The 144179-nt window shown below is 41.3% G+C and overlaps 1 protein-coding gene across 4 annotated transcripts; it reads right to left on the minus strand.

Moving 5' to 3' along the window:
* Positions 1–4993: 4993 nt before the first annotated feature.
* Positions 4994–97874, minus strand: CDC42BPB (CDC42 binding protein kinase beta). Of its 4 annotated transcripts, none has more exons than XM_054400400.1 (37): positions 97697–97874; positions 68839–68930; positions 56638–56721; positions 53067–53162; positions 48516–48664; positions 45855–45948; positions 43993–44193; positions 41874–42122; positions 40872–40951; positions 39725–39891; positions 39506–39625; positions 37520–37653; positions 36273–36515; positions 34553–34663; positions 33851–34095; positions 33579–33684; positions 32911–33035; positions 32029–32134; positions 30271–30419; positions 29574–29668; positions 29403–29482; positions 26721–26810; positions 26205–26279; positions 25706–25811; positions 23190–23326; positions 22482–22621; positions 21090–21171; positions 17747–17963; positions 17304–17366; positions 13544–14137; positions 10833–10930; positions 10637–10721; positions 10370–10490; positions 10169–10286; positions 8968–9073; positions 8806–8876; positions 4994–6745 (listed from the first exon to the last, which is right to left on the minus strand). In XM_054400400.1, exons 1-37 carry the CDS (start codon positions 97872–97874, stop codon positions 6614–6616), a joined length of 5139 nt encoding a protein of 1712 aa, XP_054256375.1. In that variant the 3' UTR covers positions 4994–6613. The 4 variants fall into 4 exon arrangements, with proteins under 4 accessions (XP_054256375.1, XP_054256374.1, XP_054256373.1 ...); XM_054400399.1 differs by having other exon boundaries at positions 10370–10487; positions 13541–14137; XM_054400398.1 differs by having other exon boundaries at positions 13541–14137.
* Between the last annotated feature and the right edge of the window lie 46305 nt (positions 97875–144179).

Genomic DNA, 144179 nt, shown 5'->3' on the forward strand with positions numbered 1-144179 from the left:
TGGCATATTCCATGAGGAAGCAGCTATTTTAAGTTTATTGTATTTTGTTCTAGCCTCTGGAAGACATAATCCCTTCTCAAAGGCCTGCAAATTCATCATTAGGGGCATCAGAGCCCTTAGGAAGGGTGACAGGCAGCATGTTCTGATGAGACCAGCCCTGACACTCCCTTGCCTGCAGCAACCTCTGGTAAGGGGCAACGCAAGCAGACAGGACACAAAACATGTGCCAGGCAGGGAACAAGACAATCTCTATGCCCCCAGCTGCTGCTGCTACTTTGTAAGCAGGACACAGAGCGAGGGCTGAGAGTGCTACCCCAGCATTACTGGGATAAAAAGCAATGTGCCTGGGGAGGAGCTTCTGCTGTGGCTGTCAGGCACTTGGTGCTGAATGAAATGGTCACAAGTCAAAAAGCAGAGGAAGACAACAGCCTCTGAAGGGGGTGGTCAGCATTGGAGGGTTGGGAATTCCCACGTTCCACCATACCATGGTCCTGCAACAAGCGTGTACCTGTGGAGGACAGTGACCTGAGGCCAGGCCCCCCAAAACTCACCCTACAGCACAAAGTCAGCCCCATGATGTGAACCCAAGGAATAACCCTCCCGCACCTCATGCCCCCACCTGGACCTCATGAGGCCAGAGAATAACCTGAGGCTGGAGCAGACATGGTGTGCCATGTGTTGCTTGCCAGCAAGGCAATGGTGCTGTGATGTTATCATGGTGCCTGCAAAAGCAGCTGTAGCATCCTCCAGCCCTGCACCACGGCTGGGTCTCGCTGCAGAGGGAAAGGTGTTCATACCCCTACAGCTGTTCCCCCTGCTGCCTGTGCTCTTTTCCACTTTCAGATCAGATCATTGCAAGTGACTGCATCTCCTCCAGCTTACAAGCCTTTACATACTTCTCTATGCATGATTTGTTTTTCCATGGCCAGGGCAAATATAGTGCTTGCTGCATGCTGGAGGCTGTTGCACAGGCAGCCCACTGTCCCAGTGCTGCCCCACACGTAGGGAGGGCTCGGGGTCTTCATCCAAGACCCATGCCGCTCACCCCAGGCTGAATCTTCTCTCCCTGTGCAGTTTTTGGGCCCTTGCGACGTGTACGTGAAGGCAAAAGGTGAGCCTATCCTGTGGTCACATGCAAAAGGGTCCACAGCACGAGATGGTGGCAGGATGATCTTTCCCCAGTGAGCAGCTGAGGACATCAGCTGTGTCCTGCCTGGCACACAGGGATTTCAGCATGGACCATGGGCAGCCATGTGGCCGCATGGTACATGGTCTCTGGGGACACAGAGCTGCTGGCACAGCTGTCATGGAGAGAGGCAGGCAGGCCACCCTGCAGCACGACTCACTGCCTGGTCACCCCTTGTGTACAGGGGGTGTACAGATCCGCTGCTGGCAAGGCTTCACTTTTAAAATGCATTAGCAGCTCCAGGTCACTTACAATAGAGGCTTTAATTAAATAGAGATCAATTTTTGTCAGTGCACTAGCTGAGCGTGTCCTGTACTTTTCCTTCAGTAGCCATGTCTGCTTGCTCATACAGAGAGCGTTGCAGGGACTGGAAGCTCTGCAGAAAAAAGCTGAAGCACCAGTGTCAGTTTGTGATGCTGGGGACCAACAGCTGCTGGAAAACCAGCTGGATCTGTGATCATACCCTGTGCACTACACACACAGCTAGCCCACTGTGCAGGCAGGGTAGCAAAAAACGGTCTCTCCTGGGATTCTGCCTAAACAAGGAATTTAATCTACAGATATCTTTGGTAAGCAGCACATTAGAGGGGTGGTTGATGTCATCAAGGCTGTGCACGGCTGGGCACATGATAGCTTTGTTTTGCTCTTGGTCCTGAGATTCAAGGGTTCCCTGCTGCAACAGACTAATGCAAAATGCATTAGTGTTAATGGCAAGATCTCCCAAGTCATTGCTTCCTGGGGTCTTAAAAGAATAAGCAATGTGCATATTGTTAATGGACACCAAGCCATGTCATTGTGTCCTCCCTCCACACGGTACAGCTGCTCACAGAAGTTGTGCAGACCGTGCATCAGTCTACAAACTGACCTGAGACAACTTTTGTTTGTTTGTTTGTTTTTTTTTCTTAATTTCTTAAGCAGGAGGTAGCAGCAGCAAAGGCAGGTTATTTGGCAGGGGCTGGCACTATCGAAGTGCAGAAGGTGGCCAAGGCAATTCAGGGCAGCAGGGGAGCTGTGGCCATCTCCTCCATCTGCATCTGCACTGCTCTCCTCAAGGGGCCGCAGAACTGGGACTGCGTAAGAAACTGGGAAGCAGGTGGTGCTGCAAAAACTCTGAGGGTTCTATCTGAGAAAAGGACCAATAAAGCTGCATAAACCTGCGTAGTCAGATGACAAAAAAAGTGCTGCATCTTATTAGGGAGCAGGGAAAGTATTTGCTGCAAGGACGTGGAACCGGCTGATTACTTGAGTTTGTGTTCCTCCTCTGGCTGGAGCACAGCACTGCAGTTCCCACTTGCTGAGCACGTCTTGCCGTCTTCTGCTCCTGTCCTCACCTAACCTTGCCGGCAATTGAGTCTGAGCATCATTCACCCGTGGAACGTGCTCTGCCAACATTCGGCTTTCTCTGTCATTCTGCAACAGGCATGCAGCTCATGTCCAGACTCATCACCACCCCCTGTACCCAGAAACATGGTTAGAAGGGCTTTGCAAGGGAGGAGAGAGATCATGCTGCCTCTTTCCAAGCACTGTGCCTTCCACCCTGCCTGCCCATGGCAGCCTTTCCCCTGAACCAGACCACCACCCTCCCACCCCCCCCGCCCAGGTCTCACTGCTGCATTGTCCTGCTGGTGGTGAGCCCAGGCCATGGGCAGCAACTCTCAGCCTCTAGGAAAGCAGCTGCTCTGCACTGGGCAAGGATAGCAGCAGCTGCAGCTCTTGCCCCTTAAGATAGAAGAAGTCCATGGCTGCCCAGGAGGAAATGGGAAGGGGAGCTGCAGGGGGGCAAGCAGATATAAGGCAGTTCAGACCTGCTGCCACTGCAAAGGAAGGCAATGCCTGGGCGGGTGAACATTGTATATCCTCCTCACTTCTATCTGCCAGAGCTGCTTTAAACAAGCAGGCAGAGCATAAAATGGAACAGGAGATGCTCCAGTAGACCTGGCTGCAGTACCATCTCTTTTTCCTTTCCCTTTTTAAATAGGCTAAACTTAGCAGCAAGACAAGGTTTGTAGTCATGGCACCACACCTTCCTTTGCCTGTTACTTTGCTTAAACTGCACCTTCAGGCCTCAGTCATCTCTACCCTCAAACGCTTTTCTGCTTCTCAGTGCTTTAGACTACTAGCACCAGCTCTTAAAATGTTTTATGCATCTGCTTTCTCCCAGGGCTGCCTATTCTGGCATTGTGCAGAAGAGTGAGGGTGCCCTCCCTGTGGCTTAGCTGTGGTGAGCACATACCCTGCAAACATAAAGCAAGTGTTTAAGCCCCACCCCCACCAGCAGATTGCACATATTTAAGAATGCTGTTCTGAGCACATCTGTGCTGCAGAGGTGCTAGCAGCTAATTTCTTGGGCAGCAAGTAACACCACGATGTATTCCAAAGTACAGAGCCTTTTGGGGCAAAGATCTGTGCTAGAAGTGATGAACATTTCTGCTGAGTGGCATGCCCACTGCTCAGCTTCAGGACCTGCCTCTGTGAAAATGGAATGGGCAGAAGTACAGGAAGTGACCAAATGATCCTCATTCCTTGCATAACTTAATTCCTCACTTGTGATACTAGACTGGTAGCCTCCAGGGAGAAGTGCATCACTGCAGGAACACTTCACATAAAGTTTGAATTTCTGCATTTCTGAAAGTTCTCCCAAGGGCTTAACTTAGGAGGACTCTGTAGCTAACTAGAATCAGAAGCCTTCAGGGAATACATTTGGAAAGGGCTGTGGTGGAGGACTTGGAAAGAAATTTTGCTTGGCTAAACTTGAGGGGTAAAAAAAAAAGAATAATGTATTCATACTGAACAATTAATTTATTTTTCTAGAAACGTTCTCCTGCTTAAATTATAACCAAGCTCTGGCACTGCTGAGTGATATGATTTAATATCCCCATAATTAAAGACTGTTGTCATCTTAAGTCCTCACTGTGCAGAGAAAAATCAGCTCAAGAACAGCAGACACGTTTTTCAAAAGTAAAAGATGATTAACACAAAATACTCGTGAGAAGGCTTCCGTCACACAGCCCTCAAACCTCCTGTCAGTTATCACCCCCATCCCCAGGGCAGGGTGCACCTTCTCAAGCTGATCCAGCCCAGTCTGCTGGCCTTGACCGAGTAGGTCTGGTCAAGCAAGGAACAGCAGGTCCAAAATACCCACCTAGGCCTCTGCTCATTAACCTCATTAAGGTTAGATGGGGCAAAAGATGGGTGGGACAAAGCAAGAAGCAATCCAGGAGCACTCAGGCATGCCATAAGGGATCAGGGATGCTTACCCAGGACACACTAGAGATGATGGTTCTGTTCTAGCTACAGTGAGCTCTACAGTGCTCAAATATTGGAGCATGGGGGAGCTTTAAAAAACCTCCGTATCAAAGGGCTGCACCATTCACACACCCATCTTTGAAAGGTTCCTAACTGTCTCATTGGGACTACTACTTTGACAATTCAAGAGTCTTTATTGTTTTGTCACACTTTAGATGCCTGAGTAGCTCCTGTAGCCTCCTTACCATGCTTTGTCACATAAATAATTAAAAAATGAACTTAAATGGGCCAGCAGCTCGATGAAATGACAACTCTAACACAAACCAAGGGCACAAAATTTCAACACTGTATTCCACCAAAAGGACTTCCAATGGTCCTGAACATGCATTTACGTGCAGAAACACAAACCTTTCTCATAGCATTCAGGCAAGGAGCTCCAGATATCTGCCAGTTTATGTAAAATATCCACGTGAACAACGCAAATTTACCATGAAGCTAAAGCGCGGGTCAGTGGGAGACTCTTTTCACATGTCAAGACAGACAACTATTAATTTTAAAACCTCCCTCTTCTGTTTTATTGACAGGTAAATTGTTCAAAAATGTTCTCACAATTCAATAATTACAAAGACTTAGACTTACATTAAAAAAAGTAAAAACCAGAAACCCCCCAAAGCAGTAGTGTCCAGCTCTAACTGAGCTCCTTTATCAAGAATCTGAGAAAAAGAGCAAGTACTGTCGAACACTTAATGTAACAGGATTAAATGTTGACTAGAACACTCAGTTTAAACTAAAGATAAGTGCACGTCCTATACAGTGTTTCAGAAAAGAACATTAGCCATTGGTATATCATTAGCCCATTTAAACCAAATTTTAAATAAGTGACATCCAACTGTCATAAAATTGGCACAGAAGGCACACTAGTGTGACAATGACAAACTGGATATGCCAGCCAGTGAATAATTACAAGCTTTTAATGAAACATGGTCACAAATCTTTGATTACTAAATGTATAATACACAGAAGCATGAGATTAAATATACACGCAAAACATCACCACTGCACGTGGGCCATAGCAAAATATACAGGAGTGTGTTGTGCATTTTTCTACATGATCAATACTTGATTAATAATCATGGGGTCTTCATGCAGGTGAGGATACAATTAATGAGAAAAGCAGCACCCTCAGTGACACATCCTTCACATTCCACTTTGGTAACCGAGAAAACAGACTGATTTTTAGTGTGACATAGTCCCTTAGGTCAAGCAGAATTTGAGGGCAATGCAACCACGAGAAGGCTTGCTAGCTAACAATGTAGTGTGTCCTCACACCAAAAAAAACCCCAGGAGAAACAACTTCTCAGAAGGAGATAGGCAGGAACTAGGAATAGAACTTTTTTTCACAGCAGTAATTACCAGTATTTTAAAAGCCCTGACTAATGACTGATTGATGAGGACTAAAAATCAGGGTGTGGGTAAAAGATAACTGGCAACAGTCCTATGTACAAGACTAAAAAGTTGGTAGAAAGGTAAGAGTTACGCAGCTGTATATATGTAATGGCTAAATGAATTAAAAGGCCACAGAACTATAACCGACTTTTATTTGACTTCCTGGTGGATCTACTGATGTTGGAAACAACCTCACAGCTTCCTAGCATTCTCCTTAAGGTTTAGGAAACAAACAGTTATGGGGAAAAGGGAAAACTGTACTCATCTGAGGATGTAACTAGATCTGCTTGCATTTTCTATTTAGAGGTCCAAATTGTGTCTAAAAGGATTTCCTGCTAATGAGACATTACATCATTCTATAGAAAAATAATATTCCTGATATTATAGCAACATTATCAGTATCTCTCTCTATTTCTTTTTTCAGCATAAGAATAAGACTATTTACTGGTGGCCTTAAATGCTCCTATGCAATAAAACTGTATCACAGCTGTGCAGAAAGGAACCAACCGTAACAGAGCAGTGAACAATTCTGCATAAAAAGCTCGATTGCTATTTAGTAAAGAATTTTCTTCATTTCAATAGTTTGTATCTACAATCTGGATATATAATTATTCTTGTACAACACCAGAGATTCAGTGTCAGTCTTGGCACTAGCATCTGAGACAGCTTTGCCCTGTTCTTGAATACTCCGTGGAGTAGTGAAAGATTGAAGCCAGAAGGGCGAGAGCGGTAGTGTTACGCGTCACAGGTTGACTGATCCAGTCCATCTAGTGTAAGCTGATTCCTGTGAGGAGAGTTGGGACTTGGAGGACCACTTGGATTTGAGCTGTTGGATGGTGTAGAGTGCTTGGTGGAGTCTGAATCAGGCTGTTAATGAGAAACATTAACATAAAAAGAAAATCATGCTTAAAACCAATTCTTTATAACCAAAAGGTTTCAAAGGCACTCAAAAATTAGGGTGAGCAATACTTATGAAGCAGTGAGCATTAGATTAATTTAATGGATAAACATTCATGCAAATACTTCCATTATTCTCAACAGGGTGCAGTGCAGTCTTGAAGGTGACCTTCTGATGTACCAGGAATTATGGCCAAGTAATGGAAACTGCTATATCTCAGGCCCCACTCCTTTAGCCACTGCACAGCTCTCCTGATGGAATGCAGCTCTCTGTCCACTATTGGTCTGAGTTACCAGCCTGTGTTTTTTAAGCAGTTCTTACAGACCAGAAGCAGATATATCTGCACATACAAACATGCAAACGATTATGGCCAAATCATCTTCAGCTTGGTGAGAAGGAAGGAAACAAGAATATGAACAGTTTACAAAACAGCAACAACCACAAGCATGTGAAGTGCCTGACAAAAGTGAATTGCCAAGTATTAAGGTGAAGATCTGGAAACAGAATATACTTACTGGAGCTGCCCTATGTCAGTATCTAATAAAAACAGTCTATCCACAGTTATTTTCCCAGCATTAGACTGGTTGTTGGATATTTGCCTTCACAGACTGGTCTCCAGCAGGATGGCTGGCAAGTTTCCCACTATTTTGGCAAGTCACAGCTCTGAGCACTGCACACATTCACAGCTAAAAAATGCTGCACAGGAAAAACTTGTACCACTGCAGCAAGTTATTTTCGAGAAAGGGAATACATATTTAGCAAATAGATTGAAAGGTAACATCCTTCATGAATGCTGTTCACAAGGTCTTGCATGGCTCAGTAATAAGATCATCTATAACAAGATTATCCTAGCATGATACAGTTCAGGCTGCAATAAAGCCAAAAGCCATGAGGAAAATAGCATAAAGCCAGAAGGTGTTACCAGACCCCTCCCTTTTCAAGTTTCAGACTACTGGAGTTTTTTAATTTAAGAAGTCATAAGAAATTGTAAGACCTATTGAAAATGTTGTAAAAACCTTAGAATCTACCACTTCTTGTGCCTACAAACAGCAATTTCCATTAAAGCATGGAATGTAATGGAGTTTGGAAAGGATGCTGCAGAATAACTAAGTCGACTGACATAGTCCTTCGTCAGCACACCTTTGGAAATTGAGACAGTTTCAAAAACACCTGTGTTTAGAGATCCCTGTTTTCACCTGCTTTTAATGGCTTACTTAAGGTGACAAAGGAAGTCAGAGCATGGCTGTGATCAGAACTCTGGACAGATGCTTTGACTTGGGGTGTAGTAAGGCATCCTGCTAAGGACTGGTTTCAGGAAAACACTCTTCAGAATCCAGAGCTTTACATGGACCTGTAGATGGGTACCAAAAACCGCTAAAAAGTTGCAAAGACCTTGATCTAGGAGTTTGTCTCCCAGGAGAAGTTCTTAAGACTTTCTTTGCACAGCAGTGCCTAAGCAAGCCTGGAAGAAGCAACACCCATGACAAATCAAGGAAACAGAAACCATACATAATCTCTATCTCCCCTTGGACTCAGGGACACCAGTTTTGTGTGGCCAGGACATCCAGTTTGGTGACTACTGGCACATAGTTTTACTCTTGCTGAAAGCAGTTTCATGTATTTTAAAATATGATTCCTTCTCAAAAGTCTTCCTTAAGACAGCACAGAAAATTACTTAATTAGTCATATTACTTTGCTATTCTATGCTAATAGCCCAGAGAACATTTTTGGGAGCTTCAAGGACATTTCATCAATTAGTCAAATCTCCCTTGTCTACAAAGCTTAATCCAAGACATACTTTTTAAAATATCACCATAAAAAGACCTTTTCACAACTTTGCTTTTGTGCTGCCATATCTAACTTGCAATCATATGTTACAGGCCAGAGGAAATTTTCGTGGAAGGAAAACAACCCCAAAAGGGACATGGTCTTTGTGAAGTATTTCTTCAGAAAGGTGGTTCACTGGAAAAAGACAATAGTCTATAGCAACAGGACACCATTGGTCTCCATTTAATGAAAGCTACTTTACCTCTTTGTCAAACTCCTGGTCAGGATCAGACATACTTCGGGAAGGCATAGCTCCTCCCACATCACTGCCACCTGTAGAGAGAGAAGGAAAAAAGGAGGTTTACACTTTTAGTTGAAGCCATAAATTAAAGCTCAGAACTGACAAGCTTGCTTCCAGTCTTACTTGAAGAGGGCCATGAAATATAGGTTTTGTTTCTCTGCTGCTGCTGCCGTGAGAGGTTAGCTGTAGACGGACATGTTTTCTCATCCTGTGCAGCAGGTAGGACACTCTGCAGTTGAAACAAAACACCTTGTTAGCCAGCAACAAAAGCTATCCAACTAGCAGTTGTTACTCATGACAACTTTACTGTGCTTTTGAAGCTATTACAACCCAGTGTTGGTAATAAAACTCTGAACTTACTTGACCACATCCACATATTTTCAGTAACAGACACAAACCCTGAGAAAGACAGAGAAAGAACTAAGCCCCAAAGCAGCCACTGGAACCTGTCAGCCAGCAAACTCTCTATATGAAGGGGCAGGGACTGTACCAACAGCTCTGCTTTCCTTCCTCCTCCTGCTGAAAGGACAAATGTATTACCCTCATCTGGGCTAGCTGAGAAGGACAAGAGAAATCCTGACAAGCAGCTATAAAACAGAGGGTACAAAACATAGAACTCCACCTTTGTGTCGTCTTCTCATGGATTTAACATTAAAATAGCTCCCAAAATGCTCTACTTGTTAAATACAAAAAAATAATGCTATAAAGCACTGCAACTTACATGCATTTAGTTACCTCCACAGCATTAGTTTTTTTCCCCCTTGTTTTTGCTCTAGAACTGGCGAAGTGCCACAAGCACACCATTTCAGTTCCTAGCAGTTTGTAGCTACTCCTACCCTTCGCTAGGGAAGCAGATGAGGGACAGGAAGAGGAAGAAAGAAGAGGGGAGCCTTGCAGTGAGGAATGGTCATTCTGGAGAGAGATTTCAGAAGAGATAGGGCTCATGTGATAGACGTGCTCAAAGCCTGTTGGAGGTAGTATCAGAGCAAAATGTTGAGAGGATGAGGGGGAAGGAAATTCATTCTGTTGTTTTAAGACAAACAAGAAAAAAGGAAGGAGGAGAGACTGATTATTTACAAAACCACTAATAAGCTCCTGGCAGTGATATCTATTGCTTTCAGTGTCTCATTCATAAGTCAGCTAACAGTACTTCCTTGCATAGGATTTAGAAGCATTGAACATCAGGAAGGTTCACCTTTCTCATAATGATTAAAAGAGGAATTTGGTACAGAGATAATACTTTAACTCCTTACAGTTCATCTACACAGTTTTCTGAACCAGAACAAATGAACATGTATCTCTCTCCCTTTTAAATGTATTTTACCAGTGGGAGGTCCATGAGAACCTGCATTCCATCTCCTGGTCCCATATGAGCCACATGGTTGAAATTTGTTGGGTTAGAAATCATCTTTGACCTTAGCTCGGGGTCTCTAAGCATTTCCCTAAAAGAACAGAGAGATTTGGACTATTAGCACTCCCAGTCTCTGCATCTCATCATCTATACTAAGTTACACACACATCTTACCGCCTCTGTTGTAATCGTTCTTCCTCAGGAACCTTAAATACAAATCTTCTTTTGCTCCTAGTTCGAAGCATTTGCTTCTTGCTGTTGTCAGATGTTTCTGGAACGCTGAGGACAGCTCCTGCTGTGATATCACAATGCAATTTCACATACAGAGGTACACATTGACCCAAACACATATAATACAAGTTTCATTTCATGCAAAGGTGACATCGCTTCAAATTACTCAGGTTTGTGTCATTTTCCCGTTTCTCCCCTTGCTCTACTCACCTGCAAACTTGTTCTTGAAATATATTAATCTTGGTGGCTCACAGTTAAGGAGATTGAGCGTGCCATCTGTGTTTAATGGCCTGATCTGTTTTAAGGAAGGAAGCAGAGAATTAACACAAGGCTAGCATACCATGTGAAGAAACATTTCACTTGGAATTACCCCAGTTAAGTTCTATATTCAAAGAAAATGACCTACCCTTCGCAGGCCAATGGTCTGGACCCATTCCATGGTGTTAACATCAAATACATCAACACCATACTCGCTATACACTGTGACATATGAAGAACTGCAACCTGCACAGATTGAAAACAGAAAACCCTAATGTGGTTTCAGTAGGCCAGAACGGACATATTTCAGCAAATTTCAAGAGTTACAACTTTTCCACTATGTGCGAGATACATTTCAACACACTTTTCCCCAGTCCCACTTCCAAATGGCTATTTTTGTGAGGAAAGATTTGCTAAAGACAACTGCCAGCATCATGGAAAGGTTTAAATTTGAGCCTTTTGGTATTTTTAAACTTCAAATTACGACTTCATGAAACTGCGAAATGGTGTCTGAAATTTTCAGATGCATACAAATTTGCTTCTTGGTGGTAAATGAGCAGCTAGCTTTTCTGCAGATGCAGATCATTTAATTTCAGAAGCAGCCAAATAACCATACATCTGCTGTGCCAGGGAAAAGACAAGGTCACTGTGAGGTGGGGCATGATGTCCTGATATAGATCCGCTCTCAATTTCCTTCCTCTTTTGATAACAATTACCTAACTTTAGATACTCATGTATGGGTTGCTTTCATCATGTTAACAGAAAGATGTCACAATGCTTAAAGCCCACAACACATTTTCTCTTTTCAACTGCTGTTTTGGTTTTTTGTTTGCTTTGTTTTTTGTTTGTTCTAAAAAGCATAAAAGGCATCAGCAGACAAGTTTATTTTAGGTCAAAGGAGAAGTGGTTATCCCTAGAGCTTCATATCAACATGCTTCTGCTCATGTAAAGACTGTGTCCTGATGCAAAGAGCAGTTACTAGAAATTAATGGGATTTAATAGAGATAAGAGCTATTTCAATAAACAAAAGGAAAATAAACCAGTAGAACATTCAACACATCACAGAATCTTCTTAGGAGAACCAAAGTAAGGTTGTGGTGCTATCGTTTGAATTTGTTCACAAAAGGCCTTGGACAGCTGTCATAAATACCTGCCACAGAAGTGGTTGATGGTCAAATATTTATTATATGGGGCCATGGTTAGCTTGACCATGTCCAAATCAAGGGACACCATCAAGCATCAGAGGGAAACACCAACTGCTATTGCCTGGACAGCTTGTAGCCAAGGCTAGCACTTACCAGTAAGACCTGATGAGCCTGATCAGCTCTCAACTGGTTCCTAGAGGAACAGCTCAGTGTCTGCACCGATCTTGTTCATGATAGACCTGCTGTCTCCAAGTCTTTGCACTGCACCATGTTCAAGCTAAGCACAATACCTGTGCCAACTCAGCACAGAGCCAACACATTAGGGCACTTTAAGTGCAGCCTAGAATGCCACTCAAGAGAACAGAGCTGACTGCATTAGTGCAGACCTCAGCCTCTCCTAGTAGCATGAGGCAACAGTGCCTGAAAGAAATTCTCCATCCTGTCCTAAAACCTCTTTACAACTTGGTCCTGTTACCATAACAGAAACTGCAGCAGGGTGGGTGGGAACCAACTCTAATCTGATGCTCTCTGGATGGAAGAGTTGAAATACACCCACCACCATTAGTGACAGAGGCCAGGACTGTGGAGGGGGGACATAGCTAAAGAAAAGGGAAGCAATTCAGTTACTTTTGGCAACAGAAAAAGTTGCTCCTTCTACAAAAGCAGACCTACGCCAACACCACTCCGGACTGCAGATACAAGAAAGCTGTAAAACAGTTTATAGTGAGAACAGCTTCTAATAATAACAGACAAAACTACTAACTAGCAGGTCTAGTTTGCTGAAAAGCAAAAAAACTGTGAAGCTGGTATAGGAAAAGGAAACATTCGCTTCGGCTAATGGTGTTTTAAAGTAAATTTGCAACTACATTGTTTCCTTGAGCCTTAGCTTCAAGATTCCTGTACAGAACTAGGTCAAAACAAAAAGCAAGCAAATCATTTCAGGCCTGGCCTGATCAAACCAACACACTCCTAACTGCTCGCTTCAGTATTTAAACAAAAAGCTGTCTCTTGCCTTCAATTGTTCAAAATATTTTCATTGTTGTTTGAGCTTCAAACAGAAATACTGGTTTTAGCATGAACTTCTTCGACTGCTGAACACTGAAAAATGCCCTGTATGTGCTTCTGTCCTAAGTAGCTGATAAACCAACACTCCTGAAATGAGCAGAGCAGTTGAAAAATTATCCTCCAGTTGCCTTTATTATTTTTGGAAATTCTCCCTCCAAAACTAAAAGGAGAAAAATTGCTACCAGTTCTCCCAAAAGCAGTATTTTTACCTCTTACTTTGTTATCTTTAAGAACCTTTATAGTTACATTTCCTCTTCATCTTTCTATGGTACTTCGAGTACAGGACACAGAAGACATTCTACAGACAACTCTACATTTACGCTTTTGGGGGTTCTCTTTGTTCTCTCAAAGAATTTCACTGGCTACTCTTGAATTGTCCTGCATCCGTGTAAAAGTTATTTGAAATTCTCTTATTCCTTTTTCTCTGTTCTGTAACAAAACAGAGCTGCTTTTCTTGCAGATCTCAGCCCTGGAGATCATCATGTCCAAAACTACCATCAGTAAGAACCATGTATGCTGTTAATTCATCAAAACTTAACGTGTAGCTATTGAAAGACAAGCCAAAGCAAAATATAATGCAATGCTGATTATTTTCAGACAAGTAAAGCAGCAACAGGGATATGGCAACAGAAAAACATATACATACTACAGGCAACAGGAGTTGCAGGCCACATTAGTTCCTGCATGCGTGACCTTCGACCTTGCGAATCGACGTATACTCCCATATGGCTGAAGCAAAGCAGGTACTCCTCATTACTGAGCTCCACAGCACAAAGGGCATCAAAAGACTGCTGTGAGAGGAAGATAAGCGAGGGGTCATTAGGATTTACCAGGTTTATAGACTGTCCATCTCCCTGGATGGTCAACAGAGAGAACCCAGACTGGTAGCCAACACAGAGCTTGTCCTTGAACACTGTCATCCACTGTACAGTTCCTGGAGCCTGCATTTCACTGAATTTTTTGTGAAAAGGTTTAGTTCTGTGAATTTCATAGCAAAAAACCTGTCGTTTGACAGCCACAAACAAACAAGTTGAAGAACTCTTCTTTAGTGTTCCAGTTGTAATCAATTGGCATCCTTTAGTTTCTGCAAGCTTAATGTCGAAATTTCCTTCCGACCCATCCAGAGACACCCAGGGGTAAAGGTGAACATGATGGTTCCGACCGCAGATGAGGATGATAATTTTCTCTTTGGGAACAAGCTCTATCTGGTACACCTTCTTGCAGTCAGCAGCTCGGACTATCACTGCAAAGGAAACAAGAGCTGCCCTAAGTTAAAGGGGGAAAAAACATGGGGCCTGTAAACACTGCACTGCTACATATGATGTCTGAAAATATATCTAAACACAGACACATACCAGATAAGGAAGAGCACTTATTACACATTTGATGCTCTGTTATTAATTCTTAGAACAATGAAACAAAGCATTCCTGTCACTACTGATACAAAGTCTCTGCAACACTTTGCAGGAAAAATCTGCTTAAAGATCCAGGTCAAATGCAGAAAATATTTTATATCTCTGTACTATGTATACACTTCAAGATGCTGTATTTTTTGAAAGGGGTCTCACCTTCAAGGAAAACATCAGCATCTTCAGCAAATTATGTAGGAATGTCAAATTAGCAGAACACAAACACAAAGTATTTAAGACTGATCACTTAATGCTGTGACCACTTAATGCTGTAGTGTTGACAAATGTCTCAGCCAAATAAAAAAGCAGTACAGAAAGTAGGTGTTAAACACCTACACGTGTGTGATGGAGGAAGGATCAAAAAGAATGAGCCTAAGCAGTAAGAACAGAGGTTTAGGACAGGCAGGAAAAGCCTTCTCACAGTGAGGACGAGTTAGGTTACCCATGGAAGCTGGGGAGTTTCCCTGTTTGAAGGGTTTTAAAAACTGTTAGAAGCAGCTAAAGGGGTTCGGTACAATGTGTTCTGCTTTTGGGACCATAGGTGTACAGGCACTTTCAAGAAAGCGGTGAGTATTTCATGGGGTACAAATAGAGACTAAGCAATTCCAAACCAGGAATCATAATACTTTCACTTTTCTGTCAGCTGAATGCATATGAAATACTTGTGAATGATAATTAAAAAAAGTAAACAAACACCAACAAACCAAACAAATTAGAAATTACATGCGGTTTTTTCAGTAATCACCAAGCTACCAAATTCTTTAAACTCTGGAACAAGACTTTGTCTGTCTATATCAAGAAGCCACATGCTTTTGTGGCATCCTCCTACCTGCACAAATAGATGATATGTCTGAAGCAATGTTCTGTGACATCAGCTGTTGAAACTTTGCCACAAAGATTTTTCTTCCCCCCAGCTCAAATGCCAGCTTAGAGATTAGTTTATTTGTTAAGAACTAAGTGATATCCTGACCAAAGACCTCTGATATAGAAGCAGCTGGCAGTTAACGCTGAAAATTACAATTGCCATAAAATGAAAAAGATATTATAATTTATAAAAATGCTATTAACACACAGGAGCTGGCCACAAAACCTCCTGCAAAACATCTTGTAAATTAAATCCAAAATTGGTAATTTATTTTCACATTTACATATAACACGGTGACACACCTAATCGTTCCTTTACGGAATGACTGTACAATTTTATTCTATGCAGGAAGCTGTACTGGAATTATCTGCATCTACAGTCATGTTTATATCTGAGTACTTACAGAATGGTGACCACTGGAAGGTTACTCAAAGGAATGGCATTTATTACTGCCAAAGAGAACTGCAAATACCTGCTGTCTCCAGTCATGAAGCAGTTCATCCAGAAATCGTGCAATGGCTTATTCTAAGCAAGGGAAAGCAATAACATTTTGCTTTTTGCCCCAAACCCACATCCCTGACTTCATTTGATTTTGAAAGTTAAGTAGGTCTTTAAAGACTTCTATTCACTGCTTTATTTTACATTGAAACACAAGTTCTGTCATGACTGCAATCCAACTTTCAAACAGCCATTAACCAAATTGCAATGAAAAAGGAAATTCAAATTCTTCCATGAAGGCTAAATTTTTAAAGAAGTATCTTATTTTAAATTGGGGTGACAATGACTAAAAACAGTCAAAGAGGTATTTCAGGTGTGATTTTTCCAAAGCTGAGAAAGGTATCTTTTGATTTTTCATGAGCCTGAATCTCTGACCTAACATCCTCAACTCCCAAACAGTTAAAGACACCAGAGGAACCAAAGCTCAGAGGTTATAAACACATGTAAAGAAAGCATTAGGTGTTTTGTCAAAAATAATCCTATCAGAGAGCCAAGGCTGTTAGCTCTGTATCACAAAACGTATAAATCCAGAGCACCTCAAGAGTTACAAGAAAGCATGGACTTCTTAGAAATAATTTCTATCAATTCAGTTAAACACAACTTATTTCCTCATTCTTTGGTTCATTTGTTTAAAATAAGATGGTCCTGTTTTTGAAGTAGACTGCAAAACTAACCAGCCTTGTTCTTTGCATTTCCACCTTTAAGACTGCATTTTGTGTGGATTGACCCCAAACAATCCCACCAACACATGCTAATAATTCCTTCTGGCCTCCCAAACTTGCCCCACCATATCAAGGCATGTCTCCCACTGCTATTTGTGTCTGTGCTCAATATATCAGGATAAAGGGAAAAACGTTTCCCTCACTCCCTTGCTGTGAAGCCTAATACTTCAAGGACAGAGTGATCTACCTGCGCCGTCACTGGGCAGCACAGGGTGTAGCCTGGTTTTTTTTCAACAAACTTGCAATGTTCATTCCAGAAATTCACACAGGCACCACAGGCTACACTGATGCCGTTTTTCCCAAAGTAGAGGGCAGAGTGCATTAAGAGAACAGGAAGGACAAAGCAGGTTCAGGAAAAAAGTGTGGGTTCAGGGAAACAGATAATGAAAAGAGGCAAGCAAGGCTTTCGCTTTGGCCATCATTAGTCTTAACCAGAAAGTAAGTGGCTGTCAAATTTCTGGAAGAAACAGACAACACACAGTGGCTTTAATGGAAAGTCCTCAAACTGTTGTGTTTTTTGAACTGGCTCTTTCTCTTGTAATTCATGGCAGTTTGAGTCCTCTGGTGGGGCAGGTTGCAACAAGTCTGTTTCTTTCTCACTCAATTGAAGTTGTAGTTAGTAAAGTGTCTGTGTGCTGAACCATTACGCTACCTGCTGTGGGAACGCAGTGAAGGTGAGAATGTGTCAGAATATGCCCAGTAACTCATCCCTTTAATTTCAGCCAGCCAACTGAATGTAATGATAATAACCAAATTGGTGCTTATCTCTCACATTTACTTTTCTTTCTCATTATTTGAGTGCTTAATACTTACTATACATGAAGGGCTGTTGTGTGCTTATATTACAACAGCACTAAAAGTTATGGAACTCATTATTCTGTATGCAATTACTGCATGCATGATGGCCTAACTTACCATCACGGGTCACCTCTATCACATACAGTCCTTCTTCTGAACCAATTGCTATCCTATCTCGATCTAAACCAGGAAAAAAAAAGTCAATTAATTCAACTACACTTAATCTTATCTTTAAAGTAGACTGTTTAACTTGAACAGCTGGAAAAATGGACAAACAGATTTTCAACAGCAAATAAAGTTTGCTTAAATTTACACAGTCTGTCAAAAGCATGCTACATACCATGTTGCTAAAACAACCTGTTAAACATCTGAACAGTATTATTTACTCTGAGTGGATGAAGAAATTTGAATATCAATGCAAGATTAGCATTTCTGCTCCAAATTCCTATGAAGGAATTTTCTAGAAGAATTTATTTCAAGTTGTCAGTGTTGTCATTCAAGAAGCCCAGCTAAAAGCTCCAACAGCTTTTGCATACATACAAAACTTAAACCAAACATACCTACAATAGCAGCAGCTAAACTTGCTTTAATAAGAGGCAGTGTACTGTCATAGGCTTCTTGTGGAATATGCACAACCTGGTTTTTCAGTCTGTTTTTGTGCAGGATAGACTGCAAGCCTTCTAGGATTCCAACCCACTTTCTCTTCTCATTCTCATTTTCCGTCAGGATCAGTAGAGAACAAGACTTTGAAGGTAAACCTAAGAGAGATGCTGTCACCTTTTAACAGACAGAGAAAGGTAAATTGATAAGAGTAACAAAAGCCCTTTTTGTCATATTATATACTGCATAGAACTATGAAAGTAAAAAACTTTTTCACAACATGATGATGTACCTGAGGAGAATGTAACACAGCATACAGCTGATATAACCACAGTGCTTCAAAAAACCAAACTGCCCATGATGCAGTGGTTTTGTTTAAAAATATTCAGTCTTGCTTATTCACTCTGAATCCTAAAATATGCACAAGGAATGCTACATTATTTTCCTACAGCAATCAATACAGGGCAGTAAAAGACTCCTTCCTGCTCTGAACTGGAATTTCGGTAAGTTATTAAAAGATTAAAATGACATGTGCTTTCTGCATTTAAAGCCAATGGTAGTGCTATGATTTGTTCTGGATTTTGATTTGGCTGCCTAATTTTAAAAACATTTGTTTAATGGGAAGAGCACATCGTATCTGCATTAAAAGCAATCTTTTGAGACTGAAGTACTGCATTCTTCCACTGTCCCTTGTTAAAAGAAAATCAATATGGCTTCACTTAATTTTCAGGTAAATCATCTTATAGATGTCAGAGCAGGCCTTATTGCAGGAAAGCTATCCAGGAACTTTCTGTTGCCCAAAGTACACACTAAGTGTTAATATTAGTTGTGTGTCCCCTATGAAGTGATCAAAGAATTTGTGAGATTATGGGAAATTTTGCTTTTAAGTCACAGACAAGCAGGTCATCAGCCAGAATTAGTCCTCACAACAGACTTTTAAGAGTAACAATAGTTAAACAGAAAAAAACCAAAACCAAGAAAAAAACCACAAAAAGGCACTAAAATGCAAAACTGAAGGCTGTAACTAATCATACATGGAATAACACACCTTCAGCCTATATGCCTTGACAAGAAAATCACCATAAAGATGGATGATGTGGTTATGCAACTATATACACTTCCCAAAAGAGTGAATTAAGCAGGAACATTCATCTTAAAGATAAAATATGTCTGAAAATGAACCTGGGACAATAGGATGTCAAATCATAACTCCAGAAGTAAGATGAAAGTGAAGAGCATTAGGAAAAGAACTGAGTAGTGTGCAATTGCTCATAGCTCTTACTACTCTGCATCGAGCTTTTTTCAGGTCCAAACTGTAACTAAGCATTAGTATTTCAAAAATGTATGGAGGCGTAACAGATTATATTTCTAAATTTGAAAAAACAAAACCAGACTTCAGCTATGGTCTTCTCTCTGATGTGTGACCATGAGTTCCTTCTCAGACTTGCATGCAGGCAAAAACGCAGAAAAGATGGGAGAAGTTGGTTATAATACATGTAGCATTATTCATCATAGAAAAAAATCCAGCATTTGCTATATAGCTCAAGGGTTCCTAACTCAAACTGCTAAGCTGTCGAAGGACTCCACCACAACAGATACTCTTACATTATTATTAAAAATATATCGATAGCAGCACTTAGACTGCAGTGTCTGGATGCAAGGATGCCCTAGCATCCAGCCTTAAAAGCTGGTTACCACTGAGAGGTAAGTTCTTCCTCCTCTTGAATTCATGACGAGTCAGGAGGTGGCAATATTTTGGTGTTTGGCAGTGCTCAGGTACTGCTTTCTGCTGGTGGAAGATCCAAAAGAAATTGAAATCTTTGTTGGGCCACCAATATGAAAGAAGGAGCATATTTTTACACAGATGATGTAAAGTAACAGTTTTAACTTGTGCAGAAGTCACACTGTCATCACGTCAGCAAGATGCAAATCTAGAATTAAATGAAATTGAGAAAACTGACTGTCTTGCATCAGATATTACTTGCTTCCAGATTTAGGAATTCCTTCTTTTGAAGGACTTAAAACTTAGAAAAGAGGTGGGACTTCAGCAGCATCTTCTCTGGTCCCTGTCAATGGGGTATCTAAACAGATATACTTGTGCACCAGGCTTCCAGTTAATTCCTTTCATCTCTTTAGTAGGGGACAATCTGATTAAACGATGGAGACATTTTGCCACGTCTATCCATGCAAGTATTTTTGCATGAGGATATTTGACAATAGTTCTTTTCCTTATGATACCCTTCCAGTTAAAAACTACAAGCAGAAATTAGAGCAGCAAGTCAGGACTTGTTGTTAAACAAATCAACCAGCAGCTCATTTTCTTTCTTTAGAAGCCCTTTCCCATAGTATCCCACATTTGCTAAATTGAGAGAAGAGCAGGAGATGGAATTAAAAAAAAACCAAAATGTTCAGAAACAAGATGAAAATTAAGGTAAAAGTAGTAATAAACCATAGGATGAAAATCCACTGCAGGAAATATTTGTACAAATAAAAAAAACCCAGAAAAGCAAAGCCACAGAGGCATTCAAATAGCCAAGACATTTCCCAAGTAAATGAAAGGATTAAATGCTTTGGATTGCTTGTGACTGTCAGCTCCATGTTTGGCTTCCGTGTTTTATTGACTTGATTCTAAATAACTACGGATCAGAGATGCTGAAAACAGTAAGATTCTGTATTCAAATGCAAGGGATTATATATATGGAATACTAATGCACTTGTCTGTATTTTAAAATTCCAGATTAAATGTAATTCACATAAATCTTAGGAAAGAAGTTCCTCTTGTTAAAAACTAAATACAGCATTCAGACAGAACATACATCAAAGAGAATATTATAATTAAGCTAATTAAAATTTTGTTTGTTTGTTTGTTTTCTGCAATACTTAAATACGAAATGAAGGAAGCTAAATGAAATTAATCTTTTTATAAAGGACAATACACAGCAAACTAGAATCAGTGATCATAACCCAACTTCAGCCTACACTGTCACAGCATCAGTTCCTAAAGCAAGACTCCTCCAAAGCCAAGAAAGAAAAAACAGGACCTGGTAATGCCAGTGGAAGAGAAGACAAAAACATACTGAATTGTAATCAATAATAAAAAGGACAAACTTTGTATACCAGGAAGAAGCAAAATAAGCAGAACTTTGCTCTTTACAATTCTGTTATAAAAGGAGTACTGTGTTGCTCTTTCCTATACTTTTGCGTAACTTAATAAACATTAAATAGGGATAACATACTTCACTATCAAAGCAAAACACTGGTATTTAACTGGCATTTTCTGTAAAAGTGAATTTGTAGCCATACCCTGAATATACAAGGGATGTCTTTACGAGTTGCGTGTATAACGTCCGACGCTAGGACAGAACTCACACAAAAATCTTCATCTCTAGTGAGAAAGAGAGCAAGAGAATCACACATATGGACACACCAATGCTATTCAGCAAAATCTAATTGATATCACAACTGTTTCAATAGGCTGCAATCTTTCATCCCCACACAGAGGTCACAAATGCTTTGGAAAAAAAAGAAAAATCACATAAAAAGCTCTTGGAAACACAATTATAGTTTGTGGGATTCAAATAAGGGTTTTCAAAACAGCTAGATTTTATTCTCTATTACAGTAAAATAAACAGACATCAGAATAACTTTTGCATTTCAGAGTGCTCCACCCCAGAGGGTTTGTCTACACAAGCCTTTTTAAGCTGAATTTGACCAAGTTGATTGCTATCGCCAATTTCAGTGTAAAGATGACACTAACACCTGAAACTTGCCCATGTTACAATTCATAGCTGTGGTGGTTAAAGCCTACCAAAACATCTATAAGAATCCTCAGAAAACAGACTCAAAGAGGCAGCTCAAATAAGCAGATAAAGCATGGGACAGTCTGTATAACATTTGTTTGAGTTGCTTCAAGCCATGTACTGATGTGAAGGCTGTTATCTGCAATACTTTCGTGCTTCTGCTTCCGCTGCCAGCATGTCAGACAGAGCTGACACTGATGGTTCTCAGAATAAACATGAGAATACAACAGCAGTACTGGTGCAACCCCATGGTACCACTGTCTGGAAAAAACATAAATCAAGGTGCTTGCGAATGCAAACTTTATCTTCAACAGAGATAGAACGTGCTGTAACCTTAAAAGGTATTAACACTTTCTCAGTATTTCCATAAATTCAAGTTAAAAAACCTTCTTGGTTACTCTGATCAATGTAAGTCTCAGATCTTTTGTAGACAGCATTCAGTGGTTCAGATGGTTCATCATGAATAAAGTAACTTCCATGAGATGAAGAGTCCATTTGTACTGTGAATGCTTTAGGAAAACTACTTCATTTTTTCTAACGTTCCTGAAACTACTGACTGTGGGATGATCTGTGACTCAGTGCTGAGGTCTGAGTGCAGGGAAAAAAGAAAAAAGAAAACAATCTACCAAAGTTTATTTGTTTTGTACGTGTGCATATGAAATTCTAGGAAAAGGCATGGTAATACTGTAAACACTAATGATTGTAAGTGACTAAAGTCACTTAAGGGACTTCTTGTTGAGCCAACTCATGCAGCCTAAACTTAGCAGTGGTCTATATACAGGACACACAGGTTATCCCTGGCCAGAGGTCTCAAGATCTTGAAAGTTTCTTGTGCACTATAAATAATTATATTCCTGTTAGGAGAGGATTTCTACTCTGTCATAGAAATACAAACCTGAGATCCAAGACTTGACTTGCAACAACTCCAGGCTGGGTAGATCTTCCCTCAGGCACATCATATAAGAAGAGTTTACAGTCACAGACAACTGCATAAGCCCTCTGCCACCCTTTCTTAACTCCTGTAGGCTTTGGGACCTGTGTATAAATAACTGATTGCTTATTAAATGTAAGCACATGTAGTAGACATAGAAAGCAGGGACATTTAGAAAAGCTTATACTTAGATCAATGGAATTAGAACATGTTCTCCTTGCCCTTCAAAACGGAGTGAAAAATGTCAAGTAATCAAGCAATCATTTTTTCTCCCTTAAGTTCAACCATTCCCTGTTACAGTTTAATAAATATATTAGGCAGTTTTATGACATATAATGGGGCTTGTATATTCTGCAAATACCAAAGTGATAGGACAGTTAAGCTTTATATTACGCTTACAACAACAACAGAAATTCTTCCTCAAAGCATGCCTTTTTTTTTTTAAGCCCTCCTGCTACTAAATCTACTATGCTTTAGCTCTTGTAGTAAAACCAACTGTTACTCCCACATCTAAAGCAAAGGAGATTGAATAAGTTACACAGATGGCAAACAAAGCCTTAAAGCTTTAGCACAATTTAGGAGATCTGTTTAAACATGCCCAGAGGTTCCAACATGCATAGCTACAAGTGGAGCTTAGTGTTCTTCTCTTGTCCAAGAACAAAAGACTATTACCTTAACATAACCTTTATAGGCAGTTCCTATTCCTCTTTGCACATCTACTCCAAGAGGCCTTTTGGCTTGCTCAGGAGGTATGGGGCAGACCTGAGGTGCGCTATCCTTGCAGGAAACATGGCATGCAAATGAACACACTAAGCACAAAAGAGAAAATTCACAGTGAAATGTGTGTCAGGCATAACAGGAGATCAATGCAGTCTATCCTTAACTCTCTGCAAATTAATCACACTGAAAGTGGCAGTCAAATATTGCCATAGCCCACTATGGTAAAGGACTGATATAGTATGATATAGATATTGTATGGAACTCTCCAAAGTGCTTTTATTTTTCTCTTTTAAGCCTATTACTTACATAAAAGGCAAGAACTGAGTACACATTTCCAGGCAACTTATGAAAGCATTTTCCAGAAGGACAAAGATCAGCTTCACTGGTGTTAAACAGTGACTAATCCAGTCACAAAAAAGTATTAATAAAGGAGAGAAAAATTACAGGGCAATGACAGGAGACAAGATAATCTAATGCAAGAATACTGCAAAGACAAAATAAAACAAAACTGGAACAAAAAAAAATGAGAAAGAGTTAAGCTATTAAACAAAGACAATAGACTTGAAAGCATAATAAAGTAGAAACTAGATGACAAGGACTGAAACACTGTGTGATACGAATGACATATAAATACATATCTATAGATATATATCTATGTGAGAGTTGAAATAAAGAGTAAACACCTATACTAATAGTTGCATCCTTTCTTACTGTGTACCAGCATGTACCACTGTGTGCTGCACCAGCAACGGACAGAAGTCTCTAGGTCTTTTGTCTGTAGAGCACTTCACACAGAAGCACTACAGATAAAAACCTCAGAATACATGCCTCTTCACATGCAACTGACTACAAGGTCTGCAGACTGAATTAACAAGCTATATATATATCGAGGCATCCAACCCACAGTTTATGGTGCAGATCTTCCCACAGAGATGTTGCATAGTTTGTCCCAGCTACCCTGTTTCTATTAGTAAAAGGTTTGGGAGGGCAGTGAGAGAATGGCACAGCACTGATATACCCTGTGCTGCCTCCTAACCATATTCTCAGAAGTGAAATCTGGCAAACACCCTGTGCACATCTAGTTCCATAATTACAAAGGGTCAAAGAATTCCAGAAAAGCTGGAACAGCCACCTTCTGCTACAGCCAAACACTGGGCTACAAACCTCCTCCTCAGCCCAGAGCAGGCTGCTTGGATCATTCTTTGAGCTAACATCTGCTCCCAGAAGGACAGGGGTTACCAAAAAAAAAAGCTATGCATGCAAAGTACTGTAGGTACACAAGACTGGTTAATAAATTCATCAGCTCTTTAAGGAGATACCACAATTTTTTGAGACTGTGCATATCAAGGAACATCAGTTGCAAAATAGGGAAAAGCCAGTTCCACAGGCCTCTGGAAGTGCAGTTGTATTTTACCATAGTCTCCAGCATTAAAAGAAGAGGGATTGGGAAAAGCAAGCGATTGGGAGTGGAACGTGGCAAAGTTTTGTTCTGCTGGAGTCATCTTTATTTTCATCTCAATGTGATTCTAATTTTTTTCTGTAGCTATCAAGATCTGGAGCAGAAAAGGCAAACTGGAAAAATAATGATTCGGAGCCTAATCAAAATATACAAGAAAAAAAAGAGCAAAGTTGATAGCTATGCTAAGGGAAAAAGATCATTTCAAACTTGCAGAAAGAGATGTATAACAAGAGCTCAGAACTGTCAGCAACAGGAGACAAAAGGCAAGTGCTGGCAGTAGGTGCTCCTGGGGAAAAATCCCCACCAGCAGATTTGCCAGGAAAAAGCCCTGAAGGGCAGATGAGGCAATCTGAATATGATACTGAAGTTGCTAGCAGAGAAAGTGTCACAAGCAAGAACTAAGCTGGGAACAGAAATACATTAAGATTATTTATACTGCTGTGTCTTCAACAGCTTCCTGAGTTCAGGTGTCTAATCAAGAGATGGGTAAGTATTTGGAAAAAACCCTGCCTCCACATACTCAAACACGGAATTCAATAGTGAGATGTACTCCAGAGAATGCATTTGAAATCTAGCTAATGGACAGCAAGACAGGCCACAGGCCAAAAAACCTAGCAAATGGTCCTCCCAACATATTGGATTTATGATCAGGATAGAACAAATTAGACAGACTGAGATTCATAGTACCAGAACATTCCTGTAGTCTTTACTACAGAGACAGAAAACAGTGCTGCCTTCCTTGCCTCTGCCAACTCACACTGTAATAGCACTAGTGGTAACAGAACTGATTAGTAATATGAAAAGGAACCATGAGGGCCAATATTAATTCTTTGACTTTAGAAGTCTGACAAGTATGGAAAAAAAAAAAAAAGAAAAAAAAGAACTGTTCTGTTGCAGCCACTTTTCCCTTCCATTCCCCCCCAAGAAATGGTTGCCTTGAGATACATTAGTGTTTGGGGATGATTTTTTCAGACATTTGCTGAAAAAGTAAAAAATTTAACTGACTCACCATCACAGGCATAACCTTGTCGAACTAATCCCACCATAAGAGAGGTGCAATGGCTACACTGAGTAGGGCTTGTGAATGACTTGATATTGAGCTGGTGAGCTTTAGGCTGAAAGATACATTTAGGACAAAAAATAACTTTTCACTTTCTGTATTTATGCAAACACCTTCCTTCACCGCCCTCTAGTATATCAGAGAGTACATTATGAAACCCAGGCTTCTGCTAAGTAACTGCAGCTTGTAGAAGGTGCTGCAACACAACAGTAACAGTTTTATTTCCAACTGCATAAAACACTCAAACCCAAACCTACAACCAACTGTTTTTTGTCATCCCTTCTGACAAACCAAAGCCCAGCAACTTGCATTAGGAAACACCTGATTAAAAACACAGAGCTAACACACATGACAAGCCCAAACAGGACAAGAACAAACATGGAGGGCTAACTTATAAATGGCATTTTTTCCTTTGTTCTCAATAATAATGTTAGCACAGTCCCCCTACCTTTGGTACAGCTAGAGAAATGGATTGAATGGTGGGGGAAGGAGCAGCAGGCATCCTCTGAAGCCGAATTGGTTCCTGAATCACAAAAAACTGTAATTGAGCAAAATAAGGCTTCAAGAATTTGTTTCAAGATTGGAGTGGCAAAGCTTACTGTTTTCTGATTTATTTTTTTCTTTTTGAAAATCATAAAAAATTTAATTGTCATAAACATTGCCATTCTGATTTAACAGAAACAGATTGTGTTTTGAAGTGCTCACAGGAAAGCCTGCACACTAAGAAACAAGCAGCCATACAGACAACATATGAAAATGATGGTACATTGACATACACAGAGCCAGCAAAAGGTTTCATATGCAACTGTCCTCAAAACAGGTGCAATTAACACTGACATATTGCAAATAAGCAACATTCAATCCTGTGTCTTCACAATGAATGTTGCCATATGTATTTATCATGAACAAGACAGAGAGACTTTCTACTCAATTACACTACAGGGTAAACCAACAACTTTCTTACTTCTTGCGGCTGCTCTGCAGTTACAACTGAAGTAGATGGTGAAACTTCTGACTTGGGACCCTGCGTTTCCTGCTCACTAATGGAACTGGTCTGCAAAAGTGAAAGCAAACATGTTACATCAGATACCACAGGTCTGATGAAGCATTCTCACATCCACAAAATGGAAACAAAAAACACTGCTGATTTTTATATGCAGTACACACACATGTAAAAATCCTCTTCTAAACAAACCCTGCTCCCTGATGAAAAAGCTATAAACCTGGAAATATTAAAATGCAAAACCTCATGGTAGGGAGCACAAATGCTGCAACAGCTTTCTTCTGCCAGCAAGGCCATGTATAATCTCATGCATGCAGGTATGGAATGATGTTTGAGAAGCTTGCCAATCATCCATAAACCAGCTTATTTCTCATGGTAGCTTACTACACTAAGAATTTTCTAGCACACAAGCCAGCAATTCTGCCACAAGAAAAATTCTTAAAGTAGTACTATTTAAAAAGTTGTTGAAAAATGGCTGGCCTCTGTCATTAAAAGAATCATGTCCACTTAATCATGTTGTCTTATATTTGACTAAAATTTAAGACTTAGCATCCACTACAAGCCCTCGATTGATATCACACTTAAATTAGCAACTACTAATTGTCAGCACAAGGGGGAAGTATGCTACAATTTCAGAGCTAAAGAAGCTGGGTGTGGAAGCAGGATACTGTCTATATTACAGTACTCCAAGGACATCATAAAAATCATGATTAACAAACATCAGATTAGACTTCACATAAATGATGTAATTAGCACCAAAGGCAACAACTAATGAATCACTCACTTCCCAGCCAGTTTAGACAGGAAGATGGCTCAAGTTCAGTTAGCTCACTACATATGTTCAGATATCTTTTTTGTTTTGTTTGTAATTGATTGGTAGGGCTGGGTCATTTTATGATCAAATTTATCATTATGTAATATGACCTTTAAAAAATGCTATGTGTGATTCAGCTTTAGCCACACCGCCAAATTATAAAAAAGTAAGCCTGTAAACAGGAATGAAAAGAAAACTAAGCTAGCTCTATTTAGTGGATTAAGTTATAGAGAAGTTAAGGAAGCAAAATATCTAATTTTAGAAGGTCATTTTTACTATGATAGGTCACAACAAAGTACGGAGACAAAACTACTAGCAAAAACTTACTTCTTCCCAAAAGGCTAGCAGAGAAGATGTAGACGAAGAAGAAACAGAATCCTTTGTTGTAATGGATATGAGGGATAAAAACGATCACTTATCACCCACAGGAAAACTTCAGATACCATATTAGCAGGCTAGCTAAATAAAATGTTTTATATGGCCAAATGATACTCATTAAAACTAAATTAACCCAAAGAAGGTAACGTGGACTATCTGTATAAGTGCATGTGAAACAAACTTGCTACTGGAAGTCATTAAGAAGAGTATCAGATTTTAATGTAATTTATCAGAAAATGCCACCAGCACTGCTATAGCAACTATGTATTTATTGCTGGATCTGCTGAATGGAAACTTCATTACCTATGGGCTTGATATTCTACATGTTACTGTTTTGAGTATACCTGCTAATTTCCAATGCAATGTTTTAAAATATCAAGGCCAGTAGATAAAAATCATTAATTAGATAGTAGCATATACCACGTTTCTCTCTTTTCCCTTCACCTCATCCGTACAGCACATTTTGTTGATCCGGCAAGAAAGCCAGCATGGACATTTTGCTACTGGGACAGCACATACACAAAGTGTATGCAAATACCACAGCATGTCCATGTGCTTTCTTTTGAGCAACAGTGACAATTTGGAAAAAATATATTAAAAAAACCCCAAACAAACAAACAAAACAAAAGAGTACACATTTCAGATATAAAATCTAAACAGAGATTTCTGAAGTTTTAACCAAACCCCCTTTAACTCAGCTCTGTAAATATAACAGATTATTCTTTCCAGTTAAAATTCTTGTTTTTATCCTAAATTGCATTTGGAGTGGGGGGGTGCTGAGAGAGGGAATCCCAGATGGATCAAGAATTCATGAAGTAAGGAAATGGGATTCAACACTGTATTTAACAGCTGCTTCCTCCAGGAATGTACAAGCCTTTTAAAGCGAAACACCCACTCACAGTTGTGATTTGTATGATTAGTTTACTAAGGATCAGAGGGTGTGTCATGACAAACTTATTATACCAACAGTTGTGGGCCCTCTGATTCTCTTCCCAGTTCCTTCCACTGTAACCACTCCATTAAGATCTGGAGCCAACTATTTTACATATCTGTTTAAACACTCCTTGAACTATGTGAATATTTTTTCCTTGTATTAGCTAGCAACTTGCAACTGTGAAGCATTTAATCCCTTATTTGTAACAGGCTGTGCTAGCCCTTCCAAAAAGCCCTGCATATATATTATTTAGCCAAATGTTTGAGATCAACCTGATCAAAGAAGTTAGAATGGGAAATCATTAACATGAACTTCTGTGAATACTTCCCAAAGGTGCCAGCTTCTCTACAAAACGCAAGCAATCTGACATCTACTGGATATCCAATTCCATGTCACAGTAATTTGGCTAGTATTCTAGACCCACACATGCCATGTTAGTGCCTAACTGCTGCTTTTATACAATGAAAGTTATAATTCAGTGATCACATTTTTATACTTATTTTATGTAATAACTCACTCTGAAAGTTAAATCACGTGCAAGGGGAGAGGTGTTGAAATATTCAAAAATGGAATCTTGAAAGTCTGGAAGTTTGAGACCTAAAACACAAAGCAGAACAGGCTTAACTAAAAGGCTGTTAACGTTGTAAATAGTATTTGAACGGTGTTAAAACACAGTAACTTTAATTACCTGAATCTGTTCTGTATTTGTCTTCCAGTTTTTTCTTCAAACCTTCCATCTCTTCCAACAGTTCCCTATTTTTTGCTTCTGATTCCTTTAATTTGCTAAAGCAACAAAATGTGAGCAAAATGCAATTTGAAATATCTCAAAAGCAGGAATGCCACTGCACAGGGTTGTTCACTTCTGGTCCTACCTCTCAAGAGTTTTGGAAAATGCTTCTTTCCTTTTAAGAAGCAGTGGCTGACTTTTAAAATGTTGTTTTTTTAAAGGCTGATTCATTTTGCCCTTGAATAGGCACCTTGTTATTTGAGACTAGACAGTGAAAACTGTACTTGAGACTCCTGCAATCACTGTAGATATCTGCCAAACAAAATTATTCTAAGAATAGTTTGACTCTTAATTCCCAAGAATATGTCTAATCTCCAGTTAGCCTAAGAAAAAGTACTGAATTAGCTTTTCTTCTACCCCCCCTTAGGTACCCAAGGTCTGCATCTTACTATCAAGCTATTCAAAGCAATGAAATGTTTAAAACATTTTTACAGTTCTCATTTGACTACGTAAGAAGTGTTCCATCTGTAGAACGGGATCTTTCTGGCAAAGTCCAATATTCCCAGTGCAAGGGACTACGTTAAGGAAGTTGTTACTAGTATAGTCAGCAGCTTAGAGCATGACACTAAAGCCAAACCAGAACCAAAGCCCTTTTTACCTTTCAAAAGATATGTTTGCATCTTTAACTTTTCGTAGCTCTTCTTGTACTAGTTGTTTGGCACGGATTTCTGCATCAAGGGCAGACTGTAATTCCAGCCTTGCTGACATATCCAACTTTTGACTGCGTCGCACTTTCCAAAGTGGATCCTGTTGCAGTAAGTTACAGAATATTAATATTAAATGTCTAAAGATATTTCTGTTCTTGTTCAAAGACAAATTAGTTTTCACACTGATTCAGAGAACACTCTTTTAATTAATTACGGACAGTATACCTGCTGCAGGGAAACCAGTCCATCATCAGACTTTGTTGCACAGAAAAGCAGTAACATGCAATCTTTATATTTGTTAAACCACTAATACAATACTCTTGAAACCAAAATGCTGGATTACTGAGCATGAAAGTCAAACTGAGAGGACCCGTTGAGAATGGTAAGTTTTTGTTGTTCAGTCTAGAAAAAGTTTATAAAATGTGCACAGTGACATATTTGACTTACGAACATGAGACAAGTGTCAATATTTAATGCAAAGCATACCAAATTAAAACATACTGAAAGTGGCAAAACCATGAAAAAAAATAGTCTGGGTGTCGAGATACCCAAGGTGCCTAGAATATTTGCCTAAACAATTTTTAAGCTTGCTAAGTATTACATGTAATATTTGTGCAATTCTGCCCTGCTACCTCCAGAAGCTAATATTCTGAGCTTTTCCAGGCATTTTTCAGTCTGGACTACATTTGTGATATCCCCTAATGAATACCTGTCTAGTCACACATGACCTTGCAAAGTAACAGCCATGAAAAAGAGAGGCACTTTTTATGTTGAGACATAACTGCCCTAGATCAGGCTCTGCTGAAGTTACAAAAACAGTTGCAATATCAAGTACAGTGTTTTTTATTCTGATATTAGCCAAAAGGAAAATGCCAACTTCATTTCACCCAATCTTTCTCCTCATCACATCTCTCAATATTATAATTGTCTCGATGATGTAGGCAAATGTGACAGGGAATGACACAGGCAGTCATAGCTTTCTCCTATTGTCTCCCATTCATAGGTTTGGAAGGGGTGAGTAACTTTTGATCTATAGAAGGCTGCAGAAGATGGACTGCATAGCAGACTGTGCTGACTAGCTTTGCTAAGGACATGGGCTTCCATGCTTAGCTACAAATGGTTCTCCTTTTCCTTACACAGGTAGTTAGTACCTGTGAAGGCAAACCAGCATTTTTATCTTTGAAACCATACTCCTTTGTGAGAGCTCCTACATTTTGCAGATTTTTTTTTTAATTCATGTTACTACTGTAAGGGAAAATGACAGCATAAGGTCCCATTGTTTTGCATGTAAATAAGGCTATGTGCTCTCAGTGTGTCACTAGTTTGTAACGTCAACCAACTAATAACTGTTTGCAAAAGAGAATTTACTTTTTTTTCCCCTCACTGTAACAGCAATTAAAATTATTCACTTGCAACTAATGTAGTCAGATACATTTCTGTATTCCCCTATAATGGTTTATTATTTCTTTTCTCCTCTGTACTGTTTAAAGCAGTTTGTACTGGTAGCTATTAGGATGACGCAACCTCTTCCTCTAATTATCAAATTCTGATCAGATTACCTAGATGGATTTCACAAGCAATAGATAAAAACTAGAAAGCAGAGCAGAGGATTTATCAGAAAAGAATTCTGATTATGGACAGGCAGCTGAAACTAAAAAGTAGCTTCTTAGATAATCTTATGACATTTCAAATCCTTTTTATTTTCTTACCAGTGTTCGTGACCCCAGACTGGAACTTCTCAATGATTCTAGTTCTTCTGTCATCTTGGAAGCTAATGCTTGGAGATATCCACGAGCATCCTTCTCATCACTTACCCTGTTGTACAGTTACAAAAACCTGTTACTTAACAGTTTCATCACCCACAGCACTAAATACTGTACCACCAAATAATCATAAATGTCTGCACTGGATTTATGGACATAACAGAAATGGACAGCACAGGGAAAATTCTCTCAGCAAGAGAAAAAGGTATACATCTTAGATTGTCTGCTTTAGATTTTTCTTTTATCTGATTCTCTTGATTGTGGCAGTTGCTAGGGAAACCGAAGTTTCCCTTTTGCCATCAGCAAGACTTCTGCATAGATTCATTGTTATTGTTTAGATCATGATCTGCATACACACTGCTTGCTCAATTTTTTAAGGGCTACCTTCAAAGCCTTTTTGTCTTCCGTGCAGGAAACACTTGCACACAGCTTGTTACTAAAACAAGTAACAGAGGGAAAAATTGACCTATGAATTAAGTGCAAGAGCTCATCTAGTACATAGATCTTTTAAATCATCATCATATTCCTGAATAAATATATCATAATATTCCAAATTGGGTGATGTAATGATCACTTTAAGAGACTGAAGCAAGCTGAGAGCAAAACCCTCTCCTTTGTACTTAATAGCACCTAACAATTTCCCTTGTCATTACTATTCAGCAATACTAGAAAGCAGAAAAGAAAGAGTTTATCAGCACTCAAAAGTACCATGCTTTAGTTGATCTCAGACAGAGAGAAAAGGCCTTGCTATACATTAAAAACCAAAAAAAGCCAATCACTGTTTCAAAAATCCAAAGTGGCCATCTGGGATCTTTAAACAGCACACACCATTGAATAATTTCTGCAATCTGAGCTTCCCAGTGAGCAACAGACTCCTTCTTTGCCGCTAGGTCTTGGAGTTCATCCTCTAGTTGTCTGTTCTGTGCTGTTAATTTGTCCACAAAGGAGCAGAGCTGAAACAAAAAAATAATTTCAGTTATGTCAGTTTCAGACTTTTTGCATACGTACATGTCTGCACACCTATGGAATCTAAACACAAGACCATCCTGGGCTATCTGGAAGCTCTAATACAGATCAAAGAATTGGAAGGGGTTCTTTTCTTATGAAACTGGAGACTAGCTCCTGAGCATGGAACATCACATTGCCAGTTCGCACAAGACAATCCAAAACCAAGGAAAAGAAAAAGCAAATGTAGAGGTCACTGAGAAGAATGAGGTTTAACTATAAGCAGGCAGTCTTTAGAAACGCTTCCTTTTTTGTACAGAAATCAGAAGGTGGTGTCCTCGGAGTGGTGGAAATCAATCCCACAAAAACCAATGCTGAGATACTAAAGTTACTCTTTAGCCAGATATGACCTTTCTATGGCAAAAATCGCATTTGTTTTTTCAGATACTGCTTGATTCACAGATCCCATTATGATCAGCATTAGACTAAACCAATATTGGAAAGTAACAAAGAATTATATTTTGTTTAAAATGGTTTCCTAAAATAATTACCCTCTCATTTTCTGTTGTTAGCTTTTTGTTATCTTCCAAGAGCATGGATCTTTCACGTTCATACTTCTCTTTCATTGTTCCTACTGCTTCCTCCATTTCACTGTGCCTAAGGAGGAGGACAAGAAATAGAAACACACTGTAACACTGCTGAACCTGTAGACTGGGATTTTCAAAAGTCAATAGAGTCAAGATGAAATACCAACCAGATGCCTATCCAATGCAATACACAAAAAAAGAAATCCGCAGTTAATGAATCATGCCCAAAAGCTTACCTCTCTCGCTTTGTTTTCTCCAATTTATCCTTTAATATCATGATCTCTTTCTGCAACGCAAGCTGATGGCTCTCAGAATCATGTACTTCCTTTTTCACATTTTTTACTTCCAAAACATGTGATGCTTCTCGTCGGACCAACTCCTCTTCATAAAACAAGATTTTCTTTTCCAGCTCAGACTTAATTTTGGAAAGTTCCTGCTGATGTTCCAGTGTGGCACCTGCTGCCCGGCCTCCCTGCTTCAGCTGCAGAAGAAGAAAAACCATCAGGAGTAGCCTATGATCTTTATATTTTGAGAATATTATTTTAAATTAGAATTGTCCAACTGGTAGCACTTGGGAAAAAAATTCATTTGGACACCAAGTGATTTCAATGGTGCCAGTCTACAAGCATTACTCCCTGTGACTATGCTGCTTACATGACCCTAAGTAAGAGGTTTAAATTGGTTGCAGAGATAACAGATTCAGACCACAGTGGTTTATTATCTGTTTAGAATTTATATAAACAGGACATTTTCAACACATTAGTGTTCAATGAGATATTAAAGTCTTTCAAGCAAAAAGGCAAATAAAGATCAACAGGTTAGGTCAGGTTTCTAGTGATGCTGTAGTTTTTAAGCCTCCCACAGGTATCAACAGTTGAGTAAGCAAACCTACTGCAGCTCCTGTGCCATAAGAAAATATTAGTCAAAAAACATGTAACCTTTAGAGCTTCCAATTCATTTTCCAATTGTTTGGAGAAGACTTCACTGTGCTCACGAAGCTTGCGTTCCTTTAATGCTTCTGCTGCCACTTCTTCAAGTTGTGCTTCCAGCTGTAACAAGGGTAATTTAAAGTCATTTTGATAAATACACAGTGATCTGTATCATTCATTTCCTGTCCTCCATATGGACAAGCAGCAAGATTTCCTTATTTCTTTTTCACATTGCAGCACTGTAACAATCATTTCAGAACGTCATGATAATTGTTTTGCCTTCAGTGATCCAGACATCCATGTCTCACACAGTAAAATTACTATATGTCTTTTGTGCTAGTATGAAATACATGAAGTATGTGCAGGGATAACCGCACAGTTTCTGTCAATGCTAAGAGAAGGAAATGGCACTGTGACGTCATTGCAGTAGTGAAAGACAACAGTTTCCCATGAGTACAGGTCAGGTCCATGCTACTAATGAAGCTCAAAAATCCCAAACTTCAATCCAAATTATTGCAAAATACTTCAAAAATGAACACTGAACATTTTTACCTTGCAATTATGGAAAAGAATAAGCTTGATCATCCAGTTTATCAACCTCAGAAAGATTATCAGAAAAACAATTTAAATTCAGTGGTAACTAAGGCAACTGTTCAATTCAAGCAAAACTAGTAATTTAAAAATCTGACAGGATGACTAAGATTTGCTTTTCTGTATTCAAATTCAACTAGCAAAGCTATTTTTAAAAGGGCTGTGTTTAGAGTTGTGAGCCAAGATAATGAACTTCTAAGACTGTTCTGAAGAGAAGACTGATACAGCTGTTCGGAAAGAGAAAACAGAGGAATTTGTAAGAATGACAGGAGATGATAACATTTGAATGCCTGTTGCACTCTGTTCTAAGGACCAGGGGCCACAGCCCTTTGCATCAAATATGGTGCCACAGCCTTTTCCAGTTAACTACCACCTCTTATTCATGGATAAAAACCTGAGAAATTCAATCTCATATTTTCACAGACTGTCCTTCAATTTGCTAGAAGTTTTCTGGCAATGTTTATAAGGCCCTTGAATTTCTAGCCTACACTTCACCCAGGGAATACATAAAATTTGATTATTTTTCAGTGATTAAAACACTGAATCAATAACCACATTAGCTGTTTCTCATGCCCTCTTCTGGTCATCCACTTCATCTTATGTAGAACTATGAAGTGCCTAGTATACTAATTGGAAATTAACCTGCTTAAAATTATTACAGATATTCTGTACAACTTCCTTTCCTCTACAGAGGAAAGAAAACCACATTTAGTCTCTATCACTATTCCTCCCTCCAGCTAAAGAGAAAAATTCAGCCATAAAAAAATAAATGACATCAGAACACTCCAACCTCAAGCACAGAAGGACATTAAGCTTTCTAAGTTTCATGCTGTGAGAGTCTACAAGAATCAAAACACAAGAACTAAGAATGTAACATGAATAGTTTCCTCCAGATTAAAAATCAGCCTGAGTATCCAAAAAAATAAGATGACTCAGTAGATTTCCTGATACATCAGTAAAAAATTTAGAAACAAATTCAAGATCTAATTTCTGAACCATAGCAAAGGAATATGAAAGTTACTGGGGCAATTTCTTACAGATGGGCAAAGTAAATAATCATTAATGGTCACAAGTTTTCAACACAATCACATACAAGATAATGATAAGCAGCAGCTGAAGCGTTATTTTATCAAGCTACCTCTTTTCTGATCTTCTCTGATTTACGGATGTCCTGTCGCATAGCATCAATTTTCTGCATGCTCACTTCCATCTCCTCTTCTTTGTCACGAAGTTGCCGGGACAGCTTCTGCTTTTGAGACCGCAAGTCTCCCATCCTCTCACTGAGCTCAGAGAACTCCTGCACAGCTAGTTTTCTTTGCTGGTGGGCATCCCTCAATTCTTTGGACTGCATCTTTAATCTCTCGGAGGCTTCCACAAGTTGCTGGTTTAAATAATAATAAAAAAATTATAATATAAAAAGACTAATTTTAGCTCCATATGTTCATTCAAAGAAGAAAGGAACTGGGCCTATACAAGCATGACTTGAAAGCTCAACTGCCTCACATAACTTTACATACTATTTGTCATTCTTAATTTACACTTCGTTTTGTTTTCTGGCTAAGTAGCTTTGACAACATGCTAAGGTAGTAGTTATTCTGCTTCTAGTGTGGCAACTCCAAGAGTACCTTTGGTGTTTCAGAAATTTTTCTCACAAATCTGACTACACAAGGCCATGTCACTTATAAATAACTTAATTTTAGATTACCACCATATACCTGCACAATAGTAACCCTTTTTAAAAGTATATTTTAGTGGACAGCACATTCAGGTAAGCCATCAGGTATATCATGCCAGCCCTGAGATGCTGCAGCAGACCTTTTGAAACACCTTCAGAAAACTGAGAAAGATTCCTTAGGACAAACTGTGAAGCTCTAATACTTCAAGGTATAAAAGCCTTTTCCTTTACAGCAAGAGGTTAACAAAAATTAATAAGATTAAAACAAAACCTGAATGTTCTACAGAAAATAATTTGAGAGTGGGAGAAAAAAAAGAGTAAGAAAACAAGCAAAAATAGACATATATACTGACCAAAGGACTTCTAAAAAACTTGGCCATTAGTAAGAATATTGCAGGAGCACTCATTAACTTCCCAAAAGGCATGTGTTCAAACGAAAAGAAGCAGATTTGCCTTCTCTGCTACTGAGACATTCTGGTAAATACTCCTTACCAGAGGTTAACAGACAGAAGAAATACCGTTAAAAATCTAGTGGACACAAACCTCATGGATTACTTTAGGGTCCAAATCAAACATGAGCAATATGAAATTAATGGGTTCACTAACATCTCAGACTAGTTTTAAAAGGCAGCATTTAAATTAATAAAGCTGCAGCAGAAGTGTTTGCAATTAACTTTACACGACCAATTTTAAAGTCTTTAGCTCAATACCTTATGAAGGTCCTCCTTGTCTTGCCGCAGTACCCTGCACTGTTTTTCTAGTCCTTTCAACTTGTGTATAGAGTCTTCATGCTCTTGTCGAAAAGCTACTGCATCTGCAAGCTGTCCTTCCAGCTTACTTATATCTGTAGAATAATACATATGAAAGGTAACAGGTACTAAATTTACACCAATAAAGCAAGGAATATTACTCAAGCAAACTGGCATTATCACTTTGCTTAGAAAAATAACTTCTTGCCTGCTCCCACCATTTCAGACTGTTTAATGTAATTGCGGGGCACTGACACCTCCAAATAATTTTAATTGTCTTTGGATACTAAAGAAATCCTCTTAAAAGACTGTGATCTCTAAGTGAAAAAGTTTTGGCAACAGGGTTTTGTCTTGCTTTTGAGGAATGCAGCTTTTAGCCCTGGAAAACACTAAAATAAACCTGAGTTGTTCTAAATCCAGGTCTAGTAATTTTTCTCCTAAATAGTTTTCATTATATGTCAAGTAAGGCTACAGTCATTAGTGTATCTAGCAAGACAGGAAAAGACTATTTCCTCGAGTAGATAAGAGCTAACCATCTGGTAAGGAAACACCATCCTGCATGAGGCAGGCCGGAGACCTGACTGCTTATATTCCTGGTTGTGTGTTCCCTTGGTAGTTCTCTCTTTACTGTTGCAGAAAATTAAAGCAATTTGATTTGAAATAATGACCTTGACGAGCAACAAATCAATCACTTTTATATATTTCTGCTTTGTCAGCTGGTAAGCAAATGAACTGCCATTCTCCATTTTAGTTACTATTTCTTTTAATCAAATAAACAAAATTTTTTGCAGGGAATAACTGTCTGACTCCACCCATGTCCGTGACAGAACAGGAAATTTGACCTATGTTTTCAGGGACCCCAAGCACTGCTGTAACAATTAAAGTAGCATTCCTTTTCTCACTTCAGCACAAACCTCTCCCCACCCTATATGAACCAAGACTACTATTTTTTAAGCCAAACCATAGTGCTATACTTTTTATATTTAGCAGACACCATCTACTGAGGAGCTAGATAAACCTGAAGCATTTGCAGAAGTAGCACCTTGACCTAACTGTTTTGACTCAAATCTAATTTCAGACTACACAAGAGTAGCTTTTTTGGGAAGGATAATCTACGTAAGAGAGCTGAGTTGTTTTTTTGCAATGCATGTACCTACAAAGGGGGTATATTGGCAAACTGCAGGGGAAAAAGTAATAAATCAACATCTCAGCATCTGAACTCACGCTGCATTACAGGCCCCTATAAACCTCTCAGCCAAGTCACCAGGATTCAAAGCTCTCATTCTGTTTATCTCTGATTCACACTTAAAAATTAGATGTTAACAGGAGGTTTGTATAGATAAACTAATAGCACCATCAAGCAACAGATTTTCAGTGATATGGATGAGTCAGTCTTCTCCTAGGACAGATGCCAGTATTTGTTTTTCTGCAATGCTTGGTGCTTCCTAATTAACGCATCACCAGACAGAAACACAAAGGAAGCAGGAGCTCGGAAATATTTAAATGTGAATTATTACTACACATTCCCTGCACCTATTCCCTTATGTTACTAAAGAACAAGTATTTTCTACCCAGTCTTACACCTGCCTCCACAGAAAACCCCTCCAAAACAACACTCCCTCAAAAAAGGAGGGTAAAAGAAGGGGATCTCCTGAGATTTTTAGGGAAACAAGAGTCACACAAAATATTTAATTGAACCCATCCACACAATTCATTATACTCTAGACTCCCCATGCTAGTATATGTTATCAGGCCAAAGAAGAGGAAGAAAAAGTTCAGCATTCATCTGGAAAACTGAAATGCCTCTTAATAATGAATGAGATTTAAAATCCCCTTTGTTTTTTTAGCACCTCAAGAACATTAATTCAACTTATTGCAAAACCACAGTAAATAATGTTACCAAGCAAAATAAATTGCATTACTATAAGTAGCATGCTAAAGGTTTACCTGTTAATTTGTTCTTCAACCGTTCAATTTCTTCATTTAATTTTTTAATCTCCTTATCACGGCTTGTATTTACTGTAACACAAACTGGACCTTGGAGGTTCTGTACTGTCTGCGTAGATTCTTAAAAATCAGAAAAGGAAAGAAAGGTTTTCAACAAAATATATCCCAATTCCTCCTAATGAGCAGAACAAATAATCTAAACAAGAATAAACCACTAACCTTGCAATTTTCTGTTCAAATCCTGCTTTTCTTGCTCTAATTTCCGTATCTTTTTTTCATAGCCTTCTATTTGTGAAGTGTTCTTTAAGTCGTGCTGTACATCCGTATCTTTGGTTACAGGCTCAGATTGCATCACAGTCTTTAAAGTGCCTCTATCAGATAAAGAGCTGAAAACACATAAGTTAGAACACTTTAATAAATACTCACAGCAGTCTCTAGCAGCACCATGCTGGGATTTCACCAAATACATACCTTAAATTTACAAGAACAATTAGGGCAGTAATTGATACTGTTGAGACCACTGTAGATGAAGCTGTTATTCCCTAGCAACTGTGTATACTGCCGTAGGATTGGGATACCTGCACTCAGGACTTTAATGATGCAGGTGTACATTCATTTCACAAACTGCTAAAGAGATTTAAGATGTTAACTCTCCTATGCCAAAACTTACTACTACAGGACAGCAAAGTAAGCAGGTAAGTGTACCTGCACTGAGAGAGAGTTGAGACACCAACTCAAAAGTTGACAATGTGACAAAGATAGATTAAGCCACACAATTTCACTCTGATGAGATGTGTTTACTATATTCTTTCTGAATTAGTATAGCATGGATTAATGAACCCAGCAAAGGGAGAAAAAAAAAAAAGAATAGCAATCAGGTCAGAATAACCTTAGCATCAGAGGACAAGTAAATGTTTGAGGGATCTCTGAAGTCAGAGGCAGGTAATCTCACAGCTGGACAAAGTGATAACAGTTTGTCCATGCTCACAACCATGTATGTTAGCTTAGCCTGCCAGCAGGATTTTGGAGAAAAGATCTAATCCTGAACTTTTCCTGATAGACATACAACATGGACAAAACTTGCTCTCAGTCTCTCAATGCTGGAACACCAAGTTTATACTAAATTGGAAGTGACATATATAGTCCCTTAACTTTCATTCATTTCAAGTAGATAAAATATTAAATACAAAAGCATCTAAACTTGGTAAGCATGATTGAAATATGTTTAGACATTTGGGGGAAAAAAAGGGATAAAAGTTTATCCACAGGTACATCTATGGACATCAACCTTTCTACATGGTTACAGAATAAGGATTTCCTAGAATTAGCTGCAACAAGTTTAACAACCAACATATTCCTTGCTTACCTATCGGTTGTGTATGTAAATCCAACGAATGGTAAATGCAATCCAGAAAAGCCTGTATGAGAACTTGGCGGCACCACTTCCTGCATGAAAACAACATGCATGAAAATCCAAGAGAACCCACCCAAGCAATTTATTTAGCCTCAACAGTTAAAGAGAGACAACTACCATACAAACTTCCTCAGCGTATACCAATCGACAAGTAGCATTTACACTTTATTGTGTAGTCTTCCATTGTCCCTGCACCTTATTTCAGATGGGTCACTTTATGTAACGACCTGAATTTAGGAGCCTTTTGAACTACAACTTGAAAGGGCAGCACTTCAACAAGTTCAAAGCACAATGCAATTAGCAAAAGAAAATTTGAAATGTCAAGTTCCTAATTAAAAGTGAGCTGGCACCAAAATGCATGCTATTACTTTTAGTATGCTAGTCATAACTACATATATAATCAAAAAGAATGCCAAAAGCTCTTAATTTCTTGGAATACAAACTGATGAACCACAATAGTCCTCTGCTCCTCCTGACCCAAGTTTTTAAACAACTACACAACAGAAATGGAGGGAAGCATCAATGTCCATACTCTAAAGTGAGTAGAAAAGCAGCAGTGTGACTCTCTCACCTGCACACCCGTGATTGCAAGCTGCATGAAGAATGTATGTGTATTTCTGAAGACATATTGGGTTTTTTTCACCCTTAAATAGGAATAAAAGCAAGTACTACCTCCTTGAAAAGGTAAACTAAAAGGGCAACTAAAGAAATTTTTTCCCATCTAGATATGTTTTAACTCGGACCATGTAACATTAGTCCACCTTGGCACATGCTACCATCTAGAAAAGCAGCTCACGATTTCTGATAACCCAAAATTCCAGAGATTAAAAGATTTGAACTTTTCACACTTTAAATTACTTATTTTTAATCTCTTACATTACTTATTTTTGAACTACCTTATAGTGCAGCAAGATTGCACATTTGCATTAGTAATATTTAAAAACAAAGACTCACTGGATTTCTTAATACATCATCATCTACATCAAAGTTTGAGGTGTCAGAAGGACTGCTAACATCTGGAATGTAAGGTGCTTCTAGATTTCGGATGTTGTCCCAATTAAGTCCTTCAAAAAACGCATGAGACTTAAAATCCTCTATTCCATTCTGTCCCAGTCTACGCTCCCTACTGCAGATAAGTCGCTGAATAAGATCTTTCGCTTCTTCGGATACATCTGTAACATGGGATGGAAACTGAAATCGTTCCTGAAAAAAAACAACAAAACAGAGGAATTTTTAGAGAAGAAATCCCTTCCATAGCTTTCAACAGCAGTTTCAAAAAGAACATGCTGAACTGCACCAATAAAATTGGAAATTAATAGTCAAACACTGTTCTAGTTCTGGCAAGCAGCAGAAGAGCACAATGCCACACACTTACTGATAAGATTTTTGTGTGTGTGTGTCTGACAATGGATTTCAGAAACAAGTAATCATTTCTCAATTACTTTAATAATACAGATCTGTTTGAAAATAGCTTCAATCATAAAAGCTCTATGAAGAAAAGTAAATTTGTTTTGAGACATATGGGAATTTGACACAATACAATATATTAAAGATCATACAATAAAGGCAGACCCTCACTGGTATTATTAGTCACAAATCCACTGATCTCCTGAAGATGTATTTCTTGAGATTTCATTCATTTCAACTCTTAAAAGGCTACAATGATAGTCAATGCTTTAGAAAATACTGTTATATTTAAGGATGTATTTTTCTAATTTATAGATAAGATACTTGGTTTTCTTACCAAAATATAATCTACATTTAGCTAAGACTAATGTTGCCATAAATCAACAGAAGATCTAAAAATACTGTTTACCATTAACACCTGAAATTACTCTAGATAAGGATCGGGAAAACTTTTCTGTACTTTAGCTTGCTACTACCACTGAGTAGTTAGAAAAGGCTTTACCTGTTTTGTTGTGGTTTTGGTGGTTTTTTTTTTTTGTTGTTGTTGTTTTGTTTTTTGTGTTTCTTTGTTGTTGGGTTTTTTGTTTGATTGTGTGGGGTGTTTTTTGTTGTTGCTTGTTTCCAGTAAGAGCACATATATCTCTTTTTATAACACAACTTCTCAAGTTTAAAAGAAATCATTAGGGACCAAACCAGTGTAATTGAAATGAAGCTTAAAAATTTCCATTAAAACATATCCAATCATAGTATTTTAATCTTATTTGGACACACAATGAATAAGTCTGTAAGACAACAGCTTCAAGTGTCCTCTCAAATAGTTTAAGAGCCAGGTAGTCAGATCTTGCAACTACTTAGTTCATTGAAGAAATTAGAGAGAGATTAATATTCATCACAGCAAGGGTGTCAGCTCTGGCAAAGATTTCATGTCTTATCCACCACTGCCTCACTGTGAGAGCACAGGACTACAATCACGGATAAACTGCACTCATCCTGGGGAGAAGAAAATGAAACAATACACACTCTGCAGTAGCTTCTGGCTATGTAAGGATGAGTACACACATAAATAGACTCTCCTAATACAGGTCCCGAAAGGACAACATGAACTGGTTTATTCTCATTCTCTAATGTTCAAATGCACCCAGAAATTCCTACACTTCTCTAAACTTTGACCCTGGACAAATCCCCTGACCTCATGATCTTCATACATCTCAAGTTCATGTTTTTCTAGCACTTCTACTCCAGGCAACTCCCCCTGACTTCAGGTTCTTCACACAACTCATGTCTACATTGGTTGATTTGTCTGTTCCCTTTTTTGTACTGTTATCAGTGTGACAGCAAATGTGCACAACTGTGTAAGCAACACATTTCTTCATTTCCCCTAACACAGTCCAGAGGACATTTTCAATGGGCCTACCATTCTGTGATGACTGCTTATATTTTCCAGTAAGAACATCAGCATCTAGAGAAAAGTTTCCATCTGACAAAGAATTCCATTTTTGCAGTTCAGAGAAGCAAATATTTGTAAAACCTGAACCAACAAACTTACACATCTACAACATCACAAAAAACAAGGAACCACTACCACTTCAAAATCTTTAAGTGATAACAGATCCTCAGTAAAAACTATAAACTCAGTGAATACACAGAGACTCAGTAGAGTTCTTACTTCATGATTCATAATCTTCCCATAGGTTTCTACTAATGACTCTGCATAAAAGGGTGTTTCACCATACAGCATTTCATACATGCAGACACCCAGTGACCACCAGTCACATTCTGGTCCATATTTTCCCATTCCATCTTCCATTGCTTGTAGTATCTCAGGGGAGATGTAGTCAGGTGTACCCACTGCTACTGATGACTGCACCTTAAAAATAAGGCAAACATAATTTTTTTTTTAAGTTTTCAGCAACCCCCAGCGACCTTCTCGCTCACACACTAGTATTTACGACAGAGACATCACCATATCATTCTGGAAGAGATTTAACAAATCAGAGCAACAAAATAAAGAAATATTAAGAAAATAACAGACACCAAATATTAAGCTCCAGTATACTTCTATCTACATAAAATCAGTTGATGTGTTTTATTCTAAACACAGCAGAACCCTAAAATAAATAACAGACATTGTGAAGGCAGAAAGACAAGTGCAGAATGTATTTTGGTTTTCTGTCCTTTTATACCTGAATATTGCAATTGACTGCCTGAAGTTGAAGTGAAAAACAACAAAGTAGGAAACTTCAAGCCTTGTGCCTCCAACAGGACTTTGGGTTCTTTGACCATGGGTCACCTCACATGATGCCCTGTCTGCTGGTGGGAGATGGGGTGCCTCTCTCTCAAAGGGGGAGGTTTATATCACAGGGGTTGGCTGGACTTGTTAATCGAGCTTTAAACTGGATTTGAACGGGGGAAGGGGAAAAACCATGCTTGCTGGGAGCAAGCCTGGGATGCTTGTGAGGTGGCATGCCAGCTCCACTGCTGCTTCAAGGGAGGTAGGGGACAATCAGCCATGTGTTGGGGAAAATGCAAAGGGTATTGAGGAGTTGGGACTCACCGGACAACCTGGGAATGATCAAGTAGATGGGAAAGAGAAGGGGGATAATGATATTACCAGGCCTTCATGTGATAGGCTGAGGGATGACACACCAGGGTGGGAGGGATGGGGGCGCTAGTAAGGGCCTTCAGCCTGTTGCCATGCAGCATGCTGGGGACACAGAAACACAGTCTAATTTTCATACAGAGATGAGCTTCACTGTGAGGGTCATAGAGCACTGGAGCAGGCTCCTCAGAGAGGTTGTGGAGTCTCTTTCTCTGGAGACTTTCAAGACCCATCTGGACGCATTCCTGTGCGACCTGTGTTAGATTCTATGGTCCTGCTCTGGCAGGGGGCTGGACTAGATCTCCGCAGGCCCCTCCCAAACCCTAACATCCTGTGGTCCTGTGAAAACTGGTGTTACTATTAAAGACTGAGGCAAAGAAGGTATTAAGTACCTCAGCCTTTTTCACTGTGTTTCCCTCTACAACCTCCTTAGCTGTTCTTTTGTTGCAAATAAATTTCTAGAAATAGTTATTAACTGTCTTTGACAGCAGTAGCCACATTAAGTTATAGCTAGGCTTAGTTATGTCCTCATTTTGGATACTTCTACTTCAAGTCTGTCACGGCTTCTACGTTCCTGGTCACCTGTGATTCTATCATATAAATAACATCAAATTTGTATCCTTTTTCAACAAAGGCCTTTAGACAGTTCATTAAAAAATCCCAGGAGGACTCAAATGGCCAGTAGCAGAAAAGGTAAAAGAATAACACAGTAAAGGGTAGCAGGCTGTAAAACAAGTAGATGAAGATGTAAAAAATGGGTTTATATGCATGTTGAGTTATTCTCTTCCCTCAATGTTTAGCATGTCACTAAGCTTAGAATCCATCAGCTCCCTGATGCACACTGACAATGTCTAGTTGCTGTAAGACCACCAATTCATTTCAAAGGTATCACTACTGAGCAACCCAGTTAAATTTTGCTTCATACATACTGTGCCATCTTCACTCATTTTCAGACAGGACCCAAAGTCTGCCAGTCGTATGTGGCCATTCATGTCCAACAGAACATTATCAGGCTTTATGTCCCTGTCATAAAAGAAAGAGGTGAAAAAATTAAAATACATAATATTAGCTATGCTTGCAAAGACTAATCTTGCATCAGAGTAACAAAGAATTTTATGTTGGATACCCACTGATGAAAACAGTTTTTATTGCACTAAACTAAACTCTCTTCCTGCCCAACTTAAAACTTTGTCCATGATACTGAACCCAAAGATTACATCAGATTTTCCAGCTCAAAGTTGAACAAGCAGAATAATTACAGTGAGTCATACTGAGTGCAACAGATAGGCAGTTTACTTCATCAACATAATTTCAAGATTATATGCATCACAATGTATTGTTTAAAGGCAAGAAAAGATGAAAGAGAAAAGGCAATCTTTCAGTCTCAAGGGTTTTTTGACAAGACTTATAACTTCTAACTTATTATCTAGAAATATTTTTCCATTGCTTCTCAAAATGCCATTTCTGTTTGCAAGTATTCTTCATTTGCTATTCAACATACTACTTCTCAACACATTTGCCCGTGCAGATACCTAAAGACCGTAGCAACCCAGGTACATACTCTACTAACCCAGAAAACTAGACCCTCTCACTATTCTTTCTCAATACACTCACTGATTTCCTATTGTTAAACTTATTCCATATATTTCAGTTCCAGATGCCATCAACATTTCCTTGCAGTCCCAAAACTAGAAGTCAAGGTCAATGAGTGCAAAGGACTATTAAGGCTTATATACAACTATACACCCACTTGTTTTTAAAGAACACTGCTCACAGTGCCAGTTGAAGCATTAGCCAATCTCATCCAACACATTTCTACTCTGCTTTGCATGCAGATCTCACTTGCCTAAGGAAACACTGCTTCTGATCAAAAAAGCTTAATGTCTCATCATGAAGTTCTACGAGTTCCTATCTACAGCTAACAGGTCATGTAAGTCCTTAAAGGATCCTAGAAATCCTCTCCAGACCAAACATGCTTCCTCCTACTCCATTCCAGTTACAAAGCAGTAATTCCTCAGACATTCACCCATCTCCTGTTCAAGGTGTATGTTTTGGCTTCAGAGCCATTCATTCCTGTTGCCCCAACAAGCACCCATTCAGTCCTGTGCAGGGATGTAGCTAGTCAGTTAGAATCATAGAATGGTTTGGGTTGGAAGGGACCTCCAAAGGCCATCTAGTCCAACCCCCTCTGCAGTAAGCAGGGACATTCTGAACTAGATCAGGTTGCTCAGAGCACTGTCAACCTCACCTTGAATATCTCCAGGGATGGGGCATCAGCCACCCCCTTGGGCAACCTGTTCCAGAGTTCCAACACCCCCATGGTAAAGAACTTGTCCCTAACATCCTATCTAAATCTACTCTTCTCTAGTGTGAAACCACAGCCCCTCATCCTATCACTACAGGCCTTTGGACACAGTCTCCATCCTTCTTGTAGGTCCCCTTCAGGTACTGGAAGGTTGCTAGTAGTCTCTCTGGAGCCTTCTCTTCTCCAGGCTGAACAACCCCAGGCAGGTCCCTCAGCCACCTTGCTCACAAACGGGTGCAATGGTGCCTCCAGTGAACTTCTTTGAGTATGTAACATATTTAAACCCCCACATATTGACCACATTTGGGCATAAAGAGATAAAGGGACCTGCGAAGTCAGATACAGTGCTAGTATGAGGTCCACTTCTTGCGAGCCAGCACTTTCAGTGAGTTATCATGAACCCACTCCTACGACCATAAACTGTTTTCAGTCAACTGAAAAACCTCACTTCTCTCAACCTTATATTTTTAACTTCTCTGTTTACTGAAATTAAGCTACAAAGTCAGCATATAAAGAGACAACTGCAAACATTTCCAGAATTAACATAATTTTGCTTTGTAACTGACATATACATAGTTGTTAAATCTAAAAAGCAAACAAAGGACAGAAATTCTCACTTGAACAACACTCTTGCAACGATGAAACAGTATTTATCAAGTGCCTCTCTTGCATTACTCACAGCTCTTCTGAAGCAATTGCTCCAACAGAAAGCTAAAAAGGCATAAATATTTTTTTCTACCTTCTTGATCCATTTCCTCTGACAGAGAATGAGGAATATTCTACAATTCTTCACTGCTGCAGAATACAAGCTAAGTTAACATGATGGTAGGCACTGCTCTTAAATAAATATCCTGTGTGCAGAAATTATTTGACTGGCATATACCCACTCCTTACAAAGTTGCTTGAGGATGACCTCAGTTAAAGAGGTGCAGTGATGTTATCATGGGCTTACTGTGTGTAAATTTTGCAGAACATCTGCTTCAAACTTCTAGGTTGGACAAAGGCAGACAAATACTCATGAAGTGAACTGAGATTAAGTCAAGAAGCTTGATCATAAAGAAAAGCTTAAGGAAAAGATTAGTCAGATAAACTGCTTCCAATATCAATCCATCAAAGATGGATATTTAAAATGCAATAGCTTACACAGCTATTATACAGTATATTGTAAGCACTGACAGCAGTTTACCTGTGGCTACTGTGCCCATTTGTATACACAGTAACATTCTTAGGATTAACTTCATGTAACTGTACATGCATTTTTTTGCCAAGTGAGACAGTATTTTACCTGTGCACATAATGCAGTTCATGTATGGAATGTATAGCAAGCACCATTTCACCAATGTAGAACCTAGCCATATCTTCAGGAAGCTTGTCTTCAAACTTACTGAGAAGTGTCAGTAAGTCTCCACCAACATAGTAGTCCATCACTAAGTACTGAGAAAAGAGAGAAATAAAGCAATGAAGTATTGAGAGATAGCTGGTAAGAAAAAACAAATTGAAATTAATTAGTTAACACCTGAAAAGCCCTTTCACTACCTTTTTTTCTTCCTGTGCCTGGGACAAGTAGTCTAAATTGGTCATATTTTGCATTGCTTTTATTTGTTTATTTAGTGTTGAAAGATATCATATTCCCCTAATCTCAGTAAGGATCACACATTCAGCTCTTACTATAAAAACGAACCCCAAAAACCAATGTACAACAGCCACAAACAAGTAAATCAGGGTGATTTTATTTCCTTCTTAATTACAGTGTCACACGAGGAAAATGATCTAGTACCACCAAAACTAACGTAAGCTATCAACCCTTAAACTGTCCAGAATATGAACAAAAAACTATAGTTAAAACAATACTTGATGCAGCTTTGTCTAAAATATACATTTTGCTATCTTATCTTATATGCATTATTGCTAAAATATACATTTGCTATCTTAGTTTTGTTAGCATCTCAATACTACTCAATACTACTAGTGGTTCTAAAAGCATGACTTATCACATCAACATCTTCAAATACTCATCTTGGCACATGCCACCTCATGGATGCATAACACACCTGGCAGGAGCTTTGTGACACTGTATGTTAGAGATGCCCATGACAACACAGAGGTACTATGATGGGATTTCCCCCCCCCATAAAACATAAATGTTCTTTTGAATGTATTTCAATGAAAAAGCAAACAGCCTCCTACGCTGGTGAGCCATTATCCAGTTCATGCAAAGCACCTACATGGACAGGGTAACATGAAAAAAAAGGGACTCAGACTTGCTATTTGTTTCACATACCACAAAACAAGGATTAGATTTTGCTTATTTCCTAACAACAACCATCACAAGACGATTTGATACATGGCTTTAGGAGTAATTTCACTTAGACTGGAGTTAACTTTCCAATGCAGTCGTATTTTTCTCCTCAGTGTAATGCAGGCTACTGTCCCTGATAGATTCATCTTCCAGAAGGGAAGCAAATTAAAGAAGAGAGGAACCCAAAGAAACATGAGTGCAATACTAACCACTCCCTTGCTATCTTTTGGCTTAGAAGAGTGACTCTAAAGAGTATAGATGTTGATATGCTCTCCATCCTATTCAACTTACAGCTTAATCCAATATGCAATTTTCATCACTTTATGTTGAAATCAATCAGTCCAAATTGCACAACATGTGCTGGAACACTATATGAATGCAAGAATATGCCTGAAAATGAAAGGCTACTGACAGGAACCAGCAATCACAGTACATTAGAGGTTGGAAGGGACCTCAAGAGATCATTGGGTCCAACGCCCTACAAAAACAGGATCACTTAGGGTAGTCCACAGAGGAAGGCATCCAATCTTTTAAAAGGAATACTGTATTAAAACACTTTCACTCAAATTCAAGGCTAAGAGCTTATAGAACCTTCTGTGGGAGCTGAAATACCCTGTCAATGAGACAAGGTAATGTACTTCCCCCTGCTCCCAATGTTCATAACTCAGCAAAACTTTGCTGACCCACAAAATGAGGCCCTTGGATCAGAGGAAGATGGTGAGACATCTTTTTAAGAAAGTCAAATTTTATCCATCTTCTAGTTGACAGGGGTCTTCTGGCCAGGATGCACTTTTCCCTTCACACAGTGTTTAAACAAAGATTATTCAGATGGTGAAATCTAATAAAGGTATTGCATTCCTTCCAGGGAAGTGACTACATCAAACAGGGTGAGAGTACTTGGAAATCAAAGGGAAAAAAGACATTGAAATACCCTCACTCAGAACACTCAGAAGCCCTTAAGAGGGCTTCTTAAGCAGACAAACAAACATGTTCTTCATGAATGAGACTGGGAAAGAAATTTTTTATGGTAAATCACATAATCTGGAAGAGATTAAGAACTTCAAGTCCTGTACATGTTTCTAATAATCATGGACTATGTTTCACCTACACCATAACTGATTCAGCAAAATCACCAAAGGCTTACTTAACCCATCTTGATTCAAACTGTCTCTACAAAAGCTTTCCAAGAACCAGAAAAAAGCCATGCTAACATTTCCGTGTTATGTGATTCAAGAGTTGGCTGTTCAGAACACTACTGCATGGTGTATTACCTCAAAATTATTTTAAAACTACAGGAGTAGACCAGAATATGAACCCCAGTGCATCCACATTTTATAAAATGTGGGTTTTTTCTTGTATCTAAGTTCTGCATCATCACATGCCCTACTAACACTAAACAGAGCAAGTAAACCCCCAAGTATTTTACACTCCCCAAGGGCAGCTGCTACTTTTCTACCTTAACATCTTACCTTCTCTTTGTCTCATTCTGAACCCTGTATCATGCAGCCAGAAATGTATGGCAAAGCCCTAGGTGTAGAAAGACACCAAGGTTCTTTTCTCTCTGTTTCAGGGTTATCTTACACGGTTTTGCATCTAAGAACCTCAAGCTATAGTGCACAAAGATCACTAGGAACAGATACCAGAACCTAGAGCTCTCTTTTACAGGACCAACATCCATTTCAGGTTGGAGAACTAAGTTCTGTTGTCTGATCTTGACTTGTTCTCAGCACAGCTAAAAAGTAAACTAAATCTTCACATCCAAGTGCTTTAATATGGCAGCTCTCCTCAAGACATGAAAAAATGTGGCTATAAACTTCAAGCTTAGCAGAGAACTGAACAGAGACCTTTCAGCCCATGGATGAGTGAACCGCTGAAATGGTATGGAAGAGAACCTTCTGCCCAGGTTTTTGGATAAAAGTCACTTCCTGACATGCTTCATGTTTTCTTCACACATCATTTACAACAGAGCAACTGAGATGCAGATACACTCCATCTGTGAGCACCAGACATTTACATGAAGTAGATGCTGAGTAACAGACCATTGGAAGGCAGCATCTCAGCACATGCAGAACCAGACCTCAGGCAAGCTGGGAATCTGCTGACTTTGGCTGCTAGGCAGAACTGTTGCTTTCTTAGATACTGGATCTTAAATTAGATGCTAGATGTCTAAATTACGCTGTCAAGTCAAACTTTAACATGCAAATGCCTTTGGGAACTTGGGAGAAAAGAAATGTATTATACTGCCATAGCTTGCTTGGAAGGGATTTGAATAAAACTGTACAAGCCACACGGTATCACTCTCTGTACTGCCATTACTACTGCTCACTGTCTTGAACAGCTAACAGCTTTTCCTTAGGTAGTGCCACTCTCACAAGCTCCTTCAAAATAGGTTATAGGATGTCTTAGGTTCTTTTTATGGAAGTCTGAAGGCTGTTTGGTTCTGAGGGAATCAAAATCATGAACTGCTTTCATGAGACAGGGCCAGCAATTGTTACATTTTGAGAGGTTAAAAATCTGGACCTATTCAATGGAAACAGCCTGTAAATGAGGTTTTATGCTTTGCCTACTTACTTGCTTAGGTTACGCTTGTAGTTCCGAAAATACATTTAACATGATAGTCAAAACAATTTGTTTTATTTCTGTAAAAATGTTTGAGTATTTTCTAATCTTTCATATACTTAGTTCCTGAACTCATTGGTAGCTTCTTATCAGTATGTTTTTTATGTATAATCACGTGTTGCTACTGTGGTGCTACTAGCTAAAAAGCGTTAAAAGAGGTGAAAGCTTCCATATTACAACTACGTCAGTTTTCAGCGAAATAGCAGGTTTGCAAACCCTGCCTCAGGTAGCCACACAGAAGCTGTATGGTTCAATACATTGTACTATGTTAGGGCTTTACTGACTTTGCTCCTGACCAGTACTCTCTTGATCTGTGTAAGTTAAATATAGCTTCTATGTTACAGTTCTAGTAACTCACTCTTAAAAAATGTAATAGGAGTAATGACTTCCTAAATGGTTGTTAAGGTCTCTCAAACTACTGAAATGGCCAATCTGCTGATTTTAAACCATATTCCATTTCATTTTAAGAAGCTAGTTTTCTTCCTAAGACTTATAAAATACCAGTTTGATCAGAATTTTAGAATAAAATTTTAAATTAATTTTGCCATTTAAAAACAAAATCTTGCTTTAAAAGACATTCTGAAATGTTAAAGTAAAAATATTTCTTATAGAGTTAACACCTCCCAAATTATTTAATTGCAATGCTATAAAAAACATTAAACTCAAGCATAATATATTTTATGCATGGACAGACTAATTAATGTAAGGTACTATATACTATAGTGCTACACAACTTTTTCACTTTCTTGAAGTTACAATCAGTCCCTTTGAAGTCTTTCTTCAAGGAGAAAACCAGAATGCTGAAACAGCTGTGAGGTATGAGTGGACTGATTTAATGCACTAATATCCTTAAACACACCATAAATACAGTTCTTTCATAACTTAAACCTTTTAAGGTTGCTGATGGATCAAACATACCAAATAGTTCTCATCTTGAAAGGCATAGTGCAATGTAGTAATCCACTGACAATCTCCATTCACCAAGACATTTCTCTCCTCTCGGAAGCAAGCTGTCTGAAAGAAGAGAGAGGAAAAAGCCATTGTCAACATCAACAAGTAGTTTTCACAAGATGAATATATATGGATGTTTTGTGGGATTATTTAAAATTAGTGAACAGAGGTCTCCATTCATTGGATTTCAGTCTGCACAAATGACAAGCCAGGGAATCTCTGCAGGCTTGTAGTTGGGCATTTATTCACTCTAATCCTGACTGCAAGCTGAATTAAAAAAAAAAAAAAAAAACACACCAAAAAAACCCCAAGAACGAACACACAACACATGCCCCCACCCCCAAAACACCAAAAAGCCCACAAACCAATTTGAGTCAACACTGAACCTTTGTTCTGGAATCTATTTTTAAAAGACAGAAAAGTGATAATTTGGCACTGCAACCTGTAGCAGAAACATAACGGCTCCAGGAAAGTAAGTCTGGTGCTTCTGAAAAAGACCTTTGTGAAAACAGTTTTCGAGCATGCTATTCTTACATTACAGTTCCAGACACTGCCAACAGAGCATAGGCAGTAAGCAAATTTTACTATTGCTGCCTTGGCTTTGTCCAGTATAATAAGTTTTCAATAATCTTTATTCCACTTCAAATAGCACACTGCAACACTTCAGAGAAGCGAGCTCTGTGTAACAAGTTTTCTCAGCATCTTCACATAAAACCAATTTTATAAACTTCAAGTGAGTTCTCGTTAATAAAAATATATTAACGTTTTTATTGGATCAGAAGCATCAAGATGCAGACTTGGGACTGTTTCACTACTCTCAATTGAGAGTCATTATTAGCATATTCAGTAGTTGCAGATTCAAGTGTTTGGATTCCAGATAATAATTAATTTTCTGGGCCGTTGCTGCTTGTCAAGATGCCTTGGAAAATGCACCATGGAAGAAACATGCCTGGGAAGCCCAAGCCTTACCACATACTGATTGCATCTTATAAAGGTATCTCAACAATTTTTGTCTTTAAGGAAGCAAAATTCAATTTACTTTTCTACTGAAGAACACCACACTGTGGCCATATTGTAAAGTTAGCAATTACTGGTGCAGAGAGATGTAAATTGTAATTAAATGTTAACTAACAGCAGTTTAATGGTTTATGAATGCAAGGCCAAAGTATCACATAAAGTTTGGCAGCGACAGCAGCTCCAAGTAACCCTATCCACTGCCCGCAGCACCAGAGCACAGCACTTCTCAGTTCATCTGGCATCACAATGTGAGGAGGCTGCCAACACAAAACTAGTTTGTTTACTTTCAAAGACATCAGTTCCTTGATCCAGTTCACTGTGCAACCTCAAATAGCAGGGGAATGTTATGAACACTTCAAAACCAGTAATGCTGCTGAACACTTTGCATCATGAATTCAAAGTATAAAACTCTCCTTCTCTGCTTATGCTAGCTTAAAAGGCCTTGAGACATTCTTTGAAAAAGTATGACAGCCTACCTAATCAGCCAGTCAGGGCTTATTTGAAACTGTCAGCAGTAACACACCAAGGACTATGAATTTTGCTGTCAGAACAAGGAATACAAATGATCCACCTTATCAACATAAAATGGCATGACTATTTTTGCTTGCATGCCATTTATGGCTGTCAGTTGATGTTTACTAATCCTTCCTGTATTTTAGTGGTTTCTGACCATATGGGTTTTATTCTTTCAGCTAGTACACAAATAACTTTTTGCTATGTTTAATAAGTCATAAGAACCAAACAAAAAACAGTATAACAACGTGCTTCTCAGACCACTGATGTAGTTGGGATAATAAAATACCAGATGTCTACTTTTCAATGGAACTCCCCGCTCAAGGGGCTATTGTATTCCTGCAAGCTTTATTTTAAAAAACTAACAATTTTTACTGCATTTGGGAAATTTTAATCCCCCAATGCTTTATGAACATCACTGATATGCAGGTTATAACGTCTTGCTCATCCAGAAAAGCCAAATCAAGTGAGCAAACCTAACAGGAAAAGACAAAGGGCACAGCAGAGAAGACAGTTCCTTTATTGGCTTTTGCAGAGGAGAAAACCAGTGGACAGAGAACTTGGCATGACTGCTACTTGTCCTAAGTGTATATTGGGAAAATTATTGCTCATTATACATCTTTCTTGGTGGATAATCCTCTTTTACCTCTTGCCTGCTTGACAGGGTAAGAAGAGTTATTTGCATAAATTGAAGACTATTTGTAAAGAGCTGCTTTCTCAGGACATCTCTACATGTAAATGTTCTCATTATTTATGTAGGCCATTTAATTCACTTCAAAAATGACTGAAGTAAACCAGCATATCAGCATTTCCATTAGACTTCGAGAGCCCTCTATGTAAGCATTTGGGTATAAAACAATTCTACACTGATCTACGGAAATCTGTGTAGAAAGGACACCAAATTTCTGACATCCAGGGGAAGGCTTAGTGCAGAACTGCTGATGCAGCAGAGCCAAGAGTGTGAACTCTCCTGACAGGTCAAAGAAGAGCCGAGTAGCAGTGGCTGCTGCCACTTGTAAAGAAAAGCATGGACCAATGGATACAGTGTGACTAAATCAGGCAAAGGCCGTGGCAAAGAGGGGCTTGACTAGAGGAAGGAGATTTCTTCACGGCAAAAGAGCTGGCACAAACTCGCTAAAAGGAAGGGAGGGACGCAGGCTAGGGGGAGGGGATTTCAGGAAGGGGACAGAAGAATGAGACAGGGAAAGGCCAGCAGGATCAGTCCTAAGCAAGCGAGCTAGCCTTTGCCCCTTAACAGAACTGCTGCAAGTATTAATGTGTTTAATGTTTTTTCCCTTCAAATCTATTGTTCATTTACCTGCTGACTTATGTCATGTTACGTTTGCCATAAGGTTTTCCTCTCCTGTGCTGGAGTAGGTGTTCTAGAATACACCACTTCCCATGACATATTCTTAGTAGGTCCTTTCTTAATCTGTGAAGTGCCCACTCACATTTATGTAATTTGTTGTGACAATGTACATCTTGTTTCACCAAAAATACTCTTCTGAAACAGATTTACCTTCTTAACATATTTTGTTTTGCAATCAAATCTGTGATTCCAAAATATTTATTTATAGCTTCACCAGTTACAAAATTCCTGGTACAGACTGTAGGATGCAAAGCTCTTAAATGTATACTTTCCCAGTGCAAGAGAAAAAAGACCTTTTCATACTGTTTTTTTTTTATATAGCTGTGAATGTCATAGTAGCACCAATGTCAGCTTTCATGTGCTCTTTAACTTGCCTTTATTGTAAACAAAAATCTGGCCAATAAATTCAAAGTAAGAACTAGGGCAGTCTGTCTGGTAAATGAATACACAGTAATGCTAGGAACAACAGATGCCTGGAAGGGACTGTCAGACTTGATTGTATTAAAACAGATTAAGAAAAAAAGAAAAAAGAATGAAGCTCCAACATTCACAAAATAATTCCTAATCTGGAAGAGCTTCAATGTAATTTTCCTACTGCCACTAAAAAAATTCTCTGTTTTAAAAAATCACATTACTTACCTCTGCTCTTTTAAGCATTTCCCATTTATTTAGAATTTTCATTGCATAAATGCGCTCTGTACACTTCATTTTAACAACTGCAACCTAAAAAAATAAGATAACAAAAGCAAGGTCAGAGAAATACAATATTTAAATAGCTTCATATTCACATCAAACCATGATCAGAGAAAGACAAATCTCAAAAACCTTAATGTTCACAAATTAATGTTACTAAGGAATCACAGTGACTAGCTCACATGCTGAGAAACTAAAGGTTGAGTCTAGCTAATCCTATATTCCTCCTATATTACTACCACGTGCTTGATGCTCAGCACACCATGTGTGGTCAGGTGTTCATGATCAAGTACACCAGGGATGATACAGAAGGAGCATGAAGCTTTTCATACGAAGATGTGTAGTAAAGCTGCATTGTTTGCCAAGAACAAGCAATGCTTGTAAGCCATGCCTTCAGTCAATAAGGCAACATTTTAAATGGCAGTCTGAGCAAACAAGAAAGGCTGCTGTCAGTAAAAATACACTACAGTTGACTAATTTGTTTTCATATTTCACATTTCAGGAACTTGAAAGGTATTTGCAAATTAACATGCTTTTGTGTAGTGTATGCAGATACCTAAAAAGAAGCAAAACCAGTATTGATTTACTTGTTCAACATTTTGCTTGAAGCATTTTACTGTGCATCCTGTGTATTAAACTTGCTTAGACTGGTCTATTATGAACAGTAGCCCCTCACATAGCTGAACTGTGGGAGAAAAAACAGAAGAATACAAAACTTCAATGCTTAGGAATGCAAAGACTTAATTTTGACCAATACTTGTATTCTCCAAGACCAAAACTAATTCTTGCAGTAAAGCCGTAATTCCCACAAAAATCTTTCAGTTGGTAAAAGAAAAGCAGGCATCATGACTAAGACACCAACATTTTCAGACTATACATGGACTGCTTGAATATTTCTGCTCCTTCTCAGCTCACCTCTATTTCAGAAGTATAAAACCAACCACCTTTCACTGCATCCAACAAAGCTTTGAATAGCAGTGGAAAAAGTAACAGGAATCACATCAGCTGCTCTCTTCTGCTGCTTAAACTCTTATCAATAAGCAAATTAGGAGCTACTATTGCTGACTATAAACCAAGGTTGTAATAGTGCATCAAGTGGAGCAACACTACACAAAGTCAGAAGACCTGAGGAAGTATGAGGGAAATAAAATAACTCCCTGCACCTTCCCAGTAAAGAAGCACCAGATGAGAGGCAGAGGGGTAACTGGGATATTCACATTTAGACAGACACCTCACTCTGCAAATACATGCCTAAGCCTTCTACCCCTCAGTGTGTGAAGATCCCCTCCATCAGGTCACATAATGGATGAACACATCCAGTACACACCTGCACACAGATTCATGTAATGGAAATGCATCTTAATAGAAGAACTGATAGGTACCCATCACAGGAAAGACAAGGGAGGCTGGCCCTAAACACGTGGCTGGGAAAGACACAGCACTAAAAAGAAGCTTCTCTAAGAGACACAGGATACCCCACAGCTGCATTAGATCATAGTGCCTCCTGGCCTACAAACCTCCCACAGATACTGTCCATGCTCTGGGGGAAGGATACGAGAAGTCTCAAACACATGAGGTTCCTTGGCACATATGAAAACATTCAACACTGACCTTCAGTAATGACCTAAACAGTTTAGTCTTCCTCCTAGCCTTATTGCAGCCCTGCAGTTAAAAGCCACTGTAATACTTTCTCTCTATACACTTAATTGAATCATTACTGTAACATAGCTGAAAGCACAGTGTAAGTCACCCTATACTGATGCTGACATGACCTGTTAACATTTTAAACTCTGTTCCATACAGAATATGATGACTCAGGAAATAACCCCCTCTCCAGTGAAGGGACAGACCAGAACTGAGTGAAATTACCTGCTACAGATGAATAAAAGCTCTGGGGCAGAAGCAATTTGCAAGCATAGCTCACCAAGCCCTGAAGTAGCAGCATTCAAGTTTCATTACACCACAATGCTAGAACTGCTCAGCCATTTAAGTACAAATAAAGTGCACAAATCAGAACTCAGACATGCATCTACTGCACTTTATCTAAGGCCCCCACTGTTTGAGAGCACTGCAGGATGGCAGAAGGTTGAAGCATGCTCAGCTACTGAGGAATGATGCCAGCCTGGCATCGAGGAGGACATGCAAAACTGAGGAGCTCTGCAAACATTAGAACAAAGCAATATATGAGAGCAGGCCTGGAAAAAGAAAGAAGAAAAGGAAGCCAAATTGATAGGACCTGTTTAGCAATTCCTCAGTTGCTATCTATATTAGTGCTATTCATTTCCAACTGAAAGGACTACTTAAAAAAAGCCCAATTTAAATCTTCTGGAGGAAGATAATTGCCTTCTGTGGAAGAAAAAGTAAAACTAATAAAAGTAAAGTTGACTTCCACTTTCACATCAGGTGGTTATCAAGTTATGGCACCAGTAAACACACTTCTGCTTTAGTTGTAAGGGCAACCACCAGCTTCTTGTGCCAGTAGAAAAATCTGTGCAACCATAGAGCAAAACAGGTAATTCACTAAGAATTTTATCTCTTAGAAGGAACTTGAAAGGTGCAAAAGATGCCTAATAAAAGTAACAGAATTTTGGTCTGACTAGACCAAACTCCTCAACCCATTCTAATCATCAGATCTTGGTGTGGTTGGTTTGGTTTTTTAAGAAAACAAACAGAAATTTAACCCCCAAACCTCACTGATGTCTGAATTGAAACAAGGAAGCACAAACTAAATTATGCCTTAATAAACTGAATACTATTATAAGCAATATTGCCTCAGTATCACAAAAAATGCTACACCATTTGTCTCATATAACACCTCACCATTTCCCTGAGTAAGCTTTCTTTTACTTTCCTCAGCAGGTGGTAGTATTTCTAAGCATGCATTTCTCATGTGACATTTTGGCTGCTTCTGAGATGTTGTGGTATAGTTGGTCTTTATTACTTTTGTATTAATTCCTCTTTCTCTGGCATACCTCAAATTCAATTCACCACAGTGACCACTTTGTGAGACCAAACAGAAACATAATGCAATTGTACTAGCCATGCAAAACATCAGGTTTTAAATATAGTAGCTCCTATACTACATACCAATTCACCACATCTGCTACCCTAAGTAAAAATACTTGGTTGGTGTTCACAGGTATTCCAAAAGACACAGGTTTAAACACTGCTGCAAATGCTTTTTAAAAACATTGTTAAAGCACTTTAACAGCAAAAGGCACTGCTTCTGTCTTGGAAGATTAAAAATCTACTGGCTGAATGAGTGCTCATATTATGCACAGACTGTAAAAAAAACCCAAAATTTAATTTTTATGCTCACTCTTTATTTCCAAGGCTATTACAACTTACACTGTAACAGAAGTTTAAGAAAAAATAAAACTGTTAAGGATAATGAAAGGATAAAAATGCACAAGTTAAAGCAGCTGCTTCTGAAGCAGCTTCTGAAATAGCTTCTGAAGAAAAAGATTTAATATTCTACCCCAGGCCTGAAAGAGATAACTATGGTAGGTATACAAAACTATGAATGCCATGGAGAAGATGAACAGAGAACAATTATTTACTGTTTCTCATAACATGGAAGTTGAAAAGAATCAAAATAAGAAGGTAGCAAGATTAAGGATGTATTATTGTCACACAACAGTTTTGGAACTCAACCACAGGCTGCTGTGGACACCTAAGGATTCACAAAGCATGTAAGTACATGGTTAGTACCTGAGTAACACACGTAGCAGAAGTCTCTGTGACTACTGACCACATTTGAGTTACAGGTGTGGTTAGGGAGCCTTTGGAAGTTGGGAACCTGGGCAAAGGGATGGGATGTCAGTTAACTAAACCACACACACCTTTGACCCAGAATAACCACATCTGATGCCTGTGTCAAACCAAGAAAATTACAACTTACCCAACTTGCATCTCATTATTCTAGCATGTAATGGAGAATCAGGTTTTGAACAATAATTACATGAAAGTCATTTGGTAGAGAGATTTAGGTGATTCTGCTTTATCCAGTCTTCAAACACTGATAAGGAAAAATCCCAGATGCAGGGGTTCCCCCACACTGCAAACCCCCTTCCAAGCAAGCCGCATCGGTCTAAGCTGTCACTAAGTAATTTGATTACTATCACTGTGACTAGTCATGCTCAAGATTCATGACAACAAGGACACTGTAATAAAGATCAAGTACACTTCCTCAAGGACCTCAGAAAGTCTAATGAATCCTGGTGCCTAACTTCAAGACATATTTATGTCAAAAAAAAAAAAGAAGCAGGAAAACTGTGGCTAAAGCATAAATGAGCCAGCTGTATACACACCACAACACCCTATCAGATTTATATTACTTCTGCCATCCATTTTCTTCCCATCCTTTTTTTTGCCTCAAAGCTCTGTTTTGCTTGTACTAAAAAAAAAAATAAAAATTTAAAAAAGAACCAATATAGCTAAAATAACATTTTTTTGGCCTTTGGGAAGAGCTAGCATTTTGCTTCTTGAACTGTTTTATAGAACTGCTGCATTTCTATCTTCAAAGCTTACTGACAATAAGGCTGCAGTGTGCAAAGCCATTCTACACCAAGTTCTACCTTTCCTCACCTACAGAGTGGAGATCTGAGCAAAATCAGCCTTTACAAACACGACAGAGCTTCCCACCACTATACTCTGCCCTCTGAATGACATGATCAGCATTAGTAAGCAGTATCAAGTTAACAAATTTTCTTTTATGTAAACAGTAAGTATGGTGTAAGAAAGTGCAGAAATCATTTAAATATAAGACTGGATTTCCAAGAAACAATTAAGATGTCTAACAAAACAACTTCTTGGAAACCACATTGATATTAATTTCAAAGCAAAGATAAAACAAAGTTAACTAGGACACTGTTCATGTTCATGCCACATTAAACTTTCAGGTGACACATCCTCAAAGACTGGACTTTCAGGAACAAGGTGAAACAAATGCAAAAGGTTCACAGCTGAAAAGAAGAGGAACACAGACATATAGGTGATAATCCTTGTGCAACCAGCTGATAACAGCAGGTAGCTAAAGAAAAGGCAAACATGATTCTGGAATTCATAGGCAGATACACACCACTAGGGATAGGTAAACATTACTGCCATGTATGAATACAAACTCAATGGAAAGTCCACAGACAGCCACACCTGTCTAAATAAACTTTTACCTGGAGCAGGTGTGAAGGACTATTGAGATGATCAAAGAACTGTAGTCTTTCATATACCATATCAACAGAAAAGGTTTTACTTGTTTAAAATAGATGTATTGCTACCTATAAATAAAACTGGAAGGAACAATACCAGTAATAAGGATGATAAAAGCTCTGCTTAGACTAATGGACAAGAAAATTACATGGCTAAAACAGTGGGAAATTATCATGAATTAACCTTTGTCAGCAACCTGGAATGGCTTTAGACATTTGAGCAGAAATTTGAGACAAGCCTTTCAACCCACAGCGGAGACAAAATGTCATTTCAGATGTAAACTGCTGTCTTACTACCAGATTCATAATTGAATATTACACTCATTTCCCTCAGTTAAAACTTGTATTTGCCACCGTTAATTCTATTACTTCTGTCTCATGCTATTGATGCCTTGGACACTAGTTACTGGAAAAACACTGCAGGAACTGCTTTATCCTCCTGATACTCTCTTGGATATGAAAAGTCTTTGATCATTAGTTAAGTTTTAATATTTCATCTTTTGAGGAAAAACTGGTCTGGACTGCTCTATCAGGTTTTTTATGTTATTTTACATTTAAAATGAGCAACCAGAGTATCTTCTGCTAGAGTTCATAAGCCATGATGCACATTCACAAAGCAAAAAAAATTTTTTTTTTTAACATACAGTGCAGATCTTCATATTGTGCAATTAAGAAATCACTTACAAGTGCCAGCCAGAAAGCAAAAGAAGAACAAAGGGCCTGAATAACACCTGAGCCCTTCCTCAGCAATTAGGGGGATTGCAGAGACAAATGCTGGTCTCACATCAGCACTACAATGAACTGCATATCTAGCTCCTTGCAACCTGCCCGTCACCATAGTAACTTGGTGCTGCCATACAAACAGAGAAGGAACCAGGGGAGGACTAAGATAGCAACCAGCTCTTTTGAAGCATTTTCTAAACAAAGCAGGTTTGTTCTTCATCTATTTCCACAGCAGAAAATAGCTTGCTTTGATCTTTTTTTGGGGGGGGTGTGAGGACCATACTGTAGAAAAGCAAAGCCACTTAAAATATTTCTTCTGCATTGTTTTCTGTGAATGCTTTGACTCTTTGCATAGCCAAGTGAGAAGTGCTGTATGTTGTGTGCAATACGTATGAATTCTGTTAATCTAGAGCGTAGGAAAGCACAGTCCCTACTGGGTACCAATCACTAAGGCTTCTGAATAAGCAAGACAGCCTTAGTTGCAGGATGCAGGCACAGCTGTGCCCCAGGGTAATTTCTAGAAATACATGACAATGTTAAACTCAGTACCACTCAGCTGTGATTACATGATGGAAAAGGAACCAATGACTTAGCTCCTCATTGCCAAGCACAACTGTTCACAGGGAGCTCAGATTTTGCATATTCACTTTTGAGTCCCATTGTACCCTTAGCCAGTCTATCTCTCATCTGGAACTGAACAGGGGGATCAGTCCTGTTCTCTCGGTAATTATTTGCTTTCTTCTGTTGATTGCAACTAAGACCCTGACTAAGCATCCTGAGTTGAGGTGACGTACAGTTTCTACATACTATACAGATCAAGTCTGCAAACGACAGCACTTATGTGGGAAGGTATTTCTAATCCATCCAGAGGAGTAATACTTAAGAGGCACATTAAGAGTTTTGGTTATTTTTGTGCTCAGCAGGACCAAGTAGCTCCACCCTTCCGCTGGAAGCACAGTAAGTGTTGCTCATTCGAGACATCCTTGTTAACAAACGAGGGAAGGAAAACAATTGTTTCAGTCCCCTGCTGCCAAATTTCCAGGAGGTGTCAGCCACACTATACAACCAGAGTTCTCAAACAAGGCACATCTTGACAGGGTTCTTCCTTCAACAACAGCTCTTCACTGAAATGCTTTAATCTACAGCAGCATGCCTACTAAATGGTACTTTTCACAAAATGAGGAAAAGTGATTTTGAAGACTTACAATAACATTACGAAGAAGTCAGATGAAGCTTACAAAGGAGCAAGTGCAAGTATTAAGAACCAAACAGTCCCTGTGCACAAGATCCTCCTCCTATCCCTCTCATCATACTGTAGCACTAGTACTCCCAGCTCCTTTGGCATGCAGAAGCAAACAATAGCATACAGAAGGCATTTCTTAGGCCTGCACTAGGTTTATCAGGTAGGCACAATTCCACCAAGCACAGGCTCTCAGGACATTACTTTATTTCCAACGTAGTCCACACTGTTTCTGGACAGAAGGAGAGTCAGGCACTCGCAAACTTCAAGCCACAGATGGGTCTTTTTTGTTTTGATGATTTTTTAAAGGTCTAAAAGCTGGAGGAGAGTTTTCCATTCTCTACTCAGTCATGGAATCATCAAATCATAGCATGGTTTGGGTTGAAAGAGACGTTAAGGATCATCCAGTTTCAATCCTCCTGCCGTGGGCAGGGACACCTCCTACTAGATCAGGCTGCTCAAGGCCCCATCCAACCTGGCTTTGATTACTTCTTCCAGCTGGAGCCTCCACAACCTCTCTGGGCAGCCTCTTTCAATGCCTCACCACCCTCATGGTGAACAATTTCTTCCAAAAGTCTAATCTAAATCTAGCTTTTTCAGTTTGAAGCATTACCTTTTGTCCTATCCTTTAGGTATCATTACATCTTACCCCAAGGAATGTTTATTTTCACTAGTTAGCAAAAACTTCACCCTACTGAACATACTCATTCTTGTATACAAAACCAGACTTCTCCATTAATTTTATTAATAGAAACCAGAATTAATTACAGAAAACCATTTGAGCTCTGCTTTTATTTCAGGGGGTTTTTAAATTATGATTAGCTTTTTCTCTCATGGAGGTTGCCCCTCTGCATATGAACTATACTTATATGACCTGCAAGAAGGAAGACTGAAAGTAACACTGTGACACTCATGAAAATATTTCAGCCAGTTGGGTATATACACCCAGCTGAATACCCTCTAGGAGAGGTTTACCCTCCTTACAGCTATCATTTTGAATTACATACTATTCTGTCAATCACTCAAAGAACATCTCAAACTGTTCTTCATAACAATGAAACTTCAGAAAAAATGGAATTACTTTCTCAAGCCAGGAGTCAGGGCCTGCTGCTAGAAAGGATATTCAGACATTCAGTTTATCCTGCATGCAAGGTGGCTGGTTTACTTTACGAGAAAAGAACAACTCTGTGTTTGGGCAGGTGGCTGGAGAAGAAAACTCTAGGTTCTGAGCTAGGCTATTTCTGTCATAGCACAATAATAAAGAACTTAACAAAATGTTTTTTCTCGATTTCTCAGATCTCCTGTGCTGTAACAACTTTCACTCCGGTGGTTTTGGATTACCAGTTTGGTTTTATTCTCATATTGCTGGAAAAAGTGTAAAGAACCAGGCTGAGTTCTTCAGGCTTGAAAAGGAGAAAAAAAGTTAAAAGGATTGACATGTCAATACAGTACTGGTGATTATATCGATCTGCCTTAAATTAGATACTGATTTTGCAGTTGTGTTCACAGAGACAGGCTTACATGTGGTCTCAATCCTCTCTCTGGTCAAAGAACATGTTTGGCTTACACTGACCACTGATCCTGACTAATTACTAATATAACGACTTACTTGGTTTGAGCTATCTTTCTTCAAAGCTACTGATTTATGCAAAAAAGTTCTTTGGTAAGACTAAAGCCTCTGCATTCTCAAAAAAGTCCAAAATAACTAAACTGAGAAGACTGGAATGTAGTTTTCTTTTTGAAGTCTGGTTGTTTAGCTGTTCAACATTTAAACTACTTAAACTAAGTATTTTCTGACTAGAATTATTTCTGATCAACCTCTTTATGCTTTATAACACGCATTTTAGACTTATTTTTAGACTTTATCTCTAGCAGACAGTTGTGTTTGTGGTGTGGTTTTTTGGTTTGTTTTGTTGTTTTTTTTTTAAACAAGAATATGAATGCACTATAGGAAAGTTACAGCTCCCTCATTCAGTTTTCTGAAGTGATGCTTTATACAAGTCAGATGCTCAAGTGCCTCTCATGAAACTAGATTTTATTTTCTTATGGAATGTCAACCTTTATAGAATTACTATTTCATAATGCCTGTAATATTTGGCATTTATAGCAGTGTAGTATACACAAGGGTTAAAGGATTCATTCATAAGCAAAACATACAAAACATGCTCTGGCAAATGGGATTAAAGTATAGTGAACCTTGAATCAATGATTCCTGCATAATTTAATCTGATCAAAAAGTTTTAAGATGCTACAACTATAAACTAGAACTTTTTAAATTAAAAGCTGAACAAGACAATGTGATATTGACAGGTGACTACATCACTGACCTTCTGAGCATTCACAGGCCTAACAGAAGTATTAAATTAAGGCACTTTCTCATTTTACTTCTGTGAAATTTCATTTCCACCAAGAGGGAAGGGGAAGGATGTACTAATTGCTTTAGTTAAGTCCCATGCTTTCCAAATGAAAGAATATGAAAGATGTTGATTTAGGCACACCAAACACTATTAATACAAGTTTCCACCCAGAATTTGTATACCTTTTATACACCTTAAGACTCTTGATCTGAATCTAAGAAAGGTCAATTCAAATCCCCTAGCAAATATAAAACGAAGTCTCTTCAAGTTCATATAAACACTTAATTTGCTGTACTGAGATTTCCAGTTGGTCAATTCCTTAAGTGAAACAGAGCAAGTACATCTTTGAAAAAGAGCAGAGCAAGTACTATGGAAAACAGTCTCTGAGGGCATTCCCAACGTTGAGTACATCTGCAAGTCACTATAAATGGTTCCTTTGACCTGAAACCTTTTTTGACAGCTACAGCATTCACAAGCGTAGTTCTGAACAGATCTAGAAACCACTTCTAATCCCACCAAAAGACACACTACCAAAACATCAGTCTAAAATTCTTTAGATATCAGTGATCACAGCCACTATAGCAAGTAATTTGGCACACCAAGACCAGAACAAGAGATGAAAGTAGCCTGAGCTGAGCTTTCCCATCTATATTGTGAGCAGTTCAGGAATTTTGCTTCAGACTATCTAGCCTGGTCTCCTGAACCAAATGCGCTTTGAGGCTGTTAGGAGAGTCAAACACAGTGACTGATTCTTATGTAATGGTTGGGGCCAGAAGCACATTTGGTGCACACCTGGAACATAGGTTCTGGTTTAGTTTGCTCCAAAAAGAAATCCAGATCATGCATCACAGAATCATTCTGCACTAAGTGGAGGCATTCTCTTCAAAACTACACTACTGATTTGAATCTAAATCTTAACAGAGAGGTAGACAGTTACATACTACTGTCTTAAGTCTCTAGGCCTTTTATTTACTCATAAATCTCTCTGTTCACACCTCTTTTGGGAACCTAATTTGTAGCTTTCAGACCTTCCTTTTTCCCATTTCTCCTTTTTCCTGCTGAACTCTTTGCAGTAACTTTCCTCTCTAAAAGCCATGCTCAAATAATACATGCCAGCTAAAAACAAACACTCAAACAAAACAATCAACTGATTTTCATGCAGTATTTCCACTACCCTAAGAAAACACTTCCTATTCTGTAAAAAATGTTGCAACTCATTAAATTCAACATCCCGTATAAATTGTACTTTTGTCTCACAGGTCAAGATGTGACTATTGATCTGGACATTTTACTTAAAATGCTCAAGTTTCTTTCGCAGTTATGCTCATGGTGCTTCTACATGAACTATGTTACCTCATGACATCATGAGATGATGGTACAAAGAGATATTCTTTCTGTCTTAGGTGTCCGCTTCCCTCAAAAGTGGTCTCTGAAGTAGCTTAAAGTACGTGGATATGAAATTATTAAGTACATATGCATACAGAAACCTCATTGCTTTCTGAACCTAGGTTGAGTAGGATCCTGGCATTTTTCTAGATTAGTTTCTGGTCTGCCTGTGGTACCTCTGTCCCATAATGAAATCCTACATGAAAGTATTTGGCATGTCCAGGGCACACAGGACACAAAGGAAAGAACTGCACAGCACAGAGTCCTGCTCTCCATGGAGACAATGAAGATGAAGATAAGGAAGCCTAGCCACAGACACCAGCAGAAGCTGCAACCAACTGCTAATGGGCTGAAGCAAACCACTAATGGCTGTCACCACATTTTACTTAAAGGCAGCTTCCTAAAAGAAATTTAAGTTGTTTTTCTTTTACTTCTAGAAATTCTTCAGTTAATAAACTCTTTTGCTGACAGTTACGGCTTTAGTTACACTCACTTAAAGCTGAAAGGGTTGTCTTTGAGGTTCTCCAGAAGCCTCAGATATCCTGTGCCTACTGGAGGGGACACGTTCATGAATGCTTTTGCCAATGGCAAGCCCTATCAGACATCTGTGACTGATGAGACTCACCAAGCATATTAAGAAGTAAAGCTTCAGTCCAGAGTCCTGGGACTGGCAAGTACTCAAAACATAAGGCGTTCCTATCATCCCAGCATGATTCAATTTGCTGCCCAAAAACAGATCCAGCAGCCTTTGATCTTCAAAGATGACAGGGAACAGCCTTTGAGGCAGCCAAATGCATCTTTCTGCATTACCAGATTGCTACAGAGACAGGCAGATGAGTGAGGCAGCCTCCACGTTTCTACCACAGAAGCAGCTCAGTTCTTTGTCAAAATATTGCAGCGCAGAAAAGTACATATGGCAAGTGGGAGATGAGATCCCCAATCCAGCTGTGCAGCTACTAGGTGGGACCACCCTGTTCATACACACACTGAAAAGACACTTGTTTTGGTACCCTGAAACCAGAATAACTCGGTCACAAAAATCGTTGAACTGGACACTAAATACCCTGCTTCAAAAGGACCTCTCACGAGTACCTAGCTACATCTCACATTTGGAAGCATTTTAACACTTCTGTATGAATCTTTTGTCTTAAGGACGAGTACAGGTTGACTGTAGCAAGAAATCTGATGCACAGATGACGAAAGCGACAACTACGGAAAGTAAAAAATCTCTTACCTCTCCAAATGCACCTCTTCCAATCACTTTTATAATTTCAAAGTCATCGCGATGGAGTTGCATTTCCTTTACCAATTTTGTAAATGGTCTTGCTGTTTGATAAAAAAAGAAAATTCAATTATGTAGAGAAATATGGTAAGTCTAAACAATCCATAAAACAGAGATCAAAAGTACTTGTTCCATACCCAGTGCAATAGCAGTTTTTCAACCACTATTAAAAGGGAAAAATATTCCACTATTTAATTAACACTCAGAATTTTTAAATAGTTCAATTCTAAGACTGGTTCTGTTTTGCTGCCAGAAAGCAAAGAGCTAAGTAATCTCAGAATGATTTTTCTCTTCCTTTCTTTAGGGTTTTGCCAATCAGTGGAGGACCACATGAAAGGGAAAGAGTTGTTTCACTATTGGTAAACCCTAGAGAAAATCTGTGTTATGATGCAGTCACTAGGATAAATCTCTTCTTAAGCAGAGTTCAGCTTTACTTGTTATTATTTCAGCTAGCACCAGCTAAAGCTTTAACAACTCACTCTCAAGATATAGCTCTCAGTAGCAATGAGTCCATTTTCTACAAAATTTGTGGTTAATTTAAGATTTTTGCTTGGAACAATTTTTTCTGTTAAGCAACATTCACTAAGTCTCAATTAGTACAAGTATCAAAGGGCTGCAGCCTAGAAGATGTCTAGCAACTAGCCTACACTAACTTTGTTCTGATGATCCCACTGGATTCAAGACATTTCTCAAAATATCTGGTGACAAACTCCACCATATCTGCAAATCCCATCAATTTTATTCTCTCCAGTTCCCATTCAGAATATTTTATTTCTGTCATAACACAGGATAAGGATTACTGTTCAGGTACAATACTTGTTATACGAAGACCAAATCAATAAGGAAAATCAGTGGTGAAAGCTGAACTGCACAAGAGCAAGTATTGTGGTTACAATGAAGCAGCTTACACTCCTAACTAAGCACAAAAAGAGACTGCTCTTCCTCACCTCATCACAAATATTATTAGGTTAAAAAGACCGATGTTTTTAAACACATGTAATTTTCCCATTTGCAACTCAATAAAATATCACAGAACTACTGCTTGTAGTTCAGATCAGACTCCCTTCTTACCTCACCTCACATTATGATTAAGCTAATGAGTTATCAGCCAAACAGAATTCCTACAAGAAGGGTCACTGCCTTGATAATGTGTTTCAAATAAACCAAACCTTACAAACACAGAGAAGATACAGCCATCTGAACTGCAGATTACACACTTCAGTACCAAGTCTAATCAAGAAAGCCTGAAAACCTCTCAGCAAAAATTAATGTAATAGCTAATAAAATGAAGAAAAAGCTGTACCGAAGAACATCCGTGCTGCTGCTTTGTACTTGAGAGGTGCTTCTGAAGAGGTTTCCTCCACAACTAATACCCCTTTCACTGGATGTTTCTTGTCTATTAAACTTCAGAACAAGACTCTACTAGATTTTCTGCTAGATTTCCCATTTCAGCTGGGCAGAAATGTCTACCATGGTCTCTCATACCACAGGACCATTTAGACTATCATCCCAATCCCCAAATATTTTTTTAACAAACTTTCCCAGCAACACCAACTCAAACCAGTTCCAGACCCATACCAAATCATTCAGAAACATACACAAGTAAATACCACTGCTGATGGCTGTGATATTTTGCAAGATTCTCTTGCCTCCTTCATTTCAAATCAAATCAGGACAGATTGAGAAAAATGCAGCTACAGTTAAGAAATAAATGTGAAAGTTCCATTATCAAGTTACGGATTGCTACTGCAGAAGACAGGTCATTAGACTAATTTTGCAGAACATCAGTTTCACAGGTTGAGAAAATGAAATCCAAAAATTTTACTTCTGGGGGACACTAACCCAGTTTTTGGTTTTGTGGGTTTTGAGGGTTTTTTTGTTTGTTTGTGGGCGTTTTGGGGTTTTGTTTGTTTGTTTGTTTTTAGAGATAACTAATTTTAGCAGTAATTCTACCCAGTAAACAGAATACAAAAATAATTGATACATTTATTAAAAAAACCTGCTGCTACAAATTGAACAAAAGCAACTTTCAAATCAAGAGGAAATAGACCTACACAAGCTGAAGTTGTCTTGTACACTTAAGAAAATCCTCGTATTTTATTTTGTCAACTAGTGACAAAACCTCGAGTTTTCCTTGCTTTGAAGTGTACTGAACTTCAGCTCACCAAAATCGGGATTCAGTTTATAAATACGTTAAGGTGTACTAAAACAACTGAATTCAATTAGTTTTGTATTTTAAAAGATAACAAACATTATATATGAAGCAGATCACATACTGAAATTTGAGTAAACAGAAGAAACAGCCTTTGCGGAGAAGGGCATTAATGCTATCTTTCTAGGAACTGTAGCCTTCAAAAAGGAAGGTGTGGCTCAGAAGAGTGGATGCTGAGATGGATCAAGACCTGGGGCTGTTTAGTCTGGAGAAGAGAAGGCTGAGAGGGACCTTAACAACGTCTACAAATATCTGAAAGGTGACTGTTAGCAGGATGGAGCCAGTCTCTTTTCAGTGACTCCCAGTGACAGGATGAGGGGCAATGGATGTAAACTCAATCACAGGAAATTCCATCTCAACAGGAGAAAACTTTTTTAATGTGAGGGTGACAAGCACTGAACCAGGCAGCCCAGAGAGGTTGCCCCAAATCTTCTCTGGAGATCTTCAAAACCCACATGGACACAGTGTGTGCACCTACCCTAAGTGGTCCTGCTTTGCAGAGGGGGTGGACTCGAAGATCTCTGGAGGTCCCTTCCAACCCCTAGCATTCTGTGACTCTGTGATTAGCAGACATTATTCTTTTTACTACTATTTCGATTAAAAAAACCCGTGGGAGTCCTAGGCTGGCCCAGCTTTTTCCATCTCAGCTGGTCAACTGAACTACTACATACTAAAATGAATTAGTTTAATACATGTAAATGAAAAAAGTATTCCCTCCTAAAAGGAAGTTACTATTTTCACAAACTATTTGTGCACTTCACTCATGTCAGCTTTTAGCAGTTAGCAGATTTTCATACTGCAGTTTCAGTGGTCTCTCTCTTGGGAAGCTAAGCACCACACATGAATACTTAAATGTACAATTTTTTCTTTAATTGGATAGAACTTCCCCTGGAACGCAAAAACTCAACTCTTGTCTAAGGTTCCTTAAAAGTAAATAAAATTTGAAAATAAAACCCATATCCATAGAATCTTGTCACCACACAGACCAGAAGTTACACAGCAGGTAAGAGCTCAGAATTAGCAACAAGCCAGCAATTTGTTCAAACTGGTGTTTACTTTGTTGTCATTTTGGAGTAAAATCCTGGTGTAATCAGGGTTCAACTTGCTCTTTTCAAATACTGGACTGCACAATTTTTACCTCTTAGCAAGTTAAATCAAAAAATATTTCCAATTTGCTTTACTGTTTCCTCCTAGGAGGCTGCTGTTCCTCAACCCTCTAGTAGAGATCAGTAGCATAAATAGAACTGGCCAAATTAAGTGAGCAGAACCACACACCAAAAAGAATCAGAGCACTGTGTTCACTGTGCTTGTCAGAACGATGAGAAGTGATACATGGACCAGTATACAACTTGTAAAAAGCTCCAGCTTCTCCTTTTATGTACCACTGTTTTATAAACAGGCAACTCAAAGCAAACTTCTCTATATATACTAGAATGAATAATTACACTTTAATGATTAGTCTTGATCCTAATATTAAAAGCAGGACCTGTGATTTGGAGTTGATTTAATACTTAATGAAAGTATTTTATCCTGGCAAACAGAAGTATTAGCTGTACTGGGGGCTTTGTTGGCAGTGATTACTGAATTTTGTTATGTACACTGTTGTCAGGGTAACATTAGCTGAGGGTAACTGCCTGAGTTTGTTTATTCATGACTGTGAGGCTGTAATCAGAATTCGGAATAGGCGTTCTACATGCAATATATTTGTATGCATCACCACTTTTTCTCTCAGAATTGATTTTGCATTATTGTACTTAGACTGGTTTGAAAGAAAAGTGTCTTCCATAAGGCCAAACACACACAAAAACTCCCTATGAACGAAAACCTAATTTTAAGAAGCCAAGATATGTATGCTCTCAAGAATATAAAATGAAACAGTAACAGCCAATGTTTTGATCAATATTCATAATGGGAACTGAAATGCCAGCATTTCCTCCTTCAACAAAGACCTGGGTATGTATGAAAGACATAATTCTCCACCTATGAACAAATTCTGTTCTGATCATATTCTCCTCTTTCACTGATAAATGAGACTAGGATGTTTTGTTTGCACAAAAAAGAAAACACGTTTGAAAACGTAATTTGATGCACAGTCATAGATAAACAGGTTTGTGAGCTGGTGCATCTATATTACAGTCAATTTGTATGATGTCACCTGATAAAAGATATTTGGAGACTGTTTCAGAACAACTGTGGGAAATGCCAGTGGAGATGATCTGACACAGCAGACTGGGCACTCTGCACTGCTACCCCAGGAATGGGTGTATGCCAGCCTCCATCAATGTCAGAAGCATGTGTCAAATTTCCTCTTGTTTCTGAAAGCAGTTCAGGGAAGGATGGTAGTATTGTCAACATCGCACTCGGAAAACAATAGGGCAACGTTTCCCAAGCTAGAATGTGGTTAAAAATGAGAAGTGTTGAGATATGTTTTGAATTTTTCTGGATTCAGATTCTGAGCTGTTCAAAATACATCAATCATTTACTATGCTGCAGCTGGGAAGTTAGCACCTTTATATTAGAATGGACAAAAGACCACCCAGCAGGTTTATAATAACTACTGCTTCAGGGCTGGAGTTACTCAATGGCTCTAATTTGAGGACTCCTGTGTAGGCAGTGTAAGCTTCCAGAAATTCAGAGTCACAAAAATCACTGAGTCAAAACTGCCAAATGTTCAAGAACATCAGATGTTTTGCATCATTGGCAGCTTCAAATTTTAAATAAATGTGGCAACTGCAAGCAAACAATACACAGACTTACAGGTCTCTTTCAAAAATTCAGGCTGAATTGTACCTCAGGAGGTCTCCAGTCCTACCAATCACAGTCAATATTGATTGCAAATCAGGTTACTCAGAGTTTTGCCTGGGCAGGACTCAAAAGCTTAAAAAGGATGTAGACTCTATAGCCTCACTGGACAACCTATTCACAGACTAGACTGCCCTGCACGAGATCACTTTGGAACTGCTCTTGTAAGTGATCTGGAGTTTAACTCACTACCTAGCACAATGATAACATTAAGGTAGATATACCCCAGAAGGTATATCCAACATACCTCTGTATGGTCATACAGAAATTCATCTGCCACCATGTTTTCCCTTTATCTACTCAATCCCTTTCCAAACATTGTGGTAGGAAACTATATGAATTGCAAAATATGAAATGTCAGAGAAACAAGAAAATGATGCAGTCAATTGTCTGTGGAGACACATGGCAGATCCAATATTTTATTTAATAGGTTTTCTTTGGTGGAAGAACGTGAAAGAGCACCGTTTTACCATTTTCCCTAACCATCTCTTTTAACTTACATGCTAGAAATCAAGTAACTTGCTCGTCCTTTGTGCAGCCTTTTCAAAGAAGCAGCATTCCTGTGATATTGGTACTGAAACAGTTGGCTGACAGGTTTAACAAGTTAGTGCTTGTATACATGTCTTGGGAAACACCCACACCCAAGTAGCCCCAACCTGCTTACAAGGGTGATATATACCCATACTTGAGTTTTAAAGAAGTAAAATCCTCTTGCTACCCAATTGTGAAGTTTTCCCTGTATTTTAGAAACGTACAGTTTTGTTAATTCTTCCGTCTTTTGCTGACTCTGGTCTTAATTTTTCCAATTATAGACCCCATTTCCTCTTACTGTCCACCCTGGGAATATTTTTTTTCAGTCTGGTTTCCTAAGGAAATACAGTATGTGTGATCAGACAGTTTGGCAGCCTGCATCCATTTCTCCCATCTAGTACATTTTGATTCCAGTAAAGACCCTCAGTATCCCCCTTACCAAATTTCACTGCAGTTGTCCAAAGATACCAAGTTGCTACAACTTCTAGAAAAGTAAACTCCAGCAGTAAATAGAAAAGACACCTGCAGTATCACCTCCACTAAGGAAAAGGCTGCAGCAGGAACAGAGCAACCATCTGCTTAGCTGGGCAACCAGCACACATCAAGTTCCAAAGAAGACACACATTGCTGTCCCTAGTCATGAAGGGACAGCAGAGAAATACTGACAAAGAACATGGAAAAAAGGAAGCATACAGCAGAAAAAGGAAGGCAATATGGAGGGAAGGGCAGGGCATAGTAAAGGAGGTAATTCTCCATTCTACAGGAAGCTGCACTACCAAAGTTCTGATGCTTACAAGCAAAAGGAGACACACTGTGTTCTCTGACACATTTTCTAATGGGCCTTTGACTTCTGCCATGCCCTCCCTCCTCTTTTTGTAATACCCATTCACACAATCTGTCTGCTTCTTGCTCAATGATCTGTTTCTTCATCATTCATCAACATTATGCATTAGACAAAAAAAATCAGTGATGCAAGACTTTGGTTATCCTTACAATGACATAAGCCCCACCGGGTTAAAAAAATTTGAGAAGCACAACCTGGTTACCTCTTGCCAAGTGCTTAGACCCTTGCAGAACAGCCTCTTGAGAGGGTACACTGCTTCATATGCTTTCAGAGCCCTCTTTATTCCCCTCAAGGAAGGTCATCTAGTTCCATAGTGCCTGGCTAATCAGTACTTCCTAGTTTAAAGATGTTCTCCTCTAACAGTGTTCATCAGAATTTAAATGCTGGTAGAAACAGATATATACACTAACAGCACCAAGAAAGTCTGAATTTTCTTGAGGCCAACTCATTTTTCAAGTCAAAAATTCTAACTATGATTAAATTTGGTACTGTGATACTAACTCTGTAATAGAAACGGTTTTAAAAACCTCAAGCTTTTCTGAAAAAAATAGCCCACAAACATATCCATTTGCAGTCATGATTATGGATTTTGCTTCATTTTATGAAAGGCTTTAAAAACATAAAACAGAGTGCTTGGCCACTTTCAATCAGATACCTTGCTGGTATTCAACAGAATTATGAGTTTTGATGACATTTGGGCTAAGTAATTACATGCAAAATCCTCAACGGTTTAGAAGGACAAAAACATCATTACTTTTAGGCATTAACCACGACTGTGCTCATAGCCTCTGCATTTTGTTCCACCAGCAGCTTTAACGGTTACAGAACTAATCCTAACATTTGTATACTAACATCATGAAAAATCTGTCACCATGCTAAAGGGTAATGGCGTTGGGAAATGTTTTGAAGAAAAATGTTAAATAATAGTTCTGGTGTTGGTCCTATTAGTATTGCTAAATTTGCCAGGGGAAGAACAAGGCATTTACCTTGAAATGCCACCTGTTCTCACTACTCTTTGTGTGGCAAGCCCCAAATGGAAGAACCACATAGCAATATGCTTCCATTTGCCAGCTCGCTGATGAACGTTACTACTAACACTTAATAGCTGGCTATCTGCCGGACTTACCCATTCACTGGTTTTCATGCTTACAATGAAAGGACACCGAAGAGAATACTCAAGATTTGTGCAGACAAATACTGAGAAATGTGCAGATGGTTGAGTAACCCAAATGACCAAATGTGTTGTCAATTTAACTCCAGTCAAAGCCACTACAATTCTCTTTAAGAACTAGACAGCAAGAGCGTTCTAGAGTGAGAGGAAGTAAGTGTTGGCTTACCTACTCAAGAAGCAACTAATTCATATATAAAAACAGCAGCTTACCACAGAAAAAGGATAGTCTGGTGAAATAAAAACCACATGGAGTCAAGTAATGGCACATGCTAATGCCACGATGGATGCAAGTACAAAGGAGAGGAAGCTTATACCCAACACCTAACAGAGAAAGCTCACTGCTCAATATCTCATCTTCATGTTGCATTACTGTCATGGAATAATCTATAATTTGGGAAAGTACAATTTGGTCTCTAGAACCAACTCAGGCAGAGATTGTCCTTTTTTTTTTTTTTTTTAAATACGGAAGTTGACCTTAGAAGATGGAACTGTTAGTACTAAGAACGAAAAAAAAAAAAACCATGCAGTGAACAGCATTTAGTTTGGAAATCCAGAATTGACTTACGAAACAACCAAGCTTGGTGCAGCCTCACAATAAGTAACATTTTAGGACACAGCTAGTGGGGGACAGACTTTTTTTAAGCATGATGACACATTCTGAACCAGAAAATCTGCACTTTATGACTACTTACCAGGGCATTAAAACAAACAAACAAACAAACAACAACAACAACAAAAAAACTCAGCAGGCTTAAGTTTTAGCCCAATTCTCACAAGAGAATTAAGAAAGCACCTAGATAACTGTGTTCCTGACTGCAGTTTGTAGTCCAGTTTTTAACACCTCTTTCTAATCTGTCACATTTCTTTGTGAGATGGAAAGTTGCCATGCCTCTTACCCTTCCCTAGGGTGCCCAGCTCTTTCAGCAGACTACATGGCAGCCATGGATTCCATGGCGATCCATCAGCCTTTTCAGCCTTGAAGACTTCACTGATTAATCTACTGAGCAGAAGCCAAACGATGTCTGCAATTGTCACTTTCTGAGGAGACTGAAAAACCAGATCTTGCTTCTGAATTTCATAAGGTTTCTAAAGGTAGTACTTTCCTTTCTCTTAAGCCTTGCAGAGAAGTGGGGGAAGCAAAGAAAATATTACTATTCCACAATACAGAAGTTTTTTATGTTCTTGAACAACTGTTGATAGCCAATGCCTTCTCCAGCTTCATCTTCAATCCTTTTATTTTCCTTAAGGTGATGATACCCAGCCCGAAAGATACAGGCTCCTTGAATTACAGATTTTCCTTGGGACCGTCTGACATCCCAGACATCGGAGGCAACTGAATGGGGAGCTACAGGACCACTTTAATTGAGAAAATCCATTCTGTTGCTCAAAGAGCTCCTCCGTGTTCCTTCCCACAATGCTCCACCAGTCCATTGTCTGGGTCATCATTAGCATTCACATGGTGTATCAAACCAGTAAACACTTCCAGGCAAAAGCTAACTTGTCTAACCCATCCACTCACACTGGACCACTCAACCCGATGTGGCTCACATACAGCTGTGACCCTGGAGGCCCAGTTCAAGGCACGCAGAAGGACAAGGCTGAAGAAGGGCAAAATGGCCTTTTTGGAATTGACGTGAATCTGCCTCAGGCTGCAGTAAGCATGGAAATGCTATGCAGGAGTCTGTTTATAGCCAATCTACAGCACATTAGGACAGGATCTTTCAAGATACACGTCAAAGCATTGTATGGGATGCATAGCAACAAACACCACAGAATATAATGTCTGTTTCATATGGACTTATTTGTACCTGAACTTTTCTGTACTCCTAGTCCAAGGCCACATTTTGCAGGTGTCGGAGAGGCCACTTAAACCACAGCAAATGGCAATCACGTTGAAGTAACGTAAAAATTGTTTCAGGTTTCATTAGTTCCAAACATCAACATTTCAATGATTTAATTTCTTTCATGCATAACATAATTGTGAAGATTGCTAAAATCCACTTTACTGCATGATGAATTATCTAAAAAGCAGAGTTAGTATCTCTTTTGTAGAACAGTTTGAGAATTATGACTGCTCATAAACCTTTTTGATATACTTATTTTTCAGAGAAATTCAAACTAAAGGAAATCTCAAATTTAGATTTGCCCAAATTTCAATAGCAACATATGAATAAATCTAAATTTCAGACACAACATCTCTTGTTTTTAAGAAATAACCCAATTCCCATCTGATGACCACAGTGCTGACATAAGCTTACATACTCACATAATCGGTGTATGAGCAAAGTTGTAGTTTTCTGACTGCAAAACTTAGCAAAACAAGCAGCATAATGGTTTCATCAGTTACTTACAGTAAACACAAATCTTGTTTTCTCCAGATATATGGAAGAGGATCTCTCAAGTTACGTTCATTATGTAACAGAACAATTCACAATTCACACTTTGTATTGGTGCTGTATTTATCACATGCCACCTCCCTTATTGTAAATGTTAGAGGTTTCTAATAATAAGCTCTTCTTAACAAATCACCCTAACACAAACGCACTTACAATGACAGGAAAGAAATTCACCTTATGAGGTATCCCTTTTCTCACCTTCTAGTTTTAGAGTGAAGTAAAAAAGTAGCTCAGTGACACAACTGAAGTAGATCACTGGGACTACAAAGGCAGTTTCATGGCTCCACTCTCTTCCTTGTATGAACTGTAACCAATTCAGCTGGTCTCTCCTCACCAACCTGATTCCGTTTACTAAACCAAGCAGAAAGCCAACCTACAACACATAATGCAACTACCATCTTGTAGTTTAACAAATTCAATCATCATTATTGAAGGATCAGGAGAGGCTGCTATACCACTGCAAGGGTAAAGGACCACAGCTCTTTCTCAGAGACCACCATCTTAAGTAGCCCAGATCAAAGTGAGATGAACTGCCCATGCAAGGGCCTTCACAGCAGTCTAATTGCTGCAAAGGTGAACTTCCTTGGTGCTAACACCCAGACAGCTGCATGGAAAGTAGGGTAAGGGAGGAGCACAGTCAAATGACCATTACCTTTTTGCCAGTATTTTATTTTAGCCAAGTCAAACCCATTAACTAAGTAATACAAGACTTACAGGAAGGGGCATTAGATTAGCTTACAGTGCTGAGAGGCACTTGATTTTTTTTTTTTTTTTTTGATAGCTCAAGGCTGCAACACTATGCATATAAATACCTGGGCCATTTTATAATTTCAAGAGTTGAGACAGTAACAGCTACTTTAAGCACAGGTGTGGCACATCTTTCTCTTCACTTCCTTTTAAATGGCAGCAGGCAGGAGGACATTTTTTCAGACATTACTCACCCTGTTTCAGAACTTCCCTGGAGCTCCAGATCTAATTAAAAGGTCAATGAAAGTCAGATTTTTGCCACAGGAAAAGGCCACAAAGACATGTGACAAGCAATTAATGTAACTAGGCACTAGAATATTTGGAGTAGCTCAGAAGCTACTCAGAAGCAGAAAAGGAGGGGATTGTTTTTATATCTACAGTGAATACTAACAAGTCCCATGCTATAGTTGAAAGCTCAGAGTGGCTTTTTTTATTATAATAAATACTTTCACTTCATCAGCTCCCTCCCTAGACAGGAACTCTAAAGCCAAAGCCATTCTGCCTTGCTCTGCTTCTTCTCATGCCCCTGCTTGGGAGTGGTAAAGAAGTAGCATAATTTTTATAGCAGCATTGAGTTAAAGTGCTAAAAGTCACTACAAATATAAAGCAAGCTGGTAAACAGGAGGGGTTTAATATACATTGAATAGCCCTGAAAGGAAACATCTTGGTTAAATCATTATTCAGAATTATTAGACGCATGACAGTTCATGCACATTGAAAATTTTAAACTATCCTTTAAATCCAGTCGTTGTCCTTAGGGAAGTCAAATCCTGGAACAGTTTAGAGTGAATTTTTAAAATCCAACTGATTCATAGCACATCTAAAGGGCTTTACTATTGCAGGTATACACAAAGCATATGGAACAAGAATCTAAAAACAGAACATCGTGCCTTTTCCTAGACACATTTCCAAATTCCCAAGCATTTTAAATTCAGCTTTCTCTAGCACAGTCAGGATAGAGTTCTCTCTCCTCTTCCCTTCATTCTGCATTATGTCACCCTTTCTGCATTATGTCACCAACTCTTTTGCTAATCTATCTACAGTACACTGAATGTCTTTTCCCTCATCTCAATACGTTGTATACCAGAGAATACACTTTTGATTTTTTTTTTCCCCAGTATTTTTATCACATCTTTTGTCACAGAATATGAGGGGCTGGAAGGGACCTCAAGAAATCATTTAGTCCAAGCCCCCTGCCAGGGCAGGATCACCTATACCACGCCACACAGGAACTCATCCAGGTGGGTCTTGAATATCTCCAGAGAGGGAGACTCCACAACCCTCCTGGGCAGCCTGTTACAGTGTTCTATCACCCTCACAGCAAAACAATTCTTCCTCCCGTTTCCTGCTTCCTATGCCTCGGCTTCCACCCACTGCCCCTCGTCCTGTCATTGGGCATTGCCGAGAAGAGCCTGGCTCTATCCTCTTGGCACTCACCCTTTACGTATTTATAAACATGAATGAGGTCACCCCTTATTCTCCTCTTCAAGCTAAAGAACCCCAGCTCCCTCAGTCTCTCCTCGTAAGGAAGACGTTCCACTCCCTTAATCATTTTTGTGGTTCTGCGCTGGACTCTCTCAAGCAGTTCCTTGTCCTTCCTGAACTGAGGGGCCCAAAACTGGACACAATATTCCAGATGTGGCCTCACCAGGGCAGAGCAGAGAGGGAGGAGAACCTCTCTCGACCTACCAACCACACCCCTTCTAATACAACCCAGGATACCATGGCCGCCTTGGCCACAACAGCACATTGCTGGCTCATGGTCCACCTTCCATCCACTAGGACACCCCCTGGTCCTTTTCCCCTTCACTGCTCTCCTGCAGGTCAGTCCCCAGTCTATACTGGTACATGGGGTTGCTCTTTTCCAGGTGCAAGACTCTATACTTGCCCTTGCTGAACTTCATTAAATTTCTCCCTGCCCAGCTCTCCAGCCTGTCCAAGTCCCACTGAATTGCAGCACAACCCTCTGGTGTGTCAGCCACTTCACCCAGTTTGGTGTCATCATCAAACTTGCTGACCTGGTGACCTCATCCAGGTTGTTGATGAATATATTGAACAGCACTGGTCCCAGTACTGACCCCTGAGGGACTCCACTAGTTACAGGCCTCCAAGTAAACTCTGTCCCATTGACCAAAACTCTGACTTCTTTCCTTTAAGCAGTTCTCAATCTCCGTCAGTACCTGATCATCCAAAGCATACTGCCTCAGCTTAGCTGCAAGGATGCTGTGGGAGACAGTGTCAAATGCCTTACTGAAATCAAGATAAACCACATCCACTGCTCTACCATCACTTATCCACCTGGTTATGTGCTCATAAAAGGCTATCCTAACAACTTTGCTGTGATATCTTTCAGAAAGTCTTAAATGCAGTTTCTAGATCATGATTTTAGACATCAAGCTCTCAACAAACTGCCAAGCCCACATGACTCATTGTAGAATGGACACGCTTTAGGGCATTGGCAAACCTCTTGTTGGCTCCTGGAAGCTTATATCCTCCACAGTACCATTCCAAAGCAGAATATTTTTTTCCATCACTGCCCATGTCAGCATGATCCACAGCAGCCCAAGCTCCCTGGGTTCTAGCTTCTCCCTCTTCCTTGCATGTGCTTAAAATCAGTAGGAAACAAAAGTCTGCTCACCGTCCTTAGATACCAAAGTTACTGCCATGGAAATACGAGAAGTATTTCAATTATTACACTCACAGTTGTAAATACCATCACACTGGTATTTACATACACCACACCTCTACATCTCACTCCCCAACTTTTCAAAGCAGATATATCAAACGAGGATAATCTCAACAAGTTGTTCTATCAGATGCAGTATCTGATATAACATTCTGCTTTTTATTTTTTTAAATACAACTTCTCCATTTTGTACACACCTTTTCACTTGAATTTAAGAGTATCCACCTATCATCTTTCTTTAATAAACACTACATCCACCTTTTGCCTTAAGATTTATTTCCACTTTCAAGCAGAGAATTCCTTTTGCTTCCTCATTTATGGTCCCTCTGCACAGGTTTGTTGATTTTAAAACAGAAAATCAAGTATCAGGACATTCAGAACAATCTTGTAGTAGGCTGGCAATCTCTTGTCTTCATCTATACCTCTGGCTTGGTTCTGCTGGCTTCCAACCTTTTCCTTTACTCATACTTGAAAATAACAACCAAACACTTGAATGCTCCCATGCAACACCAAGGTGAGATCTGCGTGCTAGTTGGAAAACCCCACCAATGAAAATATGCTTTTACAACTTTTCATTTCCAGAGCAGGAACCAGTGAAGATGCATTAACTTCCTTCCAGAAATCTTCTCTCATAGTACAGGTTCTCTGAGGAGACCACAAGCAGGAGAACAAAGAATTTCTGCTCAAAATACTTCAAGTTTTCGCAATATAACTGCAAACTACATAGACACTGAGACAACCATTTACACAGAGAAAAGCTGGATGGTTGCTTTTCTACTTTCCTTACACATCATTTTAGCTATGCCCCATTCCCTCTTCTTTTTCCATACAGAATTCAGTATTTTCCCTTACTAAATTATCTCCACTGTCATCTAAATAAATCTTGGCTACTTTGCCCATTCAGTGGTTGTTTTATATATATTTTCCACTTGCACTGACTCACTTTAAAAATCCATTCAGTTCCAAATCACAATCTTTTACAGGCTGTCAAACTATTCATCCTTGATATTAGTAGTTCAGATATACTACTTCCATTTTTGATCCTAGTATTCTGGAGCTGAAGCTATTTAATCCTTTGTTCCTTCCTTGTTTGGAAGTTCCTAACATCTCAAAGAGGTGTGATCTTTAAATATTTTCCCTTCCTTTTTCACCTTCTAATATTGTCAATATTTATACCACTTACATCATGGATTTTTTGGGGTTTTTTTTTTTTTGTTTTGATTTTTTTACCTACATGAAAAAGATGCTCAGGACTGCTTGTTTAGTAATACATATTCCATCTTTGGGTTGCCATTGTGAATCCAGCAAGGACATGAGTATTACCCAAAAGTGTTTTTAATCTCTTGGTAGTTTCACAGCTTTTAAAATAACACGCAAGCTCCAATCTGGCTCTCATGGGCAGGTACACAAAAGAAGTCTGCAACAATTGTCTCCAGGACAGAGGTACCACATAGCACTGAAGATACTTATGAAACTTGGATTTTTGTTGTTCAAATGTTCTGTAAAAGTGTTCCAGTCTTGAACATTATTCTTCTGGCAACCATTCTAATGTTTATACCCTAATAGCCATGGAATTTCACTTTATCATCATTTCTTGAAACTTAAATCTTGTTTCCCAGATAATTTGAATTTTGAAACCAAGTTCATAGCAGCATCATTAAAAAAAAAAAGAAAATAGCCATCTAGATACACAAAATCTTTTAAAAGATGTATCAGGAACAGCTGTGGGTTGAACTACTCCACTTTATCATTTGCATGTGCAGCAAGTTTCGCTTCATCACAGTTTCTATTACAGCACCCTGACTGCACCAGTAGTTAGTCTTACATAGGTATAAAAATATACCTAACTATTTTAAGAAATTTTACACAAGCTGAGTAGTTTGTGCAGTTGTTGGCCAAAGGTCACCTCAGACTGACTGTTTAGTTGTATTTTAAAGAAAGGAAACAAGTCAGAAGTTTCTACAATTATCTGACATCAAAATTTAAGTTGTCCTTTTCTGAACAAACACTCTCAGAAATGCATTTTTGAAGGACCAAGTCAATTAGAATCTCACCTTTCTTACACAAACCTACTTTAATACATCAAAATCTGCAAAAGTCTAGTAAGAATCCATTATCACATATGAAAAAAAAATTTCCTTGGATATCATCAGTTCTACCTCTCTCCTTCAATATCTTATTTAACAGACATTTTAGTACATAACCTCAACTCAAAGTTTTCCTTAAAGTACAGCCTATCACTTCTGGAATTACCAGGTAAAGATGCCTAGCCTTCCACTGTTTACAGGATATTAATCAGTATTTAGAACAAAGTGTTGCTTTTCCAGTCCTTTCCAAAACATGTACCTGCTTATTTTTTTATTCCAATACTGCAAATATTAATTCAAATACTATGACTCCTCAATCTATTTTTGGACAAGTGTTAAAAGATAGCAAGTAGACAGTGCTGATTTCCTCTTCCATGAATTGTTATGGACCGTTACATTTATTTCCTTGCCAATTATTTTACTTTTTTAGAAAAAGACAAAAGTGATAAGTAAAAGCCTCCACCTAAGTCCCTCAGAAAATGGAGAAGATAGGTTCTTAAGTGTTATATGGAACATGAAGGGGGAGGAAGCAATGAGGGCAAGGAGATTGAGCTAAGAAGTAGGTCTTGCCCATGTTTCTCCCTTGCAGAAACATAATCCATTATCATTCACCAGCTGTCACCCATTTCAGAGGCTCCCCATAGAGCTCTGAAGGTGGACATATTTTCCAGTAAACTCTCTGTATTATTTATTCTGTAGCCATCAAACAAATAATTGAAATAAGGGCTATTATTACCAATGGGCACAAATGGCATATTACAGCCACTGATGCAAAAGATCATTGCAGCAACATGTACACAAGCACACACTGCTGTTTTAAAGACATTACTGCAAAGTGCCTTCTCCAAACACAAATAGGAAGTAAGAACTGAAACTGGGAAAAATGAAACGAGAAATTAAGAACATGAGAGGAAGGGGATAGTATTTTCTCAGTAGTTTTAGGCAGCAAGACTCAGTCCATAAAGAAGTTATTGCTATTATTTCTCTACCTGCTTTTTCCCCCAAGGTATGTGCACAGTGCACAGGTACCTCCCAGGAGGGAAGCAATATGCTACAACTAGAACACAATGTGAACAACATCCATACATCAATCACAAACACAGCTGAAGGCTCACAGCCACAGCATCTGAAATAACTACTTTGAATGTTTCTCCAGAAAAATTAACACACATTATGAACGCACACACACAGTCCTTGCCCCAGAAGGGTAATGGACCATTACATTATGTGCTGTCAATGAATGCCTTCAGGATATAGTTGACAGTATATTTCTCTGATAAGGATGTCTACCACTTACAGGCATTGAGGAATCATAAGGATGATGAAAAATATTTTCCCAGGAATTTGCTGAAAGGAATGTACTAAAAAACAAAGATACAAATTGATTGTATGAAAAAAAAAAAATCAAGTTTCACTTAAGATACCCTGCTAATAATTACAACACACCATCAATAAAAGATTCTTGGGGTTTATCCTGTTTATACATTGTTATCCTCATTACTAATAGCACTTCCCATGCTATTTTTGTATGTATCAATATGATCTTGAAACACTGAATTGGTTGTGTATTGTCATTTGCCAAATGCACTAACAACAAGAAAGAATAGTAACATTAAAACCATGTTGCAAATCCAACTTCATTTAAGTCATACAAGCTCTCATTTTACAGAGGAACTCAAAAGCCAGCAAATCTCTCTTAGATCTTTACAACTATGAGGAAGATTTGTTTCACTCTGTTGTTAGCAACTGCATAGTCAGACTCCTCATTATGTCAGACATAAGGATATTAGGAACCTTACTAGACAGAGATCCCTTTGTGATATGAGAACTTATCTAGCAGAACAGCTAAACCTGTATTGTTTGTAAAGGATGATTCAGACTCACAGTCATGCAAGGACTGCAGGCTCTTATGATAACTCCATGGCATTATGATAGCTCAATGGAACAAAGCTTTAAAATACTTCAACTGCTATCAAGGCTAACAACTAGACATAAGAAAACTACACTTGGGGAAAAGCACTAGACCTAAAACATAGGTTCAAAACTCTTGAAACTTATTCCATCAATTCTCTTCCAGGAACAAGGAAATTAGTGCTTTTCCTAAATACGTGGCAGAACATCCCATAATTTACAAGCCTAAAATATGGCAATACCTACATTCAGTTGTGTCAACAATTTATCTACAACAATAGGATTCTATTTCACATATTTCTTTTCATTCTGGGAAGTATGAAGAACAACTACTTATCTTTAAAGGAGCCATGATGTTAAATGAATTCGCTAACATGGGAAAAGGAGAAAGAAAAGATGTGATAGTGAAACACAGAACAATTTTAAGGTTGGAAGTGATCTCTGGAGATCAGAGTTCAATCTTCTACTCATAAAGCTGAATATCTAAACTCAGAACATCAAAGTTCAATCAGGTCATTCAAGGCCTTGTCCAGTTGTCTCTTACAATGAAGAGACCACCATCCCTCTGAGAGCCTCTTCCAGTGCCTGATCACCCTCAGTACTTTCCTCTTACACATAGTCAGAATCCTCCTTGCCATAGCCTATGTCCATTACCTCTCCTTCTTGGCAGTGCACCTGAGAAGAATCTGCCTCTGTGTTCTTTCTAACCACGTATCTGGCAGTTAAGAATCAGGATCATATTCCCCTCCTCCATGCTCATCAAACCCAGGTGTCTCAAAATTCTCACACATCACATTCTTTAGGCCTCCAGCCACATCCATGGTTCTCCACTGGATTCGCTTCAGTCTCCCAGTGTTTTTTGTATACTGAAAAGCCCAGAACTGGACACAGTACTCCAGAAACTACCTCAAGTGCTGTGAAGAGTACTTCCCTCAGCCTACTAGCTACATTCTTGCTCATGCAGTCTAGCACCCAGGTACTCTTCATTTCTACAAGGATGTACTACTGACTTTTTCAATTAATTGTTTATCAGGATCCCCCAATCTCTTTCTGCAATGCTGCTTTCAATTTGGTCACTCCCCAACTTTTACAGCTCCACAGTGCAAGACCTCACACTTGTCATGCTATACTTTTGAGTTTTTACAGGGTAAAGGAAATATAATGCTGGTATGCAGAAGGTGAAGTATAGAATGTCTGCTATCCCCTCCCTCAAAACATACCTGAAAAATTACACTAAAGTTTTACAATGCTTAATACTATCCACAAGAACCAGAAGGTTGTAACTACATTTCCCACAGCTCTAAGTCTTTCAAAATCAACCAGGGCAATTCTGCTCCTGGTTTGAGCCACTCAAATGCACACAGTCTCAACGCTGAAGATAACTGCTACAACCCCTTTCCAAAGGATAGTAAAAGCTTCTGACTTTTATTTTTTATTTTAAATGAGAAATTCCCGCCTTCTTTTGTCTTTACAATTCACATTGGACACAGACAGCTTTGGGATACACATTTCTAGTCATGGATGTAGATCTCAGTGGGGCTTGCCTGCCTGGGTCAAGCCTGACCAATATAGCTCTGCTGGTACAGTGCTACATCAAATCCAGTAAATTCTGCTGGCCCACAATAACATACACTCAGTGATAACCACAGTTCAGTTGCCGTAATAATCAGTAAACATTTCTAAGGGTAAGATAAAGACAGTCTGCGGGCCTGATACAGCCTCCAGTTAGGTATTCCCACTGTATGCTGTCCCGTATTATGTAATCTGGAGCACAAGGCCAGCAGAACCACAATTTAGAAACAGCCATTATTCCTAACATAAACATTAACTGTCTAAGAAACCAAAGGCTGAACCGACTGGTGATGGAAATCTTCAGTTACATAACAGAATAAGTTAACACAATCAAACTTAACGCCTCTGTGCAGATACCATGCCACATGACTAAAGCATTTTGCTACAGCTAGTTAAAGCTAATCTGGAAATAAAATGTTTATGCCTCTTCATGGTGACACAACAGGCTAACTCATCTGTCAACTTCTCAGAATTTAGGAAAAATACCTTATTACCCATTAAATGCAGAAAGATTAAAAACGGCAGACTCCACCCTTCATTCTGCATTTGTAACACATCATATAGTGCTTACAAGCCACTAGTTATTCCATTAGGACCTTTAAATCACTTTCAGCCCTTTGTGCATCTAAACATTTTCTTTTCCCAGTCTCCCATAAGTCATATAGAGGGAGCTTCTATATCACAAAAATGTAGTTTCTTTTTCAGGAGAGTAACTTGAAAGGGTTGCAGGGCAACAAAACCATCCTAAAGGGAACCACTGATAGCAAGCACACAGTGAGATCTCCTCCTTGCGTTAAAGAATACAAAAAGAAAACATGGACACATATTGCATTCCAATTTCACTCACATGCAGTGCATTAGATAATAGACTAGATAACACAAGGTCAATGACTTCATTTAAAACTTTCAGTACAGACTTCTTAGTCACGTATACCTAGGCAGACAAAAAATTTGCTCCCCTTCTTGAGATCCACAATCCAAGACCACAGAACAAAGCCTGCAGAGTGTACACACTAGGAATCTTTCTCAGCATTAACAAGAGACAAGGAAACCACAGACACATTGCTGTGATACACAGAAAGGGGGGTGGAGGAACAACCCATGACAACCTGACTAATGCTATCAAAAAAAAGCTAAGTTTAAACACAAAACATGCATCTTAAAAAAGCAAACCTTTGGGAATATATTTCAAAATGATAATAGGATCTCCATGCCTGAAGTCACCCTCCTGCTGTTTCTACTTTGCCTTAATTACAGTAAAAAAGAAGACACTCAGAATGCTCCAGTTTCCCATACTGATAATTCAAGTCACACAGGCAGCAATAAAGCCAGCAGCACACTGAAAAACCCCATGGAGAAGCCAACTTTTGAGGAATGATGTGCAAATGAAGACCACAGAAGTCACACTGTTAACAACATCAGAAATCCAAAGGCATGCAAGGCAAAGTACCTCCCAAAGTATATTTGGCTCTCTTAAAGATGGGGGCAGAACCAGGGACAGAGGAATTCCTCAAGAGAGGGAAAAATGTTTCTGATACCCCAGAAGTATAACCATGCTATTACTAGAAACACTGTCCTTCCTCAGAGGACAGCAGAGATTTTCCACCACCCCACACAGCACTTAGCACAAAAGGAACTCAAGTCTTTAACATCTTGCCCTGACCCAGATGCAGGACCCTGCATTTGGTCTTGTTGAACCTCATGAGGTTGGCTTGTGCCCACCTGTCAAGGTCCCTCTGGATGCCACCCCTTCTCTCCAGCGTGTCTGCTGCACCACACAGCTTGGTGTCATCAGCAAACCTACTGAGTGTGCACTCAATGACACTGTCCATGTCACCAACAAAGATGTTGAACAAGACTGGTCCCAGGACTGATCCCTGAGGGACTCCACTTGGACATGGACCCACTGACAACCACCATGGTGGTTTTAAGCCACAGCCACTCAGCACCCATGGGTGTATCTCATCGGGTCCCATGGACTTGAACACTTTCAGGTTCTTCAGATGGCCACGTACCTGATCTTCACTCACAATGGGCAGTTCCTTCTTCTGGTCCCTGGCTTCTTCTGGTCCGTGATTCCAGGAGTGTGTCTGGAGCCCTTGCCAGTGAAAACTGAGGTAAAGAAGTCACTGAGAACCTCAGCCTTCTCCATGTCACTTGTCACCAGCTCCCCTGTTTCTTTTCTGAGGGGGCCCACACCTTCACTAGTCATCTTCTTACCATTCATATACCTATAGAAATTTTTACTGTTCCCCTTGATCTCCCTGGCTATATTTAATTCTAACTGAGCTTTAGCTTTTGTAACCAGGTTTCTTGCTGCTCAGGCAGCTTCCTTTAATGCCCCCCATTCTAGCTGTCCTTTCTTCCACTCCTTGTAGATTTTCTTTTTGTGTGACAGCATGCTCCTTGGATGTCCAGGAGCTCCTTGCTCATCCAGGCAGGTCTTCTAGCATTCTTTCCTGCTTTCCTCTTTGTTGGTATAAATTGCTCCTGGACACAGAGGAGGTGATCCTTGAATACTGACCAGCTGTCCTGGGCCCCTCTTCCCTCTAGGGCTTTGTCCCATGGTACTTTGGCCAGCAGATCCTTGAAGCGATCGAAGACTGCATGCCTAAAGTCCAGGGTTGTAAGCTTGGGATATGTCCTCCTAGTTGCCCTGAGGATCTTAAATTCTATTGCATCATGGTCACTGCAGCCAAGGTTATCTCTGAGCCTCACACTGGTCAACAGCCCTTCTTGATTGGTGAGAACAAGGCCCAGCATAGCACCTTTTCTCATTGGTTCCTCTACCATTTGGAGGAAGAAGTTGTCATCTATGCATTCCATACTTGATTAATAAATTCCATAGATTTTCAATGATTCAACACTTGGTGAAGACATCCCCATCACTTCCCAATACTCAGACTCCATATGAAGGTCTCATGCTGGGCATTCAGAGCTATTAGTCACACATGAAGATTCAGGCCATGGTTAAGCAATAACATGTTACAGTGTTAAGACCCTGATGACATGAATGACAGAAATTAAGATCTCAGGCACTTCAGGATGCCCACGGCCTCATCTGTCAATGATGGATGCACACACTTAATCTGAATGCACTCTAAGTATATCTTCAGACATGATTACTGAGGTCTATGCAAAATCAGGGCTTAAGAAAACAGTGTGTAGTTTCCCATTGAAAAGAGCTAAATTCATTACAGTGAACAAAGATCTTTATAAATGAAAGCCTGCATTCTGGCAATCCACATGCACCGATGAGAAAAATAGGGTGAAATATCAGGAAACAGCTAAAATGAACATATCACATTGAACCATAGACCAAGTGTACTTAAAAATTCTTAGACTTGGAAAAGCTTTATAAAATTAAATACATTTTCTTATAAAGAAACAAACACAAACCAAACAACACGTTAGTGCCATAGTGGGATGTATTATGATAGAAACTCTTTGGTAACTACATCAAGTATGTATTGGAATTTCCAAGTGTACCTTATGAAAGACTTAGAAAATTAATCTCGATTCTATTTAAACATTATCAAAGACAAAAATACAGCAAAAAGCTTTAACAAATCCCTCCTATTTTTCTAAAGAGATTTGCTTGTGGTCCATCATCCTATCCATCTTTCAGACACAGGTAATAAATGAGATAAATAAATTTTTCCTAATCCTAGGCACTATGTTCTGTTAATGGCTCAGATACATTTGCATGACTTGCATTTTATTCCCTGCTTGTAATTTGAAGCAGTTTTATGAATTTGAATGAATCTGTAATAGTTTAACATTCCAAATTAATCTCAGCCACGGATCGACATTTCTAAAAATCTAATACACTAATATATAACCATAAAGTAAAAGCAACTTGCTAAAAAAAGCTAATGAAACAAGTCTCTTCAGTTCTGACTCAGAGTTATAACCATTTGTTTCTAGTAGGTGTAGAAGAAACTGACTCACTCCCACATGTGAATTACTTGTAAAAAGGTTATTTCAGCTTCATTGGATAAAAAAGTTCATTGCACTGAATCTGCTGGCTTAAACCAACATCCAAGTAAATTCCACTGATTAGGCATAACTGTGCCAACCATAGAAGTTTTAAGGATGCAAATAATTTTTTTGCCAAATATTATTTCTTAATATTATCTATGAAATAGGGTACAAAAATAATTTAGATGTTTAAGCATAAAAACAAAAAATCAGGAAAAAAATGGTAATTTATGGATGCTTATGAAATCTTACTTCTGCATTCTATACTTTATCATGTACCACCAGTGAGAGACTATTAGCTGCACTTAAGAGGAACTTAAGCCAGAATCTGAAATAGAGTTTTCTTGTGCATCAACTGTCTTCATCATCCAACCACGCTCACTTCCTACATATGCACCACAGGGTTATTCCTTACTGCACAGCTCTTGTCTTTGTGGAGAAGGATTTTATGCAAGCTAGTAGAGAGCCTTAGGTCCCTTCCTGTTTTTCTATGTGTATTTCTGCAAGCAGGTAAGTGGGAGGAATTTAAGCCCTCAAGACAAGAGATAGGACATGAATTATCAAGTGGCAGTTTTTCCTGGTATAACACAAAAAGGCCAAAGAAAGATTCTCATAAGCAACCAGCAAAGCCTGGCAAATCTAAGGTCATCTCAAAAATACTAAAGGATAGTTCCTGCCTCTTTCACTAGCAGCACACTCAGGCACACATTGTGCCCCCACCCTCACCTAGAACTTGTTCTATTACATTAGTGGTGATGGCAGCCAGAGGACTAGGTCTACCCTGCAGCTAGTTAGTGGATTTGCAAAGTTCACAGTGCATCCCCAGCAGCAAGATTCACACTTGAAGCAACAGTCCTGACAGCGACCCAAAGTTGTGAATTGTTGCACCAGCAGCAGCATGACAGTAACCCTTTCGGGTGAACTTTTTGTGCATCATTTTTCTACCTACAGTCCAGCCTCAAGTGTGATACATAAACACCCAAAAGTGGGAGCTCAAGGCTAGATAGAGGCTGCTTTGAGCACTCCATATACACATTTTTCCTTCCTATAGTGGAGCGGGAATACTTCGCTGTTACGACACCAGCATTCACTGCCTATAATGCCAGACCATCTTCAAGGGCTTGGCAGCAGGTGCCCAGTCAGCCTACTTGTGCTAATCATCTGCAATCTTCTTTTTACCACAGCTTCATCCCCCTTAAAGTAAGTTGGTTTCAGGAAAAATAAAAACAAACACCTAAGCAAACAAAAGAAATACAACACCAGCATCCAAAAGTAGAACACCAGTCTGGCTGGGTGGCAGACATTGCACAAACCAAGAGTGCAGAAGGTAAATCAGCATTCAAACAGATGGCTCAAGGGAAAATATCCCTACATTTCAGATCAGTCTGAACTATTGTGACATTGGTTTTGATGTGTTCTCACAGAGAGGACTCACAAGTACATAGTCCAGGAGTGAGACAACTCTGAATGAACTATGTTGGGACATGTGCCATCTTGCCCTCTGTAGCATGCCAGCAGTACAAAACAGGGTCAGAGGAAACAAAGACAAGCAAGGGAGCCTATGCAGCATCAAGAGCACTTTAAATACAAATAGGGCCTATTCCTGTTAGACTCTTCTCTGAACATGGTTGCCTACTAGCTGCAAACCATGCCAAGTAGCCGTTCAAAAATGGAGCAGCCGGCTGTGCCAGTCCCTGCTGATTGGAAGTAAGGGGCAGTAAGCATCAGCCACAGCCAATTAACTAAGATAGCTCCTGCAAAAGAAGGTGAAAGTGGTTGATACAAGGTGATGCCAGATGAGTACGAATGTGATGCCAGCCAGCAAGGTGCCCAGCAAGCAGTCATTCCAGCACAGGATTACGAAAGAGATCCCGCAGTACAACAGAACAAGGAGCTCCACAGGGAGAACATGCTGTACCTGAAAGAAAAAGGACAGGTGGTGCACAGACACCTGAGCTGCAGCTGCCATGTTGCTGCAGTACTGCTGTCCTTCTTGTCATGTGAAACAAGGGACAGCATACATTTTTTGCAAGAAGAATCTCTCAGGAGGTCCCTCTGCAGCGCATGGATAATACCATCCCTCAGCACACCAGCACTAGTGTGCACCATAATCCATCAGATTAACCCAAAGGTCACACAGCCTCTCTGTGCTTGTTGATTGCTTTAGGTAGTCTTCACTAGTGGCCTAGGGAAGCCAACTAGTTTACCAAGGGAAGCACTTCTACAGCCATGCAGACCATTACAGGCTTTCTACGACCCAGCACTCTTCAGTTTCAGCATCTCCCCAGATACCTGGAAGGATGAACACAGATAATCAAGCAGTTTGGCCTCAGAGGCACAAGGGTTGTAAAATCCAAATGTCACTGATAACTTTCAGAGGAATGAGCAAATATAACTAGAATAAAAAGGACTCCTCACTGTTAATATTCCTCAATATTTCTCACTCTAAGACCAGCAGATATTGCAACAGTTTAAATGACACTAAGCACAGATTTAGGAATTTTGTTGTAAACATGTAGATATGGGTCTACTGTCTAAGAGACTTGGATTCAATTCCCACTAAGAATATTGAGCATTATTTCAAAATCCATCATTTCAAAATTAGAGCATTGGAACAAGCTGTCCAGAGAAGTGGTGGAGTCATTCAAAACCCACCTGGACACTATCCTGTGCAAGCTGAACTAGGTGAACCTGTTGTGGCACAGGGGTTGGACTAGATGATCTCCAGAGGTTCCTTTCAACCCCTATCATTCTGTGATCTTGTGATCTATTATACAAATAATACAGTGATGACTAGGTGAGATCTTATTCAACAAGAATTAGAAATAAAAATAGCTAGAAGAAAAAGACTTCTGAACTCACTTCCAGCTCAGCTAACCCTTCCCCAAAGATACTAGGCATGAATATATTCATATCATACTTCCAATACAAGGAATAAATATAGTCTGTTTGAAAGCTACAGTCACCATGAGAAAGCTACAATTGCCAAGGTTAAAATGGCAGATTGTTACAACATTTCTAAAGCAATGGAAGCCACAAGCTGCCTCAAGGCAAATGGCCACACCCTACACTCTTGTATGGTTAGCGAATAGGAAGATTTTGAAGAAATAACGCTGTGGCAGGACTGCCAGGAAGCAGTGGCAAGATCTATAGGTGAGAAGCACCATTTGGGTCTCACCAGCCTCTGCAGGTGAGGTGCTACACTGCTACAAACTTTGAATAGGGAGAAGGTGGCCCAAGTCTCACAGGATAAATATGAGACTTGATTTTCTGGACTCCCCACTTTCCCTCTCCTACAGTCACCAGCTCCCGAACATGAGCAGCATCATGATGCTGTCACAGAGCAGAGATATGCAGTAGCTAGCTACACTACCAAATTCAGCATCTTCCCTGCACCTCACAGCCAAGAAAAAAATGTGCCTCAGTGCTTCAGCTACCACACCTGAACTCTATTTTCTCTTGGCAATTAAGAATGCAAGCAAGTCCATTAGCCACGCTGAATCATTTTAAGGGAATTTAACATGTGATACCTCACACCCAGCTTGAAATCCAAAATAGTGAAGAAATGCTTGTTATACAGCTTGGCTTAATTTAACCTTAATACCTATGCAGCTTATTTCCACTGTCAGTGATACGGAAATTCCTTCTGTCTCCATTTGATAAAGAAACACTGATCTTCAAAGTATATCCCAAATATTTAACTACACTCTAATGCTTCTACAGACACATAGCAGAAAACAAAACTTGTGCACATCAGTCGAGAATATCTTCTAATCAGGCCGCAATTATGACTGCACATCACGACATGAGGAAGGTTAGTGTGTTTGGCATGATATTTTCCTTATTAGCTGGAGGCAGAAAAAAAGTTCCTTGTCAGTGGAAACATACTGTGAGGGCATTTAGGACACAGATAAAAGGTTTCTCATTGTTGGCACTTTTTTTAACAGTTTGAAGGAAAGGGAGGAACAGGCACTATCAACTGTACTTGGCTTTAAGAGTATTCCTTGTTGATGGAGCACAAAAATATAGCAGTACAGATTTAGGCCCATCCCCTTACCATCAAGGGTCTGGATTATAAACTTTTATCCCCACTCTGCAGCACCCGATGGTAGCTCACATACATTTCAATTATTTATTGAATAGGCACTTTGTTATACTACGGTAATCCCACACTGCAGTAAGAACTACACACTGTTTTTATTGCGAGTTATACTTTTCATCGAGTCAGTAACCTTTTCACATTCAGTGAACACAATAAATAGAATCAAAATAAGTGATTTTATAAACAGTTGGATAATTGGCCTCTCCATCACATGGAAAATGACAACACAGGGATCAATCATCAAGACACAACCACCAGCAGTGCTATAGAAAAAGCGTATCATTCTCTGGCCTGCCCCAAATCCTGTCCTCAACTTCAGTGCTCAAAGTACCATTATAGGCTAATCTACCACATTTGTAAGTGTCTGCTAGTTCAAACCATCAGCTTGAAAACAACAGTGTAAAACCAGACTGCTCTTTGCAAAAAACATACAAAGCTCCCACCACAAAACAAATAATCAATGTTCCCCAGGCTGCAGCCTTGTGGGGCAGATGTGATAAAGCGGTTAATTATTCAGTTGGCAATCGCATTACTGACGTCAATGGAAGACTCCAGGAAGTGAATCCTCTTAGTTTGTTAGTGTATGACAAAGAGTGGTGGTCCCCACAGAAATTAAGAAGAACCAGCTGTCCCTACATGTTAGTGCTCTGGTCTGTAGTGCTGAAGACACACATTTGCATTTACTGAAGTAAATGGGCCCCTCCCTCTCCCTTAGGAAATCCTTTGTTTTGCTTTGGGGTTTTTTTTGGTTTTGTTTTGTTTTTAAAGGGCTCTTTAAAAGTGCAATCAACTGTACATGCACGGAACAGCTGATAAACGGGACAATACCCTCGTGAGCAATGATGACTCCTCCCTCTCCTCCAATTCTTATTCCATGAGAAGTTAAGTCACCTTTGTCATACATTATTATTCATAACTTAGCTGAATAAACCAGTCAGCCACCATGGCCATTTTAACATAAATTCACCTAGGCATGCAGCAGGGAATGATTTTAATATCTACATACCTGCAGTCAAGAGTCTTAACTAAACAAAGCTGGATAGAAAACTTTCATGCTAAGTGCTGTCACAAGTGTCCACATTTTCTTTTGTCAGCACACTCCAGTCTATTGGAGGTTTCTCATTATCAGGTTGCTTAACAGTAGGAAACCATTAAAGAAAGCTGTTACAAAGGCTGCCTAGAATTGCTCTGTCTTTCAGGGGCATGCACAAATTAAAAAGAACGCATGATGAACGGCGACTGTTGTTTCTTCAAGACACATACACACGCCCTTTCTAACAGCAACGACTCCGGCACAGGAGCATTATTTCAAAGCCTGAGCCTGCTGCTCTCCCCTCCTCCCCGCCCCCAGGTAGGAAACCCCCCAAGGTGCACTGGATTAGCCTGACATTTCGGGTTAAGCCGAGCTGGGTTTCAGGCCAAGGACACTCCGGTGCTGCTCCTGCTGACAAGCGATTCGCTCCGGACAGAGCAGGGCTAGACCCACGGGGGTCAAGGCCCGGCTGCCTGCTCACCAGGGTGACTCCACATCCAAGGGCGGCGTCTCCCCACCCCAATCCGCCCCGGTTGCAGATGGGAGCGGTGGCGGCGCCGAGCGTACTCCAGGGACCGAGTCACCCGCCCGGGCCAGCTTGCTGCCCCTCGACCAGGGATGAAGGCATCGAGGATTCCTCACAACCGCCCCTACAACCCAGGCCCTGGCCCTCTCCTTGACCGGCCCCGGCTGGGCCCCGTCCTCCGCATCCCCGCGGCCCGTCCCCGTTCTCACCCCATTCGAGGAAGTCGGAGACGTATCGGTCGCGGCGAAGCGGCGAATCACGGCTGCATTCGGTGTAGACACCGACGAGGAGGTCGAGCAGGGTCTCCACGCTCAGAACGCTGTCGTGTCGCTGAGGCCCGTCCAGCACCAGCTGCTCCAGCCGCTTCAGCCGCACCTTGGCCGACATGGTGCCGCCGCGGCGGCGGGAGAAGGGCAGGGCCGGGGCAGCTCGGGCGGCCACGAAGCCGGCGCACAGCAGCACGCAAAGGCCCGGGGCACCGCGCTCAGCCGCACCGCACCGCCCGCGCCCCGCGCCGCCTCCCGCTCCTCACGGCCGCTCTGGGGCCGAGCGGCTCCTTCCACGGGCTCCGCCTCAGGCCCGGACGGTCCATGGGCCGGACCCGGCCACCCGCTTACGCTACGGCCTCTCCCCGACGGCGGGGAAGTGCTGCTGCTGCTGCTGCTGCTGCTGCTGCTCCCGCTCCTCCTCCCCCAGCAGTCAGCGGCCCCGGCAAGCGCGGCCCGGCGCGTCCCACGGAGCAGCCCCGCGGCACCCGGCCACGCCCACTACGCAGCGTCCGCGCGCTCCGACGTGGGCAGGGACAGGCGCCGCGGCGGGGAAAGGGGTATGTGTCTGCGCGCGCCGGGCAGCCCCTGCAGATTCGCCATGGAGGGTGTGAGGCGCGGAGGCAGAGCCAGCTGCACGTTCTCGTCCGCATTTTCGTTTCTCAGTGGCGGGACTCACCGGCGGCAGGGAACCCTGTCCCCAGCTACCCAAAGCCTGTCCCCGGCCTGCTTCTGCACGGTGCCTCCAAGGGTCTGGAGCACGGGTCTTATGAGGAGCATCTGGGGAAACTGGCATTGTTTAGCTTGGAGAAAAGGAGGCTACAGCTATCTGAGAGGAGGTTGTAGTGAGGTGGGTATTGGTCTCTCTCCCAAGAGTAACAAGTCCAGGGAAGTGGTGGAGGCACCACCCCTGGAAGTGTTTAAAGGGTGTATATATGTGGTGCTTAGGGACATGGCTTAGTAGTGGACTTGGCTGTACTAAGTTAATGGTTTCGCTCAGCAATCACAAAGGTCTTTTCCAACCTAAGCAATTCTGTGACTCTATGAAGGACAGAGATGACCCTGAAGGCCACCATCACCACACATTTTTGCTCGGCCCTGCCCACCCAGGGCTAATGTCAAGCTCAGGAGCCTTCTCCAGTCATGGCTGGAGGGAGGCTTTTGCTTTCTTTGCCTTGGCCACAGTTGCCTCCTCTATGGCTAGACTTGCCCCAGTGGAGCCCTGGCAACAGGTATGGACCTGTCACATTAGAGTAGAACATAGCATCTAGAAGCTGTAACTTCTGTGCCTTTCAAAACCTACCTTGTGACAGGGCTTTATTTCAAAGCAGCAGCTAGCATGGGTGAATAGAGCCCTGTGTTTAACAGCTGCTGTCCACATTCCCTTGAAGGAGAAGGGAGCTGGGTGTGAAGCACTCAAACTTTCTGCAGTACCATTTTTGCATTACAACTTATTCTGAGAAATGTTCTCTCTGGAGGCTGCAGCACCTTAAGGCAAGATGCTGAGTAGCTTAAGATGGGAGTTTACATCTCTAGGAATGCAGCCATTCAGGTCCTGATGCAAAGCTGAACTAGGAAGGATGCCTCCTCCTTGCTTGTCTCCCCTGGCAAGTATACAGAGCGCTGTGTGTTAAAAATCATCACAACGGAAAGAGAGGCAGCAGAGTGCTGGTTCTGTCAGGGCTGGGAAAACCCCTGCCTCCAGGGAGCTGCATCTACACAGGGATTTGCACTGTGGTAGCTCTAGTTGTCATGTCTGACCATGAAGGACTCTTGGCATGTCAGTCATCATTGAAACACCTGAATGTTCTCAACCATCACCTTCAGGGCCAAACCCAACCAGTGCTGCATACTGGGAGCTGCTCTTTGCAAAGGCCTCAGGAGCATAAACAGGTGGAGTATTGTGTAACAGAAAGTACTGCTCCCAACATGACAGAGAGGTCCAGCAGATGATTACAGAAATACTTGTTTCTAGGAGCCCTTGCCCCTCAGATGTGTCTGACATATGTCTTGGACACCAAATAACCTGTGATATCAGAGATGTTGTAATAATACCGTCCTGTACATTTGGACTTACTACCTGGATCAAGAAGGAACAGACATGTTGAGACCTGTTGATTCTGAAAAATGCAATTCAATAGAAGATGCCATGAATCATACTTTTATATCGACAACCAGAGTGAACTAAAATAGTTTTGGCTTGTTTTTCCCAAATGACTTCTATGTCTTTGTACTTCCTTCTACAAACATCCACTTGAAAAAAATATTTCACAGCCTATCTCAAAGTTTTCATTGTTCTCTCCCTGCTTCAGGCTGGTTATGGTTGTTTCACCTGACCTCAAACTGTTTAATATCACAAATACATTAATTTGCAGGATCCTTAAAATTTTAACAATCTTTTTTTTTTTTTTCCCTGGTGCTGTTGCTTTATTTAAAAGGCGGTTTTAACATTTCCCACTTACTGCCACTTTGAAGACTTGTTTTTTTGGCAGTTGATCAGAATATTGGCTAGGAAGAACGGAGTTTGTAACAGATCTTGTTACAGTATCTATCTTTTCCCTCCTTATCTGTTCCTGCAGTTGGTGATTATCACCACCTCCTTCAGCAGGGAAGAGATTAAAAAAGAAACTGCAGCTGGATGAAGAAATAGCCATTTTCTGCTTACCAGTTGCTTTAATATTTCCAGTATCCTCAGTCTGTTTTACATTGGAATTCAGAGATTTTGAGAGTTGTTCCTGATTTACACCAGTCACAGGGAAGAATCAGGTCCTGTGCTGGGAAAATGACAGATGGGTGACAGATGATATTGAAGCTCGCTCTAACAACTATGGAAGGTGTATCAGACCAGTAGGTGCAGGATTATTTAGAAGTGATACTATGGGTGTCCCAGAATTAGCTGAAAGATTTCCAAAACCCTTGAAAAGAGTTAAAAACCTTGCATATTGTAAATAATGCTAGGGTTTCACAGCAAAGGTTTCAGTTACAAAAAGCCTACCTAGCTGAAAAGTGACATTCAGTATGTGTACTGAAAAACATATGTAAGCTTTGAAATGTAGCTGTAGGTATTCTGCTTCTGTTACTCATCTGTGCCAGTTCTATATACTAAAAATAAATGTGATCTGGCTAAAATGCATTAAATGATCCATCTTACCAGTTCCTTTTTCCTGTAGCATATTTCAGTGGAAAAATACAGCCTTTTTTTTTTCTGGGACCAATCTGATCTTTAAACTTCTCCTTTTTTGGGGTATGTGTGAGAGGGGAAAAATGTGAGTGAATGGGTTCTCATACACATTTTCTGGAGTCATTGTAGACCCACAGAACTGAAGGCAGAAAGTCCCTGTGGCTACTGGAAAGTTTCTTCAGATACAATCAACTTAGGTCTACTTTTTTTTTTTTCTTTCTTTTTTTTTTTTAATTTTTGGCAGTACTCCATGTAACTTAGTAACAAGTAGAAAGAAATTCTGTTACAGAATTTTGATGGCAACAGGAAATAGCTGTGTCACCACTTCATGACTTCAGGAAAATCCACCCACAGATCATTTTGGCATTAAGAAGAATGAAGAAATACAAAGAGTATGGGCAGAAATCGCAAACATAGCTCATTAAAAATGAAGACCCTTATGCTAAAAGCAAACAACAACAAAAAAGATGTCTTAAATATCTACTTTATCACATTCAGACAGATAATTCTATAAAAAGAAGCATCAAATTGAAATATTTTATTTGCTTTTTGTTTTAATTGTTTTTTACATCAATAAGCAAAGGAGATACTCAGAACAACTAGAAAACCTAGCCAGAAGACCTAAGTATGTTCTACTCATTACAGAAATTAGATTACATTTCTAACTGAGAAGTTCATTAATGTGCATCAAGGGAGGAGTTTTCTAATGCAGAATGCAAAATATAATTAAATGAAAATCAGAGAAAGCTCATAGGAATGAGTTTCAAAGGTAGAATATAAGAGTCAAACATGCCTAAAAGCAACATGAGTGGTTTATATCTTCTTGTTATCAGACTTTCCTTCCTGGAATTATTTTTTAGGAAACTGTTACCTTTCCAGCTCTGTTTGTATTTGACAACATTCTAAAAAAATGCCTTCTTGCCAAACACAGTGTAAATCTACAGCTCTCATCCACACTGGGAGCCAAAAATAGTCTATCAGTGGGGACTTTGATGACATTTCATCACACAAGCCTGAACATTGAGCTAATGTACTCGGTATTAAAATCAACAACAGCTAAGTCACCCCTAGTGTGATGTTTGCCACTGTGGGAAGTACACAGAAAATTTCTTAAAGAAGACAAAGTCTCTGCCCTTTAGGTGATGAATGCTATAACTCTACTTCAGCTTTCAGGGAGCTCTGCTTCAGCTTGCTGGTAATGCATTAGCTGAGCAAGGGTGTTTCACAAATGCTCTCATCTTTGCACATGATGAGTGAAGTGGGAGGAAAGAAAGCACAGTTGCTTGCAGAGAAGTGCTGGGAAGGGCTGAGTCTGGTCATTTCCAACTTTCACTAACATGCTTTCTCATAACGATAATAAAATGTAAAAAGAAGAAGAAGAAAAGAAAAAGAGCAGCAAAGCCATTTGGCAGGCTGCCTTCTGTTAAATGCATCTTGTCATTAAGTGCATTCATTAGCAGTGCTTCTGGTTTACTCTTGTAAATATCTAGAATTTAGTGATGGTGTAACCCAACACTTTGAACTGAAGGTGAGGCAAACAGATATGAAAAGATTTTGCACTTGGTGCGTGCTTTCTTAAAGAGTGGAGAAAAAAAAAAAGAAAATAATTCATTAGGTGTATTAGTAGAGACTTTTAGTATCATTTCAGACTATTTTGCTTTGCAGGACTTAGGGAGCAGAGTACCATCATAGCTAATTGTTTACTTCTTCCAATCTAGATGCAGCAGGTTCTCAAATACATTGGTTTTTTCCTCAGTACTTTTTCATACTCATGTAATTGTCTTACTCAATAATTTATGCGTATTTAAAGTTCACCTGAACTGCTACTGTTTCAGGAAACCTTCAATCTTATTGATCAGTATGTTTCCTGATTACAGGCAGTTTAATACAAGGAGCCTGAAATGGATTACATCGAATTAACAGGCTTCCCAATTCCTTTGATGCTTTGAGAGTAGCATTAACTGAAGTGGGCAGCTGATTCCATCAAAATCATTATGAGACCACTTTTTTTTTTTTTCTTAAACACCCCACCCCCCAATTTTTCTGAAAATAACTGAAGTGTAGGGAACTGGGAGTTTAGACGAGGTCGTTGTCGACGACATCTGTAACAGAATGTTATCACCACATTTGGACAACACAACAGCTCACTTTTGTTTTAGTTTTGATTTCAAGTCTACACAATCCTAAGGGAAGCACTGTCTCAGTGCTATCCAGCCTATTTAGACACATGTCAGTGTTGAAAAAGTGATAAATACATAACTGTCCCATTCCACCCCCTTCCCTCCCTCCCAGACTCATGCCACTTCAGAGATCATCAAAGGAGGTGGAAGCAGTACAGAAATAATACTAAAAAACCCACAGAGCTGTCAGCAATTATGACACCTCGCAAGTAGCAGCACCATGCCTTGCTTTCTGTACAGCTTCCATTTTGTTCTTTCATAGTGCTGTGTTACTGCAGCTTCACATCTGCCAGACTCAGTCAGATCAATCTTAGTACAAAGTGTGAAGAGCATCATGTTGCTAGAGGCAGCTTTTTGCGCCTGAGTTGATGCTAGACTAAGATTATCTGATTTTGTTTTGTGGGCTTTTTAATATTTTGCTAGATACTGTGGCACTCGAGTTCATCAGAGCTGACAGTAGTACTGTTCATTACAGAAAATATAATGAGTTTTAGGTGGTATGTGCAAAAAATAGAGAGGAAATGTGTTCCTTTTCTTAGCTAATCTGTAGGATTAGTTCTATTGGGCTGATGAGAGTAGAAGTGTTATTCATGGTACATTTTAAATTAATACTGCATTTATTAGTTTTTTTTTATGTCTTGAAAGGAATGACTGGAGATGAAAAATAAAACTTCCCCAGTCTTCTCTCTTGAACCTTTATAAATCTGTCACTGACTTTAATAGGAGTGTTCCCATGGTGATAAGCACAACTGAGTCTACCTACAAGGAAAAGAACTAATCTGCTTTGAATGAAATATTTTTGCATTTTAAGTAATGGTACTTTAATACATACTTCATTCTTCTGTGAAAAGTGCTCTTTGATTTTCAGAAGCTGTATAATCAAAATAAAAAGCAAGTTGTATTGTGTTCTTTTCCCTGGTTCCCTCTCCACAATGGAGAATCCATAGATAATAATTTTGTGAAAAGTTGAAATCAGAAAATATTCCAGTCTATTTCTAAGATACAGGAACAGCACAAATAGCATTCAGGAAAAATACAGTTGCACACTGTCCTAAAAGCAGCAGGAGGTATTGTGCAGAAAACGCTTTTACTTCTTCAGTAATGATGACCTGGCAAACCATTCTCAGATGATAGTTCTTTACTATAAACTTCTGAGCACTCTTCAGAAAGGTAGAGGTGGAACCAAAAGAGCTTCAATTTATTCACAATATCCTGGGACAGTGCAAAACAACTGTACCTACTTCAGCATCAAATATCCTGAAAGGCTGCTTCTGATAACTCTCACTTTTCTGATGGCTACAACCTCTTCCAAAACTGAAGTGGTTAATTGTTTGGTTGTTGTTGTTGTTTTTATTGACAACGTGCAAAAAAAGACATTTTGCTCCTGTTCATTTGCTTTGAACAAATATTTCACCCAAGCTTCAGGCTGATTTTACACATCCAGAGGAACTCAGTCTGGATTTACAGAAATGCTACTGTCTTTGGTTTCCACCACAGCCTGTCTCAGCAAAGAGCAGCATGGAAGCCTTCCATCTCACAGGTTAGACTAGCAATTACCAAGATTTGTAACAACATTGACAGTGATTCAGAAAAGACCCAAACTTCACAGTGCTGCAGGCAAGTGTAAATGCTACCTGTGCCAGACTTCCCTTCTCCCAGTGCCAGTCTCCCACCCTAAGGGTAATATTTGATCCCCCCTTCACACTTCTATGCTGAGGACTGGCTCCCTGTCATCTCCCATGTCAGTTGCCTTCTCTTCAGGACTAGCAACGAACTGCTTATCCTCCAGTAGCACATGCTGCAGGAGTGGGTGATGGCACCCAACTGGACTTTTCAGAGGTCTGTGAAGATCACGATGTCCACAGAAATTGAGGAGAAGGGCAGAGAAAAAGCCAGGGAAGACCCTAAAGACATGGCCATGCACCTGCTAATTTGGGGGTGAGGGCTGAATAGTGGCTGACAGTTCTCCCAGGAGGGCATTCACCAGTCAGAAGGAGCAGCAGCAAGCCTCAATCTCCAGCTTCACTGAAGAAGGGAAGAACAACTGCTGGTCCTGCACAGGTCTCCAGGTGGCTCCACACATGCCAGCCCTCAGCTGCTTCTGGCAATAAAAAGTTACTTGCAGTCATCACTCTTTTATCTTTTTCTCTTTTCAGCTCAGTATAGTTATTTCCATACAATATTGAAATGATCTATGCATTTTACACCAACTTGAAGTTCTGGGAGTTATATCTGTAATGAGCTGCCTCAGTTGGGATTTCAACTTCACAGACAGTGTTACAGGTGCAAGTGTGATTCCTTCTAACGTGAGGGCAGAGACTGTGTCTGCTAATGTGTGTGACTGTCAGACATACATTTTAAGGCATCACACTCATAGATCATAAATTCCTAGAATGATAGAATCATTAAGATTGTAAAAGACCTCCTAGGACCTCTAAGTCCAACCATATCTTATCAAAACTTTGTTTTCAGTAGCAAAAGACCAGTCAGTGATGGTGTTGAGAGCTGGTAGTCCCAGGCAAAGAGATCCTCCAGTCAGCAAACACCATGGGAAGTGTAGCCACAAGGGATTCTCTGGGCAGTCCTGGGTTAAGAGAGCTGCTTCCCTGACATAAGACATAAAGGAAAGACGTACAGTGTAAGAGGAAGCACCTGCTGTGATTATCACTTCTTGTTCTGTTAGCTGTGACAAGTAAACAGGGACTTTTCTTAGTGCAAAGGTTAAAACTCTGCAGTGTCCACTGCCACAGGCTGAGTGCTCAGGCTGGACCACTCAGAAGAGCATAAAGTTGTGGTTGTTCTTTCCAAGAGTGCCATATGCAGTTCTGGACCCTACAATTTAAGAAGGATGTTGAGGTTCATGAATGCACCCAGAGGAGGGCAACAAACTTGGTGAAAGGGCTGACAGGAATGTCCTGTGAGAAGTGGCTAAGGACTTTAGGCTTGTCTAGTTAGGCAAAGAGGAGGTTGAGGGGCAAGTTCATTATTCTCTATAGCTTCCTGAGGAGAGGAAGTGGAAAAGGAGGTGCTGATCTTTTCTCCCTAGTATCCAGGGTTAGGACACATGTCAGTGGTTCAGAGCCATACCAGAAGAGGTTAGACTGGACATTAGGAAGCATTTTGTTACTGAGCAGGTGGTCAAACGCTGGAATAAGCTTTCGTGAAAGGTGGTCAATGCTCTAAGCCTGTCAGCATTTAAGAAGCATTTGAACAATGCCCTTAATAACATGGTTTAACTTCTTCAGTCCATGAAACTAGATGATTGTTGTATGTCCCTTCCAACAGGAACAGTCTAGTCAGTTCTACATGGATCTTGACTTTAAGCAGGGGGAGAGTAGATCCTCAGCTACAGTAAATTGTCATGAGTTCATTGGAGTCAATAGCAAATTGCAGAGACACACTATGTCAATAACTAAACTCCCCAGGGCTGGTCTTTAGCTGGTAGAAACAGTCATAACTTCATTGAAACCCACTGATGTCCAGCTGACCCTGAGGTTTTGCTATTGATTATGCTGAGAGTAGGACAAGACCTAAATTTAATTTTGTGATGGTCCAGGAACAGAGTACATTATTTTAAAGCGTCCATCATTTAGTGCAATTAATTGGTGCCTGTGCCGGGTAAGGCTGTCACTTTCAATCATTAAAATGCTGTTTGCCAATCTATGATTTGCCCTGCAGATGTGAAAATCTGCAGTGACATAATATATGTAAAGTAGAAGTGGTTTGACTGTTTCAGGTTTCATTTAGGTGTGTAGCCTATGGTTGCCTTAGGTAAAACCGAGGTACTACTTAATCATGATAACATGATTAAAATGCAAATTCACATGCCTAATTTAAATACATTTATTCTCTGAACCATCCAGCTGGGTGTAGTTTCTAAGAGTAAATGCAAAGCACTCACAGCAGGCCTCAGCTCAAGCAGAGTTTCAGGGACAGCTTCCAAATATAATCACACATTGTTGTAGTAGAAAGTTAAGCTCATCTTTTAAAAAGTGCTGGGAGTCCAGGTTTTATGTATGATCCTCACTACTGGTATTACAGAATCACAGATCACAGAATGGTTGGGGTTGGAAAGCACCTCTGGAGGTCGTGTGGTCTAACACCCTCACTCAAACAGGGCTATCCAGAGTCCTGGGTGGACAGCTGTCCCAGGATTTTTAACCTGATGCCATGTAGGCAGACAATAAGGGCCTTGTAGCAGCCCTTTATTTGCCAACATGCAACCTGGTCATCTCCCCTCTAGCTGTGAGCAGGGCATAACATTAGCAGTGGACTTGACAATATTAGCTTTACAGTTGGACTCGATATTAAAGATCTTTTCAACCTAAATTGTCCTATGATTCTATGATTTTAATGCAGTTGGTATGCAGTCTCCAGTATGCAGTTCAGGATAAATCCAGATGTCTTACAAGTTAATAGCTTGTCCTGTTCTGCCTGCACCTCCTCTTGCTTACTGCATTTTCCCTTGAGAATATCTCCTGAGGCTCCAGTGAAAGCTTCTTTCACTACCTTGAGGCAGGGCTGTGGGCCTCATTCATCACAAAGTATGAGCTCTAATGGTGTTTTAATGGCCCTTTATAGTTAGTGTATGACCATGCAGAAAGGTGTTTTTATTCCCATGGGCATACAGCTAAACCCCCAGTAGTTTTGGCCAGGTTACAAAACCTGGTCTTGCAGACAGATTGCCTAACATCTCCTATAAAAGCCGTGATTTGTAAGAAATTCAGATACATCTTGGGAAAGCACCAACTATAATATATGAAAATGACATGATGGAAAAGGACTAGGAACTTGGAACATGGAATGTTTTGATTTTATGCAGTTCAAGCTACCTCCAAAATACGGCTTTGCAACCAGAGGAGTATCACAGCCATGCAAAAGTTGAGAGAGATGGAAGACTGTCCTTTAAAAATGAGCCAACTCACAATCACAGTTTTGTAGCAGAAGCAAGCCAGCTAGATATGCAACATGAGCATGCATTATAATGAGCCTGGGTTAGTAGTAGTCACTGGTTTGGAAACCCTCAGTAAATAAATTTGCTGATTCAGAATAAAAAAGAGAATACAGTGTCTGCTTTGTCAGTAGTCACTGCAGAAGTGAGTGACGAAATAACGTCAAGAGTCCATGAAGAACTGTACTGATACATGCTGATTTTCTCAAGTTTGTTGTAAGAAATGGGCAAGAGAATTATCGTACTAAAATAGAGGAAGAAACATGGTAAAAGAGTCTTTGGGCTATGAATAGTTACAAGAGAATGAGCTCAGCTATCTGTGCCACACTTAAAGATATGTCTGTGCAGAATTATGGAGATGAGTCACTCTTAATCATGTCAGTCAGTATTGATCCAGGACAGAGAGGGTTCCTGAGCAACACCACCAGAGAACCTCTTATCCATTGGATTGTCTTGTGCACTAATGCTCATTCCTCCACTTTATCATTTCCAGAGCAGCACACTCAGATCTGTTCTGCATCCAGCACTCCAGTCCCATACTCGCCTTTCCCACCCCGGCTTCCTATGCCTCTGTCCTCCACCCCTGGAGTATGCCAAAGCATTTACCACTTACTTCTGGATAATCACATTATTTCCAGTTCCTCTCTTGTTTTCCACCAACATCTTGTGGACTCTTAACTGAGCATTGTGAGCATCCTGGCTAGGTTTGCTGCCAGATATAGTAAGTAAGGGCTGGAAGCAGTCTTGCCTTTTTCTCTGGGAAGGTACAAATGCAAGCATGTGTCCTCGATTAAATCACTCATTTGCATAGAACTTGCAGGAAAACAGTGTCTTTGCTGTTTCTGTGATTTTGCCAAATTTGGTAAGTGAAGAAGGAACATCAGACACATAACCATAAGTCTGGTTGCTAAGGAAATAAAAAACAGCCAGAACACCAGGCATCTGAGGAGCTCTGACTGTGACTTGTAAGAATGCCAGTAGCAGAAATACCTGCATGATGAAGAAGCAAATGAAGAACAGCTATAGAAATACCTTGGAGGTTTTGGGAACCCAAATCTAGATAGAGATGTCTCAGAAAGGCTAAGAAGAGTTTGAAGGTTTGACTGAGCATTGTATGAGAGTTATGAAAGATGCTGGTATCCACAAGATACCACACGAGGAAGATGACACAAAAGCAGCTGTGGATTAACATGCAGCGTGATGGATCATTTGCACTCAAAACCCAACTCGGTCTTTTGCAGAGGAATACAATATTGCCAAAAGTGGGTATAAAAATCTGACAGGATGAAGCAAAAGATACTTCTTTTGTGGCTTGCTGGACATGATGGGGCAGAATAGAAGTCCTAACAGCATAAGAACATTTTATAAAAGTGGCAGTGACGGGAAGACAGCAAGTAGGAGTGAGCCTGATAAAGAACCAAAAGTTCTAAAGAATTCAATTGTAGAAAGGCAGAGGAACACTTTAATGAGATCCTTAACATAGAGATGGGCAAAGGTGAAGAGTAAGTGTCTGCTTTCCAGACAGATGAGTTGTTTGCAGCAGAAATTTGAACAAAAAATAATGCAAAAGATGCTTGGGAAACTCAGGACCAACAAGGCAGCAGAACACAAAGTATTCCTGCTGAATTACTGAAAGATGGGAGGTGAAGATAAGTTGAAAGCCTTTATGAGCTATTTTTATTGGCTTGGAGCTTTGAAACAATGACTGAAGGCTTGACCATGACCTAAATTTTATGCTCAGTTTGGAGAAAAGAGAAAAACAAATAGTGTGAGAATGTCAGAAACTGCTCTTTGAGGCCTGTAAAATGTAACTGTGACACCGGGGAGAGGCAGACCCCTTGTGCCAGGGAGATAGTCAGGCTTTCCTGAACACAGGGCTTTGCGCAGTCCAAGATGGTTTTGCTGCTGAGAACCTTAGAGGCATTTCAACCAGTGCCCTGATCCAAACAAGCAGCTCTCCAGGCTCAGGCTGGGTGGATAGAGGGACATGCAAGCCCCACACTCTCCCCCCGACTGCTAAGATGGTATTTTTAATATATCTTCTTGCATCTGTTTCTGGATGGCCTGTGAGTTTCTCCTCTGTCTTTCAACCCATGTCACTCAGCCCCAAACACTGCCCAGACAAAACCACACTATCCAGACCAGTCGAATTCCCCTATATGAAGCACATGCTTATTGTGTGTTAAAGATCCCATAAATGGAAGAGCAGCATAGAAACCTACTCATGAGATTTAACCCAGTCCTAAACCAGCATTTATGGAACTACTGCTTTTGCTTTGTGCTGTAATCTCAGCGAAATGCTCCTACCACAGGCCATATCGTGCCAGTTCTGCATTCAGTACCACCAGAGACTGCATTATTTCTCCCCGCTACATATAGTGCTGATGAGCTCAAAACCTTTCTGAATAGGACTCCTGAAAACTTGGCAGTGTATTGCATGACAGTGCTATTTGCAACTTCGCACTCCTCCCTGATTTATTGTTTCACATTAGTCATCAACATTAAAGCCCATCTCTCCTTTATTGGCTTTGGGTCAGGAACTGATGCCTTGATTCATTTTTAGAAGCACCCAATTCTACAGATATTCCCACTGGTGTGTTCAAGGATCTCCAGTTCAGTGTGCAGAGCAGGTGGTTATGAAACTGACATTTGCTTGTACTTGAAATATAACCATGTAAAAAAGTTTCCGGTATGTAATTTTCACAGTCACCTTTCAGAGCAGAGCTGTATTGCACACAGATCAGCTCCCTTCCTGCTTAGTAAATCTAACTGTTGCTGTAACACATAGATTTTGGTAGCTAATATTCTAATATCCTAACCTAGTCATTGAAAAATACAAGACCATTCAGATAGTTAAAGTCTTTACATCAAATACTTGCTGGTTTGCTCATGTCCCAGCTTCCCTTCATAAGGTGTTTTTCAGACAGTTGTCTATCTAACTAGATGCTTTACTACATTATCATACCTCAGCCAAAAGTTAATTAATCTTAAACTTTTCTCTTTATGAAGCACTCTTTAAAAATCTTGGCAAAAAAATTAACCTTCTATTTTCTCTTACTATCATCCCACTAGCAGCTTTGAAACACTGCAGTGAATTAGATATGCAAGACTTATCATTTCATAGTCTGTCTCATAGTTGTAAATAAGGCACTGAAGTGCTGATTTACTAAGACCTGTCTCAAATAGATTACTGCCTCCTTCCGAAATATCAGCATTTTCTTCCTAATAAATGCTTATTTTGGGTTGTTCCTCCCTATATTTGACAGCATTTTTCTTCTGGGTATATTGTCTCACTCTGACAAGATTGGTTCAATTGTTTTTGAACTCTACAAATTCTATGCTGACTTGCCTTTAATTTCCTCTGATGTCTTCTACCTTTTTGCTGGGTTGGATGACAAGTTCAGCCAGCTCTGCATTCCCAAGGTAGACAAAAACCAACAGATTTCTACAGCTTCTGTAATCCTTCCCCTCAGCAAAGTCACAGTAAGACTGAGGAACACCAGCCTTTGTCCTGGCAGCATATCATTGCTTAAGCACCCTTTACAGACACTTCAACTGCTGGGACATATGGTGCAAAATATGTGCCAGCAAATCATTTCCAACTGTCACGGTCTTTAAGGCCCCGAGATACCTCTTGTTCAGCAGCCTAGGCTGTGACAAGCACATTGCTGTGTCCTGTGGCATCATTCTTTCCCCTGACTTATATCCACTTGAGCAGAAGGAAAACAGTAGCAGCAGATTGATTGCAGTATAGTTACAGCTCTTCAACACAGAAGGTTTTATTTTAAAATTACATTGTCCTTTATCTTGTATCTTGCTTGTAGCTGTCATGTCAGTAGTATACCAGGTAGGGAAAAGAAAGAAAAGCAACTGCAGATAGCCCAGCAAACAAATATGTGATGGGGTAATTTTTATTGAAAATATGCTTTTCCACTGTGAAAGGATTCAGCGACAGCTGCCATAAAGTCTTTAAAGTTATTTATTTAGTGATAGTGGAATAAATAAGGAATTGTTAATGCTCAGGAAAAAAAAGCAAACCAAACCCCAGAGATTTTCGTCAGCTTCTTAATAAACCTGGCAGTTTACTGTTCCAGCAAAGCAATATATATAGGAAAGCAGCAAGTACAATTCACGCTTGACCTGATGCAAGTATCCAAGGACACAGAGTGATCTGAGCTGCAAGGCAAAAGCAACTTCATTCCTGCTTTTAGCACACAACAAAGTGAATTAAATGCACTGAAATGGCCTTTATACGCAAGACACAGCCAGAATGTGGCACTAGACAGTTGTGCAGGGTACATTGGCTTCTCCACTTCAGTGAGAGAACTCCCACTTAGTTCACTCAAAGCTAGCCAGGCTCCATTATAGCTGGTAATCCAGCAGTGCCATTCTCTCCAGGACACTGGCACAGTATGCCACATACACTGACAGCTAGCACTTTTACTGTGCATGGCTGGCACACTATGGTGGCATGCAGAGATTGACTGCAGCCCATGACTAGCTGTCTGGCCTAGACTAGCCCAGCCACTGGAGCCTCTCCTGCCTCTCTATGGGCTGCAGTGGCTGAAGGAGCCTTTTGGTCCTGCTTTAGAGAAGCCTCTCCAAACAAGAGCAGGAGATGTCAGCACAGCCACTGCCCCTTCACACTGCAAAAGCAGGTTTGATGCTGAATGAAACAGCCTGAGCCCTGGAGAACTTGGGGCTGTGTCCTTACTGGTGCAGACTAGTACATCCTCTTTCCATACTTCATGGTTTTTACACAGATGTCTTTTACTTCAGCTTGAGGAGAGCAGCAAAGGAAACCAAAGCCAATAGAAGCCCCTGGAAGGGGAAGAGGTTGGGCTGAGATAACTGTAACACAGTGACTGCTGCTGCCAGCAAGGGCACAGCTCACAGCTCTGCTTCTTCTTAGGGGAAATGCTACTCAGAGTTGACACGGCCAAATGAGGTCATTGGTCCTTGAGAACCAGAGCGTAACTCAGCAGGCAGAAGGTAATATTTTCCTGTCTGAAGTAAGATGGGCATCTGTGGAGAAGGGAGTTGGGATGGTCTGAGTCAACACATGGCCAACAGTCCCCATCACCAACTGATTCTTGTGTATGGGAAGGGACAATGGCTGGTAGCTGTAGAAATGCAGGACTGCAGGGCAGCTGCACATGGTGGAGCCTGTACTTTAAGCCCAAGCTTGCAGTCTTGGTCTCCTGAGACTCTGGTTGCTGGAGAGAGATGGGCTCCTCTGGGGCTCAATCAGAGCAGAAATCCAATTTGGATGGCCAGATGTGCCCTCTGTTTCTCCTCCTTTGTGGGCATAAAGAAATTCCCCTTCCCCCAAGTGTGCATGTGTGTACATGTGTATGACACAGGCAAGCCAGTCTAAATAGATGCTCAGAAACATTTGAAACATTAACCTGAGTGGTAAAAATCAGGAAGTAGGCATATATATATATATATAAAATGGAGATAGACAGAAATAAGAAAGCTACAAATGGGAGCAGTTTTGAATTCAATACCATCGAAAAGCTGGCAGTTTGGTCTTACACTGAAACAGCCATGGTGTCAAAGCAGGTACGAGATGCTGGGGATGGATGGAGCTGAGTCATGATGGCGAGAAAGAGAGAAAACAAGAAAGGCAAATTAAATCCTCAGGTTGTGGTTGAATAGTACTACAGCAGTATGACCTCCTATGCTCACTCCTGTGTGGGATCTGGGTTCATGGTGCTCTGTCCCTGCGCTCCTGCTAACATGGTTATTTCTAGCTCCTCCATCCCCTTCATGGTGAGACCAGGTGGGCACAGGCATAGAGGGGGCAGAAACCTCTGTGAAGTCTCAGGGCCAGGCAGGAAGCAAGCAGGGGCAGGCACCTGCAGCAGCACCATAAGCAATGTGTTCTGCACCCTTCTGCACCCCCAGGCTTGGTGGGATGGTTTTTAGAGAGGTGAGGCACAAAGCATAGGAAAATACCTGGGTTGACAGAACGTTTTGTGAAACTGAAATAATTCTTTCATAGCAATTAGAGTGACAATTAGTGACGATAGCAGGCAGCTGTTGTACTGTGACCATGGCTTATTAAGCTAATCATAATTGTCTCCCTGTTACCTTGTGCTCCTCCCTGTCTGTATGGGGCATCCATCTGTTTTTGCTTGTTCTGTAATTAAACCGGAAGCTCTTTGGGGCAGGGACCATCTTTTCATTATGCCTTCCACAAGGGGGTCCCAATCAGAGCCTCTGGCTGCTACTCCAGTGCAAATAAAGTGGCAATAAATAAGGGAAAATACTCTCCTTCTCTTTCATTTGAATACCAGTTACAGTTTAGAAAGCATTACTGCTAATGGGACGTGGTTTGTGAGAGGGAAATATGCTTCATCAGAGGAGAGATACACACACTTTGCTGCTGGCAAAGGCTTGAGTGTCATGGTGAGACCCACCCTCCTGAAACTGCAGCATGCCGGCTCCAGCACCCTGTGGGAGAGCAGAGGTTTTGCACTTAGCTCTCGGTGCAGGAGGCATCACTGAATTTGCATCAGCGAATCTGCTTACCCCCTGGGCTAGGGCCAGCCCCAGTTAGCAGGTGGAATGCAGGAACTGTAACTCTAAGTGCCCCTTCCTCACAGTCTTGTTCCCTGGAGCTGTACCCTGTGACAGCTTCTGGCTGTTCCTAGGGCATGTGCCAATAGTACACTCTGTGTCCATGTGTGTGTGCACATGTGTGTGCAGGCAGGACATGGGGGAAGGATCTGGCCTGGGGCATCCTGCATCTGGGGAAGCACAGGAAGGAAGACTGTCCCACAGTGCCTCCCCTAAGCTGCTCCAGCTTGGGACAGCACATGAGCAATGACTGGACCCTCTACTTGGGTAGGGACACCAGAGCCAGGGCAGGATTCCAGGAGCCTAAACACCAGGTCAAAACAGGGGGAAAACTCCCTGCAATGAGGCTTACAGGGCAGCCCCCTGATCTAGGCAGTTCATCACTCACATCTCAGTACTTCATCAGTTATCACTCACCTTTCAGTACTTAAAGGAGGCTTATAAGAAAGATGGAAACAGTCTTTTCAGCAGGGCCTGTTGCGATAGGAAAAGTGGTACTGTTTTTAAACTAAAATAGGGTAGATTCAGGCTAAGTACAAGGAAGAAATTTCTTACAATAAGGGTGATGAAATGCTGGAACTGGTTGCCCAAGAGAGTTGGTAGATGCTCCATCCCTGGAAGCATTCTCAGCAGAACTCTGAGAAACCTGATCTAGTTGAAAATGTCTCTGCTCATGGCACAGGGGTTGAACTAGATGACCTCTAAAAGCCCCTTCCAACCCAAAGCATTCTATGTTTTTACGATCTCCTCTTTCTGAAGGATCTTTTCCAGGTCCTTAGAGAAGTATGTTACTTGATTGCTGCTTCAGTAATCTGCTTCAGAGGCAGTAAACAGAAGCCTGTGCTGCTAGTTCATACTTTATCAGGCATCAAGCTTCGGATGTGCCAGTACTCTTATTTGAAGGTCCAGGAGACTGGGAGTTGGCTGCACTTTGTTGAAAGCTCTGTGGGGCCAAGACCCATCTCTTCCTCCTGCACCCCTTCAAGGTGCAGCACGGAGTCCCAGGTATGGTGGGCACAGCAGCCAGCACAGCATGTGCCAATCACATCCGTTTGCAGTGCTGCCATCAGCCCCCGTGGCATCTCCTCCGAAAACGGGCGCTGCCTTTGCGATTGCTCCTGCAAACCAGCCGGAAAAAAATTCTCCACTCCTGAAAGAGAATATCGCCAACCCTCTCCAAGACCACAGCGCATGTTATGAGCATTAATACTGAAAGCTTGGTGGAAAAAAGAACCCGAGTGCCCTCTAGTGACACGGGATCTGAGCCATGCAGCGATCCAGGGGAGACTCGTGGGCTTGGGTACAGGGATGTGACTGAGCAGGGGTGGTGGGAGCCCAGGGAGACCTCGAGGAGTGATTTAAGCAAAAGACTTTTGCAAGGGCGAGGATTTATAAAAATAACCTGTGGCTTTGCCACTATAGTCTGCTGGAAACCCTGGCTGCCTGCAGCAGCCGTGCAACCTCTATGTACAAGCTGGTCACTGAGAAAGGCCATTGGTATGGCACTGGTGCCATCCCTGACCTGCCTTTTCCAGCTGTCCTAGCTCCACGGCAGCAACCCTGTTAGCTAGCTTCTCTGATCTTTTATCCTTTTCCCTGCCTTGAATTCACACTGTCCTGTGACACAATACTTTCCATGGAAACCAGTAATAAAGTCACAGACAAGCACTCCTCACATTTCTGTCATCACCTGCTTTTTCAAATAAATGAGGCAAGTGAGGCAGCCAGTGGCACCTCACCTCAGGCTGCTCCCCTCACCTCTGCAGCCTCAAGGCTCTGTGATGGGGGCTGCTGGGCATGGGCATCTCTCCGTTCCCTCTGCACAGCCCTGCACACAGCCAGGGTGACAAAGTACCTGTTCTTCCAACTATCCTCTATGTAAGGACTACATCTATCCCTGGCAGCTCCCTATTTTTTTTGTTGGGATTTTGGCATGTCTGCATTCATGTTATTGCAATGTTCTCCTGCAGCAGGCTCACACAGGAGCCTACTGTGGCTTCCCTGTGGAAATTCATTTACTGGAATAAGCCAAGTGAGGAGATGAAGAGCTGAGCAAATTGTCAGCTTCCTCAGCTGGCAAGCTTTGCTGTGTGCAGGCTGGACTGACATTGCCACTGCTAAGATGAGGGAATCAATTAAAATGGGTGGCTCAGCTGCCCATATGTCTTTCTGATCCAATGTGGTTGCTTGGAATAGAGACTTTCATGTGATAAAGTGAATTACCACTATAAATCAAATAACAATATTAAATAACTAAGGTGATGTTGCTGATTGTAATAATTGCATTTATTATGGCAAAGCAAGACAAGAATGAAATGCTGCTGAGCTGATCCTAGAAACTGTCCTTGGCCTAAATGGGCTGCAGCCCCAACACACAGCCCTGTGCGGCAGCAGAGGGATGGGGACATTCAGATTCAGATTCAGAACCCACACGGTTCCTTGGCAAAGTTTGCAGGTTGTGACCTGTTCAGTCAGAGATACTGGGCTGTCTAATGCATTCCAAGTATTCTGATAGTCTTCCATAATTTGTTTTAAAACTGAGTTTAAAGCAAGCAAAAGCCAAGCAGATTGTTACTTGGCTTTAGTCTGCTGAAGGGTGAGGCTTTTAATATGCGTGGCAGTTTGCAGAGCTTTTTCTTTTCTATTGCTCTTTTGCAAAGCATTTCAACATAAGGAAAACCCCCCAACATTAATTCCAGACCAAAACCTTTTTTTTTTTTTTTTTTTTTTTGGCCCGGGAGTTCTGACTGGGGAGATGTATTCAGTAGATGTACTTGATTTTATAAAGAGCATCCTTGAAGATCTGATTTCTTGAATGCTGCATCTGCCTTGTGAATACAAATTTTCAAGCCCTGCCTGCCCATGAGAGGCCAGGATGTGACTGCTGTGACTGCTGGGCCAGGTATTACCCCTAAGGAGGACCCCAGGGTGGATATCTTTGGTGTCAGGAGCAGTGGGCCTGTCTGTTCTCAGACATGGGGGCTGCACAGCAGAGCTTTCTGCCTTTCAGCTGCTGCCAGCTGCAGCCTGCATTGCACTGCAGAGAAGAACAGGCAATGGCTACTGCATGTCTGTGTTCACAAAGCAGCTCATAATTCACCACAGCAGCAGCCCAGGGAGGGGACAGGAACTTGTCATAGTATTTATCCATCATTGCCAGCCAGAACCGTTTTTCCAAAGGACCGTTTCCCCAACTTTTACATTCCAATCCAGCAGCATTTACAGTGTCTCGCTCAATGCAAGCCAAGGTGGCACAGGATTCCCCTTGTCTGCTGCAGATCCTGCTTGTGCAGCAGGAAGCCGTAACTGTGCCCTCTAACTGTGATGGGTATCATAACTGCAGCCCTGCACTGCAGCTACAGTGGGAGCATGAATCGTGTTGGCAAGGCTTTTTGCCACTCTCCACCTGTCAGATGTTATGCCTCTCCAGGATGTTGCTCCTTTTGTAACAGTTAACAAATAAGATGAATGGATTAAGTAATAAGATGCCATATTGCTGCCTCTGACTGGACTTCTCCGGCCTAACTGCAAATGCTCTCCTAAGTCAGTGGCCCATAAGCCTCTGGGGAATTAGTCAGAGTTTCCAGAACTTGGAATTGCTGAAGGTGAAGCTGTGGTGCCACTCCTGGTTTCATGCAAGTTGACGTGTGAATACAAGTCTGGGTGTGGGGATGAGCAGGGCATCCAGCTAGCAACCTCCAGTTCTTCTAAGGCACCCAGAGTTCATAGGCTCAAAAGTCCAGATTTGCAGCTTGCCACCAAAGATGTAGACTGAAATAGTTTGCCTGCCCCATCCTTGCAAGTTATTCATAAAATGTGAATATAAGAAGGAAAGAAAAGTAACTTTTGCCTGCATCATAAAATTACCATAATACCAAGGTGTCATGGCTTGAGTTGACTCTTCTGCTGTTATTCATGCCAGTCATGCCAGATTTGAAAATGAAAGTACTGTCTGGAGCAAAGTATTACGGTGCTTGAAGTTCAGATTGTAGCATGGGATCCTGTTCCAGTTGCTGCTTCTGGGTTCTGGGGTTTTGGGTGTTGGCTCTTCCACTGTGATGGTGGCAGGACAAGGAGGAGTGGGGGAGTAGTTTTCCAGCTTGGGCTTTTGGCTCACTTGATTCTGCTTGCTGCCGCTTTGCACTGTGCTTTTTCTGCAAATAAGCTAAGGTAATTATGCATTTTGTACTATGATTGTCTGATTTTGCTCAGCAAACTCCTATCTCACTCTTTGTCTCAATGCAGAGTTTTCTGGTGTGTGTTATTTTTTTCTCTCAATTCTGTGTTGGGAAAATAGATGGGTTAACCCACTGGTTCAGTTTAACCAGGTGATTTTTGCTTTAAACCATTACACAAGGCCATGTCATTTTTCCTCTCAGTTCAGAAGCCTTCCTCCCACCAGACTCCAGGTCCTGTCTTGAAATCATGCACCCTGACATGTCTCAACCTTGGCCACTTTTTAATCCCTTGTGTAAGCAATATTGATGTTTGATTTGTGGTCTTCTGCTTTTTGTCATTATGCTTTCATTTTCCCACTCAGCAGCTGCTAGAAAGGCATCCCCAAAAATCCACCTGCCAACTCCAGCAGTCTCTCTTAAGCCCACCAAGGTGCAGCAAGGATGGGTGGCATGTGCACCAAGCAGGTTCAGAGGGTCCACCAGGGGTGACTCAGCACAGAGGTCTGGGCACAAACATCAACAGAGTCCTGCAGCTGGAGGGCAAGGAAAGTGCATGCTTCTGTCTTCTCTAAGTACCTGCTGCTTGCCTCTTACAGCCTGTGCACAGGCTAGAGAGGACTTTGTTCAACCACTTTGTGTAACACTAAGTTGAAAAATAAATAGGAAAGAAAATTTAAAATAACCTGCCTTTGAAACAGAATCAGTACCACTGTAGAGTGGTGAATAAAGTAAGCAGTTATTCTGGGCTGGGGCTCTAGGCACCTGGTGAGGAATGAATAAACCCTTATTACTCAATGAGAAGTGAATAAACTCCTTTTACTTGCCTTCACCTTTTATTTTTATGTGCAGAATCACAGTGTCCAGACTTCCCACACTGATGGAAACAGCACAAAAATGCGAAGGCTTTCTCAGGACCGTTATGGTCTTCGATCTCCCCTCCTTCCCCTGTTCTCTGCCCCTTTATCTGCTGATCAAACATCTGAATTCAAAGAGGCCGTTCCTGACGTAAGCACTGTATCTTCACTCATTTCTACTCTGAAATACAAGTGGATCCAACAGCAAAGGAATCAAAAGGCAGAGCCCCTTAAGGAGGAGGCAGAACCCGTTTGTCCAACCAGAAGATCAACACCCAGCCCTTCACTGATGTTCCTGGGCAATAAATAATTCCTGCTGAAGACAAAGGAGATGGAGAGAGACAAATGGAGAGTACATGCTGATTCTTTTAGCAGCCTATTCCTGGCTTGAAATGCACTGACTGACCAAGCCACTGGCCAACATTTATCCCTATGATAAAACAACGTGTTAGGATGTAGCTGCCAGGATGGAGACAGCAGCAATGTGAGTGGCTACTTTCACTGGCAAACATTGTCAAATAAATGTCACATGCCTTCCCCTGTGCCCAGCCAATGCAGGGCTCTTCCTTAGAGGCTGGTTGGCAGCAGGAGTGAGGAGGGCAAGGAATGGGATTTGCCAGATGCTGGCCTTGCAAGGGGCTGTGCCTCAGTGGATTCACGCTGGCAAGGGTCAAACCTGCTGTCTGCAGACTGCAGAGGGAATCTGGTGTTTTGACTCAGTGGGTGCCAAATCAGTGGTTTAAGTTAGTACCCTGGATGCCCCCAACATGGCCAGCTTTGATCTGGATGCTTTACCATCAGAACTGAAAACAAGATTTGTGCCTGGACACAGTCCTGTGGAACCTGATCTAGGCATACCATTCTATGATTCTGTGACAGTGACAGCGACAGCAAGAGCAGCCTTCTCTTTCCCATCTCACAATGGCATGTGAGGAGAGATAAGAAGCACCCAATCTCCTCTTAATGAAGAAAGAGTTTGCACTTTTATGGGAATGGCTGGTGCTGTGCTGCCTGAAGTCAGCTCTCCACTGGTGGTGCTGGTGGTGGGTTTGGCAGGTTCTGTTGGAGAAAATGGCTGTCACCAAGTGAGGAAAAAATCCCACTGTTCAACTCTTATCTCCTGCACTTCTTCAGGCTTTGATTATTTATTGAGGTGAAAGGCACATTTATCCCGCCTGCAGTCCAGCTTCTTGAATATTGTCTCCTTTCAACTGGCTGAGCAGGAAGCCAAGTCTGGATGAGGTGTCCTGCTAAAAGATGGCAGCTTTCTACTGAGGGAGGAGATGGGGATCAAGAGAAAAGGAAGGCACAAAGGAGCCTAAGAACAAGAAAGAAACTCAGAAACAAGAGGAAGAGAGAGGACTACCAGAAGAAAGAGAAAGAGGAGTAGGTAAAGGTGAAGTTGCATGAACAGACAAAATAATGAAAACCTGAAGGAAGAGACCTGAAGTGGATAGATATTTTATATTGACGTCTAAAGAGTTCAAGCCTGCTTCCTACTGACTCACAGTGCTGGATATGCTTTAAATAACTGTCTGATCTTCCTCCTCTGCCCTGACTTGTCTTCTGCCACACCTGTTTGTTCTTGTTGTCCATGATCCATAGAGTCCTTGTGGTAATGGGTGTACAAAGCTGAGGCCACCTGGGTTCAGAGGGGTTAAGGTATTCCCAGGCATGCTGAGCTGGGTGGGGGCAGCAATTTTCTAAGTTCTCCTGCTGACCCACTGATGTATGTCTGCTGACATTTTCTGCACAAGGACTTTGCTTTCCTATTGTGAGCTCTCTGCAGAGGAAATCTGCTTCTCACTGAATGCCTGGCATGCTGCAGCAGAACTGAGCTGGGGCTTCCTCCAGACTCTTTTCAATGGTTAATGAGTGAGGTCCATCTTAATGGAGAAATTCACCATTCTGAATGATACCATTTGGAAACAGCCTTGGGGTTTTTTTACCAAAGACTTCAGACATTTCTAACTCAAACAGCCTTTGCCAAATTTTCTGAGCAAATGACATGGAAATAGTGATTCTTGCAGGGAAAGAACACGTGCTTTCCTCTTCAAAGTTTACCCTTTGTACCATTAGGCAAGGGAGCTCTTGGATAAATCTAGAACATGGAAGACCCAGCTGTGGCCAGGCACGCTCCCCCTTGCTAAGTACACCAGGGAGCCCAGGGAAGCCTGACCTATGAGAAGGGAATCACACATCATCATTTACTGGTATCATTTCCCATAAATTTTCAGTACTCAGTGATTTATGTTTCTGAATAAAGCACACTGAGTATATTGGATGGCTCAGTGGCTGTTCTACACTAAAATGCCTTCTAGCTCCTTTTTCACATACTGTCACTAAGTCTTATGGAGTATCTCATAAGTGGAAAATGAGGTGGAATTGAAATAAATTGTCCTGGAGGCAGCTGCAGGCTCATGGGTGTATAATGTGTAAAAGTCTAGCAACCATCACTACACTTACAAGATAACCATTTGCCAAAGGTTTGCTTTGCAAGCTCTATACACTACTGTTATTGTTTTTGTTGTTATCAGGGATCTGTTTGAATTTGACACCTTACCACAAGAGAATAAGAAATTGTCCTGCACTCAGCTACTTGAATTTGAAATATAGAGGATCGATGAAGGAAGGAAAGAGAGGCATATGAAAGTTCACTGACCTCCCAGAGTTTCCTACTGCAAAGCAGCAGACCCTAATTCACAGCCCCACATCTTCAGGCATGTCCTGAGCCTCACACCAGTCCCATGTCCATGGTGCAGCTTTCAGTGCCGTGGGTTGTCACTCTCCATTTCCATTTCAGAATGAGTTATGGCTGGAATAAGGGATACAGCTGTGACCAAAAGATGAAGACATATGAGAATAAAGAATAAAAGGAAGGAGTAAAGGAGGATAAGCACATTTTAAGATGATTTGGGGTCACAGGGATGAAAGGAAGGTATCAGGTGACAGAGGCAAACAGCAGTGCTGATAGTGGCCTGACAAACAGCAACACAGAAAGTACTGAAAGTGACAGAAGAAGGGTGAAGGGATGCAAAGCAGGCACAAAGCTATGGCTAGTGAAGAATGAAGTAAGAGCTGGGATGAATTGAATCAAGAAGGTGCAGAGGAGCTGTCAGACAGGCTGGGAACCAGGAGGAAGGTGGCAGCTCTTCGAAATAGCTGCAAACTGAAGACTTAGATGAAGATTTAAGCCAGGTTGTGGGGTGTATGAAGGATGCTACGAAGACAGGTAGGCTTGACACCATGGGACAAAGTAGTGCAGCAGGGGAAGGAAATGCGGCAGCACTGACAGACACAACTACTGCAGACTTTAGCTTGAGGGAGTGCAGGAAAGAGCAGAGGAGTGACAACTATGGATGGTCTTTTTGCTTGGGAGACAGCACATCTGTCCCAAAAACTGGTGGTAAGGCATGAAAGCACGAGCCTTAACTGAGCAGTTCCCTATCGTTGGGAGCATGAGCATAGCTGTGAAGCTGAACACGTCATGAAAACCTCAAATTACTCTGTTTCACCTCGCAGCCAGAATGATGCACCTGGCCAACCCACTGGTCCATTTCCTACCCACCCCGCAGGCCCCTGGGCTGAATGACGACCTGGGTTTGGGGCTGTCAGGCTCCCCGGGGCAGGGGCATCCCGGCAGGAGCTGCGGTGCCCCGAAGTTGTGCATTTTGGGGAGGCCCACGAGAGGGAGCCAGGAGCACGGGAAAGGCGGCCGCGGCCCGCGGAGCCCCAGACCCCCGCCCAGCGGTTGCAGTGCAGTGCGGTGCGGCTGCTGGGGGCGGCTGCGGGGGGCGGCTGCGGGGGACGGCCTCACGCACATCACGCCTTGCACGACCCGCACAGCTGGATTTGCCCTCCCGAAGGGTTAATGAGATATTTACGCATCGTTTGATGCTCTCGGCCTCAGGTAAGAGCTGCAGGCAGCCTCGCTGACATCCCTGTGAGCACTCAGAATGAATTCAGTAAAGAGCATTGGGTGGCGAGGGCTAAACCCGATGGAAGTGGCAAAGGTGGACATGCTTGCCCTTCTTCCTCCTGCCGCACTACTTCAGGTCTTCAGAGAAAGGGGACTTTGCCCTTGCAACATGGTGCAGTGTCAGCTCAGATGCTGTGGCCTCCACCTCAGTGTAGGTGCTACGGGCTGGGGATAATCCCCTTAGCAGCCCCTATGCCAGATTCTTCCCCTTGCCTGGAATAAAGTGAGTGTGAGAAAACTCAGCATTGCTGGTATGGATGAAAGCTGCATTCTAATCACCCACTGAAATCTTCACCTTTGCTGGGAACTACATGGGGTTTGGACTTGACCAGGGATGATCCTCTGAGCTCTAATCTTGTTGAGAAAGGTAAGCACATGCTTGTGCCAAGCCTCTGTTCAAGCACTTTTCTGAATCTGAGCTACAGAGCTTGCAGCAGGATCTTTGGACCCAGGGGAGCTACACCCACTTATTTGAGGACCTGCCCTTGTATTGCTGAAGTCTGTGGGAGATGTGATGTTGGCTCAGAGAGGAGGGAGGACATCAGCACCTGTACACCTCCCTGTAAGAGCTACAAAGCACTGCCTGTGCTGCAGCAGCTCAGCTGACCAGAATGAAGGAAACTCCTGAGACCGCATTGGTAACCTAACTATAAAAATTGCTATTTTAAAAAGAGGCTACAGAGGAAAAATACAGCCCTTATTGAAACACAAATTAGTCTCAGGCTCTCTCCAGCAAGTTTTCAGGGGAAGCATACAGAGGCCTGTGTTCTTATTACTCTCCTGAAACTTCCTACCACACTGGGAGAGGCACAGTCAGGGCTGGATAAATAATACATCATAATTTTCGAGTCTCTGAGAAGTGACTTGGAGATAGTTCAAAAGTTCAATGAACTATCACTTCCCCTCAGGTTCTTTATTTCTCTTGCGAAGGATGCTATCAATCTCAATAACTCACTAGCTACCAAAAATAATAATAAGTAAAAGATCATTATGTTGAAATATGTGTTGTAAAGCAACATAGCAATTTGGAAGATTAATTCAGTCCAGAAGGGGCAATAGCTGCTGGCCAGAGATGGGCTGGACATCAATTACTGCTCTCACTCATTACTTCCATGGACAAGGATCGAGAAAACACCTGCAGTGCATGAATAATTCTTCTTGATTTAATACACTTTCATTCAGTGCTGATTAACTCTATTTATACGTCATCTATGGTGATGAGAGCAATGTGATTCATTCCTTTATTTCCGTAACTCCCTGATAAACTGCATTTATTTGCCACCTCTGATCCCCTCCACGTGCACACTGCCAATTAATCCTTCTGAGCCCAGGCTGCTGCTGCCATCTCAGGCCCTTCAATAGCCATCAAACAGCTGCTTCTCATTTTTATTTTCTTCATTTAAAAGCATCTGCTAAAAAATTGTGGGTCAAGGTAGAAAATAGGCTGAAAATTTCACTATGATGATGGAGGAGAGTGGGTGTATTTTGTGTACCTAATATCTGACTCTGTAGGGTGCTTGTCCTGTAGTGAAGCCTCAAGGTTTTAAAGATCAAATGTGATTGGTTTGGGTTATTCCTGGGTGACTGACAGCTGAAAGGCATGACCAACTTGAAGTCAAATGTCTCCGTTGGTGTCACTGAGGACTAGCTTGTGTCATAGGATATTTTTTCCACTTTCATTTTTAAGATTTAGTTTAATTTTTATTTCTCAGCTCCTGCTCTTAGTTGAGACTACATGGTTCATGACCTGGGGCTTACTATTCCAGTATGCTGATTGAAGCACATTAAGGCGAAACATGATCTTCTGAGGCTGGCAGGATGAAGTCTGCAAAGAGACCTCAAGTGTATGAAACATTCCAGCTTCTCCTCCATCAGCACTGCACTACCCAAACCCAATGGCAAAACTTTTCTTAAACTGGCATGCAAAGTAAAAGCATCTGACTGTTTACAAGAGGTTGAGATGCTCTTTTTCTCCTTTACAAGTGGAGATGCATTGCCTAATGCAAGGGATGGCTGGTAAAATTCTTCACATGAACAACTGGAGCATAGACATGTTATCTACCCCAGTCTGTGGGCAAACTGAGGAAGGCTGACTTTGGTTGTCAGAATTGTTCTAGGAATGGCTTAGGTTTTGCTGAGCTAGTGGATGGCATGCATTTCCTTGTAAGCTCCCTTCCAGATGTATTGCAGTGCTTGAGTTTCCAGTACAGCAGGCAAACATCTTAAAACTTTAACTTATTACCCTGAGATAACTTCCCATCATAGTTACAGAATCCTGGAGCGTTTTGGGTTGGAAGGAACTGCCAAAGATCATTTGGTCCAAACCCCTGTTCAGAGCAAGAAAAACTTCACGATTAAACCAGGTTACCCAGGGCCTTTCCCAGCTGAGCTTTGAAAATCTCTAAGGATGGAGATTGCACAGCCTCTGTACCTGACTTACTCCAGCATTTGACCATGCTTGCTATGATTTTTTTTTCCTTTGCATATAGTATCTTATTTTTTACACATTCTTCCACAACCCTTATCTAACACTTAGGACCTGTGGCATTACCCATAAACTAGGCAGCAGAAAACTTAGCCTTTCTTCTCTGTCCTGCAGCATGAGCACATGTTTTTCTTTTGTGGGACAGGCTGGGCTTCCTGTAGGAGATGAAATACCTCCTCTAATACCTGGTCCTCACTACTGAGCTATGAATCTTATTCCTCTGACTTTCTGAGGGCATGTTTCCCTTTTGCATTTTCCTTTGATCATTGTTTCAAAATCTTGAGGGGATTCAACTGCCTGCTCTGTTTATCTTGCTACCCTTTCTTCCCATTCAAGGTCTCTAAACACTTTTCTTAGATAAAAGCTTGCCCTGAGACCCTGACCCTTTTGTCTATTTCCCCAGTCCACCTGGATCTCCTCACTGGCCTTGTCATGCTTAAATGTCATAATACAGTTCATGTAGATGCTTTAAGATAGCTTACTGTCCTACCTCTCCCTGCCTTTTAAACCACACTTTTATTTCCAGCATGTCTGAGGTCTTCCCTTTTCTCTCTTTGAGACTTCCCCCTACTGCTGCTTCCATCCTCCCCAAATCTAAGATGACCCTTGAGATGCCAGCTGGCAATTTGAGGAGAATAGGTTCAGGCTTCATTCCTGTGGATCAGGATTGTTTTGCTATGACATACTGCCTTTACCTCCTTGGGAGGCTGAATCACAGAATATATCTGGTTGGAAGAGACCTCAAAGATCATCCAGTCCAACCCTCGACCCGTCACTGAAAGGTCAACACTAAACCATGTCCCTAAGGTCCACACAGGCTGCTTAAACGTCCCCAGGGATGGTAACTTCACCACTGCCCCAGGCAGACCATTCCAGTGTTTGATAACCCTTTCAGTGAAGAAGTATTTCCTAACAGCCAGCCTAAACCTCCCCTGGTGCAGCTTGAAACCATTTCCTCTAGTCTTGTCTCTTGCCATCAAGAAGAATAGGCTGGCCTCCTTGCTCCAACCTCCCTTCAGGTAGTTGTACAGAGTGAATATAAGAGTTAGGGTCCCTTTGGCTTCTCCTGACTTATTTCACTGAGGTCTTCAGTTTTAGCCCTCTTTCCTGAGACTTTTCTCAGTCATGAGCATAGAACTAGCCCTGGGAAAGATTAGCTCTGACAAAAATGTTCCCTGACACGGGGTCTCAGCATTCCCCTCCCCATGGGAGGATGCTTATTCAGGCTACCTGCTCTTGATGTGCTCCAGGCAAGGTCAGCAGTGGGTGCAAATCAAGCACCATTTGATTACACCAGTTTTTGGTGATTGAGACTGGGATCTGCCACTTACTACCACCCTTGAGCAGCTCAGCATCTCCTGATATTGTGAAATAGCCCTAGGTTAGCTAAGTGAATATTGCATCTGGAGATGTTTTCAGCCTCCAGAAGACCAGCAGGATGTCAAAGGCTTAAATAAGAAAGAAGGCAGGTCTTAACATGAGCTTTTTTTGCCCCACTGTTGTGCTCTGGCATGACAGAGAGGTATTTCAGGTGTAAGTGAGGTTGGATAACTGCCAGCAGCACCTTGGGTGGCCAAGGGAACACCAGTTGGTTGGACGTGAAAGGCTTCATCAACCAACACTTGGGGAAAATACTGTAATTTTGAAAAATTCACCTAATTTGGTTTATCCAAGCATATTGTTGAAGGAAAGTCATCAGTGCTGAGAGATGGTTAGATCTGAGAGGCGGCACAACCATCTGCAGATGGACGGACACTGGAGTCAGGCTGGATGGGGATTAATTACTGTGAGCCCAAAAAATAACCATGAAGGAATAACACAGCTGCTGCTGTAGAAAACAAACCTCTTGGCTCCTCACACCACCCCACACACAGTGTCCTTCTGCCCTCCATCCCTTCCAGCTCCCTGTGCCCACTGCCATAAGGCACATCCCAGAGCCACAGTTAACGGAGAAGTGATTTGTCTCATAACTGCAGCTTTACACAGTGTGCTACTGTGGGTGTTACAAATTGCTAAGCAGATTTAAAGTGTTCTTTGAGTTGCAAACTGCAGTATTTCTCCACATAGTGATCATTATTCATCCTTTCCAAGATATCGTGGGCCTGATCCTGCAATCTGCACTCCTATTAAAGTCAATGTTGTGGGAGTACTGCCGGCGTACAGACAGCAGGAGTAAGACACAATTAATTTAGCCATGGGGAAAAGCAGGGCAGCAAACTAGGTTTTTTTTTCCCTTTCTTTTTAATTCTCTCTCTCTCTTTTTTTTTTTCCTTCTTTTCTGCAGGCACTTTCAGAGACGTGTCTGGATGTGGCCAGTACCATACAGGTGTGCTCACAAGCTTCCTTTCTTCTTCCAAATTCCTTCTGAATTCCTTCCCTCTTTCCAAATTCCTTCTGAGTTCCTTCCAAATTCCTTCTATATTCCTTCCAAATTCCTTCCTGCTGAATTCCTTCCTTCCTCAATCTGGAAAAAGCCTCTGACTTTCATTCACTCTCCTTTTCTGAGGAAGACAGCTCAGACCTTTTCTGGAGGAAAAGGTAACCCTCCTTCAGCAACTTTTCCCCTGTGTTGTCCCTGCCTGGAGATGGTGGTGCCAAGGTGGTAAGCTGCTGCTGCACTTCAGAGGGCACAAAATCCAGGACAGCTGCCATGATGACCTAGGTTGTCCCACCAGTGTTGTGTCACAGGAAGGTGTCTCCTGCTGCAAGACATAGCAGCAGGCATAGGAAGGAGCTATGACATCTGTTACCTCCATCCAAGGATGAAGGCCTTGCAGAGTGCTTGGTTGATGAATGATGGGGCAACAATGAGCCTTGTAACATGAGGTGTTCATGGAAACATCATGTTGCTAAGCAAAAGAATAATGTGCTTTGTACCAACTGGAGCATTTTTAGCTTGTGAGATTGCATGCCTCAAGGAGAATTGTAACAGCTGAGTCTAGAAGTCACAAATACATGGTCTTGAGGCCAAGGATGAGCTAGAGCCATCCCGCCAGGAGGAGGATGTTTGTGGGTATATGACACTGGAACACTGGTAGTCCTTAGCTCCTGCTAGGCTTTGTATGGGAGCTCCCACCATGCTGCAAAATCTCTTCCTCCTTGCCCCAGACCCCAGCAGCACAACGTGATGCCTGGGCAAAAGTGAGCATCTCCCCCTTACTTGCTTCTGAAACCTCTCTAGAACCTTTCCTGGACTCACAGAAAGCCATGACAAATCTCCTGTCCCCTCCCAGGGAGGCAGTGCCATCCAAGGAACTTCTTAGGGAGTGAAAAGCTCTGTCAAAAGAATAAGGAAAATCAACTGGAAAAATTAGTTATTTCTCTGCCATGTGCATGTATAACAATGAACCTTGGGACTGAGGCTGTGTTAGTCCTAATTACAGTTTTTTAAATATTTATCTATCTTAATCTGTTCACTTTGCTCTTTAGTCCAACCTATCTATGGGGCTGACCTTTCCGACTCAGCACCACTTGTGTACTTTACAGGCCTCTGGGAAGCGATTACTTTGCTTTACCTGAGAGAAGGAAAATGCATCCTACCAGATGAATAAACCCCAGGCAATATAAGTACCATGTTAACTAAAGCCAAGAGGATATAAGCAGTCTCCTCCCTTAAAGTCATATACATGGATTCTTAACTAATGCAAAATCAGAAGATTTCAGGAAAATTAGCCACCAGATAATCCCTGAGGAATCAGCAGACACAACCACGCTTATTTTCCTGTGTGACCTCCATCAAATTGGAAATAATATCTTCATCAGGACCAGACTAGTACATTAACCCTGTCTTTCACCTCTCAATGTTTCATTACAACAGGTCTATTTAGGTATAATGGGAATGGCTGGAAGATAGATGAGATTCTCATGGTTGCTATGTGGAACTAGCTGTGCAGCCAATCCCTTCTTTAGTCCTCTTATTCAAGTCCTTCTTCAAATACCTTTCTTTCAACAGACCTAGCAATTCCAGGCTGATTTCCAAAGAACTACTCATAAAGTAGATGACTGAAAATCTGAAATAAGGTTAGCCAATACCCTTGAACCTTGTATCACTCCCACTTCCCATTCTGTATGCTGACCATTTAGGGTGTAAGACCATGTAGCGACTGTTCCATTATGAGTCTGTGAGGAATTTGGTGATTTATGAGCAGTCTGCAACACCACAGCTGTAAAGACAATCAGTATGTGCAGAAGATCTGGGCAGCTCTGAGGATTTTGGTCAGCTTGGCAATTTATCTGTTATCTGCAGAAATATTTCCCAGCTCTTGATAAGCTGAGCAAAGAGTGAGATCAATGTCTGCCTGCAGACACTTCTGCCAGAGTGGTCATGCCTTCCCAGAACACTAGACTGGATCCAGGAGGGACACCCCTTTCCCATGGCTCATCCTGGAAGTGATTCTCCAGATGGAAAGCAAACATGCAGCCCTAGAGAAGCAGCCTTGTCAGGCCCTTAGAGTTTCCATAGAGGAGCTGTGCAGCACTGCTAAATGAACACGCTCCTCTCAAGCACTGGGAAATGCCACCAGAGAGCAGATAACATCTCTGATATTACAGGTGTGCTGTACAAATTATGCTACCAGATAGTGATGGTGAGGTGGACGATTTTCCCAGAACCATACTGTTGTCAGTGAGGAGCTAGAAAAAAAAGTACTGCCAAGCATTTTTTTTTAACCTCAGAAACACACCAGGGTTTGCCAAGGTGGACATCAGCACTGTCCTCCCCACACAGTCCTCCATCAGTGCCACATTAACAAAGGTAGCTGGTGATGGGTAAAGATTTGAGCACTGTTCTCAAATACCTGGAAAAGAGCTTCACTGAACATGGAATGTAGATATATGTAGATACATATAAATTATATATTTCAATATTTGGACAATATGTAAAAGCTTTTTTTCTCCAGGTACTAGCTCTGTATTTTCTTAGCATTTAACCCTCAAAATTGCATTACCACTCAAAATTAAATCATCCAAGACTTACAGATTTGCAGCTTGCCACGTCCACCCTACAACAGTTACCCATACTCACTGTCCTTGCAACCCATTCCTTCTTTACTGGTGGTTTTCTCAGCTCCATACATTCATGGCAGCTGACATGATGCAGGGTTCAGCACACCAGCAACACATTGCTTAAGTAATGAAAGGCACTGCAAACCCAGTATGTGTATAATAGTAATATATCCCAGGTAGAAAAAGTCTCCAGAAAAAGTCTCCATTATTCCACTAAGCTGATTAAGAAGGTGAACTATCAGTGGTGAGCTCCTGCAACCAAGCTACAGAAGCTGACCAAGGTGTGTGCAGAACTTAGGGTACTGCAAAGTGCCTAGGAAGACCACTGGGAAATTCAGATAGTATGCAGTGTGCTTGTGCTGATCCATAGGTCCTTTGTAAAGGAAATCAAAGCCCATATGCCACAGCACTCTCCTGCAAGGCAAAGATGCTCTCCTGGGAGAGGCCTGGCTCTTTTCTACTTCTGCAGGCAAGAGGAGAGCAAGCCTGTCAGACACCAGCTCCTGGTATGGTCCTGGTGCAACCATTGCCTCTTCAGACAAGACCTGTTTGGGGTCTGGGGAGTTTGTACCAAGGGGGTGTCCTCCAGTTACCCAGGGCTGCCCCATTCACTCTAACATCTGCTGTGGAGGACACAGGCAGCACACTGAGCCTTTGCCATACGGGTCTGTCCCTGGGGAAACAGCCTGGGTAAGCATCACCTCCTTCTGAAAGGAACTGAAGAGTGGGAAGAAAGGAGGTGAATGGCATTCCTGAAATGTGGGAAAAGAAATATTTTATCATGGTTGCTATGGAAACTGGGAATGGACAATAAGCTCTTAGAGGTTTCATCATTTCCCTTAGCACTTGTAGCACACAACCTGTGTGAAGAGGAGCATTATCACACACAAGGAGGATGACAGATACCTGAATGGGAAAAAATGTATAGGAGAATCTGTGCCACAGCCAGCTGAACATATCCCAGCAGACAGGCTGCAGAAGCAGCAGGAAGATGGCAATTCCTGAGGTGTTCCTAAAGGATATGAAGAGGGCACCCTGAAAGGAGGGATTGTATGGGAAATACGGAGGCAAAGATTTGGGGAGACTGGATTTGTCACAGAGAAGTCCATGCAACCCAGGGCACTCATATCATCTTGGAGATCTCATCACTGTCAGACCCACTTTGGCACCTTTCTGTGGTCATATACATCCTTAGTCTAAATGGGCATCTCTTTCACAGCTGTTTGTGTGCTTCCTTGCTGCAGTCTTTGGTTTTTTATTCAATCCATTGTGCATTACTTTTCTCACTCTGATTCACTGTGGTGCCTTTGAGTGGAAAAGGTAAGTAGATCTGGCTCAACCCCTAAATGACAGATCATGCCCATACACCATCAATACATCAAACAGGAAGACATTTCCTTGGTGACAATGCATTCATAGGCCAGATTGACTCTCTGTTCTCAGCACAACAAACATCCATTTTGTTGTGGTCATGACTATTTTGGCCACTTTGCAGTGATGTTTTCCCCATCTTCCTAAAATATTAAACTTTTGCTTCCTGCTCCCACTCACATTCCTGTTCCAATATTTCTTTCAGGATGTCTCTATTCTTACTGATGTGCAAAAAAAAAAACAAACAAAAAACCCAAACCTGTAGGCACTTATCACATGAGGCACATCATGATGAGAAACACCCACCCTTCTCATGAAGTACCACCTCCCTCCCTTCCTGAAGTACATGCCAAAGATCATCTGCAACTACTCCACACAAAGCTCACTAATTCTTCCTTCATGATGAAACCACCAAAAAAAATGAGCTTACTTGGTCTGCAAAAACAGAGCTTACACTGAATTCAGATGTCCAGAACAGGAAGAGGAACTATAAGGTTCACATCCTCTCTAGAAGCAAGTAGTCCCTCTCCATCCCCGTACCTAGACCAAATTTTTGCAATAACACAGCATCACAGATCTTTCCACATGACATTACTGTCAGTGAAAATTTTACAGTGATTGGGCAGCCTCTGGAAAGCTATGGAAAATACCTTTTCCTGCTGGCAAACACTAGGTATACATGTCTATCATTTACAACCCTTTAAAACCAGTACCAGTTCTTTTAGTTTCCAAGGTTGTGACATGACAGAGCAGAAACCTCCCCATTTCAACTCCCCGTGACAACTTTTGCTGTAGCTGATATCCCAAGCTCAGATGGCGAGTTCCAGATCAGCAGTAAGATGCCAGAGGCATCCACTACTTGGACAGACCCAATCATGGCTATGCTTTTCTCTTGTGGATTTGTGCTCTTCTCATATCTCTAATTGGACTTTGTCATCCAAAAGCTTTGCCAGTGGCAGCGGCCATCCAGTTCTGCACCACTACCTGTGTCCTGCCAGTTGCTGCTGCCTTTGTGAGCCCTAAAACAAACATCACATAAGCATTCCACAAAACGTAATCTCATCTTCCTACAGCACCATTTTCTACATCTGTATCACCCCAGTATCCAATGTCTTAGGAAACCCCAAATGCAAATTCTTCTGCTTGCCTGTGCATAATCCCATGCATATTAATAAATCTTATAGCACTTAGCAGCATGTCCTCCATCAGCTGCCCAATAGAAATTTGAAAATGGTGCCCGTAGCACTAATGCATGGCAGGAAAGGATGTGAATCATGAGAGTTTGGCAGTTTAATATGCTTACCCCTCCTGACCAGTATTCCTGTAGTTTCAGCGAGGTGTCCTGCAATATACTGCCGGTAAATTTGTAGAGCACAGAACAGACCAAGGAACTGATGGATGTCAGGACACCTCCCAAGCAGTGACCAAATAGTTTATGCATAAGGATTGTCAAGACAAGCATCTTAGACTATCATAATGAGGAGCATGAACCAGGGAGTTTGATATAGTGCATACAGAAAAATACCATCCCTGAATAGACATGGTCACAGCTCTAAAAAGTCAGTGTCTTTTCTAGTTGGGGCAAAGACATCCTTTGAAATTTAGACAAATATACGAATACTAGAGAGGGAGAAAACTGCAACCTGTTTTCCTAATTGATAGCTGGGATTGAACCCAGAATAGCTGGTTTTGATCATTGAGCTATATGACTGTGTTGTGACAGGCATACCATTTGCATCCACTCTTTCACAGAGAGAAGAAACATATTTCAGCTGCCTTTCTGTGAGAATGAGGCCTCTCTCTGACTACATTAATATACATACTGGCCTGCAGTGTGGGAACCCAAGGGAATAGTGAATGGGACATTTAGCTGGCCTTCATGGGAGCCTGGAGGGTGGTAAGTGATGTTGTACCTCAGAACCATGTAAGAAAGGATGGGAGCTGGAGATAATGAAATGCTGTATTGTTGAAGTGAATGGGAAAAGCAGTTTGGGGAAAAAAATATCCGTCAGAATAAAACAAAACAGTGGGCTCATGGGTTGGTAGGCTGTGGAAAAATAAAGCATGTATGAACCTCTCAGTAAGTAGCCACTGGGCATGTCGTTCGAGGCCATTCTGGCCCATTTGTGGCAGCGGTCACCTCCTCACTGACTGCCTGTCAGTTTGTATTTCGGCTCTCCGTGTTGAGACCAGCAGGCTCTGGAATCAACATACTGCATGCTCAGGAATGGCAACATAGAGCAAACATGATTTGAAGCAAAGCCTGGTAGAGAATTACTGTTCCTGGTGAACACTTGGTTTTTTGCCTGATGCAGCACCAGGATGAATGGGCTGCTGTTAGGTTGAATTCTTTCCTTGTTACTAAGCAGGTCTTCCAGTAGCACTTGCAAAGATAAGGGGATCAGATCTCTAAACTCAGGGTGAAAGCTGATCGCTAGATCATGATGGAAATTGTTCCTTCCAAGGTATCAGGTAGTGGCCATTACTTCAGGCTATTGTGTTATCTTGGAGACATATAAAATACCCTATTTTCTTCATTCCTAAGACTGAGACTGTTGTCATCCCATTAATATGCCCTTATTCTCTTTTTTTCTTTTCTTCATTTGATCTGTAACTTTACACTTGGCTTTGCTTGACACTTTGCTGCATAACCTATATCCCAAGAAGAACACGAGTGATTGTGGGTTGTATTTGTTTGGTAGTAGGTCTAACAGCTGATTGTCTTCCAAGATGTCCATGCAGGATATGTAGCTGGTTGGCACATAATAATTTCTACCTTGTAAATCTGAGGACTCCTCTTTCATCACGTTGCTTTGCATCTGCAACACAGATAAGTGTGTCCTGCAAACACATTTCTGGTCATCTGAATCTTTTTCTGGATTCATTTTGACTGTGTTCCTTCCTTTTTCATGTTTGCTTTCCACGGTTATCATAGGGAACACATTTTCTGGTGGGAATACTCACCAAGTGTGAATTTGGCATGAAAACACATTTCAAACCCATAATAACATCCACTCACATCACAAAATAATTACAGAAAGTTACACTCACCCACTTGAGAACAGAAACATATCACATCATCAGAATATCAGCAACTCCCAAGGAACTGGCCACAGATGAGACACAGAAGCACAGATTATTCCAATAAATTATTTAGCAAGTGGGTCTGAAGAATAGCTCCATATGTAAATATTGTGAACTCTTCTCAGACAATCTATGAAGAGAAATTGTTTAGCTGTGTGTCAGATGAATTATTCAGCCAAGTACTTGGAAAATAAGTGATGTGTTAGTAAGTTGGCTTCTGACATAAGAAAACCAGAAAGAGAATGAAGCAGAATAATTTCTTCCTGAAGAGCATTGACTATATCTCAGCAACACCCTTATTTTAAATCTGGCAAAGTAGTCTTTGAATGCTAGTAACTTTCTTAAATCCTTCAGGTTTGTAAAGTTATGCCTAATATCCAGACACTACATCTCAGCACTTCTGCAGAGATGCTTAAGATCATAGTTAACTTGTTTCTCAAGGAGATTCAAGAAATTAACAAAAAAGGTTCCTCATGAAGCTTTGTTTGTTTCCTTTGCTGATTCGCTAACTGTATTTCCTTCTTCTTGCACCTCTCCTGAGTTATATCACAGGACCCCACTAAGAAAAAGATTAATACATCTAGTGGCTGTCTTTCAAAACCACATTGAAATGCTTCTTCAAGAAAAGCAGCCTGCATCCCCCTTGAGCAACAAAGTCTGCCATCTGGTAGGTTTGTTCTTTATAGTCATTTAGAGGATATTAAATCTTCCTTTGTATGCAGAGAATTAGGTGGTGGAGGAACTTAGCATTCTGTTAGAAAAAGAAAAAGAAAAAGGGAGGAAAAACAATTCAGAAAGTCATTGTGTCCAGAGAAGAATATTAGAGAAGCATTAAGTAGAAAGACAAAAGGCAAGCTAGCATCAGTTCCTTTGAAAGCAGTAAATCATTCCAACTCGGGTGGTTGGTTAAGTTCATTGTTAGTTGGGTAATTATCATACTTCATTAGAACCTAAGCTCCTAAACATATTTTGAAACAAAATCATTCAAAACAAAGAACCAGGAAGACCTAATAGTGTCAAGGGGAAACAGTGGAAAAAATATGTTCAAATATAGCCTTTAAGAAACCCGTAACTTTCAATTTGCATTGCAAAATTCCTTATCTTTGGAAAATTAGGACTTTCTCAAGCTTTTCTCTTTGGTTATTGGAGAAATGTTGAAGGTATCTGGTTCCTAAGGGAGAAAAATTCTCCAGACAACTCTTTTGGTTTAGCTTGGGGTCTTTCAATGAGCCTCTAACCTGGAGACTAATGGAGCAGGCTAATGCTTACAAATCTGTTGTTTCAGCAGATACCAGGAGCATTTGCCTGGGTGGAATGACCCTTCTGTGAGACTGTTTGCAGACTCTTCAAGCTGGAGGGATCAGGTAAATCCAAACAGAGAGTGAAGAGCTAGCAAATCTATGAGCATGCTGGAAATTCAGGTGACTTGTGCAAGGCCTGATAACCTAAAGCAAATGATATACAGTGATCGATGGTATGCTATTGACTGATTGCAGAGACGTAGACCAGCAGCTTCCAAAACAAGCTTCACAACCCTAGAAGGTTTAATCAGAGCAGGTTAATTTTAATACTGATAACTGTGATTGGCTTAGGCATTTTGTCTGTAAGTCAGAATTCAAGAAAAAGAAAAGTTGAGAACATTGAGCTAGACAATGCCACAACAAATTGCAGAAAAGCCCTGAAATTGAAACCCACTCAAGCACCTGTACCAGTGAAGTGTCCAGTGCCACACAGAGCAGCCCTGAGCTAAGTTATCTAGAAATGTGGGGGAAAGTGGTAGCAAACAGGAGTGTCATTTTGTGCCATCTAGTTGCCTCCCACTGCAAACTTACTTAGACTTGCAGGAGTCAGGTAGGCAGGAGACAGCTGCCTATTTGGGACTACAGTCACCTCAGGGCTATGAGAGTCAGAAACTCTGTAAAATGGGAATTCAAGTGCTTTTGAGGTATGGCAAAGATAGAAGAAGCCCTCAGAAAGGCCCTATACATCCAAGACTCCTTTGTAAAATGACTATACATCCATTTGTAGTGCTGACCCAGCACAGGGCAGCACCTATCCACAATGTAGATACATGTAAGCCAGATGGAAGAACCGGATGCATATTGGAGGAGCCCTTCAGCTCACATCACTACCTGTAGGCAATAATAACCCTTTAGCAGCAGCAGCAGCAGATATCCAAACCCCTCCACTATTTCTCTGGATTCACAGAGAGTTGATTCCTACCAGACTCGTGTGTCAGCAGGTCATAAAAAGTTTTAAGTTGCCTTTTCTTTTCCTGGTGCTCTGGAAGAAGTTGTACTAACAATGAGCCACTGCTTGACAGCTCTGAATCCCAGGCTGTTGGGATACAGTGTGACTTCCAACATATTGCTTCCAGCCCCCACCACCCACGGGGAATGGCCTGGCAGGGGGAGCAGCACAGCCTGTTAGGAGGAGCCTCTAACAAAGAGATCCCTTATTGCCTGTGCTCAGCTAAAGGGCAGCACCCACATCAGTCAATCCAAGAAAGCTACTTCAGCTTCTGGCAGGTCAAGAGTTCAGAAGCATGGCGATAACTTTATACATTTTTTTGTGCTACGTGGCCCAAACTAAAGGATGTGGAATGAAAGATATCAGAAAAGATGGAGGGATTTTTTATCTTGAACTGCAGCTTCAAATCCATGCAGCAATATTAACCCTAGAGGGATGAAGAAGGAAGAAAAAAATTAAAGGTCACCAACTGCTGTCATTGGACCTGGCTTCACTCCAAGGTCTGCCAGGGAATAGATTGATTAGAATATATGGTATCCTGGAAACAGTCAGCACCTTCAGCTGGTTATAAAGCCATTGTAATTGTCCTCCTACCACCATGGCAACCATACTCTCAACCACAGCTTCCAGGAGAGGAGATGGGCTGCTGGAAGACAATCTTGTGCCTATAGGCCACACTTGATAATATGCAGTGATTCAGATGGGTAAAACCTTGCTCCAGTGCCAGAAAGGACCAAATTGGAAAGAGAAACAAAGCCAGTACTGTAATACATGGTTACTCATTATCATTGCCAACATCAAGCATAATAATTTAAACAAACCATTGGTATTACACAGAGACCTGTGTCGTGGCAATCTCTTCAGGTCTTATCCCACAACAACCCCTGCAGTGCTGTGCACCCACGTGTGGGGTATGCAGAGCTATATTCCCTGCACAGCAGCAACAGATGAAGATGTGTAGCCTCAGAAGTATATCATGAAGTGAAGCCTGAAGGGATAAGGAAAGGGTGTAAGCTTTTCAGCCAAGGAAATAAAAGTGTTTTAATAAGAAGTTACTCTCCTCCTTCTGGTGAATTTTTGATATTTAATGTCAGAATGCTCTGTGTTATTCTTTATTATTTTTCCAGCCTGAAGCCAAGTCATCTGAAGCCTCTGTGATTCTCATGCTCAGTGCATGTTACTTGCCTTCTCTGGTTCAAGCAGCACCATGACACAACAAGAATTTCTGACTCAAATGTACATGTATCAGGCAGGAGCTGATCTCTCCTGCTGCTGCCTGATTTGTGTGAGAGCTGAGTCTGCCCTTGTCTAGCTTGCCCATGCCTGCTTGGACTGAGGAACTGTGCAGCCGGTTTTTTTCTAAGGATGTGTGGGATATTACATATTTTAAAATGCTTCGTTCAGTTGAATGCAACCAGAAGATTGAAGGACTGAGAATTTTCAGTCAGGACGGGGGGGATTAATTGTCTCAGAGCACTCACAAGGTGACCTTGCACATCTGACAACAAGGTATGACATCTCACGATTCACCACGGGAGGTGTGTCCAGGAGGGACAGCAGCAGTCCACAAAGAGAACAGAGGTGGGGGAAGAGGTGTCAGATTCACAACATTAAATCCACAAGGTTAATGATGCCTTAGCATCATCCATGTTTATCTGATTCCTTCACTTCGTCTGAACCAACATGGCTGGCCCACCCCTGCTTCTGCTGTTGCCCTGCAACAGAGACCAAAAAAAAAGGTTTCTTTCAATCTTTAGCAAAAAGATTTATGGCAAGACACATGGTTGTATACGTGCTGTGTGGATGGCCAGTTGCCACCACTCATCTGATGCACTGACTTTTTAAGGCTTGTGAAAAAAGCAGCATACACGCAGTGAAGAAGCAAGGTGACAGCTGCATCTCTTGCACGCATCTATTGCACTCAGCTCTATGAGCAGATAGAGAAACTGGACACATACAAGTTCAAGCACTGCTATAGACATCCACCTTGCAGGAACTGCATTCTTGACGTGGGTGCCTTTGACAATATAATGTCAGATTTTGGTAAAGGCTCAAGGCAGAGGCTTCTCTGATGCAGCAGTGCTGGCATCGAGGGCTTGCACACGGTCCCTTCCCAAGAAACCAGAGATAGCACATGCAGCTGGTGTCACCCAGGGCCTCAGCAATGGCATGTCTGACCAAGCTTCCTGATCATAGTTCTTCATCTTGATTCAGTGTTCAGGAGAATGCCCTTCCCACACTAGTCTTAATCCAGGTCTGAAAATGCAAACCTATTCTCTTGAAGCCAGGAATTATTTCTGTGATATTTGCTTAATAAAAGCACCTATCAATACCTGGGGTCTCCTGGCATAATTAATAATAAAATTAGATCCAGTCTGTGCAATGTTCAAATCAATGCCACGTGAATAATACTGGCTGACTGGTACTTACCCTGGTAATCATCTAAAGAACCTTTGCTGTCCAGCCTGTTTTAGAAACCGCAGTGGGCTTCAGAAGCCAAATATGGGGCTTCCAGGAGCCTAGGTGGAGGATATTCTATCCACATCCTCTGCTTTCTCAACTGGTTTCTGATCAATTTGCCTGTGGAGGGAGGTGAATTCTTCACTCGAAACCTCGAAGGTTGCAAGTAAAACCCCAACACCCTCCTGGTGAGCACCAGGCAGATACTGGTTGCTTCATCTGAACACTTTCACTAGCTGTCACAGACGCATATTGAGAAGCATGGAATATATCACAAGTGTTCGTGTGAGAAAAGAAGGGTCACATTTCCTCACCAGATACATAGTAGACACAGAATGGAGGTATTGCTATAAGAGGACGATCAAAAAGCATCTGAGGATTTCTCACAATTCAAAGGCACCTCAGCCATCCCCTCCGGTTGTCCACATCGCTCCTTGTTATCCATGCCCCTCTATCTGGTAGTGTCCCAGCCAGCTGCTCTTAAATCATTCTCAGCTAGCAGTTGCCCAAAGCCCAGTGGCATCCAAAAAAGAGAAGGAAGCCCTCAGCTGATTCTTGGCCCTTGAAGGCCCCAACATGCTGGTGGAGAAGAAGGACAGAGAGGCTTTGAGCTGTGCTTGTTACCTGAGAGTCCCTCAGGAAGAGGCTCAACTGCCATGATCTCTGTGATGAGCAGGAGCTGCACTCTTTAGAACACCATGGGGCTTAAGGCAGACAGTATGTCCCATAGTACCCAGAGGGTTTAGTGCAGCCCCTGTGTGCCAGCAAGGCACATCAGCCACCCAGGACTGAACAGATCCTGTGGTGGAGACAGAAGCTTATTCTTTCCTCCCCTTGAGGCCACAAACTCAAAATAAAGTTGTTTCCACAAAACTCAATATAGCTTTAAAACATATTTTTAAAAACTGTTGGGTTTTATGTTGTTGTTTTGGGTGTTGGGTTTGTTTGGTTTGTTGTTTTTTTTTTTTTTTTTTTTTTTGATTTGGTGGTTTTTTTTTTTCCTGACAGCACTCACCCCCTTGCTCCTGTTCTCCATGTTGTCTTTTGCAGGAAAAAGTGCAGGCAGGAACCTGCTTTTGGGATGTGGAGGGCAGGAGTGGAAGCAGAGGGGAAGATTCTTCAGTAGCACTACACTGTCCCCACACACCTCCTTGAAGAATTTTGGTGCCATTAGATACAGAGAGCAGCAGCAGCAGCAGTAGCAGCAGTAGAAGCAGAGGGGAAGGTCCTTCAGTGGCACTACACTGTCCCCACACACCTCCTTGAAGAATTTTGGTGCCATTAGATACAGAGAACAGCAGCAGCAGTTTCTTTGTTTCACTCAGTGGAGCAGTTTGCCCAGCCCCATGGCTGAATCTGGTCATGTCCCAGCCATTCCTGCACTGCCCTAGTGTCTGATGGGCTCCTCAGGCTCCCTAATATCACAGGGAGACCTTCTTCCTAAAGATTTCTTGCAACTCCCAATGTTATTGGGAAGCTGGTTTCAACATCCAGCCTGTAAATCTACCCTCTACAGTTGTTCTGTCCTGAGACAATAACTCACTATTACCAGTCAGGGAACAAAACTGCCAGAAACAACTGGCCAGCCCATTGCCACAGTGGGATTCATTCTCAGCACACTGCTTCTCTGTGCACATATTGTGTATATAGGCTCAAACCAATAGCTACTTGCAAAAGTAGTGTGTAAAAAGCACACAGTCCAGGAGCAGCTCCTGAAGGAGAACTGACACAACCAGTTCTTGGGTGGCTCTTGAGTTGGGGTCCGTGCCCATAACCCAGCAGTGGAAAATATCCTGGTAGACACATGCTCTTTATAGGCTGTGTACAGATATCTACTTATACCATTTGGGACCAAGCTGCCTTCACTCCCAAATGGGGTCACTGAGCATAGGCACAGATCCCGCTCATCCCGTGTCCTGGGTGCATGAAAGGTGAGCACAACCATGCCAGCAGTGTCCCACTGCCCTAATTCAATTACCTTTCAGCACTGCCCACAGAAACAGGCAGGTGTTTTCCCTTACATCAGCAGAGGCTCTTCACCAGCCAAGTGCAAATCACCTTGGAATGGAGACCAAGCTTCTGATTCTTGACAACTCAGTGTTAGCCTGAGCAGAGGAGATCAAAGAGGGGAATACACATTGCCTCCTCTTCCCCTGCCTGCTGCTGGCCCAGGGAGAGGCTCTGGCACCTGGCAGCCATTCCCCCTTGGATTGTCTGTGCACCCTGTGCCATCCATGTGTGCTGGCACTAGTTTTGCAGGACATCACATAAACCAAAGGCTGGAAGGGTCTCCCACAATTGATACCCATCTGCACCGTGGGGCTCCTGCTGCTCCATCGTTCACTCGCGTGCTCAGGCTGGAAGTGCCGCTCTCTGGGAAGGCATCAAAGGGAAGGCTTGTTGTGGCAGCTGTGGTGCATGTCCCTCCTCGGGACTGCAGCTGGGGTTGAGCAAAGAGGGGACCCCAGGGGCTGCATCTTTGCCAGCTGAACCTGAAGCTGCAGTCACTGGGTGTGTGGAGGCAGGAAGGCAGGTCTCAGCCCCCTCACACTTGCGCTGGAGCCTCTCCCCAGGGGGATGCATGTCAGTGGGAAGGATCATGGTCCTTTGTATAGCCTGTTTCGGGGCCACATCCCTCCACCACTGCTCTCCAGCCTTCTGCCACGAGACTGCCTCACTCCACAGGGTGTATTTTCTGCCCCTTTCCCCATATCACAAACAGTAGCAGAGCTGCAGGTGCTCCCCTGATAGCCTCTCTGCAGTGGGTTTGAGGTGAGCTCCTGCCAGCTCCCTGGCAGAGGGTGAGCCCCTCATCACATCCCTGACACAGTCTGCCTGCCAGCCCAGTGGTCCCTCTGGACGAGGTGATGATGGAATGTTGGCCGCAGGAGAGTGTGTCCCTGCCGCGGGCAGGGGATACAGCTGCGAAACTCACCCTGAGGTGGAGCACCCACCTCCTACAAAAGAATCAAAAAACGTTTATACCTCCTGAATTCAGCTTTTCTTAACAGGGACTGCTGCGGAGGTTCGGGAGACTCGAGTCAGCCCCAAACCCCTGAGCAGGGCAAGAGAGGGAACCACTCCGGGTACTGCCCTCCTCCCGGGCCCCTCTGTCCCGCGTGTCGGGCGCTGTGCGGGGGCCAGGGCGGGGCTCCGCGCTTCCACGCGTGTCTGCGGAAATTGCCGGGACCGCGACGGGGGCCGGCCTGGGGCGCGGCGGGGGCTGTGCCATGCCGTGCCGTGCCAGGGGGGCCGTGGTTGAGCGCCGCCCCGCCGGCTCTGCCGGGGGAGTGGTTTCCCCGCGCCGGCAGCGGCGGGGCCGGTCTGCGGGCTGGGAGGTGCCGCGGCGGCGGTGCCAGCGCCCGGCCCGGGAGGATGCGGACTCGCTGACGGAGCTGCCGGCTCCCCTCTGCCGCCGTGCATGGGAGGCGGGCGGCTGCCGCCTCGCCTCGCTTCGCCTGCCCCGCCGGTGAGCCGGGCCGGGGGGCGGGGGAGGTTCTCCGCCGAGCTCGGAGGAGGGGCGGGTGGCGGGGCGCGGCGGGCAAGGGGTGACTGCCCCGGGCTGGCTTGTGGCACCCGGCGGCAACCCGGGGAAGAGCCGCCACCTGTAAATCCTCCGGCAGGGAGCTGCTCTCCGCCGCCACGGGACAGCGCGCCGGTGGCAGAGCCGGCAGCCGGAGCCAGGCGAGGGTCGGTGTGGGGCGGGCGAGGAGCGGGGCGAGCGAGCGGGAGCCGTCCAAGCGCCGTCCGGGAAAAGAGGCTCCGTTCCGGGGAGCCGCGGGGGAAGGAAAGGCGGGACGCGTGCCTACGCCTTGGGTCCGTTCTCCAAAAGCCTTTTTTTTTTTAATTTTGAAACTGAGTAAA

Source organism: Indicator indicator, chromosome 4 (genome assembly GCF_027791375.1).
Source record: "Indicator indicator isolate 239-I01 chromosome 4, UM_Iind_1.1, whole genome shotgun sequence".
NCBI lineage: Eukaryota > Metazoa > Chordata > Aves > Piciformes > Indicatoridae > Indicator > Indicator indicator.

Bases quoted from the DNA above. Each gene is read 5' to 3' on its own strand.
- CDC42BPB (XM_054400398.1), bottom strand. From the start codon at position 97,874: ATGTCGGCCAAGGTGCGGCTGAAGCGGCTGGAGCAGCTGGTGCTGGAC. The intron at 68,931-97,696 runs GTGAGAACGGGG...TTTATCAAACAG, and splicing joins CTCCGACTTCCTCGAATGGG to CAAGACCATTTACAAAATTG. The intron at 6,746-8,805 runs GTAAAGTAGCTT...TCTCATTAACAG, and splicing joins ACCAGGAGTTTGACAAAGAG to CCTGATTCAGACTCCACCAA.